Below are 141,016 nucleotides of genomic sequence, written 5' to 3'. Positions count from 1 at the left end.
AGAAGGAAGCCATAGAAGGAATAATCCCCAAAATTTGAGTATAAACTCTGATCATGTTCTTGCTGAGCACTGACTCCAAGAGGCTTGGTAACAACAAACTGAAAGCAGAAATAACTGAGCAAAGATTTTAGCTGTTCTCCACCTCTGAGGAGGCAGTTTGGAGCTAAAGCCACCCAAGTTAACTGCTTACTAGAACAAAAGTTAACACACTTCAGAGGAATATAACCAAATTCAAAATCTCTACAACACATTATTCACTCTATGCACAATATAAGGAAAATTAAGACATAAAATAACACAGGAAAATCTGAGCTACAGCCAAGAAACAAAGCAATCAATGGACACTGACCCCAAAATGATCCAGACATTGGAATTAGTAAACAAAGACAATTAAGCACCTATTAGAGATATGTTCAAGCACTTAAAGCTAAAAAATAAAAATTAAAGTTCTGAAAACTAATGAAAAGTTGAATAAATCTGACCAATTATGTTACTGGATTTTATTACGATTCTTGACTATGCTGCAGAAATGAATTTCAAGAGCATGTGAGGTTTCTTATCTTGATCACTATTCACACCTTTTATAGGCACAACCGAGTTTAAACTAATGGAAGTCTGAGATGTATTTCCTCATTTCTTTAAGGAGACACAACATGAAGTTTCTGAGCCTCAGATTTATCTGTCCACTTTCTTACACTGGTTTAACTGGATTTCAGGGTCCTATACTATAATTAGTCAGCCAAAGGGGTGCTGTTGCAAAATACCAGAAATTGGCTGGTTTTTATAAAGAGTATTTATTTGGGGTAGGAGCTTACAGATACCAGGTCATAAAGCAGAAGTTACTTTTCTCACCAAAGTCTATTTTCATGTATTGGAACAAGATGTCTGCCGATGTCTGTGAGGGTTCAGGCTTCCTAGGTTCCTCTGGGCTCAGCTCCTCTTTTCTCTACAAGGTCAGCTATAGACTATGAAGCTCTCTAAGCTTTGCATCTCTCCACAAGGTCAGCTGTAGACCATCAGGCAAATGGCTCTGTCTCTTTCCCTGGGGCTCCAGCTTAAGACTTCAGCATCAAACTCCAGCTTCAAAACTCCAACATTAACCCTCAACTCTGTCCTTTGCCATGCCTTTTATCTGTGAGTCCCCAACCACCAAGGTGTGGGAACTCAACATCCTAATGACATGGCCCAATCAAAGCCCTAATCATAACTCAATCACGCCCAGGTACAGACCAGATAAAAAACATATTCCAATATCTATTTTTGGGATTCATAACCATATCAAACTGCTACATATACAGAGGCTGTTCTCAGCTATACTGTGGCCATGTGGACCAGCAGTAGGCAAATTTTCTTGATTTTTGAGGAGATACTTCTAGGGGGAGTTAACTGGTAGGCTAGAGTCCATTGCCCATTATTTTAGGAAGAATGAAGAAGCACCTTTTTAGTCGACCAATCTGACATCCCAGAGTCCTAGTCTGACTAAAACATTCACCACTCCACAAAATTTGGAGCTGATGCTCTGTCCCAGCATCCTGAGAATTTCAAATTTCAGAGCCTGCCTGGTCTACAGGCAACCCTGTGGGTAATCTAGGTCCTGGGGGATATCTGATGCTTCTTCCAGCAGTCAGACCAATGCACCCAAACTGAATTGGTGGGAGATTGAGCAATGGCCCCAAATCAAAGTGCCTGAGATATCTGTCTCAGGATATTTGGCTGCTCTCTGAATGGATGGGCTCAAGGAATGGGGGCCATTCAGTGTTTACTGCTCTGGTTCTCAGCACCTCTGACATTTCAGGGTCCAAGACTGGCTGTACAATTGCCCAAACAGAAGTTCCTGAGTTAAATCTCAGAAAATGTTTGGCTGCTCTCTGATTCCCACCTCCCCGGGAAATCACAGAGCCCCTGCCCCCAGGCATTTCTGGGGCCATTCTGGACTTGGGAGAAAGGCCAAATAGATTTCAACCTGAAGCTTCCAGGCCAGATATTGCTCCTTCCTTGAATATTGTTCCTTTCTTGGAGAAGGGGCAGAATAGCTTCCTCCTATTCTTACACCGTTCCTTAAAGCCATCTTAGTTTTATGACTTTACTATTTGATAGTTTCCTAGTTAAACCAGCCATCAAAAGGCCAGTAAGTGATTAGAGATTAATTGTCCCAGCTAACAGGCCTTGGAGTCCTGAGGCAACAGCTTCCTAGCTAACAAAGGTATTTCCATTTTCACAGTTTTTAAGACATTCCAAAGCATTCTAACACAAACCTGTAAAGAGAAATTCAGTTGGAAGATAAAAACTGCATAAAGGTTAATTATGCAAGGGTATCCTGGCCTGTAACTGCCCTGGGGAAGAGGAACTCCCACAGCACGCATCTTGGTTCTGACTGCCTGGAGGGTCTACAAAAGTGTGGACCGGCTGGGAGGGGCAAGCCTCCAGCTCTTTGCTATTGCCATGAACCCCCTAGGGGAGAGTGCAGTAGAAGGCAATGGTCACTGGCCCTGAGGGCAGAGACAATGTCTGTTAAAAGGACTGAAAGAGTGGTGCAGTGAGCTCCTGTCCTGTGCCTCAGCCCTCCCGACTGGGGTCAGATCTAACAAGACTGGGCATGTGGCACAGATGTGGAGAATTCCTGTACCCCAGACCCCCTTCCCTCCATCTCAGGGGAGCTGATGTGGCTCAGTGGTTGAGCACCAGCTTTCCATATATGAGGTCCAGGGTTCAATCCCCAAACCCAGTACCAAAAAAAAAAAAAAAAAAGAATCATAAGAGGATACTATGAACAAGTACATGTCAACAAATTAGAAAACTGGATGAAATGGACAAATTCTTAGAAACACATGAACAACCTCACAGATTCCAGAAAAAATAGAAAACCTCAATAGACCAACTACAAATAAAAAGATTGAATCATCATCAAAACCCTCCCAAAAACAAAAATCCCAGGATCAAATGGCTTCACAGGTGAATTTCACCAATCATTCAAAGAAGAATTAATACTAATCCTGCTCAAACTCTTCCCACAAAAAATTCAACATCACTAGCTATTAGGGAAAAGCAAATCAAAACCACAATGAAATAGCATTTCATATCTGTTAAAATGGCCATTATTAAAAGAAACAGAAATCTACAAGTGTTGGAGAGGATGTGGAGAAAGAGGAATACTTTCATTGCTGATAGGAAAGTAAAATGGTGCAACCTCTGTGGAAGACAGTTTTTCGGTTCTTCAGAAAGATAAGTGTAAAGTTGCTGTATGATTTGGCAATCCCACTACCAGGTATATGCTCAGAACTGAAAGTAGACTAATAGACATTTGTACACCAATGTCCATAAGTCATTATTCACAATTGCCAAAAGATGTAAGCAAACCCGAGTGTCTATCAACTGATGTGCTATATACATACAACAGGATATTATTCACCTGTAAGAAGGAATGAAGTCCTGATTCATGTGACAACATGGATGAACTTTGAGGACATTATGTTGAGTGGAATAAGTCAGATACAAAAGGACAAATATTGTATGATCTCACTAATATGAACTAAGCATAATAAGCAAACTCATAGAGTTAGAATTTAGAATATATGTTACCAGGCGATAGAATGAGGGTAGCAAATGGGGAGCCAATGCTTAATTAGTGCAGAATTTGGTTGTAAATATTTGGAAATAGATAGAGGTGATGTTAGCACATTACTCGGAGTATAATTAACAGGCTGAATTATGTATGTGAATGTAGTTGAAAGGGGAAGTTTTAGGTTATAAATGTTACTAGAAGAAAAGCTAGAAGATAAAACGTGGAGCAGTATAATGCAGTGAACCCTCTGGTGGATGATGACTGTGGTTAAGAGTACAAACATAAGAATATACTTTCATGAACTATAACAAATATACATCACTATTACAAGGTGTTAGTAACAGAGTGGTATATGGGAAAAATACACCTAATGCAAACTATGGACTGTGTTTAACAGTAATGTTTTAATATTCTTTTACCAATGGAAATAAAGGTACCACACCAATGCAAAGTGTCAACAACAGGGGGGTATATGGGAATGTTGTGTTTTTATGTGACTTTTATATAAACCTGCAACATCTGTAATTTTTAAAAATTGCAATATTATACATACATTATGCTAAGTGAAAGAAACCAAAGATGCTACATATGGTATGATTCCATTAGTATAATATGTAAATATAAATAAATCTATAGAGATATAATTAGATTAGTCATTTTGTAGGGCTGGGGAAGGACAGATGAATTGAGAAGTGATCACTAAGGGGTATGGGGTATTTACTTTTGGGGTTATGAAAATGTTCTAAAATTGATTGTGGTGATGAATGCACTGCTCTGTTATTACACTAAAATCCACCAATTGTACACCTTGGATGGGTTGTAAAGTATGTGAATATATCTCAATAAAACTGCTTTTTAAAATGCTCAAGGAATTGAAGGAAAACACAGAAAGAACTAAAGGATATCAAAGGGAAAGTGAGTGAGTAATATGAGAAACTTAGTAAAGAAATAAAAATTTTAAAAAGGAAACAAACAAAACTACAAAGATAACAATAACTGAAATAAAAATCTCCCAGAAGGATTTCAACAGCAGATTGGAGTTGGCAGAAGAAAGAATCAGTGAACTCAAAGACAAAACAATTGAAATGAGTCAGGCTGAGAAGCAGAAAGAAAAAAGAATTATAAGACATGAAAACAGCCTAAGAGACCTTAGGAATACCATCGTGTTTAACAAAATATGGATTATGGGAGCCCCAGAAGGAGAAAACCAAGAGAAAGGAGCAGGAGGAATATTCAAAGAAATAATGGCACAGAACTTTCCAAATTTAGGAAAAGATATGAATATTAACATCCAAAAAGCCTGGAGAACACCTAACAGGACTAACATACAGAAAAATGTACCCATCATATACTAATCATGATGTCAAGTGCAAAACACAAGGAGAGAGTTCTGAGAGCTACAAGAGAAAAGCAGCATGTTATGTACAAGGTAGTCCCAATTAGATCAAGAGCTAATTTCTCATCAGAAACCATGAAGACAAAAAGGCAGTGGCTTGAGGTACTTAGAGCTGAGAGAAAGCAACTGCCCACCAAGAATTTATATCTGGAGATACTTTCTTTCAAAAATGAGGGAGAGGGGAAGTGGATGTGGCTCAAGCAACTGGGTGCCTGTCTACCATATGGGAAGTCCAGGGTTTGAGTCCTGGGGCCTCCTGGTGAAGGAAAGCTGGACTGTGTGGTGAGCTGGCCTGAGTGAAGAGCTGGCCCACACAGAGGGCTGGTCCACATGGCTGGGTGGCCCAAGTGGAGTGCTGACCCATGCAGGAATTCTGGCTGCTGTGGAAAGTTGGACACAGAGGAGAGACAATAAGAGACAGCGTAGACCAGGGAGATGGTGCAAGAGATTGAGCACCTCTCTCCCACTCTGGAAGATCCCAGGATTTGTTCCCAGTGCTGCCTAAGGAGAAGACAAGCGGACAAGAAGATGCACAGCAAATGGACACAGAGAGCAGATAACAAGGGGAAGGAGGGGAATAAGTAAATAAATCTTTTTTTTTATAAAGAGAATGAGATTAAGATCTTTCAGAGAAACAAAAGCTGAGGAAGTTCATCACCACTAGACCTGACCTACAACCAAGACCAAAGGGAGTTCTTCAGACTGAAAGGAAAGGACACTAGATAAAGACCTCCAGTAAAGGTAACTCTCTAGGGAATTATAACTGTGAATACTATTGTATTGTAATTTTTGGTGCACATATGATGTGCTTTGGTACATATGATACTTTCTATAAGTGCTAAAATGCAAGTGCATTAAAGTAAATGATAAGAAGCTGATGTGGCTCAAGCAGTTAGGCAATTGCTTCCCACATGAGAAGCCCTGGGTTCCATTCCCAGTGCCTCCTAAAGGAGAAATGTAGGACTTCCAGGAAGATGGAAAAATAGAAAGACATGGGACTCTCTTCTCCAGAAAAATAGCTAGATGTCAGGTTGAAATAGCCTGGAAATATATCTCCTAGGGTTTAGGACACCAGGCAAAGACTGGACACTGGCCAGAGGAGAGAAGGACAAAGGAGGAGAATTGTGACAACAGAACTCTGAGTAGAAACCACCGACTGCTGCTGGTACCCCATACATGCATTAAAGACACTTCAGAATTCTCAGGCCTCTGGGCCTGTGGCTACAGATAAAGGGGGTTCCAGGGATCCATCACCCCAGGAAAAGTCAGAGAGAGGGACACAGCCTAAGGCTGATTCAGCTCCTGACCTACAAATTTTGTCTGCTGTGTACCACCAACCCTTCCAGGCCAGGTGGGACCACAACATGGTTTGCCCTGGGAGCCTGTACAGTACTGGAGAAATCTGACCTACACAATCTCCCTCTCTCCTAGCCAGGACTGATTGTTCTGGATGCCCTCCCCAGGAAAGGGAAGAGAGAGGAACACAGCCTAAGGCTGACTCAGCTTTTGACTCACAAATTTGGTCTGCTCTGTCCCAGGAGCCCTTCCAGGCCATGTGGCGCCAGGCCATTGTTTGCCTTGAGAGGTGGCAAGAGGCTAAAGATAGACAGCCCTCCAATCTCCTTCTCTACTCACTGGGACTGATTGTTAAGGACTCAGAGGGGAATGGAAACATTTCATACCTGGGAAAAGGGAGGTGGCTGCCAGAGAAGGCCAGAGACTGTCACTGAGAAAGTTTTAATTACAAGGTTCTTAGCCTCCAGACAGGAAGCTCTATCACATAGATGTGGTCTGTGTTACAACAAATACCCTCCAACCATGAACTAAATTGAAAGTTGCCAAAGAAAACCACTGGCTGGCAGAACAATGAAGTGCATGTGAGAAAATTAATAATAAATAAGGAGGATTTCTTTTTCCAGCCTTTATAGCTTCCCTCTCCAAGGCCCTACAAAGTGTGTCTGCAAACCAATTACTGGGTCCAGGGCTCAGTTTTGAGCAACTAGCAGGGACAATCCTAACAATCCAGTTCAAGTCAAGAATCAAAGAGTAGTGGTAACACACAGCCTCCTGCCACTAAATCCCTATAAAATAGAAAGAAATTGAGCATTGAGTAAACTACATCCTAATCAAATGACTAGACATCAGCAAAAAAGTTACAAGCCATACTAAGACAATGGAAGGCAGGGCCCAAGAAAAGGAATATTTCAAAGCCCCAGAGGAGATACAGGATCTGAGAGAACTAATTAGTGATATGTGCATAAATTTCCAAAATTAAATTAATGAATTGAAAGACAATATGGCTAAAGATGTAAAGTACATCAAGAAAACATTGAGCAAGCACAAAGAAAAATTTGAAATTCTGAACAGAAGAGTAACAGAACTCATAGGAGTGAAAGACACAATAAGTGAGATCAAATGCACATTAGAGGGAAGCAGATTTGGCCCAACAGACAGGGCGTCTGCCTACCACATGGGAGGTCCAAGGTTCAAACCCAGGGACTCCTGACCCTGTGATGAGTGGACCCATGCACAGTGCTGATGCACACAAGGAGTGCTGTGCCATGCAGGGCTGTCCCCCACATAGGGGAGCCACACACACAAGGAGTGCACTCCATAAGGAGAGCCACCCAGCACGAAAAAAGTGCAGACTGCCCAGGAATGGTGTCGCACACATGGAGAGTGATGCAATGAGATGACAACAAAAAGAGACACAGATTCTGGGTGCTGCTGACAAGAATACAAGCAGACACAGAAGAACACACAGCAAATGGACACAGAGAGCAGACAACTGGGGGGACAGGGAAGGGGAGAGAAATTTTAAAAAAACACATTAGAGGGAAACAGATGTGGCTCAAGCAATTGGGGTCCTGTCTTCCATATAGGAGGTCCAGGGTTCAATACCCAGGCCTGCTGGTGAAGGCAAACTGGCCTGTGTGGTGAGCTGGCCCATGTGGAGTGCTGCCCCTTGTAGGAGTGCTGCCCCATGCAAGAGTGCTAGCCCACACGGACAGCTGACACAGCAAGATGACACAAAAAAAAGAGACACAGAGGAGAGACAATAAGAGATACAACAGACCAGGGAGCAGAGGTGTCACAAGAGAATGATCACCTCTCTCCCATGCTGGAAGGTCCCAGGATGAGAATACAAGAGAATACAATGAGAATACAAGAAGACCCAGAAGAACACACACAACAAATGGACACAGAGAGCAGACAATGAAGGGAAGGGGAAGAAATAAATAAATAAATCTTTTTATTTTAGAGGCATGAAATAGCGACTCAAAATGATAGAAGAAAGAATAAGCAGTACTGAAGACAGACAGCTGAAATTGCAGTGAGAAAATAATGGAAAATATTGAGCTGGGGCTCAGAGAGTTGAATGACAACATGAAACACAACAGCATACATGTCATGGTAGTTCCAGAAGGAGAAGAGAAGGGAAAAGGGGCAGAAAGGCTATTTGAGGAAATCATAGCTGAAAATTTCCCAACTTTCACAAAAAAGTGAACTTACATGTCTAAGAAGCTCACTGTATCCCAATTAGAATAAATCCAAACACACCTACTCCAAAACACATACTACTCAGAATGTCAAATGTCAAAGATAAAGAGAAAACACTCAGAGCAGCAAGGGAGAAGCAATCCATCACATAAAAGGGATGCCCAGTAAGACTTAGCACAGATTTCTCTTCAGAAGTCATGGGGGCAAGAAGACAGTGGTATGATACAATTAGGATATTAAAAGAGAAAAACCACCAGCTGAGAATTCTTTATCCAGCAAAATTATCCTTCAAAAATGAAAGTGAGTATAAAATATTCGCAAACAAACAGAAACTAAAAGAATTTTCAAAAAAGAATCCACATTTGCAGGAGATATTAAAGGAAGGCTTGGAACTTGAAATAAAAAGACAGGATAGGCAGCGGACTTGGCCCAGTGGTTGGGCATCCGTCTACCACATGGGAGGTCTGCGGGCCTCCTTGACCTGTGTGCAGCTGGCCCATGCACAGTCTGATGTGCACAAGGAGTGCCGTGCCACGCAGGGGTGTCCTCCACATAGAGGAGCCCCATGCGCAAGGAGTGCGCCCTGTAAGGAGAGCCGCCCAGTGCAAAATAAAGTGCAGCCTACCCAGGAATGGTGCCGCACACATGTAAAGCAGACACAACAAGATGATGCAACAAAAAAAGAAACACAGATTCCCATGCTGCTGACAACAACAGAAGCGGACAAAGACACAGCAAATAGACACAGAGAACAGACAACTGGGGTGGAGTGGGGGCAGGGAAGGAGAGAGAAATAAATAAATAAATCTTAAAAAAAAAAAAAAAGACAGGATAGAGAGGCCTGGAGGAGAGTATAGAAGAAAAAATAGTAGAAAGGATAACCAAAAGAATAAAAGACAGACAAAAATATGATATGACACATAAAAACCAAATAATAAAATCATGGAAGTAAATATGAATTTATAGTAATATCATTGAAAGTGAATGGAAAAACTCCCCAGTCAAAAGATACAGGTTGACAGAGTGGATAAAAAATTTTTTAAAAACATGAGATATCCATATGCTGCTTATAAGAAACTCACTTAGACCCAGGGACACTGACAGGTTAGATTAGTCAGCCAAAGGGGTGCTGATGCAAAATACTAGAAATCAGTTGCTTTTTATAAAGGGTATTTATTTGGGGTAGAAGCTTACAGTTACCAGGCCATAAAGCATGTACTTCCCTCACCAAAGTCTTTTGCCATGTGTTGGAGCAAGATGACTGCCAACATCTGCCAGGGTTCAGGCTTCCTGGGTTCCTTTCTTCCTGCAGCTTGCTTTTCTCTGGGCTCAGGGTTCCTCTCTTTCCAGGGTTTTCTTCTCTTTTCTCCCAACCAAGCTCCTCTGTGTGCTTACTTCCTGGGGCTCCAGCTCAAGACTCCAACCTCCCTTCTCCGTGGGGTAGGTTCTCTGTGAGTCCCCACCCACCAAGGGGTAGGGACTCAATTTCCTACTGATGTGGCCTAATCAAAGCCTTAATCATTATTTAATCAAGTAAAAGTAATACTTCTGAATCCAATACACTCTAATATGCCAAGAGGAAAAGATAAGTTTACAAATATAATCCAATATTTCTTTTTTGAAGTCATCAATAATATCATATGGCTACACCAGTTGAAAATGAGAGTTTTAAAAACTACTCCATGCAAATAGTAATCAAAAAAGAGCAGAGGTAGCTATACTAATATCAGACAAAACAGACTTTAAATGCAAAAAGTATTAAGAGATATAGAAGGCCATACTATATTAATAAAAGGGACAGCCACCAGGAAGATATAACAGTCATAAATATCAATGTACCTAACCAGGGTGCCAAAAAACACATGAGACAAATCTGGCAAAAATGAAGGGAGTAGTAGACTTCTCTACAATAGTCACTGGAGACTTCAACACCCTACTCCCATCACCATCTAGAATAACAAGACAGAAGATCAATAAGGAAATGGAGAACTTGAACAATATGATAAATGAGTTAGACCTAACAGACATATACAGAATGCTGCATCCCAACTCAGTGGGTTATACATTCTTCTCAAGTGCCCATGGAAATTTCTGCAGTATAGACCACATGTTAGGACACAATGGAGCTCTCAATACATAATAAAAGATTGAAGTTATACAAAGCACCATCTCAGAACATAATGGAATGAAACTCAAAATCAGTAATAGACAGAAAAATATAAATTAGCAAATGTAGGGAGGCTAAACAACACACACCTAAATAATCAGTGGGCCAAATAAGAAATTGCAAGTGAAATCAGTAAAAATATTGAGACAAATGAAAATGAGAATACAACTTCTCAAAATTTATGGGATGCAGCAAAGGCAGACTTGAGAGGGAAATTTATAGCCTTAAAGGCTTATATTAAAAAAGAAGAGATAAACTCAAAGATTTAACTAAACAACTAGAGAAACTAGAAAAACAACAGCAAACCAATCCCAAAGCAAGCAGAAGGAAAGAAATAATAAAGATTAAACAGAAATAAATGAAATTGAGAACAAAAAATAAAATCAACAAGACCAAAAATTGGTTCATTGAGAAGATCAATAAAATTGACAAATCCCTAGCTAGACTAACAAAGTAAAAAAGAGACAAGACTCAAGTAAATACAATCAGAAATGAAAGGGAAAAGTTACAACCGACCCCACAGAAATAAAAAGGATCAGAAGAGGATATTATGAGAAGTTGTATGCCAACAAACTAGACAACTAGATGAAATGGACAAATTCCTAGAAATTTATAAACAAACTACACTGACACTACAAGAAATGCAAAATCACATTTAAACAATCCAATCACATTTAAAAAAGATTGAACCCATCATAAAAATTCTCCCCGCAAAGAAAAGTCCAGGACCAGATGGCTTCACAGATGATTTCTACCAAGAATTTCAAAAAGAATTAACACAAATCCTGTTTAAACTCTTCAAAAAAAATTGAAGAGGAGGGAAAAATTAGCCAAAACATTTTATGAAGTCAATATCACCTTAATATCAAAGCCAGATAAAGATACAAGAAGAGAAAATTACCGACCAATCTCTCTAATGAACATAGATGCAATATTTCTCAACAAAATATTTGCAAATAGAATCCAACAGCATATCAAAAGACTTATACATCACAACCAAGTAGGATTTATTCCTGGTGTGCAAGGCTGGTTGAACATAAGAAAATCAATCAATGTAATATACCACATTAACAAATTGAAGGGAAAAAGCCACATGCTCATCTCAATCCATGAAGAAAAGGCAGTCCACAAAATCCAGCATCCTCTTTGATAAAAACACTTCAAAAGATAGGATAGAAGGAAAATTCCTCAATATGATAAAAGGCACATACAAAAAACACACAGCCAATATCATACTCAATGGAGAAAGGTTGAAAGCCTTCCTTCTAAGACAAGTCAATGATGCCCACTGTAACCATTTTTTTTTTTCAGAATTGTACTAAAAGTTCTAGCTAGGGCAAATGAAAAAAAGAGAAAAAAATTAAATGCATCCAAGTAGGAAAAGAGGAAGTAAAAATCTCACTGTTTGCTGAAGACATGATCCTGTACTTAGAAAATTCTGAAGTATCCATGACAAAGTTACTTGAGCTAATAAATGAGTTCAACAAAGTGACAGGATAAAAGATCAACACGCAAAAATCAGCAATGTTTTTGTGCACTAATACTGAACAATCTGATGAGGAATGCAGGGGGTAAATTCCATTTACAATAGCAACAATAAGAGTCAAATACCTAGGAATTAATTTAACCAAAGAAGTACAAGTCCTATATGCAGAATACTACAAAACAGTGCAAAAAGAAATTCTAAAAGACCAAAACAAATGGAAAGACCTAAACTAATGGAAAGACGGGGAAGGGAAGAAAAAATATCAGGAAGATGTCAATCTTACCCAAGCTGATTGATAGATTCAATGCAATACCAATCAAAATTCTAACAGCCTACTCTATAGAATTCGAAAAGACTATTACCAAATTCATTTGGAAGGGAAAGTGCACCCAAATAAACAAAAGCATTCTAAAAAAAGAAGTGGAATAGAATAGAGAATACAGAAATAAACCCTCACCTATACAGTCCTCTGGTTGCTGACAAACCTACCAAGTCCATGTTAACAGGACAAAACCGTCTCTTCATGGTGCTGGGGGAACAGAATATTTATAGCCAAAAGAAGGAAAGAATTCCCTTATCTCCCTCGCTATACAAGAATCAACTCAAAGTGGATCGAAGACCAAAATATAAAACCAGGACCATGAAACTACTAGAAGAAAATGTAGGGAAACATCTTAAAGACCTTGTAATTGGTGGTGGTTTCTTGGACCTTATAGCCAAAGACATGCAACAAAAGAATGAATAGATAAATGGGACGTCCTCAAAATTAAACACTTGTTCCTCACAGGACTTTGTCAAAAGGGTGAAAAAGCAGCTGACTCAATGAGAGATAATATTTGGAAATCACACATTCAATGAAGGTTTAATATCCAGGATATATAAAGAAATGTTATAACTCAGCAATAAAATGACAAACAACCCAATTTAAAAATGGGAAAAAAATAAAATAAAAGCAAAAAAAGAAATGGGCAAAAGACTTGAATAGATATTTGTCCAAGGAAGAAATATAAATGGCAAAAAAACACATGAAAAAATGCTCAGCATCACTAATTACTAGGGAAATGCTAGTCAAAACTACAATGAGATACTAGTTTACACCCATCAGAATGGCCACTATTTAAAAAAACAGAGAACTACAAGTGTTGGAGATGATGTGGAGAGATAGGAACATTTATTCACTGATGGTGAGAATGTAGAATGCTACAACCACTGTGTAGGACTGTTTGGTTGTTCCTTAGGAAGTTGAATGTAAACTTGCTCCATGACCCTGCAATGCCACTGCTGGGTATATACCCAGAAGAACTGAGAGTAGTGACACTAACAGACATTTACACACCAATGTTCATAAGTGGTATTTTTCATGATTGCCAAAAGTTGGAAACAACCCAGGTGTCCATTAACTGATGAATGGATAAACAAAACTGTGGTGTATTCACACAATGGAATATCATGCAGCTGAAAGAAGAAATGAAGTCATAAATCATATTACAACATGCTAAGAACCTGGAGAATATTATGTTGAGTGAAGCAAGCCAGATACAAAAGGACAAATACACTATGATTCCATTTCTATGAACCAAATATATTGTGTAACATATTGTATGATTTTTTAAAAAATTTATATGTATCCAGTACATTTATTTGAGAAATGTATGTTTTTATTCAAAATAGAAAAAGAAGAAACAAGCAGACAATGAGCAAGACAATGAATGAGCAATGGCAGACAAAAACAAAATCAAGCAGAGGGGAGCAGATTTGACTCAACGGATAGAGCATCCAGCTACCACATGGGAGGTCCAGGGTTCAAACCTAGAGCCTCCTGACTTGTGTGATGAGCTGGCCTTCACACAGTGTTGATGCGCACAAGGAGTGCCATCCCATGCAGGGGTGTCCCCCACGTAGGGAAGCCCATATGCAAGGAGTGCACCCCATAAGGACAGTCACCCAGTGTGAAAAAAAGGAGTGGTTCCACACACAGAGAGAGCTGACGCAGCAATATGATACAACAAAAAGAGACACAGATTCCCGGTGCCACTGACAAGAATATAAGCAGACACAGAAGAACACACAAGAAATGGACACAGAGAGCAAACAACTGGGGCGGGGGGAGCAGGGAAGGGGAGAGAAATAAATAATAAATAAATCTTAAAAAAAAAAAGTAGGGAGTGAATGTGGCTCAAGCAGTTGGGCACCCACCTCCCACATGGGAGGTCCCAGATTCAGTTCCCAGTGCCTCCAAAGAGGAAATGAGCAGACAATGAGCAAAAAAACAACAAGCAAACAGATAAGGGAGCCTCTGGGAGTGGGGGGAAAGTAATGATAATGATAGTAAACCAATGATAAATATATGGTTTTGGACATACAATATACAAAGGTATAAATGGTAACAAGTACAAAATTATGGTGGGATGGAGAGGTAAAGGAAAAGTGTATTGTACACTATTGAGGTCCAAGAAGGTATCAAACCAAATATGATTGTTATATGTTTAGGATGTTAAGTTTGAACCCCAAAGGTAACCACAATGAAAAGAGATGAAAAATATATCCAGATAGAAATGATAATGTATTTAATATGGTACATGTGATGGTTTGGAACTGCATATACCCCAGAAAAAAAAAATGTGTTCTTAAAGTTAATCCATTCCTGTGGGTGTGAAATCATTGTAAGTAGGACCTTTTGATGAGGTTACTCCAGTTAATGTGTGACCCAGTCAACAGGACGGATCTTAATCCTATTACTAGAGTCCTTTATAAGAGAATCAAATAAAGACAGAGAGAAAGCCACAGAACACAGAAGTGAAGGAAGTGACCAGAGATGCCACCATGTGCCTTGCCATTTACAGGAATCAAGAATAACAGGCTGCCTCAAAATGCCAGTCTTGGGAAGAAAGCATTGCCTTAATGATGCCTTGATTTGGAAATTTTTCCTGGCTTCAAAGCTGTGAGTGAGTATATTCCCATTGCTTAAGCTGAACCATTTCACAGTATTTGCTTGACCAGCCTAGGAAACTAAAACAGTAGAATACAGAAAATCAAATAACTAAAAAAGTAGGCATCAATGGAAGACTTGAGGGGTGAAAAAATGAATAAGACTTACAAATATGAAATAGAAAAATGGCAGAAGAAAGTTCCATATTATCAATAGTAACTTTAAATGTAAATGGATTAAACTCTCCAGTCAAAAGGCAGAGACTGGCAAAATGGATAACAAAGCATGATTCAACTACATGCTGTCTGCAAGAGACTCACCTTAAATTCAAAGTCAGAAGTAGGTTGAAATTGAAAGGATAGAAAAAATATAGTATGCAAGTAACCAAAAGAGAGCTGGGATAGCTAAACCAATAGCTAAAATAGACTTCAAATCAAAAACAGTTATGAGGTAAAAAAAGATGGTCAATATACAGATAAAGGGGTTAATTAAACAAGAAGATGTATCAATTATAAATATATATGCACCTAAAAGCAGAGCCCCAAAAGATATGAAGCAAATACTAACAGATTTGAAGGGAGAAAGTGATGGTTCTCCATCACTATACAATACACCACTCTATAATGAAGAGAACATCTAAAAGATCAATAAGGAAATAGAAGACATGAACAATACTCTAAACAAACTAGACCTAACAGACATATCTAGAACACTTCATCCAACAATAGAATACACATTCTTCTCAAATGCACATGGATCATCCTCTAGAATAAACCATATTTTAGGTCACAAATAAGGTCAATAAATTTTAAAATCCTGAAAGCATACAATGTATCTTTTCTGACCACAATGGAATGCAGCTAGAAATCAAAAATAGAGGGATAGCTTCATCTAAGAAAACTCCAAATGATGGATGACGCCAGTGCTGCAGGAGGTCTGAGAGCCCTGGGACCCTGAAATGAGAGGCCATATCAGCCTCCACGGAGGCTTTGGCAACAGGATCCAGGGCCATGGTCACAGAGCTGGCAGAGACAAGGCTGAGGACAAGGAGTGGCTTCCTGTCCCCAAGCTGGGCCACTTGGTCATGGACATGAAAATCAAGTGCCTGGAAGAGATCTATCTCTTCTCTCTGCCCACAAAGAAGTCTGAGAATATTGGCTTTTTCCTGGGGATGTCCCTCAAGTATGAGGTTCTGAAAATCATGCCTATGCAGAAGCAGACCTGCACCATTGTCACCACTGGGGACTATAACAGCCAAGTGAGTCTGGGCATGAAGTGTGACAGGGAGGTAGCCACCACCATCTACAGGGGATCATTCTGGCCAAGCTCTCCATTGTCCATGTGCAGCAGGGCTACTGAAGGAACATGTTCATAAAGTCTCACACTGTCCTTTACAAAGTGAAGGGGCACTGCATCTCTGTCCTGGTGTGCCTCATCCCCGCCCCCAGAGGCATAGCATCATCTTGGCTTCTGTGCCCAAGAAACTACTGCTCATGACTTATATCGGTGACTGCTGTGTCTTGGCCAGGAACTCACATCTACCCTGGGCAACTTCGGCAAGGCCACCTTCAGCACCATCTCCAAGACCTAGAGCTATCTCACTCCTGACCACTGGAAGGAGACTGTATTACAGTAAGTCTCCCTACCAGGAGTTTACTGACCATCTCACCAAGATTGCACACCAAGGTCTTCATTTAGAGAACCCAGGCCCCTGCTGTAGCCACCACATAGGCTCTCATGAGAAAAATAAACACTTGAATTAAGTGGAAAAGAATAGAGGGAGAAAGGGAAAATTCACAAAAGTGAGGAAATTAAACGGCACACTTTTTATATATTTTTTCTTTATTTTTAAAGAAGTTTTAGATTACATAAATGTAACATCAAAAATATATACCCCACTCCCTCCCCAACACACACTTTCCCCCATTAACAAAGTCTTTCATTAGTATGGTACATTTTTACAGCTGATAAACACATAATGAAGCAATGCTACTAAGCATGGTCTATAGTTCACATTATGGTTTCCATTTTGCACCACACAATTTTATAGGTTTTGACAAAATATATAATGGCATGTATCCATCATTGCAATAACATGCAGAACAATTCCAATGTCCCCAAAATGTTCCATGTTATACCTATTCTTTACTCTCCTTCCCCTTACAAATTTTTTATATAAATGTTACAAGTTCTACCATTCCTAGAATAATATGTTTACTTTAGTCCATAGTTGCATTCCCATCTTATATTTGCTCATTCCTCAAGCTTGAGGATTTGGGGATGGTGATGTCCACTCTGCTTCCAATTGAGAGAGGGCTTACATCCCATAGGCAGATGAGTGGAACTGTCTTACTTGCAGTTGTAGATACTCTCTGTCTTTTGAAAAGGGCATTGTCCATCATCATCCTTTTGTTACTTGTCCTGGGTGAGTCTGATACTAATTATAGTTTCAAATTAAAGAAGCAGAAGAACCATGTTTAGGAAAATTATAAATGAGTCTAACTCTGATACATTGGGGAAATAGGTTATCTTATATTCCAAGATAAGGCCCACTGATGGGGTGCCAATTTCCGAGGGTTGTCTGCCCTGCTTATAATATCCATCTTCTCTAGAGCCCTCAGGAGCACCTGTGTATAAGGCACTGCTTACCGTGGCAGCCAATGAGATTCACCTGAGATATACATAAGCATAACCTCTTGAATGACCTCCCAACTCACTTTGAAATCTCTTAACCATAAAAACTCATTTATGGTAACAGATGTGGCTCGAGCATTTGAGCACCTGCCTCCCACATGGGAGGTCCCAGGTTCAGTTCCCAGTATCTCTTAGAAAACAAATAAATAAATAAGCAAAACAAATTTTTAAAAAAACAATGTGGCTCAGTGGTTTGGTGCAGGCTACCCACATACAAGGTCCTAGGTTCAATCCCTGGCCCTAGAACCTCAAAAACAACAACAAAAATAAAAGCCTCATTTGCATTTAAAATTTCCCCACCCTTTTCAAAAAAGGACTTATTTTATTTTATACACACACACACACCCCAGTGTTTGTGATCACCATCTGCTCAATGTGTCTGTTTGTTGTGTGTTCATCTTCTTTTTTGGAGGCACCAGGAACCTAACCTGGGACCTCCCATGTGGAAGGGAGGCATCCAATCACTTGAGCCGTCTCTGCTCCCTTTTCCCTCTTTTGGTCTAGTTCTTTTTCCAAATGCTATCACTAGTTGGTAATAATCCTTCAGCACAAGGGAGGCTCATCCCCAGGAGTCATGTCCCATGCCCAAGGGAAGTTTACCAGGCCCTCTCTGTGACTTCAGAATGGCTATCACCCATTGCACTGTTTCCTTAGACTTCTAGTTAAGGACATTTAATTAGAAGTGCCTTTAATCTTCTAATAACTGCTGTCCTTATTTTGGGTATGTGAGATGCTTTAGAATGCCTTAGAAACTGAAAATGCATTTGTTAGTGAGGAATGAGCCCCACCCTTATTATTGCCTTGAGGCTTTGCTCCTTCTCCACCCTGGGGAGGTCCTGATATTGTCTGGGATGAGGGGTGGCCTGATGTTGTGCACTGTCAAGTCACAGGGCAATTGCTCTTTATTTTTTTTAATGTGCTTTTAGTGTCATGTTTAACTGTGGAACTCAGACACTGGGGGTCACCATGAGATGAGCTTGCTTGTGGCTAACTCCTTAGACTGTTGCAAAGCAGGCAAAAGAAATGTTTCTAGCCAGCCCCTTTCCTAGGGTCAGCATGGCTTGGGTGTTCAGTCTGGGAGCTGGACCCAGATGCCCCAAGACCTCTAAAATTCTGGGGACATCTGTTGTCAGAAGTTGGCTTACCTATTTGTTGCTTCCTGTTATTGTACAAAATGTTCTAAGTTTCTTCCTGTTATTGTAAATTACCTTATTGTAGGAGTTGAAAGTTGATTCCTATAGCCCACAGCTGCTTGTTAAGCCTTCAAATAAATACGATAGGGAAACTAGGGTTGAGGCTCTCAGTTTCAAAAGCTGTGAAGTCCCCTGGTCCCATCTTTGTTTCCTCTCTTGTGTCTTTCTTTCTGTTCTTTTATTTCTTCAGTTCTACATCACCTTCCCTTTGTGCCCAAACAGGGACCCGAAGGGAAGAAGAGCTTCAAGCTAAAAGGTGTTGTCACGGCGTGGAACCATGAGTGGTTTAGAAGGCCTTCCAAGTCCTCAGTGAGTAATGACACTCTCAGGTATTCTAACAGGGTTACGATGGGAAACGGAGACAGTTCAACAAAATATCATCCATGTGTCTATCTCCTCAAACAACTCCTCAAGGCAGGAGGAGCCAAGGCCAGTGAGTCTCGTATTTTAGAACTTTTATTGATTATAGAAAAATATTGCTCATGGTTCCCAGCAGTAGGAAGTTTAGAATTAGAAGACTGGGTAAGAGTAGGAAGAGAGCTAAATTACATGTACAAGGTGTCCCACTCCCTGTTACTATTTGGCCCACGTGGATGATTATTAAATCTGTTTTGGAACCTTTGCAAACAGAAGATGAGGAAGAGAAAACAGAAAATAGAGAAGGTGAGGAAGTTCCTCCCTCTGAATTTTTTGATACTAAATCTAGTTATTTTGCCTTCAGCTCTGCCATTAACTGACTTTAGAAAGTCACTTCCCCCCACCAACACCTCCTCCCCCTCCTATGCCTGGAAATGTTCGGCCAAAGTTGTCAGCTTTACAACAAGGCATTTTACAGGCTAGAAGGGAGGGTGACTTGGAGGCACTTCAAATGGCCTTTCCAGTCACTGTATGAGGAAGAATTGCTCCTGGAGTGGATCCTCAAAATCCAAATGGGGTTTATGAGTTCACTCACGAACCCTTCCCATTTAAAATGTTGAAAGAGTTAAAAGCAGCTGTGCAACAATATGGTCCAAATTCTCCTTTTACCTATGATGCAGTGAAGGGGCTGGCTGAAGGCTCTGGGCTGATCCCAGCTGACTAGTCTGCATTAGCATGCATCACCCTAAGGTCTGGCGAGTTCTTACAATTCAAAACCTAGTGGACTGATCATGCAGAGACTCAGGCTGCTCACAATAGATCCCATAATATCCCCATTTCCTTGGATCAGTTAGTGGGGATGGGGAATTGGGTGGGAGTAGATCAACAATTCACAATGAATGATCAAGCCATTGCACAGGTCCTATGCTGTTGCTTAAGGGCATGGGAAAAAATTAATGCTAAATGTCATCCAGTGTCATTTAAAAAAATATTACAAGGACCTAAAGAACCTTACACTGACTTTAGGCTATAAGAGGCTATCAAAAAACAGGTCAATAATTTAGAAGCTGCTGACACCATTTTACAGCTAATGGCTTATGAAAATGCTAATCAGGATTGTCAGAAGGCTATTGGGATTATGAAAGGTAAAGTGGACTTGACTGGATATATTAAGTTGTGCCAAGATGTAGGGACAAAGGGCCACCATGCTACAGTGATGGCTCAGGCTATGGCAGGAATGAAAATTAATAAGAGGTTCTTTGGAAAATGCTTTAATTGGGGGAAAATTGGTCATATGAGAAAAGTTTGTCAGAAAAGGTCTGAGGGAAAAACAATGCGGCCTGAAGAGAATATTTCTGCTCGAAAACCATTTGAGCCGTGCCCCTGCTGCAATAAAGGAAATCATTGATCAAGTCAATGTCGGTCTAATTATCATAAGAATGGCACTCCTTTGTTGGGAAACTTCCAGTGGGGTCTGCTCCTAGCCCCATTCCAAAAGGGGGCTTTCCCTGTTCAGCAGAAAAATCCTGGCACTCCACTACACTCCGCAGGGCCCTTGACTTTTCCCCCGCCATGGCAGGAAACGCAGCCATAGATATCCCTAAAACAGAACCCGTTATCCTGCTTCCAGAGGATACCCCTGTCTGTGTAAAAATGGGAATAAGGGGACCTTTACCGATTGGTACAGTTGGACTTCTCCTTGGGAGGAGCAGTCTCACCTCCCAGGGAGTTAGAATGCATACAGGAGTAATTGATTGTGACTATCAAGGAGAGATTCAAGTTATCATGTCCACCTCAGTTCCATGGAAGGCTGATATTGGAGATCGCATAGCTCAATTGTTGTTGCTCCCTTATGCTCCTGTAGGAGCTAGTGAGAAAGTCCATAGGAAAAATGGTTTTGGAAGTACAGGAATAGCAGGAGTAATTTTAACTGAAAAGATTTTAGAATCTCGTCCTGTTTGTGAAGTAACCATTCAGAATAAACTGGTTAAAGGACTTATTGATACTGGAGCTGACATTTCTATCATTAGTTCTAACCATTGGCCCCCTGCTTGACCAGTAAAAGATGCATCTATTTCTGTTGTGGGACTTGGCACTCCCAGAGGTCTAAAACAGAGTGTACAAATTTTTCATTGTCTGGGACCTGATGGACAACACGCCACCCTGCAGCTGTATGTTGCAGACTTACCTATTAATCTCTGGTGATCTATTAGAACAATGGCAGGCTGAAATTTATATTCCCCAGGTTAGCCAAATAGTAAACAAAGTCCACAATTAACAAGGAAACAAGGGCATGTTCCAGGGTTAGGACTGGATAAGTACTACCAGGGAATTGTTAAACCAAATAGATCCCACAGTTCTTCATAATCATGAAGGATTAGGATATTCAACTTTTCCATAATGGCCACTGCTCAGTCTAGCCTCTTTGAACAACCCAAACCCATCCCTCTTAAATGGACTACAACTTCTCTGGTTTGGGTTGAACAGTGGCCATTAACCCTAGAAAAATTGGAGGCACTTCATAAATTAGGTAAGGAACAGTTAGATAAGGAGCATATTGAAGAATCTTTTAGTCCTTGGAACTCTCTGGTGTTTCCTATTAAGAAAAAATCAGGTAAGTGGAGGCTTTTAACAGACCTCTGAGCAGTAAACGCAGTCATTCAACATATGGGTGCACTGCCACCAGGCTTGCCCACACCAGCTGTGATCCGTGGCAGCTGGCCACTTGTTGTTATTGATTTAAAGGATTGTTTCTTTACAATACCTTTGGCTCCCAAGACTTCGAGAAATTTGCATTCTCAGTGCCTTCTTTCAATAACAAAGAATCCATGAAATGGTTACAGTGGAAATACCTTCCTCAAGGAATGCTTAATAGCCCCACCATATGTCAAAATTTTGTGACTAAAGCCTTATATCCAGTCAGATTGGCTTTTCCTTCTTATTATACATTACATGGGTGATATACTATGTGCTACTTCCTATTCCCAGACTCTAGTTTTAGCATATCAGGACTTAGAGAAGAGTTTAACTGTAGCAGGATTAAACTTGCCCCTGAGAAAATTCAAAAGATTACCCCTGTTTCTTATCTTGGGACTATTGTTGATAAAATTACAGTTAAGCCTCAGAAGGTTCAGATTCATAGAGATTCTATTAAAACTTTGAATGATCTGCAGAAATTATTAGGAGATATAAATTGGTTGAAGCCCTAAGTGGGCATTTCCACATATGCACTGTCTAATCTCTTTTCACTATTACAAGGAGATCCTCAGATTAAACAGCCCCCGGGTTCTAACAAGAGGCAGAACCAGAACTAAAACTCACAGAGGAAAAAATTAAAAGGGCCCAAATTGAGCGCTTTAATCCAGAACAGCCACTGCAATTGATTATCTTGCCTCCTTTACACTCCCCCACAGGAATCCTTATGCAACAAGATCATATTGTAGAGTGGATATTTTTACCTAACAGTACTGTTAAAACTTTATCTCTTTAAGTGGATTTTATGGCCCATATTATACTCAAAGGCCATGAGCGCATTAATACCCTTCACGGCCAGGACCCTTCTCATATCGTTCTTCCACTTTTACACAAGGAAGTTGAGGCTTGCCTCCAGAACCACGTACAATGGCAAGTAGCCTTTGCTGATTATATTGGACAGATAGATAACCATTACCCTGAAAATCCTGTACTACAATTCCTTAAAAGCCCTCAGTGGATTTTATCTGCATAACTAAGTTTCAACCAGTACTTGACACCCCTACAGTCTTTACTGACGGGTCTGGACATGGCACCCCTGGGTACAAAACTAAGACAATTCCTACTCCTGTATTTTCAGCTCAGCAAGCTGAATTAATAGCAGTACTTACTACTTTGCCAGACATACCAGAGTCCATAAACTTTCTTTCAGACTCAGCGTATGTCATCCAGGTTACTCAATTGATTGAAACAGCTCTTATCAAACCTAACATAAATCAGTTTCTTTATAAGCTTTTTTACAAACTTCAACAAATAATTAGAAATAGAAAAAGTCCATTTTTCATCACTCATATTTGGTCTCATTCAAATTTACCTGAACCATTAGTACAAGGCAATAATGCCATTGACAAATTAGTCACTCTGGTTTTACAGGAAGCTACTCAATTTCACAACCTAACCCATATAAATGCAGCCTGCCTCAAGGCTCTTTTTCCTTTAACATGGACACAAGCTAGGGACATTGTTCAAACTTGTCAATCTTGTCAAATTCTTAATAATCCAAAACAATTGGAACCTGGAGTAAATCCCTGTGGTTTAACTGTTAACTCTCTGTGGCAAATGGATGTGACTCATTATGTTCATGTCTCTGTAGCTACTTGTTCAGGATTCATTTGGGCTACAGCTCAGATGGGAGAAACTGCTCGACATGTAAGACAGCATTTGTTAGCTTGCTTTCTTGTAATGGGCCTTCCCTAGTCTCTAAAAACAGATAATGCTCCTGCTTATACCAGTGTCTCCCTTAAAAGGTTTCTAGATACTTGGAGTATTTCTCATATTACAGGACTTCCTTATAAACCCCAGGGGCAGGCTATTGTCAAGCCAGCAAATCAAACCTTTAAACTCATGTTACACAAACAAAAAGGGGAAGACAGGGAGACACCACAGGTGCATTTACACAAAGCATTATTCACTCTTAATTTTCTTAACTGGAACAACCCTGGAAGGGACAGCAGCTGAAAGGCATTTCCAAACTAATTCTAAAACTCAAACCCAAACTCTGTCTGAAAAACCTTTAATTTGGTGGAATGATCCACTGACCAATGAATGGTCAACAGGGAAGTTGTTAACTTGGGGAAGAGGGTTTGCTTGTATATCTCCAGGAGATGGAGAACGTCCTGTGTGGGAACCAACTCATCGGATAAAGCCGTATCATGAATATCAAGAGACAACGAGAGTTCCTACGGAACCCAGAACTTTTGGTCATGAAGATGGAGAAACTGACACTGAAGATTCACAGTTGGGTCTCATTCTGAAGGTTAGAGTAGCTTCACCTCCCACCTGGGGGTGAGTTAAAACTCTAAAGGCAGGAAGCCAGACGACAGCTGACCAAGACCTCAGTTACCTCTTAGATCAGGATTGAGTCCTTGCCTGATATGTACACTTCGCTGGTATTCTTACAAAAAGTATTTTAGCACACAAAAAGGTTTGTAGGCTAGAATGGCTTTACCTTAAGTATTAAACAAAAGAAAGAAAGGAAGAAAGGACTGCTTTTGTGTTTATCTGTTTGTTCAATGTCAGTGTGTGTATGGTGATTGTTTCAGTGTAGTAATGGTTTTGTGATTGTTCATTGTGAGTGTATATTTTGATACCTCCGGATGATGATATAATTTAATAAAATTTTCTAAAAGCTCTATAAAAAATACTACTACTACTACTAATAAGCACTTATACTATTACCTAAGTTTAAAATGTTAATGAGATCTCTATAGTTGTAAGTCTTGAATAATAAAATGCATATAGCAAGTTGTAAAAGTATTGTGGTGGCATTCAGTGACATAATGTATTTCATGAAAGTAAAATAATCCTGAATGAATACAAAATGTGCAAAAACTGTATGAAAAGGGCAACGATGGACTTTTGCAGTTTTTCAAGGCTTTCTGCCCTGACCTGATGCCAATGAATCTGGCTGCATAGAAGAAACCTGTGGCAGCGACCCTACAAAAAAACATCAGAGACAACGGTATTTTAGGGTCCTAGAATAGGCAAGCAATTGGGACAGGCTGTAAGATCCCTGCTATTTTATCAAATTATTAAGTGTTGTTTGGTTGGGTAAGACAAAACTATACTTTCTTCTGTAATTAATGAAGTACAATGTTTTCTCGTGTTAATAGAATTTGTAACGTTGTTGGAATACTAAAAATCTTTTATCCCTCACTGAGATGTATTAATTAGGAAAGGTCCTTCATGGGAATAGGAGGACCTCCAGCAGGCTTTGGGGAAAAAAGGGGGGTGGGGAGAAGGTGGATATTGACTTAGCCTGTGAACTGGATATGGCCAGCACCAGTATTGGCTTTGGGTGGGTTTGTGGCAAAGGCAACATTCTAACTGAGTACCCCTCAGGCTATAGTCATAATTGTGGGAAAAGGCAATAAGTACAATATAAAAAGAGCAATTGTGTGCAGCATAGGAAGCCCTGCTAAGAGTGAAAAGCTTAACCCAATAGTGTCTGGCTACTCTGAAAACTGCCATCCCTATCCAGGGGATGAACATCTGTGGAAGAACATCTGGGGCACCTGCCAGCAGTGACAGGTAACTGTGTCATGTCCCTGCCTATCCCTCTAACATCCTTCTCAGGACTGTTGAGGCAGGTGCCTCATGAAGATCCAGAGCCATACAATTGAGACCTGAGAAGCAGAGTGGCTCCACCGGAAAGGTGAACGTCGTGAGTACCAGACCTTGTAGTGCCTAGCCCAGCAGTTCCAGCTGCCTGTTGTTCAACAGCAGTTTAGGGACATCACCCATGGGTGTCCTTCATGCTCACTTCAGTGACTGTGGCATCAGTCCTCTCCTGCTCTTGGGAAGGGCAGGATGTGCTTTCACTGCTACAGACACTACACGAAGACTCTTACAACAAGCCAGCTATTGTTTTCTGCCTGGAAAATGAGTCCTCACAATGATGGACTAAGCTAATTTAACACTGAGTTGTGGCCTCAGGTCCAGTGAAGATGCTAAGAGCAGGACCAATGAAGGCATTGAAGTTATGTGATAAACTTCCAGCTGTCCTACAGCCCAAAATGGGGAAGTAACAATGATTTGTCATTTCCTATGCCTCAAACTATACAAATTTGGGAAAATGAGGTCATTTTTGATCAAGTACTGGCCTATACGGCCTTGCTGGTAAGAAATCTTAAGCCCATGAGAAATAAACCATCTGTTAGTTGGAAGTTTGTATAAATCTGCTATTGTTATGGATTATGTATAAAATGCTGTTTTCTGATTTAACATTGTTACTTAAACCATAAGCCCAAATACTTTGCACGGTGCCTTTCCTTTTGAGTTATTGGCTAAGTTGGTCACTGACCCCTAAACCAATAAAAGTATCTACCCCATCTCTGGTTATGCTTCTGAAGTGGATGGAGAGTGTTTTGCGGTTTCAGACTCCTGAAGCAGCCGGCAATGGCTTGATATGACCAGATGTACAAAGGACTTGCCTCCAGATTGGCTCTGTTTCGTAGTGCCGAAGGGTACTATGCACCAGGCTGGTGAAACACTGGAGCCTACCTTCCTAGTCTCTCTCTAGGATCAACGGTGCTGCAGCATGTTACCTGTGTGAAGGACATACCAAGTGGAGTAACAATTACCAGAGGACCGTGAGTAGAACTTAAAACAAACACAACTGGTGTTATGGCCTGCTCCCATGGAGAGATAACATGTATGATATTGCAAACCTGGAGCTTAGATCTATTAATTGCAGCTCAAAGAGGAACTTATGCATTAATAAGTGCATTGATTAGTATTAAGTATTGTACCTATTTGCCTGATGCTTATGATGATTTCTATTCTATATCATAGGCAGAGAGATATTGAACATCGTTTTTTTTAAAAGATTTATTTTTATTTATTTCTCTCCCCTTCCCCCCCTCCCCCACTGTCTGCTCTCTGTGTTCATTTGCTGTGTGTTCTTCTGTGTCTGCTTGCATTCTTGTCAGGTGCACCGGGAATCTGTGTCTCTTTGTGTTATGTCATATTGCTGCATCAGTGTGTGTGGTGCCACTCCTGAGCAGGCAGTGCTTTTGTCACATGGGGCATCTCACCTAGCAGGGTGAACTTGCATGTGGGGCACGCCTATGCAGGGGGCACCCCTGCATGTTATGGTACTCCTTGTGCGTGGCAGCACTGCACCTGGGCCAGCTCACCACATGGGCCAGGGGGCCCCAGGTACCAAACCCTGGACCTCCTATATGGTAGGCGGATGTTCTATCAGTTGAGCAACATCCACTTCCCATATTGAACATGTTAAAAGTTAATCATTTTCTAAGTAATTCATGAACATGCTTGTAAAATAAAGGAATGGCTCTTTTAAGTACTGTCTTTATTTTGTTTGCCATATGTTTGTCTTGTTGTTCCTATACTATCTTTGTGAGTTTATGTCTAGGGCAGTGCCTTTCTTCACACCTCTCCTAGCTGTCCTAGGCATAACCACTGCTGTGGGAAAAGAGGTTGACAGTTTATACCCAAATCCAGCAGATCTACCATAATGTCTCCCTAGAGTTAACCTACAGCGTAAAAGAACTCAAGGAAGAATGCTCTTTCCCATCGACTGTGGCAGGATGCAGCCTCTGAAGGCACCTGGCCGTAATCACTCCCATGGTCCAGCGTGTCATGGCTGATCCCCTTTTTGGACCTGCTCAACACCATCCTCTTTATCCTTTTAGTGGGACCATGTATCTTCAAAATTTTAATTGTTTGTTCCTTACAGAATCAATGCCTTATTAGTCATGTGGAGATTTCATCCAGTTCCAACCAGGGTGCCAGACCCATCTTCCTTCAACCTCAATAAAATAGCCAGAGAGGGGAAATGGATGTGGCTCAACCATTTGGGCTCCCATCTACCATATAGGAGGTCCAAGTTTCTATGCCCAGGGCCTCCTGGTGAGGGCAAGCTGGCCCATACGATGAGCTGGCCCATGCGGAGTCCGGCCCACACGGGAACTTCACCCCAAGCAGGAGTGCCGTCCTGCATGGGAAGACCACCCAATGCAGGAAAGCCGCCCCACACAGGAGTGCCGGCCCACACGGAGAGCTGGTGCCCCAAGATGACACAACAAGGGACACAGAGGAGAGAAAAGAAGAAGATAGCAGAACAGGGAGTTGAGGTTGTGCAAGAGAGTAATCGGCTCTCTCCCACTCCAGAAGGTCCCAGGATCAGTTCCCGGACCCGACTAATGAGAATACAAGCAGACACAGAAGAACACACAGAGAATGGACACAGAGAGCAGACAATGGGGGGATAGGAGGGATTAAATAAAATCAAATCTTTTAAAAAAAGAAAAAAGAATAGCCAGAGAGGTATATGCCCTGTCAGGCAGGGACTACTGCCCTAACCAGCAGGAAGTAGCTATAGAAGAATGACTATCGCCCCTCAGCACCCCTTTAAGTATAAGGACTTGAATTCTCTGAGGGGAGAGTTGAGGCAGATTAGTAGAGTGAAAGGAGGAAGGTGGCTGGCCAGGCAGACAATATGGCTGACAGACAACGTGGCTGTGAGACCCTGCCAAGGCCTTGACCTTGACCTTCCAGTTGGGACTCTTTCCAGGGCCTCCCCTCAGCCCCAGATATTCCCAAAAGGCCTCACCATTGGCCCCAGCCTTTGGTGGGGTAACAATAACAGCTGTGAGCCCTCCCATTAGCATTAGCAAGGGGAGTAATAATTAATAGCTTAAAAGGTGAGCACACAAGCCAAAGCCTGCTTTCTCTGCCTAGAGGAGCTGGCATCAAGTCTTGGTGTATATTTCCGTCCTTCTCTCCCATTTCTCAGCAAGCTCTGTTCTTTCTCTTCATTTCCTAATAAATTCTTTTTACTGGCCTAAAACAAACAAACAAAAAAAAACAAAACTGCACAATCGTGCACAAGGACACATTATAGACCAATGGAATCAGACGGAGAGCTCAGAAATCCTCACATTTGTGGCCAACAGATTTTTTTAAATATATTTTTATTACAGAACTTAGGAACTTACAAAACAGTCATGCACATGTGTAGAATTCCCATGTAATACCTCTTCACCAACATATCACACCATGGTGGAAAATTTGTTACAGATTATGAGATAATATCATCAGACTATTATCACTAACTATGGTCCCTAGCATACATTTGGCATATTTTTTCCATACCCCCTATTATTAACACAGTACATCTTTGGCATTGATGCAAAAATATTACTGTATTGCTATTAGCTATAGTCCATATGTTATATTAATTGTATTTTTCCTGTGCTTCTTCCACCATTCCCACCACCCTGCAATAGTGATATACATCCTTTCTAGTTCACGGAAGGACATTCTTGCATTTGTACTATCAACTGATATGTGGTCAACTAATTTTTGAAGAAGGGGCAAAAACTGCTCAATAAGGAAAGAATAGTTCCTTTAATAAATGGTGCTGGGAAAACTGGATCTCCATTTGTCAAAGAAATAGGAAGGATGCCTTCCTCACACCTTATACAATAATCAATTCTAAATTGATTAAAGACCTAAATACAAGAACCCAAACTATAAGATTCCTAAAAGAAAACATAGGGAAGCATCTCCAGGACCTTGTGTTAGGCAATGGTTTCTTAGGCCTTACACATAAGCACAAGCAATAAAAGAATAAACAGATAAACAGGACCTCATTAAAATAAAAAAATGTTGTGCCTCAAAGGACTTCATCACAAAAGTAAAATGAAAACGTTATACAATGGGTGACAATATTTGGAAACCATGTATCTCATGAAGGTTTACTATCCAGAATATAAATAAATCCTTCAACCTAACAACAAAAAGACAACCAATTTAAAAGTGGGCAAAAAACTTGTGTAAACATCTCACCAAGAAAGATATACAAATGGCCATTCAGTATATGAAAAGATGCTTAACATCTTTAGCCATTAGGAAAATGCAAATCGAAACAACAATGAGATACCATTTCATACCCACTAGACTACTATTTTAAAACAGAAAATTACAACATGGGAGAGAATGCAGAGAAATAGAAACACTCATGCATTACTGGTGGCCGTGTAAAACAGTGCAGCTACTGTGGAAGACAGTTTGACAATTCCTCAGAAAATTAAGTATTGAATTACCATATGACCCAGCAATCCCACTACTAGTTATATGCCCAAAATAATTGAAAGTAGGGATTTGAGCAGATATTTGCACACTGATATTCATAGCGGCATTATTCACAATTGCAAAAAATGGAAGCAACCCAAGTGTCCATCAACTAATGAATGGATAAACAAAATGTAATCCACACATACAGTGGAATATTATTCAGCCATTAAAAGGAATGAAGTTCTTGGGAAGCGGACTTGGCCCAGTGGTTAGGGCATCCATCTACCACATGGGAGGTCCACGGCTCAAACCCCGGGCCTCCTTGACCCGTGTGGAGCTGGCCCATGCACAGTGCTGATGCACGCAAGGAGTGCCCTGCCACGCAGGGGTGTCCCCCGCATAGGGGTGCCCCACGCACAAGGAGTGCGCCCCGTAAGGAGAGCTGCCCAGCGTGGAAGAAAGTGCAGCCTGCCCAGGAATGGCGCCACACACATGGAGAGCTGACACAACAAGATGACGCAACAAAAAGATACACAGATTCCTGTGCCGCTGACAACAACACAAGCAGACAAAAGAACACACAGCAAATGGACACAAGAGAACAGACAACTGGGGGTGGGGGGGGAGGGAAGGGGAGAGAAATAAAATAGACCTTAAAAATTAAAAAAAAGGAATGAAGTTCTGATATATGCAACAATATGAATGAACCTTGAAGATATGTTGAGTAAAATAAACCAGATACAAAAGGATGAAAATTATATGATCTCACTGATATGAAATAATTAGAATAAGCTAAGTCATAGAGTCAAAATCTAGAATACAGGTTTACCAGGGGACTGGGTGGGCATAGGGAATGGGAAGTTATGGCTTATAATACACAGAGTTTCTATTTGGAATGATGAAGATGTTCTGGTAAAAGATGGTGGTGATGGTAGCACAACATTATGAAAATAACCAACAGTACTGAAATATATATCTGAATGTAGTTAAAAGGGAAATGTTGGGATGTAAACATGTAATAGAAAAAAAAATTTAATCCATGGAACCCACTACACAGTGAATCCTAAGTTAAACCATGGACTATAGTTAATAGTACAATTATAAAAATGTGCTTTCATCAATTATAACAAATGTTCCACACAGATGCAAGGTGCTGATAATAGAGTGGTATATGGGAGTCTTGTATTTTATGCATGATTGCTCTGTAAACCCACAACTACTATAATTTTTTTAAAAAATGAAGGTATAAGATATGCCATGCAAATATTTACCAAAAAAATGCTTGTTTCTAGATTAATATCAGACAAAAAGCCTTCAAGGTCAAAAGCATAGTATATCTATAGATGGTCACATCCAAATAATAAATGATTTAAATCAACAATGACAAAACAAGTTTGTATCTGTTATGCTACCTAAGAACATAGACTGGAAATTCATAAAGCAAAAATCAACAGAACTGTAAGGAGAAATAGACAAATTTACAAAATTATAGTGGTTTTTAACATACCTATCTCATGAATTCAATGAATAAGCAATTAGGCTATAGAAGATTTGAATATGATTGACTAAGTTCAATAATGTATATACATTGAAGTCACTACCCCAACGACTGCAACCCACTCCCTTCTTTTCAAGTACAGATGAAATATTTATAAAAATTAACTGTATTCTGAACCACAACACAATTCTAAACATACTTTGAAAGACTGAAATAACACAAACTTTGTTTTATGATTACAATACAATTAAACTGAAAACCAATAACAAAAAATAAAAGCTATTCCCACCTAGCCATTCTACTCCTAGGTACACATCCAAGAGAACTGAAAGCAAATTTTCACATGAAAACTTGAACAGCTTTATTTATAATAGTCAAAAAGTAGAAATAAACCAAATGTCTATCAACTGATGAATGAATAAACAAAATGCAATATTCACCCAATGGAATAACCCATAAAAAGGAATAAAGTACTGATATATGCCAAGACATGAAACTTGAAAGATATTAAATAAACCAGACACAAAAGGCACATACTTTATGATTCCATTTATATGAAATGTTCAGAATAGGCAAACACATAGAGACAGACAACAGATTAGTGGTTGTCAGGTACTGGGAGTTGGAGTAACTTGGATTTCTTTTTAGAGTGAAGAAAATATCCTGGAATTAGTGGTGATGGTTACACAATGTTTGAACAAACTAAAAGCCAAGTTGGTGTACAGCTGAAAAGGGCAAATTTTATGGTATATGAATTATATCTTAATAAAAAATTAAAATAAGAAACCCAAAGGCTTAGAAATTGAGAAACATAATGCTAAATAATTCATGAGCCCAAAAAGAAATCATAAAGCATTAGGAAAAAAATCAAATTGGGTAACAAAAATACAACATATGAAAATCTGTGTGATGAAGTAAAGCAGGAGTGTTTTAGTTGCCTAGGCTGCTTAAGCAAATTCCATGAAATGGATCAGGTTAAACAATGTAAATTTATTCGCTCATGGTTTTGAGAGCAGGAAAATGTCCAGATCAAGGCACGATCAAGACGATGCTTTCTTCCCAAGCACTGTGGCATTTTGGAGCTGGCTTCTGATGACCCTTCGCCTTACCTTGTCACATGGTAATGCACATGGCTGTCTCTCCTGGCCTCTCCATTTTCTTCTGGCTTTCTTTGATTTCAACTTCTGTCTGCTCCCTCTGTGGCTTTCTCTCATGGTGTCTGAATTTCATTCTATTTTAAAGGACTCCAGAAATAGGACTGAGACCCATCCTGATTGAGGTGTCTCATACCTTAACTGAAGTATCCGCATCAAAATGCCATATTTATAATGGGTGCAGATCCACAGTAATGGGTTAAATTTAAGAAAATGTTTTTCTAGTGTGCACAGCTTCAAACCACAAGTCCTTAGAGGGGAATTTATTGCTTTAAATGTCTATAGTCAACATATAAAAATTGACAGGGAAGCAGACTTGGCCCAATGGATAGGGCATCCACCTACCACATGGGAGGTCTGCGGTTCAAACCTCGGGCCTCCTTGACCCGTGTGGAGCTGGCCCATGCGCAGTGCTGATGTGCACAAGGAGTGCCCTGCCACGCAGGGGTGTCCCCTGTGTTGGGGAGCCCCACGCACAAGGAGTACGCCCCATAAGGAGAGCCACCCAGTGCAAAAGAAAGTGCAGCCTGCCCAAGAATGGTGCTGCACACACGGAGATGACACAGCAAGATGACGCAACAAAACAAGACACAGATTCCCAGTGCCGCTGGTAAGGATAGAAGCAGTCACAGAAGAACACACAGCAAATGGACACAGAGAACAGACACCTGAAGGGGGGAAGGGGAGAGAAATAAATTTAAAAAAAATAAAAGGAGTAGGAGGGAAGGAAAGATGTTTAAAAAATATATTAAAAATTTAAAAATAAAAATTGACAGTTGACAAGCATCCTGAATATTATGAAACTATACCACAGAGATACAATCAGCAACTCCAAACTAAGGGAAATTATATGCAATTACATGTTTAATTACATAGTTAATGGTTTCTTCAACCAATAAACTGTAAGGAAATAAGGGGAGAATGATGGAGGAACTAGTAGACTAAGAGAACTAAACGACATCAAGCAAAAAATATATATATGTTTTAAGAGATACTTAGATTACATAATGTAATGTCCCAACCCCTCCCACATTTCCCACACTAACAACATCCTTCATTAGTGTGGTATATTTGTTACAATTTGAGAGAGCATCCTGGAGCATTGCCACTAAGCGTGCATTAGTTTACATTGTATTCTTAATTCTGCAAGTTATTACAAGATATACAATGGCTTGTATCCATCACTGCAATGCCATTCAGAACAACTGCCAAGTCCCAAAAATGTCCCCATACCAAAAAATTCTTCCATTGCTAGAATCACAATAAGTAAACACTAGGATAACAGTAAATCTACTCTAGTCCATTGTTCATTCCCCAAACCTGAGGATTCTGGGATGGTGATGTCCACTCGCCTCTAATTGAGAGGGTGCTCAGACTTCATGGAGCAGATGGATGGGACTATCTTGCTTGCATTTGTAGACTTTGTTCCTTGGGATGGTTGCTGTGCATTATCATCTCCTTGTTAGTTGTCCTGGGTGAGTCCAATGAACTGGAGATTAGGTGCTGCAACTCTGTTGAGATTCAGGGCCCAGCAGGCAAGAGACAGCCCAAAGATTTAAGTCTCTTGGACATACACTAATTAAAACTCTAGCACTAACTATAGGCTCATATAGAAGGGGAGAAGAGCCATGCATAGGGAAACACAACTAGATAAACTGGGGAGCATAAATTCCTAAGTAGGGCCCACTGGCAGGGCACCAAACTCTGAGCTTTCTGCCCCGCCTATAATGTCTGAATGTCTCCACTATTTGAGGCAATATTTACTTTGGCAGTCAATGAGATCCTACTGAGACATGCATAAACATAACCTCCGGAATGACCTCCCGGCTCACTCTGAAGTCTCAACCATATAAACTCATTTGTCTTTACCCCTTTTGTCCAAGGTCTTTCCCCAATTGCATTGCTAGTTGGTATACTTGGTAGTAATCCCTCGGTGCCAGAGGGGCTCATCCTTGGGAGTCATGTCCAATCCTGGGGAGAAGGTAATGCATTCATAAGCTGAGTTTGGCTTAGAATGAGGTCACATTTGAGCAACAAGGAGACTCTCAGGAGGTAACTCTTAGGCACCCTATAATACTACGCTGTTTCAATTTCAAAAGCAAAGTTTCATAAATGCAGTCATCACTATCAAGGGCCTGTCAGTGGTCCATCAGCCTTCATTAGTCACTGCCCCTGTACTCAGGAGATTCTTGCTGTCCCATCAGAGAATTTGGCAGAGCTCCTCAGGATGGGAATTTGACATTCCTTTGGTTGTTGTGTGAATTTCCACCCACAGTGACAATGCCACATGAACACTTGAACACATTCATATGCCTAATAGGTATGTCCCAGGTGAAACTCAGCCCATGCATCCCCCATCTCTGACACTCCACAACAATGATCCTTCCCTGTTGCAGGTGTAACCCTTCTGTATCCAAAACATCTTCAAAAGTGATGCCAACAAAATAACAAAATACAATTAATAAGAAAATAAAATGTTTTTAAAATAATGAAAGGGAAAAATATTTTTAAAATTTGAATAAAAAATAAAAATATATAAATTTTTAAAATTTTCTGACATTTCTTTCATCGCTAGGTTATCTTGTATGTTCAGTGACATTTCTTCCATTTATTCCCCCAGTATATTTTTTCTCATTTTGTCTTCAAAGAAGCTTTAGGTTACAAAAAAGTCACATATAGAATATAGCAGATTCTCATATACCCAACATCCTCCCCCTTTTCCACTTTCCCCTATTAATAACATTACATCAATCAATTTTAAAGTGTATACTTTATTCTGATTTTAATTCAGAACAAACTGGAAATGGGAAAACTGACTGGATATATGATACAAGAAATTATTGTGATAATGGTATTGTGAATTAAATAAAGAGTACAGAATCAGACCCATAGATATATCATGCCTGATTTATGACTAAAGAGGCCACAAAGAGCAGTGAGCAAAGGATGTTTTTTCAATAACCAGCACTAAAGATGATAGCCATATGGAAAAAAATGAACCTTGATTTCTATCTCACATTATACACAGAAACCAATTTCAGGTAGATTATAGGTCTAAATGGGAAAGCCAAAGCTAGAAAGTTTTTAGATAATATACAAGAAAATGTTCATGACCTTGAAGTAGGGAATGAGACATATAGGAAATAAAAAAAAACATTAGCCACAGGAAAGTTCTAAACTGAACTACATTAAAACACAAACTTTTATAAAATATGAAACTATAAGCCACAGAATGGGAGAACTTCATATAACACATGTACAACTGACAAGACAAGTATGCTGAATATATGAAGAACTGAAATCACTAAGGAAAAGACAAAGCTACACTGGTCAAAACACCATGGTACTTGCATAAAGATAGAAACACCAATCAGTGGAACAGAACTGAGAATCCAGAAATAAACCCTCACCTCTATGGCTAACTTTATTATTATTTTTTAAGATAGATGACATGCCAACCAGTTTTTGACAAACCTACCAAGTCCATGTTAACGGAATAAAACAGTCTCTTCAACAAATGGTACTTGGAGAACTGGATATCTATAACCAAACGAATTAAAGAGTACCCCTATCTCACACACTATACAAGAATCAACTCAAAATGGATCAAAGACCTAAATATAGAACCCAGGACCATATAACTACTAGAAGAAAATGTAGGAAAACATCTTAAAGACCTCCTAGTACATGGTGATTTCTTGGACCTTACACCCAACACACGTGGAACAAAAGATAAAATAGATAAATGGGACTTCCTAAAAATTAAGCATTTTTGCACCTCACAGGACTTTGTCCAAAGGGTGAAAAGGCAGCCAACTCAACGGGAGAAAATTTTTGGATACTGCATGACCGATAAGGGCTTAATATCCATGATACATAGAGATGTCACAACTCAACAATAAAAAGACAAACAACCCGATTAAAAAATGAGCAAAAGACTTGAACAGACACTTGTCCAAAGAGGAAATACAAATGGAAAAAAAAACCATGAAAAAGTGCTCAACATCACTAATGATTAGGCAAATGAAAATCAAAACTACAGTGATATCATTTCATATCTATCAGAATGAGGACTATTAAAAAGACAGAACTACAAGTGTTAGAGAGGATGTGGAGATATGAACACTTACTCACTTTTGGTGCAGAATGCAGAATGGTACAACAACTGTGGAGGATTGTTTGGCAGTCCTAAAAAAGTTGAATATAGACTTGCCATGTGACCCTGCAATACCACTACTGGGTTTATAAGCAGAAGAACTGAGAGAAGTGACACAGACAGACATCTGCATACCTACATTCACAGCGGCATTATTCACAACTGCCGAAAGTTGGAAACAACCCAGGTGTCCATCAACTGATGAATGAATAAACAAGCTGTGGTATATTCACATGATGGACTATTATGCTGGTATAAGAAGAAATGAAGCTGTAAAGCATATGACAACATGGATGAACCTGGAGGCATTAAATTGAGCGAAACAAGCCAGACACAAAAGGACAAATACTGTATAATTGCATTACTATGAACCAAATATATTGTGTAACATATTGTATGATTAAAAAAATGTTTCCAGTACATTTGAAAAATGCATGTTTTTATTCAACTGTTTTATTTTTTAATTATTGTTTATATTTTCAATTATTAAATGTACAAAAAAACAATAGAAAAATGAGCAAGAGACTTGAACAGGCACTTCATAAGAGATGCTCAACTTCACTCAAGCTTAGGAACAAGCTAAGTAACATTGCACTGAGATACTACTACAAGCCACAATCTGACAAAATTAAAGCCTGATAGTAACAAAGGTAGGTGAAAATTCAGAGTATTAGAAGCACACATATTCTGCTATAAATATTGTTTGTTTGGTTTTTCCATCTTTTGCTTCACTGATTAGAAATGCAGTTTTTCTCACTTACTAAATTTGTTTGGTACTTTTCTGTCTGTTATGTTCTATTGTTTTCTATGTGTTATGAGCATTCTTTAGATCATTCCAAACTTTTCATAGTAACAGCATACTCTTCTCATATGGCAATGAAAATTTTTAGTACAATCAAAATAGTTTGCCCTTATTCTACTAAAGTTGAAGACATGCATATCTTAAGACTCAGCAATTCCACTCCTAGGTATACACCTAGACTCTAGGGCCTAAAGAAACTTATGGAGACGTGTATGTGGATACATGTACAAGATTGTTCTCAGCAGCACTGTTTATAATAGCATCAGCTACAACTAATCCAAGTACGCATTAGCATATTTTTTCTGGTTCAAATGACTTTTAATAGATGCTACACTACATATTTTCCCCAAAATCATTATTTATTGTAGGTAATATATATGCCTTAGGAATTGAATGGAGGCCTATCCCCTCCCCCAAAAGCTCTACAGGCATGAAGTAGAGACAGAAATAGAACAAAGAATGAAGAATATGTCTCACATCCATGTAAAGAAATATCCAAACCATCATAATGCAGGTCAATGCTACACTTAAAATAAGCATGCTAGTCCTGTTTTTGGAAAATGACTTAAAAAGAGCAAATAAAATATTACCATGGGTATCTGTTTTTCAAACCTAAGCACTTTGGTGAAGTGGTTAAAAGGCTCTTTAATGGTGCATCCATAAATTTCATCTACACAGTAATTAAAATCAATTAATTTGATACATACAATAGTACTGATACAAAGAAACAGACAAAATACACAAAAGAATATAGATGCCATAATTTCATTTATATAAAGTTCAAAAATAGACATAACTAAACTACATTATCTAAAGATTCATAAATAGATGAGAAAACTAAAGAAAATTATCATGAAAGTAAAACTGGCTGCTTTTTGGGAAAGAGAGTGGGTTGTAATTGGGAAAGGTACATGAGAAGGTTTTGGGAGTCTGGAAATAATCCTTCATCAATTGAGTGGTAAACAGATGTTAATTTTATAATTAATTTATTAATTATACTTGTTTTATATACTTTTATGTATTTATATTTATCTCATATACCCTATATACAAAAAAAAAATGGGTTGATCTTTCTGTTAAAATTCTTTGGGTAATGAATTCCCCTCCCCCTTACTTCTACTCTTCTGCATTTTGCAAAATTTTCATTAATAAGCAGACATTACTTTTAATAATAAGAGTATACACTATCTCCCAATAGTATAATAAATATTGCTGAAAAATTATGGCAGCTTATATTTATTGACTGCCTTTTGGTGCAACACAGTATACTATCACTCTTCATATACATTAACATTTTTTAAATTAAAAAACAACTCTACAAGGTATAATCAGCCTTTTTACAGAAGCAATTACAAATGTCCACATAGCTAAGCATCAGCACTAGTCTGTCTAAATCTGACATTTGAATTTTTCCTATCATTCTACACAAATTCCAATAGCTGGTAAGAGTTTGATAATCCAACTATTCACCTTCCCCTAACAATATTAGGTGGCATTTTCCTAATCTGATGATGCATTCATTCACTGATTCATTTTTTCAACATTCATTTATTTATTTAGTACCTAACTACATTCCAGGTACTGTTCTTCATACAAGATGCATACAAGAGTAGAAAGGAAAGGCAGAAGTCTAAACTCACATTTTGATGGAAGAAACAGACAATAAATAAGTCAGATAGCGATCAATTCTAAGAAAAAAATTGAGAAATATAATAGTGATCGGGTGTGGTAGATCTGAATGTTAACAATCAACCATGCAGACTACTGAAGGAATTCCAGGCAGAGGATGCAGTGAACATCAAGGCTATGAAGAGAATAAGCTTGGCATATTCAATAAACAGAAAGAAGGCTACTCTGCCTGGCATACAGTGAGCAAAGGGGAGAGAGCTTGAATTGAGCAGAGCCAGGTAGGTCATGGTAAGGAGTTTAAATTTTAGTCTTGATGCAATGTAAAGTCACTGAAGGTTTTTAAGCAAGCAAGTGCCATGGTACAATTTAGATTTTTAAAATATAACTTAGGGAGCTGCTTAAAGAATATTTGAGGGGGAAAGGTTGGGCAATAAGCAGGAAGATTCACTTTTACTGCAGAAATCCAGGGAGGAGATAAAGGAGCTTGAGCAAGGATAGTAGTAAAAGAAATAGTGACATGTGGACAGATTCCAGGTATATTCTGAGGATAAGAGCACATCAAATGAATGCTGACTTTTTTTCATTCAACATCTATTTTTTGCTGGCTGTAAAACTCAGGCACTGTTTTAGGTGCTGGGGATATAGAACTGAGTAACATAGCTCCTCGAGGATTTTATATGATACATATTCTAATGTGAGAGACATTCAGTAGATAAACAAATAAAAAATATTCTCGGATGTCACGTAATAAGTATTATGATGAAATACGAAGAAAAGGGAAAGCCAGAGGTAGGGTATTATTTTATCTAAGTCAGGGAAAGGCTATGCTGAGGAGCTGACAATCAAGCAAAGACCTAAAGGAAAACACACACCATGCAAATATTTGGGAGTAAAGTACTCCAGGTAGAAGGAAAAGCAAAGCAGAAGATCCTAATGCAGGAATTTACTTATCGTGTAATAAGAGCAAAGCCAATGTGGCTAGAGCAGAATGAACAAGTAGGGGAGTGGCAGATGAGGTCAAAGAGGTAGCCATAGGACAGATCACATAAAGCTATAAAGACTAGGGAAAGAATTTTGAATCTTTTTTTTTTTAAGGAGATACTAGGGATTGAAACTAAAACCTTGTACATGTGAAGCAGGCACTCAACCACGGAGCTATACTTACTTCCCTAAATTTTAAGTGTGATGAATAGCCATGATAACTGAAAGTAGGACAGGTATACCTGATGCCTCCCCTACTTTTTAGAAGGATTAATGTAGTTATTTTTTTGAAAAATAAAATTTTAAGGGACAAAAAAATGAGGCAGAGAAACCAGTTGAGAGGCTATCGCAGTAATACAAAAGAGAATGCCGTTGATGAGAGTGGTGGGAGTACATGTGAGAAGTTTTAAAGTAAAGTTCCTAGGATTTGCTAAACTGAATATAGAATATTTTTAAAAAGACAAAAACACACACAAGGACTTCTAGATTTTTGGCTTAAGAACCTGGGGAATTGGAAGTATCATTTACTGAGATGGAAAGCTAGGCGAGGAACAAGTCAGAGGACAGGAATCACAGTTGTTTTTGATTATGAAAAGTTTGAAATGCCTATTAGACATTTAAATGGAAATGTCAAGTATAAAAGGTTGGAGTTAAAAAAAAAAAGGTTGATGTTCAAGGAGGAGGTCAAAGCAAGAGGTTAACTGTTTTTATATTCTAAAGAATATAATTTCTTCCATATTTGAGAATTTATTGGCCCAATTCTGAGACACCCCTAAAGCTTCAATTTTTTCCTCCTCTGGATATAACACAGTAATACAACTTACCAGTATACAGTAATCCTGATAAACTTTAACAATAAAATTTCATACGTTCTTGGCTTCAACCTAAGATAATTTTATAATATACCTAGAAAGGGGATATGGGGACCAAGCCTGATACATTCAAAAGTTAATGTAAATTTTATTAGAAGCACAAAGTTTTAGTCAATCTAATAGGTCAAAGACCAGGAATCAGATCTACTTTGATGATAGCTTCATTATTCCTCCCTCTCACTTTTATTCCTTACTACCTAGAAGGTTGGTCACCAATGAGTTCACAGAGTTCTTTTTTAAAATAAAATTTATTCTGTACTAAAGAATTAAAATAAGGCTGTGAAAGTAGAAAATATTATAGAAAAATATTTAAGATGTGCAACAGTAATTTTTAAAGTGAAGTTAGTTAAGCACTAGAGATTACGCTCAACTTGTATTTGAAAGACCAACCAGTATTTCATATATTATTAACTACACCAGGAAAAACACATTTACTTGCAGTTTTAATTAGTAGTTATAGTTCAAAATGGGTGGTTTATATACCAGGACAGGCACTTCTGAAAATATAAGTACAAATTTTGGGGATACATTTTTTGAAATTGGCCTCACTTTACAAATTGATAAATCTGTTTTCCAAAAGTCATAAGGATTAAGCTCTTACTAATTCATCCTTATAATTAAATCAGTGTGGAAGAAAGCTGTACTTGGATGAAAGCAAACATTTTGGTATATGGGACAAGTTCAAGATCTTTAGTTATGTTGATATGAAAGCTGGTAAACTCATATATCCCCAAAATTTTGTTTCCAACAAATGGATCTCAAATTAAGCCAACGAACACCAATGAAAAAATATTTAATGAATTCCACCTATCCCTTCCCCCAAAATTTTATTTACAATTAGGATAGAGGTATTATCTGTATGAAGAGCATACAAAAGAATTGGAACATGTTTGGATAGGAGAGGGAAAAGGACTCTTCAGGAGCTATTGTTTTAGATTGCAGTTTGCAGAATAAGATAATCTTCTCTAGGAAGAATAATGTCCACATAGCAGCAATATATTCACCAGGAACCCCCAGAACCATTGGATCTATTAAGTGGGCAGGGCGCTAAACTTTCTGGCTGCTCACAACGTCACTCAGCTTCCCTTTAATCTTCAGAAAGTGTCTCTTGAACTCCAGTCCATCACCCTGTATAAGAATTAATATACAGAAATAATGTCAAGGAAAAAAAAAAGACCATGTCATGGAAGCAAATTCACTTCAGTGCTAAGTAGGGATAATATCCTTCCCTTCAGGTCCTCATGAAGACCAAAATCATGGTAGAAGAAGTAGCTACATAAATAATTTTTATTTATCTGTTTTCATGCCCATCACCATTCCCACCACATTGAATTCAGAGAGAAGAAAAAATTGGCATCCTGTCAGTTTCAAGTATTGGTATCTCTGGCCCTAAGTTATTATTTTCCATAGGCAGTAGGTGTTTTCAACTAAAAATAAGCCATATAACTATAATGAAGTCTTGCTGTAACACTGTGGGACCAAAGCCAGTAGATTTAGTCACGAGAAAAATTTTATTAAGTAGCATCTTAATAATTTAATTCCATAACAAGCATATGGACAACAGTATTACAGCAAATTTCCAATAAAAAGTGTGTGATCTACTCCTCCAACCTTCTTAAAACCATGAACAACCTCTCAGGAAACGGAGAAAATGCTATTTTAGTCTTACATCTACAGTTACAATGTGAGAACCAATAATTTCTAAAGAAATCATCATAAACGTGGGCAATAATCTATGTACAAGTAGTCAAAAAATCATTAAGAATAGACAAAAGGTTCACTAAATTATAATAAATAAACATTTTGACTAAAATTTCTTTTATTTTTAGGAGGTATAGGGGATTGAACCCAGGACGAACCTCATACATGGGAAGTAGGCACTCTACCACTGAGCTACATCTGCTCCCCAATAAGAGTTGTTTTGCTTGTTTGTTTGTTTTTTTAGGAGGTTTTTTGGGAGATAGAACTTGGGACATTGTACATGGGAAGCAGGTGCTCAACTACTTGAGCTATAACCACTCCCCAGACAAATAATTATTTAAAAAGTTTTATATATGAATGCATTAAGAAAAATACTGGAATGCTTCAAATAGTTAAGGATGATTACTACTGGCATTGTAGGATTATTTTTATTTTCTTAATTTTCACTTATCTGCATTTTCTACAAAGAACATAACTTTCATAATAAGGAAATTTTCATTTTAAAAAGTCATGTTTTGTTGGAATAGATGAAAAGAAAGTGTTTATAAAAAATTAAATGGAAAAAAAGTTACTATGTATTTACAGATATCATATATTTACAAATATACTGTTTCTTAGTAGTTTCCATATATAAATATTTCCTTAGAAAGAGTAGATGATGAAATACATCAAAAATAAATCTGTGTTATCTTTGGGTGGTAAGATTAAACTTGATTCTTATTTTCTTCTTTATATTTTCTCTATATTTTAAATTTATACAATGAACCTTATTAACAGCAAAAAAAAGTTTTTAAAAAACTAGTTGCTCTTCTACTTACTTTAGAAAGCCGGAAGTCAACCAAGATCTTCTCATCCATTTCTACCAAATTCACTTTGAAAATCAGTTTATTGTTTCTCCTATCAGTTGTTGATACAGTAACCTAAAGGAATAAAACGGCAAGTAAATCAGATATGTGAGTAGAGAATACTCTAAACAAAAACTATAACCTCAGATCAATGATACTACAGGGATACAAATTTGTGAGGCATTGCCATAAAAGGAGTAGCACAACAATTGTACAACACTGTTAGACTAAACTATGATTTGGGAAAATTAAAACAAGATACTCAGCATACCTGAATTAAGCTATTAAACTCAAAGATGAAAAATTTTCAAGGATTCAGACAGAAAGAGTAAATGATTTAAGAAGTACTGCCAAGAAAAATGGGAGAGCAGATGACACATAATGTATAAAGATGTATTTTGTGACAAAACAGTATAAGTGGGCAGAGCTATATAAGCTAAAAATTTTTGTTACTATGGAAATTAAGTTATTAATCCAAATTAGATTGTTATAAATTAAGATGCTCACTGTAATCCCCAGGCTGATCACTAAGACTAACAAAACAAAACAAAAAAAGTAAGAGAAATGAGAACAGAATGAAAATAGTATGTAACAAAATATCTAACACAAAAGAAGGCAGAAATGGAAGAACTGAGGAACAAAAAAAGACATGAGACTTACAGTACACAAATAGTTAAATGGCAGCTGTAACTATAGTAAACTCTCCAAGTAAAAACCAGAGATTAGTGGAATGCATTAACAAAAAAACATGATCCTTGGGAAACGGACTTTGGCCCAGTGGTTAGGGCGTCCGTCTACCACATGGGAGGCCCGCGGTTCAAGCCCCGGGCCTCCTTGACCCGTGTGGAGCTGGCCCATGCGCAGTGCTGATGCGCGCAAGGAGTGCCGTGCCACACAGGGGTGTCCCCCGCGTAGGGGAGCCCCACGCGCAAGGAGTGCACCCATAAGGAGAGCCGCCCAGCGCGAAGGAGGGAGCAGCCTGCCGAGGAATGGCGCCGCCCACACTTCCCGTGCCGCTGACGACAACAGAAGCGGACAAAGAAACAAGACGCAGCAAAAAGACACAAAAAACAGACAACCGGGGGAGGGGAGGGGAAGTAAAATAAATAAATAAATTTAAAAAAAAAAAAAAAAAAAAAAAAAACATGATCCAACTACATGTTGTCTATACGAGATTCACTTTAGATTCAAAGTCAAATAAGCTGGAATTAAAAAGATAGAAAAAGATTTTCCATGCAAATGGTAATCTGAAGAGGGCTGGTGTAGCTGTATTAATAAAAGACAAAATAGACTTTAACACAAAAATTGATTTAAAAAAAAGACAAAGAAATTAAATTATATAATAATAGAAGTTTCAACCCCTCAAGAAGATATAATAAATATAAACAAACATGCACCTAATAACAGAGCCCCTGAGAAATGTATATGGCTCAAGCAATTAGGCTCCCATCTACCATACAGGAGATCCAGGGTTCAATTTCTGGGGCCTCCTGGTGAAAGGCAAGCTGGCCTGGGTGGAAAGCTGGCCCATGCAGACTGCCGGTCTGCACAGGAATACTGGCTGGTGCAGAAGTGCTGGCCCGCGCAGGAGAGCTGGATCTCACAGAGAGCTGATGCGGCAAGATAATACAACAGAAAAAGACAAAGAGGAGAGACAATAAGAGACACAGCAGACCAGGGGGCTGAGGTGGCGCAAGAGATTGAGCACATCTCCTGCTCCAGAAGGTCCCAGGATCAGTTCCTGGTGCCGCCTAAAGAGAAGACAAGCAGACACAGAAGAATGCACAGCAAATGGACACAGAGAGCAGACAATGGGGAGGTGGGGTAGGAATAAATAAATCTTTTAAAAAAACAAACAAAAAAAAAAACCCACAACAGAGCCTCAAAATACTTGAAGCAAAAACTGAGAGAATTCAGAGGAGATATATTCAACAATCATAGCTGGAGATTTCAACAACCCACTCTCAATGGGTGGGTCTAGAGAAACTAGACAAAAGATTAACAAATAAATAGAAAGACCTGAACAACACTATTACCAACTAGACCTAACAGACATATATAAGAACAACTCACACAACAGCAGAATATGCATTATTCTCAAGGGCACAAGGAACATTTTCCAGGAGAGACCTTATGGTAGGACGCAAAATAAGTCTCAATAAATGTTTTAAAAGTAGAATTATACAGTCGGTTCCCTGACCACAATGGAATAAAATTAAATATCAATAACAGAAGGAAATTTGGAAAATTCACAAAACATGTAGAAATTAAAAGACACATTTAAATAACCAATGTATCAAAGAAAAAAAATCACAAGGGAAATTTAAAAATACTTTGATATGAACTAAAACAAAAACACAACATAACTTGAGATGCAGAGAAAGCAGTGCACAGACGGAAAATTATTGCTTCAAACACCTACATTAGAAAAGGTTATCAATCTTTCTCAAACTCTTCCAAATATTGAAGGGGTGGAACACTTCCTAACTCATTCTGTGAGACCAGCAGTACTCTGATATCCAAGTCAGATAAATATATCACAAGAAAAGAATTACAGACCAATATCCCTATGAACATAGATGCCAAAAATCTTCAACAAAATACTGGCAAACCAGTTTATTAACAGTATGGGGGGGGTAATTTGTTTCCTTTTTCTTTTTTAAGTCCCTTCATTTCAGTCTTTTCCTCTTCCTTCTCATCTCGCCTCCCATCTGTGCCCCACTCTGATGAATGCTGCTGTGCATGGATGTGAAGAGCCATTAGGCACATGAGGCCCTTGAGTTGTGCAAATTAAATTTCTCCCTTCATTTCTGAGAATGCTTAGAGGTCTCCTTCTGTGGCACTGGCAAATGCTAATGCTGTGTTTCAACTTCAAATTCACCTTGGTCTCAGTCATAAGCTGGAAGGAGTAGTGGGGGAGGTGCTACGCCTTTCCTTAATTCAGAACAGACTATGTGCCCATCCACAGAGTGCCCACCTTCTATCTCCTCCCAGGAGCCTGCCATAGTGGTCTCAGCAGAAGTGCCTGGATGCCAGGTGGGGAAGCAGGTCAGCTCCTCTGGTGATTCATTGCACAAAGATGGTAAGGTGCACTGTGTGTGTTCAACCTATCGGCTAACAAGCTTCCCCACCCTGTGCCTCATGAAAAGACAGGATCTCAGCTCTAGGAGTTGCCAAATTCCATTGCTCAGTGCTGCAGTCTCAGCTGTGATCTGTTTCTTGGGGGGCAGGGGGTGAGAAAATCATGGGAATCAACCTGATAATAAAGATTATTTGGTTCCCTGGAGAGAAAGTCAGTTCTTACCTGGCAGGTATGGGTGAAGCCAAGAAAATGGCAGGCATATGCCATGTCTGAACTATACCCCACTTCTGGGAAGCATCTCCCTCTCCTGATGTTACACTGCAATATATACTACCCCAACTAACCCATCCAATAGTGGCATCTACCTGCAGACATTTCGATTTCAAACGTGTAACTTTTATATGAAAAAACAAACACCTATGAAAGCCAAAAATATATATATTAGTAAACTAATATTTATATACAGGGGAGTATATGTGTCTCAAACGGTTGAGCACCTACCTCCCAAATGGGAGGTTCTGAGTCTGGTGGCTCCTGAGAAAAAAAACCAACAAACAAAACAAATGAAGAAACCAACTCAGGGAAGCCAATGTGGCTCCGTGGTTGAGCACCTGCTTCCCAGTGCTCAATCACCAGCCCTGGTACCTCAAAAAAAAAAAAAAAAAGGGAAAACAGTTTATATAGTGACTAAGTGGGATGTATTCCATGAATGCAAGAGTGGTTAAAAATACAAAAGTCAATCAATATTAAAAAAAAATGTAATGTAATTATTAATGTAATATTAATATTAACAATCATTTCAATTGATGCAGAAACAGCACATGACATTATCTAATGCACTTTCATGATTAAAAAAAGAAAAAACCTCCACAAACTAGGAATAGAAGTGATCTTCTTCCACTGATAAAGGGCATCTAAGAAAAACCCACTTCTAACATCATACTTGATGTGAAAGACTGTAAGCTTTCCATTTAAGATCAGAAAGAAGATAAGGATGTCCACTCTCACCATTTCTCTTCAGTGTTGTACTGGAAATTCCAGCCAGAGCAGTTAGACAAAAATGAGAAATAAAAGGCATCCAGATTGCAAAGGAAGAAGTAAAAGTATTTCTACTTGCAAATGACATAGTCTTATCTATAGAAAACCCAAAAGAATCCACACATGCACATGCACACACAAAAAACCACTAGTGCTAATAAATGAGTTTGACAAAGACGTAGAATACAAAATCAATATATAATAATCGGTTTATATATATCAGCAGTGAACAATCCAACAAACCGAAACTAAGAAAACAATTCCATTTACAATAACATATGAAATAAAAAATTAGTAATAAACTTAATCAAGGAAGTGTTAAGACTCATACACTAAAAATTATATAACGTTCTTGTAAGAAATTTAAGAAGTCATAAATAAATGGAAAGACATCTTATATTCATGGATTGAAGACTTAATATTTTTAAGACAGAAACCAAAAACAAACAAACAAACCAACAAAAAGATGGGAACACTCCCCAGATTAATCTAGATTCAAATAACAACTATCAAAATCCAATGGCAGTTTTTTGCAGAAATGGAAAAACCAATTCTAAAATTCACATGGAATTTCAAGTGTCCTCAAATAACCAAAACATCTTGAAAAAGAAAAACAAAAATAAAGAAATCATGCTTCCCAATTTCGAAATGAACTACACAAAGCTACAGTAATCAAAGTTATACCTATTGGCTAAACACAGACATACAGATTAATGGAATGGAATTGAGAACTCAGAGATAAACCCATACATCTACAATTAGCTGATTTTTTACAAGGGTGCCAAGACCATTCAAAGGGAAAAGAATAGTTTGTTCAACAGGTGAAGCTGTGACAACTGGAAAGCCACATGCAAAAGAATGCATTTGGACCCCTACCTTATCATATACAAAAGTTAGCACACAGTGGATCAAAAACCTATAAGTAAGAGATAAAATTATAAAACTGTTAAAAGGATAGATAAGTTTAAATCTTCAAGACCTGGACTGAAACGATGGTTTCTTAAAATTGAAATCAAAAGCACAAGCCAACAAAATTAAAAATTGGAATTCATTAAAATTAAAAACTGGAATTCATTAAAATTAAAAACTGTTGTTTATGAAGACACTATCAAGGAGTGAAAAGAAATGCCATATAATGGGAATCAATATTAACAGGTCTAAAAGGAAAACAACTTAATTAAAATACGGGCAAAATATTTGACTAGACATTTCTCCAAAGAAGCTATACAAATGACCAGTGAGCACACGAACAGTTCAGTATCATTAGTCACTGGGGAAATGAAAATCAATGGTATTGTAATGATATCACTTTGCACACACAAAGATGGTTATAATTTTTAAAAATACAGAAAATAACAAGCATTGACATGGATGTGGAGAAAGTGGAACTCTCATACACTGCTGGTGGGAATGTAAAATGGTGCCGTTTTGGAAAAATGTTAGGCAGGTGCTTTAAAAAAAAATTAAATATAGAGCACCATATGCCTCAAAAATTCCACTCCTACATATATACCCAAGAGAATTGTAAACACATGTTTGCACAAAAATTTGTAGTAGAATGTTCACAGAGGCTTAATTAAAAATAGTCAAAAAACTAGAAACAACCCAAATGTCTCTTAATTGATGAAACAGATAAACAGAATATGGTGTGTCCATACAATGAGATACTATGTACCCAAAAAAAGAAATGAAATACTGATATACACTACAACATAAACCTTGAAATTATTACACTAAGTAAAAGAAGCCAGACACAAAAGACCAATTCTTATACAATTCCATTTATGTGACAGGTCCATAATAGGCAAACCAGAGAGACAGTAATTTAGCTGGTCGCCAGGACTGGGGGCAGAAGAGAATGGGAATGACTGTTAATGGGCACAGAGCTTATTGGAGGGGGTGGTGGTGGTGATGGAATGTTCTGGAATTAGATAGTGGTGAAAGCTGTACAATCTTGTGAAAATATTAAAAGGCAATACATTTTCCAATTTTAAATGGCTAAAGTGGTGCACTGATTTTAAGTCATATGACTTTAGTCTCAAAAAAAAGAAAACCTATAATAAAAGTATAAATCCTTCAATTAGAAGAAAATTAGGCTGCCCTTGGATTTCTGCACAATAACATTTTTACCTAACTTTTCATTTTGAAAATGTGCAAATCTACAGAAAAAGTGAAATAGTACAATAACCACATATCCATCATCTAGATTTTTCAATTGTTAACATACTGCTACATTTGCCTTATTTACATGTCTTATTTAGGTATGATATGCATGCATTTACTTTTCTTTCTGTAGTTGGTTATCCTTTTTTTTTTTAGTTTGTGTTTTTGTTTTTTTTTGAGGTACCAGGGGTCAGGGATTGAACCTGGGACCTTGTATGTGGGAAGCTGGCATTCCCACTGAGCCACATCAGCTCCCCTTTTTAGTTTTTAAACTAACAGACATCATGTATGGTTGGTTGTCCTTTTTTTTTTAAGTTTTTAAACTAAGTTATAGATATCAAAATACTTAACTTCAACTTAAATTCACATTTCCACATATTTCTCCTTACAAAGTCATTCTTTAAGCCACAACAGTATCATTACACCCAAGAAATTTGACATTGATACAAAAATATTATCTAATATACGGTCTATATTCAAATGTCTCCAATTGTTCCAATAACATCATTTACAGCTTTATTTTCAAATCCACAATCTAGTGAAAGACTTATGCATTACATCTAGTTATCAGCACTCTTTAGTGTCCTTTATCACAGAATATTCCCGCCTTTTATTTGTCTCTCGTGACATTAACATTTTGAAAAGCCTAGATACAGAGTAGAATGTCAATGCTATAAATATGCTATAATAATATAAAAAACAAAAATTGGAGGGTGGGACCAGGAGGAGAGATGGAAGGAAATGTGGGATTACTAACATAGTCATCTTTCATATGAGTCAATTATTATTGTCTATAGTTTTTAAGTGTAGATATAAATATGGATACAGATATGTGTATAGATTATAGATCGTTTTTAAGGAAACAATGACCTTAGTCTCTTAATGTTTTTAATAACGTGGACTCTTTTAGGAAATACTTTTTATTGAGTTGAAAAATACTTTACTTAAATTCCTTCAATTTCAAATAGTTTCTTTTTCAAGTTATTTATATTTTTAAAATATAATAACAATGAGAGTTTTACTCAAATATTTAATTTTTTCTTATAGAAAAGATATAATGATCAATGAGACCTACCTGATTCATACAACTCTTCTTCCATTGATAGCCCAACTTCTCACAAGTCTCTTTCAGGCAATGATAAGATCTGTCTGCATCCAATTTGGTAAAGAATCGTGTCATTCTTTTGACCAAGCGCTGCCAAGGATTCTATATGTCAAATAGAAGAAGCTGAATAAATCCATTATAAACAAAAGCAGTCATATTATAGCTACTTAGTCTGGCAATTATTTTCTGTGACTTATTAAGATTCTTATACATGCAGATCTCCTGTAATTTTCCCTTCCTTGTCCAAAAAAAAATGCAAAAATTGAAAACTGTTAACACTTATAAATTTTTAAAAATGAGAAACTTTAAGGAACTGAAAAAACAAAGGATTGCCATTATTTATTTTAAAAATTAAATTTCCTTACCTGTGAGGATCCTGGGGTGCCAAGTAATTGACTATTCAGAAGCATATGATCAGGACATGTGGGTTGGGAAAAACTGATTCCCTGTACCAGTTTGTCAATGTATGAAGGGCTGGTCTCCCATAAAGAAAGACCTGTCCGTGGTTCTGGCTGAGAACTGGAGTACTTCACATTTTCTTCACTGAGGAATTAAGAAAGGTGAGAAATTATGTTTTCAAACAAAATCCATCAGGCCTTTCTAATATCACACTACCATTTGCACAGCGATAAAAATTACACTTTTATTAAGAAAAATATACATGCATTATTTTTATAGGAAATATTATATTCAGCGACTATTTTATCTTTGGTGATCTTACCTAGAAGCACTGTTTACTGGAGAGAAGTCCAAGTTGGACTGAATGTGCTTAGAGAATCCACTTGGAGACTCTGATACACTTCCTGGAGTGACTCGAGATCCTTTGGCCCCTAAAAAGGAAACAACAAATATGAATGCTTTCAAGTCTTCTATGCAGATATACTTATAATTAAATATAATTAATAAAATTACTTTTTATTAAAAATTTAAAAATTAATTGCCAAATGACAACCTAAAGTAAAACCACATTTAAATCCATTTATTTAATACAAAATACTTATAAGACAAATAGTGGCTTCTCCTACAAGGTTTTACAAGAAATGTCATAAAGCTGTGAACTTACTTCTCAAATTACGTATTTCACAAATCCTGACCTGTACTTTGTTCCAAGTACAGGGTATCATGCAAAGGTCATTTTAATAGCAATATCTATGGTTATAGAACAATGTTCTATGACGACAAAGAAAGACCTAGGCTAAAGGCCCAAAATGTGCAAAAATAAGAATTAACTATGGTAATGAAAAAAATATTATGAATCTGCTCCATATCCAACATTCTTTGCAACCCTGGAAAAGCGTTAACAAGAATAATAATTGTAGGGAAACGGACTTTGGCCCAGTGGTTAGGGTGTCCGTCTACCATATGGGAGGTCCGCGGTTCAAACCCCGGGCCTCCTTGACCCGTGTGGAGCTGGCCATGCGCAGTGCTGATGCGCAAGGAGTGCCTTGCCACGCAAGGGTGTCCCCCGCGTGGGGGAGCCCCACGTGCAAGGAGTGCGCCTGTGAGGAAAGCCACCCAGCGAAAAGAAAGTGCAGCCTGCCCAGGAATGGCGCCGCCCACATTTCCCGTGCCGCTGACGACAACAGAAGCGGACAAAGAAACAAGATGCAGCAAATAGACACCAAGAACAGACAACCAGGGGAGGGGGGGGAAATTAAATAAATAAATAAATCTTTAAAAATAATAATAATAATAATTGTATAGAAATGACGCCACTATAAACTCATGTTTATCCTAACCTGGACCCTCAGGACTGCCAGTCAATACTATTTGTTTCTCTAGTCAGTTTGCTCTCTCTTTCTCCATGAGAACAAAACTTCTACACTTTTCTTAGATTGCCAAGGCCACCCCCATTACCTCATTATTCTAAGCATATGATATAATCTCTCATTTCACAGAGAAAATAGTCATTACACAGAAACTCCCTCAACTTGTTCCTGTTAAGTATGCTAATTCACTTGTATTTCTATTCATCTTTTCCTCCCTTCCATCCTCCCATCAAATGTTTATCCCTCTCCTTGCTGTAGTTACTTGTCCATATCCATCAAGGATCTTGATGCTCTATTATTTATTTTCTTTCAGACTTTCAGGCTCTTCTTTACTGGATCTATCCCCAATCCATTTAAACATGCTTAAGTCATCATTTTTACTTATTAACTTGTTCATTCAAATATGTTATTAAGGGAAACGGAATTGGCCCAGTGGTTAGGGCAGCCGTCTACCATATGGGAGGTCCGCGGTTCAAACCCCGGGCCTCCTTGACCCATGTGGAGCTGGCCCATGCGCAGTGCTGATGCGCGCAAGGAGTGCCGCCCCACGAAGGGGTGTCCCCTGTGTAGGGGAGCCCCATGCGCAAGGAGTGCACCTGTAAGGAGAGCCGCCCAGCAAGAAAGAAAGTGCAGCCTGCCCAGGAATGGTGCCGCCCACACGTCCCGTGCTGCTGATGACTGCAGAAGCGGACAAAGAAACAAGACGCAGCAAATAGACACAGAGAACAGACAACCGGGGGAGGTGGGAAATTAAATAAATAAATAAATCTTTAAAAAAAAACAAAACAAATATGTTATTAAGTCTATTATTGCCAAGCATTATTCTAGGTACTAGGTATTCAGCAGTGAACAAAACAGACAATTACCTTTGATCTCTTAAACCCTACATTCTCATGGAGAGACAAAATAAATTACATAAAATAAGCTAAAGTTAAATAAATATCAGTTAAATGGTGATGAGCATAACCATGACATATTCTAACTTACTTTTTAATAGGAACAATCTGGCAAGATATCATGGTGGCTTGGACTGATGGGAGAGCAGAGGAAGTAATAAGAGGTGGTCAGATACTGGGATGTTTTGAAGGTAGAGGTTAATAGGATTTCCTGATGGATTGGATGTGGGGTGAGAGAGAATGAGAGAAATCATTAATAATGCCAGGTTTTTTGGCCTGCATAATAAGATGGATGCAGTTGTCACTAACCAAGATGGAGAAGATTGTGAGAAGAGAAGGTTAGGAGAGATCAATAACTCAGTTTTGGACACATCAAGTTTGAGGTGGCTCTTAACATCCAAGTGGAGAATGGAGCAGGTTGGAATTCAGAGAAAGGTCCAGGTTGATATAAACGCAATGTCATCAACATATAGATATTATTTAAAGCCATGAAACAAAATAAGATCACTAAGGGAATGAGTGAGGACAGAAAAGAAAGGAGGACCCAGATTGAACTCTGGAGCATTTCAAGATTAAAAGGCTGGGGAGGAGGGAAGAAGATGTGGCTCAAGCAGTTGAGCTCCCACCTCCCACATGAGATATCCCAGGTTCAGTTCCTGGTGCCTCCTGAAAGATCAAAAACAACCAACCGGCAAAGTAAACAAAAATAAACAACTCAAGGAAGCCGATGTGGCTCATTGGTTGAGTGCTGGCTTTCCACATGTGAGATAATGCGTTCAATCCTGGCCCTTGGTATCTTAAAAAAAAAAAAAAAAAAAGGCTTGGAAAATAAGGGATAACTATCAAAAGAGACTGAGGGGAAGCAGATGTGGCTCAAGCAGATTGAACTCCCGCCTACCACATGGGAAGCCCCTGGTTCAGTTCCGGTACCTCCTAAAGAAGACAGTGAGCTGGTGCAATGGGCAGGCATGGCAAGTTGACACAAGAAGATGACACAACAAGAGACCGAGGAAAACATGAGACACAACAAAGCACAAAGCAGAGGTAGCTCAAGCAATTAAGCACCTCCCTCCCACATCGGAAGTCCTGGGTTTAGTTCCTAATTCCTACTAACAAAACACAGAAAACGAACAGACACAGCAAGTACAAACAATGAATGGGTGGGGAGAAATAAATAAATAAAATAAATCTTAAAAAAAAAAAGAGAGACTGAGAACATACGGCTTGCTTGGGTGTAGAGACACACTCTGGCTGCAATGCATGGGACAGTTTAGAAAGCACAAGGATTAGGAATTCATCTTTGTGGAGAACACAGGTAGACATTTCATTTACCTGAAGGCTTCAAGAACTTTCATGACAACAACCATGCAGCTCTTACCATTTGAAAGACAACTGGATTGATACTCATAATACAATATTACAATATTAAACAGCATTTGAATTTTAAACTCTGTAAATCCATGTGGAGTCTGCTTCAATTTATACGTAATGACACGAAAAAAAAATTTAGAAAGAGTAATCAGTGAGAAGGATAAAAATGAGAAGAGCACAATATCGTGGAAGTCAAATGAAAAAAGTGTTTCAGGAAGACATGGCGGAGTGGATTTAGCTCAGTGGTTGAGAGCCTGCTTCACATGTATGAGAGGCCAGGTTCAATCCCTGGTACCTCCCAAAAAAAAAAAAAGGGAAAACTATCTATAGGACAAGCAGTAACAGCGTAGAAAAAAATGTTCTATAGTATTTAAGACACCAGTGGATGGCTGGCCAAGGAGAAAGACAGGCAAGGGAAAAGACTCAACTAAAGCTGCAGCTGGGCCTGCTGGGGACCTCCCCTACCCCATAGAAAATTTTTAATTCTCAGGCCTCCAGGCTGCCATAATAGGGCGCACAGAAATTCATTTCCCCAGTACACAAGAGAGAGAGAGAGACACAGCCTAAGGCTGATTCAGCTTTTAACCCACAGATTTGGTCTGCTGTGTCCCAGGAGCCCTTCCAGGCCAAGAGGGGCCATGCCATTGTTTGCCTTAGAAGCCTGAATGGGACTAAAGGTCCAGCCCTGTCAGTCAACCTCCCTACTGACTGACACTGGTTATTGGGAACCGCAGAAGTGAGTATATTATTTCCTACTTGAGGAAAGAGGAAGCTGCCAACAAAGGCCGGAAAGCAATTTCTAGAAAGTTTGAATCATGAGGCTCTTAGCCTCCAGGCAGGACCCTCTATCACACTGATCCAGTCAGACAAAGCTTTGAACTGAGAAGGCGGACAAAGAGCACCATCTGCTGGCCGACAACAATCAATCCCAATCAGCAGTAGTGCTTAGAGAAGATTAATAAAGTTGACAAACCCTTAGCTAGACCAAAAAAGAAAGAAAGAAAGAAAACATAAATAAATAAAATCACAGATGAAAGGAGGGAAGTTATAACTAACTCCACAGAAATGCAAAGGATCATAAGAGTGTATTATTGAAACAGTATGCCAACAAACTAGACAATCTAGATGACATTGACAAATACCTAGAAACACAAACAACCTACACTAACACTATAAGAAATACAAGAACTTAAACAGATCACATTTAAAGAGATTGAATTGGTCATCGAAAATCTCCCAACAAAAAAATGTCCAAGACCAGACTGCTTCACAGGTGAATTCTACTAAGCATTTCAAGAAGAATTAACACCAATCCTGTTTAAACTCCCAAAAAATTAAAAGGAGGAAAATTACTAACCACATTTTATGAAGCCAACATCACCCTAATACCAAAACCAGATAAAGACACTATAAGAAAAGAAAATTACAGGCCAATCTCTCTAATGAACGTATATGCAAAAATTCTAAATAAAATACTTGCACATAGAATTCAACAGCTTTTCAAAAGAATTATACACCATGATCAACTGGGATTTATTCCTGGTATGCAAGAGTGATTCAAGGGAAGGGTTGTGGTTCAACTGATAGAGCATCCACCTATCATATGGAGGGTCCAGGGTTCGATACCCAGGACCTCCTGACCTGTGTGGTGAGCTGGGCCATGCAGTGCTGTCGCACACTAGGAGTGCCGTGCCATGCAGGGGTGTTCCCTGCATAGGGGAGCCCCACACGCAAGGAGTGCACCCCGCAAGGAGAGCCACCCTGCGTGAAAAAAAGCACAGCCCACCCAGGAGTGGTGCCACACACACACAGCTGATGCAGCAAGATAACACAACAAAAAAGCGACACAGTTCCTGGTCCTGCATGACAAGAATCAAGTGGACACAGAAGAACATACTGCAAATGCATACAAAGAGCAAACAACACAGGGGGAGGGAAGGAGGAAGGGTAGAGAAATAAACTAAATCTTTAAAAAAAAAAAAAAGTGGTTCAACATAAGAAAATCAAGTACCATAACATACCACATTAACAAATTGAAGGAAAAAAACCACGATTGTCTCAATTGATGCAGAAAAGACATTTGACAAAATCCAGCATACTTTCTTAATAAACCACTTCAAAAGATACAAATAGAAGGAAAATCCTCAATATGACAAAAGGCATATACGAAAAACCCACAGCCAACATCATACTAATGGGCAAATGTTGAAAGCTTTCCCTCTGTGACTGGGAACCTCTGTCACCACTCTTATCAACAGTGTGCTACCAGTTCTGGCTAGAGCAATTAGACAAGATAAATAAATAAATAAAAGGCATCCAAATAGGAAAAGAGGAAGTAAGATTCTCACTATTCACAGAACTGTTAAATGTCTACAACAAAGCTAGGTACTAAGTACCTAGCTACTAGGTACTAATAAACGAGTTCAGCAAAGTGGCAGGATACAAGATCAACACACAAACATTAGTAATGTTTCTGTACACCAGTATTGAACAATTTGAGGAGGAAATAGGAAAAATTTCATTTATAATAGCAACAAAAAGAATGAAATATTTAGGAATCAATTTAAGAAGTACAGGACCTATATGAAGGAAACTACATAAAGACAGACACATTGAGCAGTGGAATAGAATTCAGAGTCCAGAAATAAAACCTCACCTCTATGGCCAATGGTTTCCCACAAACCTGCTAAGTCCATGTTAATGGGACAAAACAGTCTCTTCATATCCATAACCAAAAGAATGAAAGAGGACCCTATACAAGAAGCAACTCAAAATGGATCAAAGACCTAAATACAAAAACCAAGACCATAAAACAACTGGAAGAAAATGTAAGGAAACATCTTAAAGATCTTGTGGTAGGTAGTGGTTTCTTGGACTGAACACACAAAGCATAGGTAAAAAATGACAAAATAGATAAATGGTAGTTCCCCAAAATTAAGCACTTTTGCACCTCAAAGGACTCTGTCAAAAGAGTGAAAAGGCAGCCAACTCAATGGGAGAAAACACTGGATAATCACATATCCAATAAGGGTTTAACATCCATCATTTCAATGTTGAGATGATACAACTCAAAAACAAAATGACAAATGACCCAATTTAAAAATGGGCAAAAGAACACTGATGAAAGAGGTTGTTGACATGGAAGGAGTGGGGGTGGGGGGGTGAGGAGTGGGGGTATATGGGAATCTCATATTTTTTTAATGTAACATTTTGTGTGACCTATGTATCTTTAAAAAAAAAAAAGATAATAAAAAATAATAACAATAAATGAAAAAAAAAATGGGCAAAAGACTGTGGAGGACTGTGGTTCCTAATGAAGGTGAATATAGATTTGCTACATAACCTGGCAATCCTACTACTGGGTATACCCAGAAGTGACAACAGTGACACAAACAGACATCTGCACACCAATGTTCATAGAGGCATTATTCACGACTGCCAAAAGATGGAAACACAGGTGTCCAAAAACTAATGAATGGATAATCAAACTGATGTATATGCATGATGGAATATAATATAGTTGTAAGAAAAAATGAAGTTGTGAAGCATATGACAACATGGATGAACCTGGAGGATATTATGTTGAATGAAGCAAGCCAGACACAAAAGGACAAACACTGTATGACTGCACTATTATGAACTAAATATATTGTGCAATCTCATATAATTAATAACTTGAAAATGGGTCACCACAAAATAGAACAAGGTTAGAGAATGGAAAGCTGATGGTTAACTTGTGCAGAACTGGTAAAAAGGATATGTGTTAATCTTTGGAAATGAACAGAAAATGTGAAAGCACATCATAATGTTTGTAACTAGCAATGCTATTATATGGGTATGACATTGGTTGAAAAGGTAAAATCTAAGGTCATGTGTATTACTAAAAGAAAAGCTAAAAAATGTAACATGGGACTGTATAGCAAAATAAAACCTCATGTGAAATTTGAATATGGGTATTATTGCATATATAAGACCTTTTTTCTTTGAAACTGAATGAAGGTATGTTAATGTTCCAAGATGTTAATATCAGACCAAAGAAAAAAACAACATCATGCTAAATGAAAGAAACCAGCCACAAAGTACTATATATTGTATGATACCATTTATACAAAATGTAAATATAAATCAATTTATAAAGATGATATTAGATTAGTGGTTATGTAGGTGGGGAAGGATAGAGGGATTCAGAAGTGACTGATAAGGGGTGTGGAGTTTTTCTTTTTGGAGTAATCACACTGTTCTAAAATTTTTTTGAGGTGATGAATGCACAATATTGTGATTAAACTAAAAGCCATTGATTATACACTTTGGATAGATTGTATGGAATGTGAATATAAAACTGCTTTTTTTAAAAAAAGGAGAGAGTCATTAACTACATAAAATGCTGTTGATCAGATAAAATAAGAGGAGATCTGAGAACTGATTATTAGATTTGCAACCTAAGTCACAGAGATCTTGACAACAGAGTAGATGGAAAGAAATTAGAAACTGTGAATATAAGAACCTCTTTTGAAGTGTTCAACTATAAAAAAGAGGAAAACAGGATGGTAGCTGAAGAGGGAAGAGGGGTCAAAAGGGGCATTATTATTACTATCATCTCTTTATTTTTAAGATGAAGAAACAGCTTAATTGGTTATAAGAAAGATCTAGTGGCTAGGGAAAAAGAAAAAGAAAAATATTACTAGACAATGTCCTTAAGTAGGTAAGAAAGAATTGGATCTAGTGCACGGGAGAAAAAGTTGATTTATATCTGAAACAGACAATTTATCCATAGCGACAGGGAAGAAAGCAGAGTGCATGACATGCATAGAGGCAGTCAGGTATGTGGAGATGGTGATGAGAGCTTAGGCAAATTCCCTTCTGACTGCTTCTATTCCTCAGCGAAACAGGAACCACTGTCACCAACTCAGAGTGAGGATGGGGAAGTAGAAGTGTAAGGAGAAAAGAAACATGAAAACTTGAAAAGAGACATGACAAACAAGGTATGAAGATAAACTGTAGTATGTCCATAAATTGGAATATTATTTAGCAATAAAAAGAAATGCACTATTAAACCATGAAAAGACATGAAGGAACCTTAAATGCTAAGTGAAAGAAGTCAGTCTGAAAAGGCTACATACTGTATGATTCTAACTATATGACATTCTGGAAAAGGCAAAATTATAAGAGACAATAAAAAGATCAGTGGTTGCCAGGCGTTCAGGAGTGGGAAAGGATGAAGAGGTGGGGCACAGAGCATTTCTGGGGGCAATGAAATCATTCCGTATGACCCTGTAATTGTAGATACATGACATTATGTATTTGTCAAAACCCACAGAACAATACAACACAAAAAGTGAACCCTAGCAGATAATTGGATTTTAATTAATAGCAACGTATCAATATTGGCTCATCAATTGTAGCAATCGTAAAATTACTACACTAAAGCAAGATGCTAATAATAGGGGAATCTGGGGAGGGAGAGGGTAGTTTATGAGAACTTCTTGGTTCTTTTTGCACAATTTTTCTCTAAACCTAAAACTGCCCTAAAAAATAAACTCTTAAAAAAAAAAAAAAAGTGGCTTATGAAAATGAGCTAGTGAAAGAAGTGGGAAAATGTAGTATGACTTCCAGGTAGCATTAAGGGCCCACTTGAGATTAATGATCCTGAATTTAAAGTGAACATTGTGTATTTTTTCCCAGCTGTGATCAGTTATGCAGATACAAGTGTGGAACAGGTGGAAACTAGATTAAACTATGGTTGGGTTTTGCCAAGTAAGCACGATGAAAAGAGAAAGGGAATTTGCAAACGAATGCAAAGGAGTGACCTTGGAATTTAAGCTAGGTAAGGATGATCTGAGGACCCAGGGAGGGGACAGATGAAAGCCAATGAAAAGTAAATTAATGAATTACAAATCCTAGTAGAATCAAAGGATTGTTAGAGTCAGGGTCCTAGACAGAGGGAGCCAGAGAAAATATACTATTGGTCAGAGCAGAATGTTAAAGACAAGATCACTAGAGGAGAGGAGATCAAAGAACTGTGAGGACAGGGTATTGGAAAGATCATCCAAATAAATATGTAAATCACCAAGAACCATGATAAAAATTATGTTGAGTCATGTTGGAGAGAAACCTTGATCCCTCATTCATCTCTCGACATCTAAACCATTATTAAGTCCTATCAATTCTAGGTCTTGAATTTCTTTGGAATCAATTTACATCTCCTAGTTCAAGCTACCACCTTCTCACATCTCAACTACTTAGTTATAAAAACCTATAGCATTTTAACCTCTTCTATCCACCAAAAACAATTTTTAAAAAAGCGTAGCCAGAAAGAGCTTTTAAAACCAAATACATGGTCATTTCATTTCTTTGCTTAAAATCTCTCAGAAGTTTCCCAATGGCCGTTAAGTTAAAACACATTATTTTTAATGTGTCTTACAAGGCCCTCCCCCACAAATGGACCACTGCCTACCTCTCTGACCTTGTTTCAAACCTCTAAGCAGTCATATATTCAACAAATATTTACTAAACACTTACAACATACCATATACTATGCTAACCACTAGTGATATAATGGTAAACAAGACAGACATGGTGCATGCTGTACTAGACTTCTTACAGTTCCTCAAATATACCAGAGTCTCTAAATTCCAAGACTTTGTATATGCTGCTTCCTCTGCTCAGAATTAGATCTGCCACTCACCCTGCTTGGCTAGCTCCCCTTTAATTATCTTCAAGTCTTAGATTTAATGTCATTTCCTTAGAGAGGGAAGCCTTCCCTGTTGCTCAAGACTTCTTCAAATACTTAACAATTATACCCATAGTATAATTCTCCTTTGCAATTATTAATAAATTTAAAGTTCTGTTTAATACTTCTGTTTTTCCTATTGGACATTATAAACTCCATGAAGAAAGAGACCACATCTCTTTTGTGTTATAGACTTGTGATGTTCATGGAGAAAAATACTTGTATTTTAAGGATATTACCTTTTTTGAGTGGTTTGTTGTACCATCTATCTTTTTTGATGTCTGAAATGGTAATCCGTACCGATGGATTCTCAACAAGGATTTTATGCAGCAAAGCTAAAAACGAAACATTAAGACAAGAGTCAGGAAATTAGAAAAGCCTATGTGCTTTCATAGGGACACATTTTCTAGTAGTCTCCTTTTATCTAAATATTATTTCTGGGGAAGGGAAAGAATAATCCTATTATATTATTTAATTTCATGCAGTTCTTGGCTGATGTCTATATCTTAGAATATTCTTCCCAATTCTGTTTCTCAATTATTTGCAAACAAGGAGAACACAAGCAGAACACAAGCCAGATGGAAATGTTTCTCCCCAAGTGACTAAACTAACAAAAAGGTACAAAACACCTCTTATCTATTTTCAATACCAAATTTCATTGCTCCAGTATGTCATGTTAAATCCCAAGTTACACAATTTTATAAGGAAAATTTACTTTCTAATAATGTTTTTAAGGAACGTAATATAGTCAACTATCATCCCAAAATATCTTAATTATCTTGATAAAGAGTTCATACACCTCCAGACACCAAAATTATTTTCTAGTGGATCAAAGATTTAAATGTAAAAATGAAACCCAAAAATATTAAGTGAAAATATAGAACATTTTAAAAAATTATATAAGGGATAGAAAAGTCTTTTCTAAACATGACAAGAGTCTGAAACCACAAAGTTAAAATTTGATAAATCTGAATAAAAACATAAAACTTCATGTTAAGGTAGCATAAACAAAATTAAAATAAAAAATACTTGCAATAAATGCAAAGTTCAAATAATATTGATATGCTAAAAAAAACACACAAAGTAATGGGCAAAAGAGACAAAAATAAGACAAAAAAGATTAATAAATACATAAAAGACGTGTAACCTCATTGGTACCACATTTAGACATAATTTTTACAAACCTGATAGACTAGCCAAAAAAATATTTATAATTATGTTTTAAGGTAAAATGAGATTATGATGAATGGTATGAACTTTTGTAAAGCAATTTTGGCTAAAGAAACCAAATAATTAAAAACAGCATACACCTTTGACCCTGCAATTCCACTTCTGGGGTTTTATTTTAAGTAAATGATTTACGGACATGTGCAAAGATTAAGTATCTCTATAACAGTGAAAAATTTAACAAAAATCTAAATCTCCAAGAAAATAAATTGAGTGGGCATAGTAAGGTACAGCTATATAGTATGGTAGCATACTACCATCAAAGACTTTAAAAACAGTGATACAGGCCTACAGTTACAGCCATGAAAAACGTTCACAAAGCATTAAGACAAAAAAAAAAAGGTTACAAAGTAGCATGTGTACTATGATCTCATTTTTTTGTAAAAACACATTTAGTTAAAACATTTGTGGGGAGTGGATGTAGCTCAAGTGGTTGAGTGCCTGCTTCCCATTTATGAGGTCCCGGGTTTGATCCCCCGTACCTCCTAAAAAACAAACAAATGAAAAAAACAACTCTCATCAGGGAGCAGATGCAGCTCAAGTGGCTGAGTGCCAGTTTCCCATGTACAAGGTCCTGGGTAGAAAGGAAGAAAGAAAAACATTTGTTACAACAGAGCCTAAAACCACATGATTTTTTTTTTAACTATTTCTGAGTGCTGGGATTATAAAGGTGCTCTTTCTAAATTTTTTTTTCTATTTTTCATTATCTACAAGGATCATGCAGGCGGCAGACTTGGCCCAGTGGTTAGGGCGTCTGTCTACCATATGGGAGGTCCGCGGTTCAAACTCCGGGCCTCCCTGACCCATGTGGAGCTGGCCCATGCGCAGCGCTGATGTGCGTAAGGAGTGCCGTGCCACATAGGGGTGTCCCCCGCGTAGGGGGGAGCCCCACGCGCAAGGAGTACACCCCATAAGGAGAGCCGTCCAGCACGAAAGAAAGTGCAGCCTGCCCAGGAACGGCACCGCACACACGGAGAACTGACACAACAAGATGACGCAACAAAAAGAAATACAGATTCCCAGGCCGCTGACAACAACAGAAACGGACAAAGACGACACAGCAAATAGACACAGAGAACAGACAACCGGGGGGGGGGGGGATAAATAAATAAATAAATCTTTAAAAAAAAAAAAGGATCATGCATTATTTATATGATTGTTTTAAAAAGTTAAAAAGGAAAAAAAAAGTCAGAAAAAATTCACAGAGCACTAGAATTCATTTTCCCAGAAATCAGTACTTTCAAACAAGACAACCCAGTTACCCAAAGGAGCAGAATCGATTTTTTTCCAAGGGTTAAGGTATGTTTTTTTTTCTTTCCAATCAGAATATTCTTGACAACTGTCACTGGGCTGGTCCCATGGCAATTCTATAAAAGAGAAAGGTTCCAGTTTTGAGTTTTCAAATCACTATATAATAATTATTTCAAGAGGGAAAAATCAGTAATACAAATTCATTAAATTTTCCTCCAAATTAATTCAATATGGTTACAACTAAGGATGCCAACTCACAGAAACTTTAGAGACACCTCAAAGATAGATGAACTACTCCTGTCCCAATCTTTCCAAAAGTGTTGCATGAAATCTTAAAAGAGATGGCTACTGTGATTTTTTTATATAATAGCTATACATACCTCATTTTAAAAACCTTTGGGGTTAAAAGTTCCAGGTCAGTTATAAAAAGCAGTTACTATTAAAATGCTATTGTTTAAATATGGATTCTTTATTTCATTTATTTTGCTGTAATAAAATCGGACTTTTCATAGGACAGTAATTTTATCATGATTAAATAGCTCTTACCTCCAGCCAACATTGCAGTAAGTACTATTCCACAGGACCAAATATCAACTGGTTCTGCATGAAATTCTTTTCTCTTTAGAAGTTCAGGAGCAACGTAAGGTAAAGTACCACACATCTTGTTTAATAAACGCTCACGATTATTATGCCGAAACACTGTTGCCAAGCCAAAGTCAGAGATTTTGAGGTTATCTGAACCAAAGGAAAAAATGATGACATTGAATAAAAATGTTTTGCAGGGAAGAGGACTTAGTTCAACGGATAGAGTGTCCGCCTACCACATGGGAGGCCCACAGTTCAAACCCAGGGCCTCCTTGACCCATGTGGAGCTGGCCCACCCACAGTGCTGATGCCCACAAGGAGTGCCCTGCCACACAGGGGTGTCCTCCAAGTAGGGGAGCCCCACGCACAAGGAGTACGCCCCATAAGGAGAGCGGCCCAGCACAAAAGAAAGTTCAGCCTGCCCGCAAGTAGCGCCACACACACAGAGAGCTGACGGAGCAAGATGATGCAATAAAAAGAGACACAGATTCCCACTGCCACTGACAAGAATAGAAGCGGACACAGAAGAACACACAGTGAATGGACACAGAGAACAAGCAACTGGGGTGGGGGAGAGGGGGGAAGGGGAGAGAAATAAAAATTATTTTAAATGTTTTGCAAATAAATATAAAAGTTACAGATAAAAAAGAGTGATGACAAGACTGAGGTCCAGGGTATTAGAAGAGAAATTTTCCTTCATCAATCCATTAATGAACTGCTTAAGACTATTCTGATCATTACTCATCTAATAGTGAGCTGCCATTGCAGCTTGATCAGATTTCTCTATCTCATCCACAACTACATGAAGGAAGGAATTGTCAAGTCCAAATACATGGAGTTTCTTAAATTTCCTTGACTTTTAAGATTTTATTTTTGCCCTGAAATTTCAGTAATGCAAAAATCTTGATCCTTTCCCTGGATGGTTGTATTAAAATAATTTAGGTTGGGAAGAGGATATGGCTCAAGTGATTGAGTGCCTGCATCCCACATGGGAGATCCCAGGTTCGGCTCCTGATGTCTACTAAACAAAACAAAACAAAACAAAATATAAGCAAAAAAAAAAAAAAAAAGTATATGTATGCAGTATATTTAATTGAGAAATGTATGTTTCTATTCAACTGTGTTTTCTTTATCTTTTTAAAATTATTTTTAAAATAAATTCTATTACTATTCCTATTTTGGTTTTTTTTATTTGTTTTTTTTTTAATTTATTTTATTTATTTCTCCCCCCGCCCCCATTCTCCACTCTCTGTCCATTACTGTTTGTTCTTCTGTGTCTGTTTGTTTTCTCTTTAGGCAGCTCCAGGAACCGATCCTGGGACCTTCCAGAATGGGAGAGAGGCAATTACTCTCTTGCACAACCTCAACTCCCTGTTCTGCTACGTCTTATTTTCTCTCCTGTGTCTCTTGTTGTGTCATCTTGCTGCGCCAGCTCTCCGTGTCAGCTGGCATTCCTACGTGGGGCAGCTTTCCCATACTGGGCAGCATTCCCACACAGGGCAGCACTCCCATGTGGGGCAGCATTCCCACATGGGCCAGCACTCGGTGTTGGCTAGCTCGTCGTATGGGACAGCTTGCCCCTACCAGGAAGCCCTGGGCATCGAACCCCAGACCTCCTATATGGTAGACAGGAGCCCAATTGGTTGACCACACCTGTTTCCCTAATTTTTAATTATTGTTTATATTTTCAATTATTAAATGTACAAAATAAAGTTAAAAAAACAACAACATGCAAATGAAAAAAAATGACTCAGGGATGCCTATGTGGCTCAGTGGTTGAGCACCAGCTTCCCACATACAAGGTCCCAGGTTCAATCCCCGGCCCTTGTACCTCAAAATAATAATTATTACTATTATTTAGGTAGTATAGCAGACCTTGACCTGCTTTTCATAATCCCCACTATAGAAACAGCTCCCTCCCTAATTAGGTTGTAAAACTTTCCATTTCTCTTCCTATCTGTGACTCAGCTCTTATTACAAGTGGAGAGAAAATGTATTAACAGCTCCAGCCAGATTAGCTTTGATTAGCTCTAATCACAATGAGGATGCACTTAGAAGAAAGTTAATCTAGAAGAAAACACTGCCTAATTATAATAGTAAAAATCACTTACTGAAACTGCCACATACTAACCCACTAGAATAGCCCCTCCCTTATTAACTTATTAAAATTTTCACTTCCCTTTTCTAAGAATAATGAGGGAGACATATCTAACCCAAGAACAAATTCCTGCTTTCCCCTCTTCCCACAGAAGTGAGACTAGCAGAGCAGTCACGAAACTTAAAATAACCCTGAAACAAAACAAAACTCTGCTAGCATAATCAAAGTGAGAAGGAATTAGTTTGAATGCTTACTAACCAATCCCAACATGCCAATGGCCCTAGTATCTCTATCCCCACCTCCCTTTGTTTAACTCCAATAAATATCTCTCACTTTTCCTGCTTGGGGAGACTGATCTGAGGAAACCCTGAGGAAACCCTCTGGTCAGAATAATCTTTTTCTCTCCTCCAAATCCCCATGTCTACTGATTAAATCTAGTGCATCAGGCAGAACTCACTTTGAATCCATAACAGTAGCAGTGACAAAACACCAAACTTACCCCTTTCATCCAACAGAAGATTTTCAGGCTTAATGTCCCTGTGGGTTATCCCAATACCATGCAGATAAATCTGAGAGAGTGAAGGAGAAACACCATAATTTGATAAGTTAGTTTATTTATGCTAACTGTAAGTAAAAAGAAAGATATGACAACTGTACCTACCACCCCCGACATAAGCTGATGGAAGAACCTCTGAGCATCTTGTTCAGGCATGCCTATATCTGGCTCTATAAGAGTTAGGGGAAAAAAAAAAATGAATGAATTATGAAAGTTAGTTTACCAGATAAATATAATCGGTCAATTACATGGTCAATTCTTAATTTTAATTTAAACATTTACATCTGCCACTGTACTTTAGCATAAAGAATCTTATGCTAACAATTAAATGACTCAGAAGTTCACTACCACATATGGTACCTAATAATTCATTTCCCTATTTGTAACATGGCAAAAATGAACTAACATATTAAGAGAAATAACAAGTTATCATTCAAACCAAGAATGCAAGCCACGGCTTGAAGATCCTGATTACTCATATACTAACCCCCATTATTTGGCATCCTTCAAATTTCTGCCTAATTTATTCTTAAAATATTTTTCTCACCTCTGAAATGTAATTGCCAGTATAGAAACCTGGGAAAATCTAAGTCAATCTATCTGAAAATTTCACAATAGACTTAAACTTCATACAATCTCTCATATATCAGAACTATGAATGCTTGTGAAGTTCCTTCAGTAACAAAGATTTATTCAAAAATGTTCTTAAAAAATAATATCCCTCATTAACTCCTGATTTCTTTTACCCTCACCTCTCAAGATATTAGACATTCCAGTAATCGGTTTTTAAGTGTTAATAAAATTGCTTTAAATAATACATTTAGATCCAGAGAATACATTTTATGTACTTCTCAGTGCTCTATAATATCAATCCTCTGAATCAAAATAAAACATTTAAGTACCAAATACAGAATTTACTTAACGTCTTAAAATCCTTAATAAACAAATTAAGAGGAAATATAACAACGTGCTATTGTTTTAGATCTGTGAACATATATAATGATTCCATGTAACTAGAATGACTACAAAAAAAATTGTGTAAGCAATAAGATGTTGCATTTATGATACTTCACCATGAAACAAACTTGTCATTTTTAAATTTTTTAAAACATCAACCCCAATAAAAATCATAACTTGCAAAAAAAAGTTTTGAGTGACTTTATATGTGCTTTTAACCAAAGTTGAAAAAATATATATACTCCAATTTCATGGTTGCATAATTAGTTCTGAATGGACAATGACTAAATATTAAAAAACAAAAATTTTGAAAGTTGTTTAGTAGAATAATTATTTTAAATTTCTAAAAGACTAATTTGGAACATTCATTTTAACATACCTATTCTATCAAAAAGTTCTCCCCCACTACAGTACTCCAGAAATAGATACTGGATATTGCCTTCTCTCCTGTGACCATAGAATTTCACTACATTCTCATGATTTAACATTTTATTGATACAAATCTCTTTCTTAATATTTTCTGGACAGTCTATGGCACGCTTCATGTCTACAATCTTCACTGCAACTGCTTCTTCAGTTCTTCTATTCACAGCAAGTTGAACTCTAAAAGGAAAAGAAAGTTACATTCTAGACACTGAATTTTCCATTCTTTCAAAACTTCAAAAGTTTAAACATGACTCAATCCAAAATTATTTTATCTTTATTACTTTCTTCACCAAGGAGAAACCAAGAAAATGGTTTCTGCCATGTTCTCAACAGATATTATTCTTTTCTGAAATGTGAAGTACTATAGCTAATGATCCAAAGAAGTCATTATGCTGTACACACAAAAGTCATTTAATAAATGTTTGATAAAATAAACTAAATTAGGATAGTGGCAATTCTGGGCTATATCATCTATATGCATGTTGTATTTGTTTACTTTAGTAACATCATCTAATATTTATTAATCCCACACTATATGTCTCTGGCAACTATTCTCACCACCTATAGGGCAAAGTACCATATGACCATCTTATAGGTAAGGAGAAGCACACAAAGACATTAAGAAATTTGCCTGAGATCACAGAACGACTATGGGTATGTAATACAAGGACTATGGGTAGGTCTCCAGAGTCTGCTCATTTGTTCATTTAACCATTATTTTAAACCCCAGGAAGGAATATGTGGGAAGGGAAACAATGATTTCAGAGGTCTCTTCAAGCTCTTAAAACAAAACGTAAAATTTAAAAAAGGAAAAAAAAATTAATCCTTACAAAAGCTTTATAGCTTCAATTTTCAAGTGTCTTGGCTTTCAAATGCAAAGATCTGTTATCTAAGGCACCACAGCATTAGAATAAACAACTCCAGAACAAATGAATGTGTACTCAAACAGGACAAGGGGCAGAAAGATTAAGCAAGTGCCAAACCAAAGTGGGGTAAAAGGACTCAAACTCACTCTCCGTAGGCACCTTCTCCAAGAGTTTGCACCAAGTCCCAGTCTTCCACGAAGGGCACTGCCATGGCTCCACTAAGCACCACGGCAGTAAGAGGCAGGAAACCAGAGAAGAAGGGAGAGGAGTGTAAGCTTCAGTCGCCTGTAAAGCCACTGACCTCTGCCTTTGCCACGATTCTCCAATTACAACTGTAGCAGCTCTTGGCTTCCCCTCACACCTCATGCACGTTTTATCTAAGTCTCTAAACCACAAGCAAGTTTTATAAATATAGGCATTTTGTGGTGTAAATCACACTCCACCTCCCCCATTTCTACGCAAACTGAAAACTAAAGCCCCACCTTCCTGGGGCCCCAGGGAAAATCTAACCGTTTTGTTGAGGAGCTGGGGGACGGGGGCGAAAATGCTTTAGGGTGAATACTGGAGAACGGGGAAGACAGGAGCAGAGAAAGAGATGTGGATTGGTGGAGGTGGAAAAAACTAAGACTATCACCTCCCGTCCTCCCCCATTGCTCAGGACCAATTCCCACCCCCGCTCAGTCCCCAGGGCCGGGAGGGGCCCGGGGCGGGGCCAAGCCGCCCGAAGGAGCGGAAGGAAAGGCTGGGACACCGACGGGCGGCGCCCAAACCTCTGGGGTTCACAATCAACAGGACGGACTCCCCTGTCCCCCTCTACTACGAGGACCGCCCCCACCCCCTCCGAGGAAGTCTCTCCGGCCCTCCTCGCTCTTCACCGAAAACTGTCTCTCAGCGTGGCCTTCCTCACCAATGTACACCCCAACTCCTCCACCCTTCTTTCCCACCCTACCGGCCGCCCCTCCTCACCAGGCTGTCCTTTGCCCGCCACCACAGGAATCCGAATGCAGCACTTTTCCCGCCAAAACTTGCTAGCGTCACACTGTCGCGAACGCGCGCGCCCCTTGCCGTAGAGCAAGGAAGCACGCGTTCCCCTGGCTTGTTGCTGTAAAGATTGGCCCTCCGGGGGAGGATTTCCTCCCCCAGGCCGCAGCGGGTGGGATCTGGCTCCGTAGGGGTGGAGGGAGATGCTGGCGCGGGAGACTTAAGGACAGCTGCTCGCATCAGGGGGAGATGGGAGGCGGGTGTGTGAGCCGGCAGGGGCGGGGCAAGTGGGCCCGAAGCGCCGCGGGGGAAATCCTAAGCGCTGGGCGGGCGGCGCCGGGGCCGCGCTCCAGCTGGGAAGGCTGGTGGGCCCTGTGGAAGCCGCCGGCCTGGGACCTCTGAGCACACTGTCCAGCTGCCCGGCGAGATGGGGAGGACTGTCTACCATACGTGCTGCCCGGGTATTACTAGAGCTTGGAGCCTAGGAACAGCTGTTGAAAATTGATACTGTGAAGAAACGATTTTTGTGGAGGGAGCGGCAAGCATAAAAAAATGGCCACACAGGAGTTGGGGAGGAAAGGGTCTGGAGGAACGTTCAGTCTTTTGTCGTTTGAGGTAACGTCAGGATAACCAATTTTCTTTTGTATTGTCTGTGAGCAGGACCCAAACAATACTTAGCCCAACATTTCTTTAGGAGGTACTTGGGAAGCAGGTGCTCAACCACTGAGCTACACGTGCTCCCCCTCCAGTAACTTTTTTTAAAAATTTATTTATTGTCCCCCTCCCCCCCCCTTTCCCCTCCTCCTGCCCTGCTGTTTTTGCTGTCTCTTGTCTTCTCATGTTCTCTCTAGGCTTCACCAGGATTTGATCCTGGGACCTCTGATGTGGAGAGAGGTTCCCTATCACTTGTGCCACCTCAGTTCCCGGTTTCTGCTGCACTTCACCTTGACTCCTTTGATGTGTCATTATTTCACTGTGAGACTCACTTGTGCAAGGCACTGGCTCACCACGAAGGCACTCCCACGGGCACGCCCTTTCTTCCTCTCTTTCACCAGGAGGCCCCAGGTCCTCCCATGTGGTAGGCAGAGGCTCCATCACTTGAGACATAACCTGCTTCCCCTAGCCCAACATTTTTGAGGCAAAAATATTTCCATAGTTTAGTACTGCTGCTTCATTCTTTTTTTTCCTTTAAAAAAAGATTCATTTTATTTCCCCCCTGTTGTTTGTGCTTACTATTTGCTCTGTCCCTTCTTTAGGAGGCACTGGGAACTAAACCCAAGACCTCTTGTGGAAGAGGGGCACTCAATCTCTTGAGCCACCTCCCTCCCTGCTTTATTGTGCCTCTCACTTTCTTCTTGTGTCTTATTGTGTCAGCCCATCGTTCCAGCCCTTCAGGTCAGCTTGCTGTCTTCCTCAACTTCTCTAGGAGGCATCAAGAACCAAACCTAGGCCCTCCCATGTGTTAGGTGAGTGCCCAAATATTTGAGCCACACCCACTTCCCCTTCTGCATTCTTAATGTGTGAGAAATAGGCAGGTAGAAGCCAAAAGACTGTTTCACCTCATTTTACAATGCAAATGAAAAAAGTATAGACTAACCATTTTAAGTAGGAAAGTAAATTCTGGGCAAAGGGACTTAATTTGAGAACCAAACCAATCTGATAAAATTGAAATAGGTTATCCCCTACCCCTTACCTTCTCTCAACAAACTAGACTGGGAACTCAAGGTACAGACATCATTAGCTCTTCTAAATTCTCCAGTACTTAAAACTGTGTCAAATACGCTTAGCAAAACTAGCTATTGATTGTGATACTAGTAATAGAATATATTACACTACACCAAAACTGCACCCATCTATCTGAAAGAAAAGTTAAGGACAGGAAAATGGTGTTGCTCAGTGGTTGAGCACCTCTTTCCCACATATGAGGTCTGGAGTTCAATCCCCAGTAACTTCTTAAAAAAAATATTCAAGGACAAAAGTTAGTAATAGAACACTTTAAGATGCTAATGTGTGACATGTTAACCATGACATCAGTTTGGGCTTTGTGTAACAAATCAAGTTTTCCAGATTATTTACCCCATTTCTTCTAGTTTCCTCACTTTACTACAAACAAAATATAAAGAAAGAAAGAGGACCTGCACAGCTTCTGGATCTGAATGGAATCACAGTATCTTTTTAACCTGAAAGAAAAACAAGATATACAGATTTCAGGCAGAATACCAGTTAAAAATAGCATATGGGAGAATGAATGTAAGCGATACTCTGTTGCCTTCTGAAACCTTACTAAAGTAACAGTAAAGGGTAAAATTGTTAAAGGCAATAACCCACAAGAATAGGAATATGGGAAAATGTTGGAAAGTGGAAAGCTTTTAGATCAAAATTTAGATGAAAGATAGCTGAATTCCACCCAAAGCCAGCAATGAGAAAACAGAAAAGTAACTGTATTTAAATCACAGACTTCCGAAAGGCTCAGAGTTGGTGATACAATATAATGTAGAAATGAAGGTATGGCTAAAGAGTAGGTTGAAAGACTGATTGAGGAAAAGAAAAAAAAAAAAAAACCTAGATTTCCTCCTTCCTCTTGCACCCAAAGAACTACCGCACCCAACGCTGATAATAGACTTGAGAGGGTAAATGGATGGCATCTGAAGTGGGGAGCATCAGGTGCAGTTAAAGGATTGGTACCTTACTGAAAACAGGAGGATTAAATTTAGACTCAGCCTTCTTGACCCATTCTACTTTCAGAAAGCTGGCAGCCTGACTTATAAACTTGATTTAGAAGATATACAAGCCTTCTTGAGAATCTTACCTATGTAAGGGAAAAGATCCAGATGCCTATACCAGGGATCTCCAATGTAACAGCCAAGCCAGATCACATTCAACAAGCCCCATCCCACAAACAGATGTTCTAATCAGCTTTTAAGGTCACAGTCTTAAAAAAGACAGCCAAAATTTTGTAAAAACTTAAAAGATATCAAAACAAGAATATTCAAAAAATAAAAACTCTTGGATATCAGAAATATGATAGCAAAAAAAAAAAAAAACTAGGTTAGAAAATAAAGTTGAGGAAATCTCCCAGAAGGAAAAACAGGAGATGGAAAATAGAGTAAATATAAGAATATTAGGAGACTAAACAGGAACTCCAACATCCAAATAACTTTTCAGAAAGAGAAAGGGGAGTGAGTGTTGGAATTCAGAAATAATCCAAGAAAAATTCTCAGAACGGAAGAGCTTGACTTCCCATGTTGAAAAGTCCAAAGTACCCAATCCAATGGAAAACCTACTCATCAATGGGAAACTTGAAGTCATTTCAAACAGAAGATCCTAAGAAATCTGGGGTGAGTGTCGGAGGCAATGGACGTACATAAAACAACTAAGAATTGGAATAGCATTGTTTTTCTGTAACATTCAGAAGATAGAAAAACAGTGGGCAAAAATTTAAGGAAAAATTCCCAATTTAATATTCTTACCTGACCAATCAAGAGTGAGAAGAGATATGCAAGACTCATATTTATCTCCACACACACTTTTTCTCAGGAAGGTATCTAGAGGTCAGAAAGTCATGGAGTTAATACATACATACAAAGACAGTTCAACAAAAAAAAAAAAGGGGGGGGAGGGGAGTAAAGCCCAGTGTGATAGTAAAGGGATACATCAAGATAAGAGGTATGCAGCAAACCTAGAGAGTAAAGTGATTCAAACTGGAACATTCCAAAACATCTATCTATAAAGAGAGATGCCCAATGTGTTTGAACATATTAAAAGGAGGCTGGCAAAAGATCTGAACAGATATCTCTCCAAAGAAGATATACAAATGGGCAGAAAGCACATGAAGAGATAACTCAAAATCAATAGCTATCAGAGAAATGCAAATCTAAACCACAATGTGATACCATTTCACACTCATTAGATGGCTGCTATTAAAGGGAAAATGGTAAGGGTGGTGGACTTGGCCCAGTGGTTAGGGTGTCCGACTACCACATAGGAGGTACACAGTTCAAACCCCAGGCCTCCATGATCTATGTGGAGCTGGCCCATGTGCAATGCTGGTGTGTGCAAGGAGTGCCCTGCCAATGGTGGAAATATTTTGGTAATAGATTATGATGTACAACATTTGAACACAATTAACAGTACTGAAATATATATCTGAATGTGATTAAAAGGGGTAATCCTGTATGCTATGCATGATGGCTCTATAAACTCACAAGTTTTATAATAAAAATTTTTTAAAGGAGGTTGACACAAAGTAGAATTTGGGTATGAATTAGTGGAAAATACCAAAAAAAATTTAAAAACATGACAAAGCAAGGCAATCATTAACTCAAAAAACAAGTTAGGCAGGAAAGAAAAAGTAGAATCTAGTTGTGAATAAGCATAAGGTAGAAAGGTAATACTGAGCTAACCTAAATTATTATATAATTACAATAGAACTTTAGGAAGATGGTAAGAGCATGTGTGTCCAAGAAGGTAAAGAGCTAAATCACTTTCTACTCCAGAAAATCAACAGATGATGTCTAAAATGGAAAAATCAAGAAGCAAAATAAAGCACAATATTTAATGATATAGAAGTAAATAATGTCAGAATCTGCAGAGTTGAAAGTGGTTGCTTCTGTCGCTACATTTTAAATTTGATTTATACTAAGTGCATTATAACAATGAAAATGAAATGCAAATTTTCTAAGAAAGATAGCTTCATGTGGCCTAGAAAATCATAATAGCCACAACTATAGTAAAAAGTTAAAGGGTTATCCTATTTATACTGTAGAGAAAAGATCACTAAATCTCTTAACTGGTATTAATCATATTTGTAAATAAAACCCAAAGAGGAAGTATGTCAGCACCCAAAGAGGAAAATTAATCATATTTGTAAATAAAACCCAAAGAGGAAGCATGTCTTAGGTGTGTGATGTCTCTTTTCTTGCTTCTTAATAAACTCCCTTGCCTACTAAAAAAAAAAAAACAAAAAAAAAAAAACAGGGAAATCTCTTCTAGAAGGAAAGAATTCTGTATATAAATCAAGTAATGTATTTACATACAGTAAATCAAGTCTTTTATCAAATTTAAATCTCAGCCACAGTTGGAGTACTTGGTATATAAAGAAGTTTGGAAGGCCAAGATGTCCTGGGTATACAGTATCCCTAAGAATACAAAAGCACCATTCTGACTTTTATCTAAAAGGCATGTAATTCCTATTTTCTTAAAAAGGTAAGACTAAATAGTTATATTTTTTTAACATCAGTGATATATGTCTTACGTTGTAAAATACATTGTGTGCTCCTATACTAATGAACATAAAGCTGGTTGTCCTAACCTTAAATATCTTTGGTACCAGTATGCTTTGAATTAAATTTTCTTGTATTTTCTCTTTTCTTTTCTTGCAGTCAGGCTAGCACTACTCTCTAAATCGGGTTCTTACCAAGGGGTCTACAGACCCTTGATTTCAGGGGGTCCGTGGGCTTGAACTGAAAAAAAACTGAATTAGATGTCCAACATGATATACGTGTCGACCTTGTCAAATACAACACAATTTAATGTTCTTATTCAAGATACAGTCTGCACATTGACATGTCTTTAAAAAATAAAATTTAACTTTCCTGTATTTTTGATGTATTAATGCGTTAAGCAAATATGTATATTATATAATGTTTTTTATTTTAGTAACTATTTCTATATATATAACTGATTTTCTTTGCAATTTTATGCATTTAACCACATTCTTGTGGGGACATGTTGGTGGGAGTGTGATATATATATTAAATAATACACAGTGTAGTGTGGACTTAGTATGATTTTTATTTTGATGTAGTGTGTTCTGAGTGGAGTGGATAACTGCCTGCAAAAAGGTTGGTAAGGATAGCGGAGATGGTTTTATAATGCCATGGAAAAACTCGAACTTCTAAATGGATGCCAAAAATGACCATTCGAACGATGTTGAAACATGTTAGGTTATCAGGTATTCAAATTATGGGAAAAATTGTAAAATGTAATTTGAATAATCCTAAAAGCTAATTTAAAGACATGCTAATGTTGAGTGTCAAAATTATCTCCCACTACTTTCTGAGAAGAGGTCCATGGAATAAAAAAGGTTAAGAACCCCTGCGCTAGATAATGCAAATAGCAATTCTTCCCCCTTTAATCTGTAGCTTACTTGCCAAGGCCTTCAAACCCAGACAATCCAAATTAATTGGTATATGATAAAAACCTGAGATTAAGGGAGAAAGTAGCTCACTATTAAATAATTATAAGACTTTTAGCATAGTTGTGGACAAATGAAAAGCTGAATTTCAAACAAATATGTATGATTACCTTTAAGCTGATTCAGAAACATTTACTGACCACCAAGCTCTATCCTTAATGTTAGAGGAATTTCTTCCTTTCCATTGTAAAGAGTAATTCCACTGTTCACTTTCAGTCTTCCAAACTGCTGATTTAGTCACACTTGATTTATTCCTGACCACCCCTCCCAGCACCCCAAAACAAAAAGTATAGTCCCAAAGAGTATTTAAGAGATCAGGCCTGGCTAGCCACCTGTCCCTTGTAAATTCAAAGAGACTTTAAGGACGAAACATTGAAGACAGAGACTTGATGGCAACAAACCTTTTTCTGCCAAGAAATGGCACTCCCTTGGTCTCACAAACATTTATTCATTCCACAAAAGTTTACTGAGAACCCACTATATGTAAGGAATTGTGCTGGGTGCTGCAATGCAGAAAGGCTGAAAAAGATTATAGATGGCCCGATCTGAGCTAGTCCTCAAATAGTTTTTCAGATTTAACAGAGAAAGACAGAATGCCCCCTACTGGCTCATTTAGGGAGCTGAGAGTATGCATGAAATCTGCTGTTCTTCTATCAGCAGAGCATAAACTTTTGCCTTCCTCAAGTGAGCCACCATAAGTAAATAAGGCACGTTAAAAAAAATGACCCCCTTTATTGAATAAAGTAAAGCCACGACATTTCATTTGGTAACCTGCTCAGAATTATAAAAATCAATCCATTTGGCCCAGCCCATACTGCCCAGGGCAAAACTTCCAGATAATTCTAATCCCATCATGCTCTGTTCTTATAAACTGCATATAAAAAATGTCTTCAGCATCCTCAACAGGATGTGCTCAGTGCGAAGCGTATCAGAGCTGGATGTGATGTTTATGTCCTTGACAAGCCTCGATTATCCAGGTCCTTTACCTGCAACATAAAGATGTCACTTTAATATCTACAATCAGATCAACTTTAGAGAACTTTCCTATTGAGGGGGTTCACCCAGAGGGGAAGGGATTATGTTGGATTCTGCTGCCTGGTTTGGTAGTGGTTAAAGACTAGCTACTCCTCTGCTTAGCCTTTCAGAGTACCTCTGAGGAGCAGTATAAATGATCTCCCCTCCAAAAAGACCAAGGATTCTCAATTTTATGTTAAGAGATATATAACACCCTCTTTTATGACTCCCTGGCATAAATTCTTCAGTGGGAGAGAAGAAAATGTAGTTTGAAAACAGAAAAACACTTTTACTTTTTTTCCAGCAAGCCTGATAACCACTGAAGCAAATCAAGTCAAGCCCCACTTGGGAAAATATCACAGCAACAATCGTCAAAATGATAGCCATGCTGTCATTGTTTTATTATTTATATACATATACATATATACACATATATATATATATATATATATATATATATATATATATATATATACACACATGTTTGTTTTTTTAATAGTGAGCTCTATTTTAAATTTATTTCTTCCTGGAGGTTCCAGGGCCAGGGATTGCACCCAGAACCTCACATGTGGGAAGCCAGCACTCAGCCACAGAGCTACTCCTCCCATTTATTTATTTTAATAAATAAAAAATATTTTTTTATTTTTATTAAAATAAAATAATGACATTCTGAATGAACTGCAAGCTACTTTCCAGGCATAGGTGTCTTTAGCAAAGTTCCCATTTAAGAAACATGTGGCCCATTCATTTCAGCACCAGAACGAATATGCAAACATGAGAGCTGCTTTCTGAGACAATGCAGCATCTGCCCACCTTGTATATCCTAACCAGCCAATGTTCTGTGGTATATGCTTCCTCCAGGACATCAAGCTCAAAGTCCTTATTCCCAATCTCAGCATTTCGGACACGGTCAAAGCCTGGTGGACGCTCTAGAAGGGCACAAAAAAGGAGACACGCTTCTTTATAATTAAGTACAAGATCTACTAATAGGATTGTTATTCCTCAGTCAGCAGTTTGGTTGCAAATAGTATGGCATGCAGAAAAGGATTCAGGTAATAAGGACAAATCGAGTGTTACCCTAACTCAAGTTCTCTCCAAGAGGGTTGGCAGAGTCCATGGAGCTTATCTCTTCTAAGAGCCCCTCTATTCCTGAGGACTGTCATCCAAGAATCCTGGAGGCCTGTGTGACACACTAGTAACCCTTCCATGGATCAGAGAAGAACCTTTCAGATGTCAGAAATCAAAGGCCTGCATCCACTTTAGAAATGCTTCTGGTACAAAACCAAGTTAGAGGGAAAGGCTTAACCTGATCAAATTATTCTCAAGATATTTCTCTGGGGAGCAGATGTGGCTCAAGCAGTTGAGCACCCACCTCCCACATGAGAGGTCCCAGGTTCGGTTTCCAGTGCCCCCTAAAGAAAAAACAAGCAGACAACAAGCAGAAAACAAGCAAAAGCAACAAGCACAAGCAAAGCACAAGCAATGGGCAGGAACGAGCAAATAGACAACAGAGCCACTGGCGGGGGTGGGGTAGATATTTCTTGGAAGAAATGAAAAATCCTTTGTCTCATTCTATCCCCCTTCATTCCTTTAGCCATTATAATGTCCTTTACTGAAAGGCAATAAAAAGTAGTGGATAAAAGCACAGAATTGGAGCCAGACCACCTCAGTTTGAATCCAGACCTTACCACCAGTTCTGTGACTTTGGGCAGTTACTTAACCTATTTGTACCTCAATTTCTTCATGTATAATAGGAGAATAATAATAGTATCTACCTTTTGGGCTGTTGTAAGGATTAAATAAGCTAACAAATGTAAAGCACTCAGAGCAGTGCCTGGCATATGGAAAACACTTTTCATGTCTCAGCTATCACTGTTGTTACCCTCATTAGTGCTATTATGAATCACTCACTGGCTTCTGTGTAGACCTGGCCAAAGCGGTAGTAACACATCTTGTACATGAGGCAGTTGAGCAGCACTGGAGAACCCTCACGGTCCACACGAAACTCTCCAGTCGGAGTGTAGTAGTCGTGCTCCTTGATATGTTTGCCTGTGTCTGTGCTCCCTCCAATCCGAACCATCCACAGAAACTTGTTGATATCTAGGGGGAAAAAACATGGAACTTCTACATAACAAAGGCTGCTGGAGCTAAATCAACCAATGAGAAGGTCACTATTTCTACAGAAATTCCCCCAAGTTATTTTTTGAATAGGTAAAGGTACCATTTAATTCTAACTTGTAAAAACAGGAATGAAAAGATACCAGTGCTTCAAATATAAAATATTCCCTATACAGTATTAGACTCCTGAAACCTCTACTGTTGGTCCAGGCTTAAGTCAACAGCTGAAATTGGTCCTAAGTACTAGCTGTAGTTGTCCTGTCCAATACAGTAGCTACTAGCCACATGTGGCTACTGAACATTTAAAATGTGGCTAGTCCAAATTAAGATGTATTATAAATATAAAATACACATTGGATTTAAAGACTTAGTCCAAAAAAAAAAAGTGGGCAAAAATGTCAGTAATTTTTTAAAATATTGGTAACATGTTAAATAATGTTTTGGATATATTCAGTTCAATAAAATGATTTAAAAATTGCCTCCAAAGAATCACAGGCTTTGGGGAAATCAGTTGCTATGCATTTCATTGAACACTTAATAAAAAAAGTATTGCTGACCAAATGAAAAGATTCCAACTGCACTATTACAAATGGTTTCAGGGGATATTACAGTGGTTAAGAACACACAATGTGGGATACAAACTACCTGGGCTTGAATTATGGCACTGCCACTTCCAGCTGCATGACCTTGGGCAAGTTACCAAAGCTCACTCTCTATGCTTCAGTTTCTCATCTGTCAAATTAGAAATATTAAGACTATCTACAATAGAGTTGCTATGGCATTTTATGATTAAGAGCATGTAAAGCACTTAATATATTAACTGGTAAACAATAAGCATTCAATAAATAATATTACTATCCTCATGTAGTGTCAGCATTCTCGCCTTCATTTTACAGATGGAAAAACTGAGGCACAGAGATTAAGTGACTTGCCCAGGTCACACAGCCAGAAACAGGACCAAAAACAAATCCCCAGAGCATCAACTCAGCTATCCTACAGCACTGGTATTTAGCTTCCCAGCAGGTGTGTCTGATGCAAAAACCTGACAAGCTTTAAGAATGGAAGAGTGAAAAATAAAAGGTATTATGCTCTAATATATAGATTGAAGTGAGGAATGCACAACTCTGTGATTATAACAAATGCCACTGATTGTACATTTCAGGTGGATTTTATGATTTATGAATACGTTTCAACAAAACAGATTTTTAAAAAAGTAACAGGAATTGTGGGAAGGACAGCCCACTGCTCAAACATGACTTTGTTAAAAAAAAAAGAAAAAGAAGAAACTCTCATCCAAGATAATCTGAACAATGATCAGATTTAAACATTTAATTATAGATTTGAGTATACATTTAATAGAAAATGACTAATATGACATAAACATGACTTGCAAAAGGGCAAAATTTTGCTCATGACATTAATATCCAAAGGAAGTTTAAATTAAAACCATTCAAGAAACACAGTAAGATGTGACCATGAAATAATGAGACTCTTTTAAAAACACAATAGAAATTTTTATACCCAAATAACCATATATGCTCCCCCTCCCTTCTTCCCCCCTACTTAGAAAATGTAATTTTTGGAGCTTATGTCACTTAGCCTAAAAATACTCAAAACATTTTAGAATTCCTGATTTGGATTGCCATCAAAACCCATCATATGTTTTTTTTAATAGACTTAGGAAAGGCACATCTTTATTCTTTCAGATAGATGTAAATTTTTGAAATAGCCAGAAGTGATCTAGAGTCAAGAATAATGACCAGAGAGAATGGGGGGGGGGGGGGGGAAGAGGATGGGCAATCAAGGCACTACATAAAATGATTCAGAAAATTGAACAGAGAATTATATGACCTGGCAATCCCACTTCTTGGTATATACCCAAAGAACTGAAAGCAGGGACTCAAATAGATGTGTACATCAAAGTTCCTAGCAGCATATTCACAACAGTCAAAAGGTAGAAGCAATCCAAGTGTCTATCAATAAATGAATGGATAACCAAAACACGGTAATATACACACAAAGGAATATTATTCATTTATACAAAGGAATACCTGCTACAACATGGATGAACCCTGAGGACATCATATTGAGTTAAACTAGCCAGAAACAAAAAGACAAACATTGTATGATCCTGTGAATCTAACTTTAGTATCTCTTAAAGCTGAACACATGCATTCCCTCTAACCCAGCAATTCCATTACTGGGTATAAAGTCTCACCAAAAAACATACACAAGAGTGTTCATAATAGTGCTATTCAGAACAGTCCCAAACTGGAAACTCTATAAATATCCATCAGCCCTAAAACAGATACACTGTGATACAGGAACAAATTACAACTACACATATATAGTCTTACAAATATAATACTGACCAAGAAAGCCAGAAAAGAGAAGTCATTGTACTACTCCTATTTATATAAAGTTCAAAAACAGGCACAATTTTAGTGTATATATATATCAAAACTTATCAAAATACACACATTAAATATGTGCAGTATACTGTATATCAATTATGCTTCAATAAATCTGTTTATAAAACAAACAAATGAGGATAGAAACCAAAATAGTGGCCATCCTTGGGAGTCCATAGCAGATACTGCAAGGGATGTGAGGAGGAATTCTAGGACACTAGAGATGTTGTACTTATTGATCTGGGTGCTGGTTACATGGACATATTCCTTTTTTGAAAATTTATCAAGGTTTACATGTATAATATCTGCATTTTTTATATGTCGTACTTCAATATGAGTTTACTTTAAAAATCTGTACAATCGAGACCTCCTTGCAGAGGTGCCCAAAGATGTACTTACCAAATCCAATGGATGTGTCATGATGATGGGAACGAGTGTTGTTGGGGGGGGGAGGGGGGGGGAGAGGGGGGGTGGGGCTGAATGGGACCTCACATATATATTTTTAATGTAATATTATTACAAAGTCAATAAAAAATAAAAAAATTAATTAAAAAAAAAAAAAAAAATCGAGACCTCTTGACCTCAGCATTATTTCTTTTCATGCTAGTTACTCTGTCAGGTGTTTCATATGCTAATCTCCTTAATTTCACATAAAAAATTATATGTTCCAAATAATGACAAATAATGATTTCAGTGGTTCTAAGATTTCAGGGGACTGTCTCTTTCTACCCATATGTGTGTACATTTATATAAAAACATGTACAGGCAAATATATATATACATTATAAAATATATACACATACACACACACATATACAAACACACAAATATATTTCTGGAGTATTTTGGATATATTATTATTATAGAGAAAACCTATACCCAAATAGTTCAATTGCTTGTGAAAGTTCAAGAATGTTGACACATGTCCCTGCTATCATCATTCTTCCTCTGCTTCTACAAGCCACAAAGGAAACCAGTCTCATCAATTTATACTTACACTTTATATATACTATCTGGGTGGACTTGTCAGGGCTATCTACATTGGAAGCCAGAAATAATCTAAAATATTAACTTTAAGAAGCAGCCATATATTCAAAAGAAAATTAAGATGGAACCAGGTAATTATTAACTGCAGGATAACAAAATTATTTGAGATAAGAAATGTAACCATGGTGTACTAGTTGGCTCAGCAGAACAATATTTACACAGTCAGGATTTTGAAAACACTTGATCTGGATTTTACCAAAAATTGTAAATTAACTACATTGAGTGAGAAGACTGAAACAGGGAAAAAGGGGAAAAAAGAAGCTAAATTCCTCATTTACTATTATAAGAATTTGATAGAGTATATCTAAAACTGATCAATCAATAAGTAGAATATATATATTATTTAGAAATATGAACATAAGTACTAAAAAAAACAGTTGAAGTATTAATTGTTTTGGAGACTGATTCTAAGAGGACTTAGGATTAACATTATGGGACTACCACTTTTTATTTTAAACCTCCAGAATCATTTAACTTTTTAAGAATAAACAGATATTACTATAATTCTTTAAATTTTATTTTTAAGGCATAAAATGGTGTTTGGATTATTCTTCTTAAAAATATCTTTTTACCAACAGCTACAGGAAACATGGTAACATATAACTTTTAATACATATATATATACACACACACACACACAAACACATTTTACACTGGCAGATAATTTTGTATGGTTTAGGCCCACTAATGCTAAATTTTATTTTCATTTTTATAAATGTTGTGTTTTTTGTTTGTTTTACTGGTTGTGGAACTACTCCTGATTACATAATTATGTAAATCTGCTTACTTAATGAAAAAAGCTTACAATTACTTGTTAATATTGGGGGGAAAAAGCAAACCTTGAAAATAATGAGCTTCAAATTCCTAATACTTAAGAACTTCCCAACTAAGAAATTATTTTGATAAGATGTTAGTTAAAATGCCAGAAAAACAGGAGATGTGTCGATTTTTCTTGGAATCCATGCCCTGTAGCTAGAAAGAGAATCAGGTACATTACCATCAGAGGAATACCCGGTGAGGCCTCCAAAAATGACCAGCACATAGCTTACATCAAGCTCCCTCATGATCTCATAGGCTTTTTCTTCAGTGGATGCCATTGCCTAGAAAAATAAATTCAAGTTTCTCAGAGCAAAATCCCAGGACATATGAGCCCCTCCACGGAAGAAAGTTCCCAGTAGACCTTGTGCATCAAATACTCAAAGGATCCCTCCACCTTACCTGCCCAACTCGAGAAATATGGGTATTATTCCACGTGTTATTGTCCACTAATATTGTCCGATTTGCCATAGCTGTAATCTGGTAGCCATAATCCCACCATGACATGACCTTCGCATCCTGAAAGAAGAAAGGGAAAATAGAGATGGTAGGCTTCTCCACTGACTCCAAAAAGCAGAGGCAAGAGAAGGGCATCTTTGATTCGATAGCAAGTGAGATGTGGCCAAGGAATCAGTTTCTTCACAGAGTAATGGATATCTAATCAAAAGATAAATCTCAGCACAAATTACACAATCCAACATTCCCAATGTTTTTATCCAAGATCACTTTATACAAACAAGCATAATAGGTGGGAGGTATAGGGGCATTATTTCCAAATAACTGCTGTCACAGTTTTATAAATGACCTTTTAACAGTATCACAAAAATTAGTTATTAAAAAGACAGGAAGAAAACATAAATCATGGAATACGATGGGCAAGGATTGAAATTCTGAAAAGTTTGACTCCTTAAGAATCCGACTTAGAAGTACTATCCCTACTAGCTACTGCAAAGGAAAGCTAATCACTTTAGATTTCTCAAAAGGTATAAACTAAAAATTTAAAAGCAGTTATCATTAAGTAGTTTATGGAAGATTTATACCTTTTCTTCTCACTTCTATTTTCTGATTTTTCTAAAATGAACACGTATTATTTACTTGTAATTGTTTTCTTCTTCTTTTAATAAATGCTTTTTGTAATTGGGATAGTCTACCTTACAATAAAATCACCATCCTGTCACTACTGTATGTCCAAGAAGAGTCTAGATGATTATCATTAAAGAACAAAAGAAATCCCTGAATGGAAGGGAGGTTGGCTATAGGACTTTTAAGGCTCTTTCAAGACCAGGGTCCCATAGTTCTAATCTGTCCAAGCTTTCCAACCATCTAAAAGCTAACATCAAATGTCTCATCCTTCCCTCCTTCCCTTAATGCCCCTTCCCCAGTCTTCACCTCTGGAGTATTGTGACGAAGCCAATAGTATGCTTCTCGGAAGTCATCAAAAATGATCCTACTGCCATCCCCACCCCGGGCAGACAGCACAATGGAGGGAGAAGAGTAGGCCTCACTGGTGACCCAGGTTGAATGGAAAGTGTAGGTGATGAGAAAGAAAGCCATGACCAAGATCATCCCACTTGCCACCTAAAAAGGAAGAATTATATAGTAAACCACACTAGATTCATACAACACAGGACAGTCAACAATGCACGGGAGAGGAATCAAAAGAATTCAGGGGAGATACGAGTCAATTCTGACCGTTTATGACAGCTCTCTACTTCCTCCCAACACCCCCCCCACCAACACACACACACAGTCTTCCAAGCCGTTTCTTAGCACTGCTTAATGCTCACTTCATTCTTAATAGGGTAGGTAGAATCCTGTTGCTTCTTGTTCTTCTTGTCTGGACGACTTATATCTAGATTCTTCATATACGTGGACAGCACCTGGGAGACTCCAATGCCAGAAAGAATGCACATAACAGGCGCCAACACTAACATGAGACGCACCTGAAAGAGACAGGAAGCACAAGCATGTTCTCATCCACGCTTCACAAATGACAGATTTCAACCTATTACCAGAACATGTTATCAATCTAGGGCTTTTCTACCAACACGATTTTTCAATGAAAAAGAACAAAGTAGAAAAGAAAACACTTGATACACCTACAGAAATAGAAGTTTATGTTTCTTCAACCTTGTTTTAGTTGTATCTATGTGTATATAACTATGTGTCCATAATAAATGATATAAACTTTATTTTTCAACTGTCATTTGAGATCAAAAAAGTTTGGAAAACAGTCTAACTAGTAATATATAAAATCCTTTTCTTTTAACAATCAGACACTGGGTAATCCTCCCAGACCATCAAGAAAAAAAACATCTTTTCCCTGTTTGAAGACACCCAAAAAAATAGGAGAAGTACAGGCTCACATTCAACAAATGCATACATGTCTCTCTAATGAAGATATGAATCCAAGCAAGTTGACCCCACAACCAAAACATATGTGTGCTACAGACAGTGCTGAGAAGGATCAACAACTGATAGTAGTTTTGGAAATCAGCCCTACAAATACTCAGACAAAAGCATATGCACAATGTTCAGTAGTCTCTGAATCCTGCCAGGCAGGAAGAAAAAGGCACCACAGAGTTAAAAGTGGAAAAGGTTTGCTTGGACTGGAGCATTCCTCACCATTACAGCAGAAAAGTACATGCTGGTCACACCATACATGATGATGAAAATCCGGGCATCAGACAGGTTGCTAAAGCAGTAATAGAGGCCAACTACAAAAGAGGGAAGGGAAAGTAAGCAGCTAAGCCCTGTAGGTAGAAACCTACAAGGGAAAGTATCTTCATTATAGGACTGGTTGATTCTGCATTTAACCCAAGAATTCCACTTCCAGGAATATATCCTGAAAAAAACAATCATAGTTACATGCAAGGATTTAGATACCAAGATGTTTATTAGAGCACTTTTAAAAATAACAAAAAATTAGAAGCAACTTAAATGTCCAAATAAGGAGTTAATGAATTAAAGTATATTTCTAAAATGTAATAGAACACATCAATTAAAATAGTGTTGCAAGAGATTATGGGCCATTTGTCTTCTTTACACATCTCTATGTGTATCATAAAGATTTTTACTATAAAATAATACTAAATACTAGAGACATTATGATGATTCTTTATGAAGAAAGAAATTTTACCATCTCATTTTATTCAATAAATAACTGGATGAATATACATCAAAGTGGTTTTTGTTTGTTTGTTTTTTAGGAGATACCAGGGATTGAATGCAGGACCTCGTATATGCAAGGCAGGCACTCAACCACTGAGCTACACCCACTCCACTAAATCAAAGTATTAACAGTGGCTACAGATAGGGATGAGAACTATACTGCAATTTTTACCTTTTTCCTTTTTCCTTGTCTATATTTCTTATAATAAATTACTTTCATAATAAGGATTTTTAAAAAGCTCTAAAAGTTATATTATAAAAGAAAAAAAACACTACCATGAGTAAATTCTAAAACATATCTAGACTGGCTAAAAGATAACTTAATTGAAAGGCTTTACATTCAGCTTTGCCTATTCTTCAACTTCAGTCATGCCAAGAGCAGAAATGAGTGAGGTACAATAATAAAATAAAAACACCTGAATAAAAATTAAAGTTGAATTTTAACTTATAACACAAATATGACAGAAACTGAAAATATAACAAAACTGTGAGGCTCTGAACTTGCCAATATCTACAACTATCAAACTTCATATCTGTATGTTGCTTCAAATATTAGAAATGTGCTTTAGCCAACCTTTGTGCTGCACAGAGTAAACAGGCAAAAAACCAGCAAACCACAGATGAGGGTAGATTACATAATTTTAACTGCATGGTGATTCTTACGAAGGAGGACACATAGAACTCAAGGCTGACAGACCTGGAAACATGAAGACAAGGAGCTGCAGGTCGAAATAGTATGAGGACCAGGTTGTGGGCTGATGCTCAGAAACAGAGGCAATGATGGGGATGTTGTTCTTAGCATAAGAAGGATCTAGCAATGAGTAGAAACGTCCCGTCCACGGAGATATTTTTCCTGTCAGCAAAGAGGCAACAAGTATTTCACCAACACTTCTGAAGCAATCTAACATCTGATACTAGCTAATCATAACTTTACATTTTAATAATACTCTCAGAGTCAAGATTTTTGTTTAAACGCTGATAATCTGAGAACTTCCCTCCTTCCTTTCTTTCAAACTCGAGAGTATTTTTTTGCAGAGCCAGCACAATAAAGTCTATACGTAAAACTCAGAGAGAGGTAGGGAAGCAGAAATCTAGTCAGTTCTAGCCCAACTCTAGAAATTCAGTTAATGATGTCTTCCAGTACTGCTATGAATCAGTCAATACACAGACTCGGAAAAAATCAAATCAGCCTTTCAGAAGAAGTGGGGAAAGAAAGAAAATATGGCAAGCCAACCAAACTAAGCAGCCAGATTTTAATTCATATGGGATTAGATGAGTGCCACACTGGAGGGGAGGGCAAGCAAATATTTATATTTCTCCCACCCTACAACAGAAAAGAAAAAAAATAAAAGAGGAGAAAAATTATTAAAGTAAAATGAAGTCCTTTCACCACGTACAGTTACTCATAGATTAAAAGCAGCTCTACCAAGACACTCTGTTATGTCGAAGCCAAAACTGGGCTGCCAAGTGGACTGAATGTGAAGAAGTCAGAGTTTGTATGCTTGAAATGAAAAGGAAAATAAGAGGAAAAGAAAGGATATTTCTGGGGTCAGGATATACTCTAGTTTTTTGGAAGTTTCTTCTAAGCCCGTACCAATCTGCATTTAATATGAAAAGCTGTGAGCCTTCTCTACCTGTCAGCATGAGGAGCGCTCCCACGGTGAGAAGGACAAAGCCTACCAGGGAGATGACACTCCGGAAAAGGACTTCAAATTGCTGTGGGTTCAACTTGCTGCGCAGGTAATCCACAAAGGCATGGATCTGGCAGAGACCAAAGACCCCAAAGGCTGCCATGTGCTCTGATGAAAGAACAGGCTGTAGATGAAAGCATATGTACAGGGATGATGTTAAGGGAAAAAATACACGGGTCCACAAGTTAGCAGTAACATTCTGATGATGTTCTTTCATAATTTTTAACAAATGTTCCACAAAAATGCAAGGTGTTGGTTGGTGGGATGATGTATGGGAATTCTGCACATTCCGCATGATTGTGTCAGCTCAAAACTTCTCTAATTAGAAAAAAAAAAAAAAAATGCATGGGTCCAGCCCAGGTTTGAATTATTCTGACCTAGTTCAAACCAAAGGGTCACACAAGTTCTGACACAGTCATGCATCAGGAGAGGGTCTAATTTACCTGCCACATTTTCAAAAAAATACATGTAGTTCCTAAACACAATGTGCACTAGGATTATCATTTCTCTGGCCTTTGCTCAGGCTAGTTCCTTAGCCTGCATTGCCTTTTTTCCCCTTGTTTTCCCAAAATACCATTCACTGACATTCTCAAACTTCAAGGTCCAAAGGAAATACCATCTCCTTCTAATCTGCCAAACTGGAATCAATCACTCCCTGTCTCACGTAACTTTAAATCTCTTCCAGCACTTTCTCATTCTTTATACCAATACTTATGAAACTCTAATGGGCATCACAATTACCTGGGGGTGGGAGGTTAAAAAACAGATGATGGGACTTTCTCTCTGCATAGAGGGGCCTGCACCAAATCTTGGCATGTATTTCTGTCTTTCTGTCCCATTTCTCAGGAAGCTGTGTTCTTTCCCCCATATCCCAAATAAATTCTTTTTACTGCTCTAACTAAAAAAAATAAAATTTAAAAATAAAAAAAAAACAAAAAAACAAAAACACAGATGCTGGGCCTCAACCCCAGAGTTTGTGTTTCAGCAGATACGTGGTGGGACTCAAGACTCTGCATCTCTAACAAGATCCCAGGTGACAATGTTGCTTGTCAAGGAACCACATTTTCAGAATCACTACGCTAGAGACCATATACCATAATTGGCTGCATGTATTTCTTTTTCACCCCCAACCCCCAACAAAACTTTCTTAAAGGACCAGGACCATATTTTTACTCTTTTGACATTTCCCAGCTATATAGGAGGTGATCTGTAAAGAAAAACTTGCTGACTCCTGGTAAAGGGTTCCAATTTCCTAAGAATTTTATATGAGAAATCAAACATAGCCTATCATTCTCTGCTTTAATAGTTGTCGTTAACCCTATGGGATAATTTTTTTTAAAAGGTTGGTGCTTTGCTTCATAAAGGATGTATATTTTGGCCTCATTAAGAATTTTATGTGTCACTGCTATTAAATGGGGGTTATTAGAATTACTTTGATCACTCACGTCCACTCAGATGAACCAAAATATCCCACCCCCTCCCCCAAACCTAAGCCAAAGTAAGGAAAACTTTCGGGAGCAAATATTAACTCATTCTTGGAAGCAGACAAATAGTCCAAGAACAGAGCTGAGACTAAGTCTTACTCTCTTCATCAGAAGGCCCTCTATGATATATCAATCAAGAAGATGCTGCTTAGGAAAAGTGGACGAAGCTGCAAACACACTCCATCTAGGGCTCACCTGGAAACCCACAAAAGAGATCTGCATGGACAGGATGGTGCCCAGGCAATACACAGTACAGTAGGCCACATAGATCCGGTGGGAGAACCGTCCTGTGAGCATCAGTACGAGGACGTGCAGCGGGATCAGGTTGATCAGGAACACGTACCCTCCCCATGAAGAGACCTGGCAGGATAGGAAAGAAGAGTTGCTAATAGCACTTCTCCACAGACTACCACTCATATGCCCTCGGAGAGCACCTGTGACCTTTTTAAAGAACTTCTCTTTTCAGTAACTATAAACTTCATTTATTCCAAGTGGCTTATGGAATTTAATTGACTCAACTTTTTTAAACAGAGTAACCAAATTCACACCCATTACTGAAACTCCATCCCCTGCTCCCATGGTTTCTGATGTCAGGATCACAGAACAAGGGGGACCCAACCCCTCAGGGTTAGTCTAGTCGCAGTCTACTCCAATGTCACACACAGGATTTAGGACCATGTGGGAAAGGTGAGCAAGTGAAGCAGTTAAGTGAGGAAGTCTGGGTAAACAGAGAAAATATATTGGAAAAGGGAAATTTAAGGGAGGCATACCAGAAAAGGAAGTTGAGCAATTAGTATGAGCCCATAGGAAACACAGAATTTGGAGAATTTTGAAAATTAAAAACATTGTCTCTATCTTGCTATTACACAATGGATATCCATGGCTGCCTGAGATTAAGCTTTATATGGAGGCAAGAGACAGTAAAGACTTCCAGTCTCCAGTCCCTGAACTCAAAGCCCAAGAGCTACTTCCAATTTATATTAGCTGATCCCAACAGGCACTCAATCCTAGAGGGACCTCTGGAAGGAAGGAGTGATAAGTTACCATGTAGAAGTAAGCCAGTGCACATTTGGCCGCCCAGTAGATGGAGCCAGTCTTCACTGCCTTGATCCACATGTAGTAGGTGAGCAGCATACAAAAGATGGCAATCCCTGCAGAGAGAACACACTAAAAATTCAAGAAAAGGCCATGTTCCAATAATGCTTAGGAATTTTTGGAAAAATACTGCTTGGATTCTATCTCAGAACTACTATCTATTAATAGTGGTCATTTTAGACGACCACTTTAAATCTCTTTCTCTCTGTTTCCTATAAAACTGTTGTGAAGACATTTAATTAATGCATGGAAAGCACTTAAAATAGTGCCTGTCATAGAGTAAGCATTCAGTTAGATTTGGCCATGTTTATTCTTTCCAGGAACTAAACTCCCCCGTAGTATAATTCTAAAGACATCCCTTACCATCATGCACCATTCTGACTCCATGTCTTAGCACAGATTGTCCTTATACCCTACGTACTTCTTCTTAATATGTATCTAATGAATTCCCAACTTTAGGGCCCAGTTCAACCTCAACCACTTCCAAAACCCCTTTCCTGATCCCCAAATCTGAATTAATCTCTCTTCTCCCTACATTTCCAAAGTACTCTGTTCATGCTTCTATCACGGCCCATATACTATCTGCCTGTTATTAAAGTTATTTTTATAGGGATATATTTGTCTTCCTTAATAGATTATGAGCCAACACAACCTTATTCATTATCTCTATTATACCTTAAAAGATGAACCAAAATAATCTTATTCATTATCTAAACTTTTAATACCTACCACTAAGTTTCTAGATAACATTCAATGAATATGTTGCAAATAAGCCAATAAAGTCATTACAGTTTTAAGGATAGCCATTTGCTTTAGCTAGGAAAATAAAGCAAACGATTATAATGTTACAACAATAGGACCATTCAACACCAAAAATCAACTCAACTTTTATGAGTTCAGAGATGAGCCAACGGCCTATAAGGTCAAATAGCTACTCTTCTAGAGAGGATGACAGGAAAATAAAAATTTGTCTGAGGTCTCTTCCTATCCATTTCTAATCTCCACACTCCGTACTACTTTTGCAAATGGTAATTTGAATCCAGATTCTACTGCACTTCGCAAAACTCTGTTGCATAGTGAGGTGAAGAGACCCCCTTCCCACTTCAAAACCTTACCTTCATTGTCATAGGAGCCAGCCACAGATCGGGAGATATATCCAGGAACAACAGCAATCATGGCAGCAGCCAGAAGCCCGGCCCCCGCATCCTGGAAGGAAAGAGGGGTGGCAGAAAGTTAGCACCAATAAACTATGGCAGAGGAGAGCAGAAGATCCACTAGTCCATTCTGTTTATTTTGGGCCCAGAGAACAGTCCAACGATTTCCAGGGTAGATGTGAGATGACTAGGAATGTTCACAGCACAAGAAACTAAAAACCTCTCAACCTATTCCCCATGATGATATTAAGTCTGAAATTGAGTACACATATGCTGAGGACAAACAAATCACGTGAGCTGTCAAACATGAGACAATGCCCCAAAATGGGCTGTTTGGCTGTCAGTGTCCCCAGGTATATCAGTCCCTATCCTTAACGATATCTGCACGTCACAGGAACACCAGTCACACCTCTAAAAGCCATGCAAGGACAGTCGAAAAGAATTATTGTTATTTGAGCTAAAAAGCCAACAAAGGTAGGTGATAATCTACCTGGACTGAAGATGCCAGGAGCTTAGGTAATAAAGTTGGAATATCACCAGGCAATCTGTGAGCTCAGGAGAGAGGAGCAACAAAATATAACTCACATTCCAAAAGAGTAAGGACTTGTCTATTGATAAGAGTCAAGTTTGGGACAAGGGCAACAAGGAGAAGGATAAAAAGCCTTCCAAACTAAATTCAGGTTTCCCAAGACCTCCTACTACTTTACCACCTCTCAGGTATCTCCCTGATACCACAGCCACAACTAAGAACAGCATCCAGGGAGCCAGGATCAGCAAGGCTGAAACCTGGAAAAAGACAGACAGCTTTATGGAGTCAATTACGGAAGCCAAATGGCTTTAGAATTTAAAAGTAAATGTTTAAAAAAAAAATCAACAAATTGCTAATTGCCTACTACTTCCATAAGGCAAAAAACCACTGTGGAAAACTTCCTGTAGTTTTATACCCCCTCCTAGATTCTGAAGACTTCAAAATGTAAACCTCAAATTATGCATTTTTTAAACATTGTTTTCTTTATGCAGCAATTTACATTTGACCTTCGGATGTTCTCTCATAAGGATAAACAGTAGCTAATGATAAGAAACCACATATTCTAGGGAGGAGTGGGACAGTATCCAATAATTCAGCCTAACAAAAGCTGTCTTTAGCCTCTCTGGTTTCTTGCTCTCCTTAAGGCTCTCAGCCCCCCACCCTTTAGCATCTATGAGAGGGGCTCCACAACATTCATCCCCAAGCCTCCTGTCACCCCAAATCCTTCACCTTGAGCTCTTTGGTAAGGTGGTACGTGACGATGGTGGTGAAGGAGGAGAAGAGAGGGGCCAGGAACACACAGACATTCCGAATGTCGATGGTGATGTGGAAAAAATGGAGTACATGGTAGATTGCAGCAGAGGTGATCATTAAGCCTGTAATAGGAAAAAGAAACTCCATTAGACTGTCCTAGCAAGACAAGTTAAGAAAAAGGAGAAAGGGTGAATTCAAAGTATTAATCAAGTGACCACACAGGTCTAGACAAAGCACCAGAAATACTACCAGCAACTGAAGTAGGCCTACAAAATTTCTCTCCTAAGGATTCAATCAGTATGCTGAATGTATGAAAAAACCATCCATCTCCATTTTCCCACCACATTCTATACTGCACGCATATCTATATAAGATTCACTTTTAGGAATCTGTAATCAAGATGAAATTACAAGTGCTGCAAATGAAGCTACTAGAGAAAAAAGAAACCATTCTATAATATACAAATACCTTGTTTCTGTTTAAAATAAACAAATCCAGTTCCCCTCACCTGGGTAAATTGTTCCTCCAATGATTCGTCCCAAAGGGTACCAGGCCCGGTCATCAAACCAGTTATGGAATTTATAAAACCCCTCCTCAGCCAGGAAACGGGTAGTCCGATAATTAAAGTACCTATAGCAAGAAAGGAAAAAAACTGTGTCTTCTCCTCTTCATACTCAAATACTTGTACCAATTTGCAGTGAATTTTGCTGCTCAGGTTACATCATTACTGAAGAACTTATTTTCCATAAGACCAACCTAAAGCATTACTCCCAATAAAAACCAGTTTGGTACCAAAAATGATGCCAATAATGAAAATCGGTTTACATCACCATGCTTCTCCTCATTCTAGCTCCAGGTCTGTCCCAGCTAAAGCAATGCATCTCTCATTAGGAACTGCAACTGGAGACTTAACATCACAACAGTGCAGTCCAGCAGGATATTTCACCAGACTGGCACATGGTAGGTATTAGGATCAGAGAGGATTCACGTACCCAAAAGACAAGGCAGCTGAGGTGTTGACACCAATAAATTGTGACCCTTTTTAAGTGACAGGAATACACAGAAGCACAATTCTACACCACGTGCAGGACCTATGGCTAACTTCACGGGACGAGCATCCCTGAAGATACTGGTGGAACACCACAAACAGGATGAAAGATTTTTAAACCACTCCACAAATAAACTTCTTCATGAGTGTTTAAACTCTTAACAAGGTCCATTCATATTATTTAAAATGCTCTGAACATCACCATAAATAGGAGTACATTAAAAAAATATCTGATATAAAATGCTTAGAGCTATTCATGGAAGGACATGGTTCTTTAGGTCCAAACTGTGTAACCCCTTCTCTCAAATTTCTCATTTAAAAAGAATTTTTTTTTTTTAAAAAGGGAAGGAAGGGAGGGAGGGGAAGATGAGTGGATGGAAGCAAGGCAGGCAAAAAGAAAAATTAAAAAGTACTAAAAGGGTCTCAAACTAAGGACAGTTTAATTACTAGAGATAATCATGACTAACCATCCTTCCTGCCTGCCCCCCAACCTTATTTCTTCCTTGGTCAGTCAAATTTTAGCAGCTGAAATAAGTAGCAGATGGCAGAAATCTCTGTCCTGTTTGTCACTGATGAATGTAATTTTGGTTACTGTCAGAGACAGAAGGGATGAGGGTAGCAGGCAGTCAACACCAGAACTGTGTCCTTTATCTAACAGTAGGAGAAACAGAGTGAGACAGAGAAAATATACGTTAGTGAAAATAGGTCCAGACTGGGGTCAAGAAACAGGAGACCTAGTCCCAGATGTCACCAAATCATGAGCAACTCACGAACACCTGGGCCTCAGTTTTCTCCTCTGCAAAATGAAGCATCAAGTTGCATGATTTTTACAGTCCCTTATAGCTCTATGATTACAGATCATGAAACTGTTCCTTTCCCTGACCATCTCACCTCATTCAGAAGGTCTGAGAAAGAAGACAGACAGGTGATAAAGGAAAACACAAAAAGATGTAAGACACCATATTTGTGAGAAAAACAAAATTGATTGGGAGGTCCCCCAAAAAACTGTCTGTATGTCTCCAAAGTACTTTCAAATATCTACATAAATCAAAATGGTAAATTTTTAAATATGCATAGATATTATACTTTTGAACCAATGCTCCACAAGGTGAACATATTTTTAAGATATCAATGATACTCTGATAACTTGTAATATTATATTTAAAAATTACAATTTTTAAATAAAAATTAAAATTTTTTTATTAAGTCTTAACTTTAGGCAATATAGTATAGTAATTAAGACACCAGTCTCTGGAGTTAGACAAACCTATATTCAAATCTTGACTCCTTGGTAAGTTATCACAGGCCTCAGACTCATTAGATGCAAAAAGGAATAACTGTACCCACATAAGGTTATTGTAAAGATTTAGAAATAATCTGCAAGTGGATGTGGCTCAAGCAGTTGAGCCCCCACCTCCTACATGGGAGGTTCTGGGTTTGACTTCCGAAGCCTCCTGAAAAAAGAAAAACAAGGAAAATAAATGAAAAAAACAACCAGAGAAGCCAATGTGGCTCAGTGGTTGAGCACCAGCTTCCCATATACAAGGTCTGGGTCCATCAAAAAAAAGAATCTGAAAAAAAGTGTATGGCGAACATAACAATGAATGTTAGCTATTAATATTACAGAGGGCTTTCACCTGTATCTTTTTTATCTAATAACATCTTTTATCGAGCTCTGAGTCTTAAATTTCCCTCAGTACTTTAGAACTTAACTGGTAAGCCCAATGCCTTTCATATAAATTGTTAACAGGAGAAGAGAAAAAAAAAAAATCTCATGGATCTCAAGTTCATGACTTATGATTTTCTTTTAAGCCTTGAATATACACCAGATACCTCCCCCTCAATCTGCATCATTAATTTTTCCTTTTCTTACTTTTATTGCAGTAACATATATACAACTCAAAATTTCCCATTTTAACCACTTTCAAGTACACAAACCAGTGATATTCATTGCTTTCACAATATTGTGCTACCATCACCAATATCCATTACCCAAACTTTTCCATCCTAGACACTCTGCTCCCATTAAGCAACAACTCCCCATTCCCCTCCCTCTGACTCTTGGTAACCTGTACCTACTATCTGTCTTTATGAATTTATTTATTTTAGGTATTTTATATAAGCAAGATCAAACAATATCTGTCTTTTTCTGTCTGGCTTATTTCCCTCAGCATGATGTCTTCAAGAGACATCATTTCTTCGGCATGATAACATTCCATTGTATAGTCCACATTTTATTTCTGTTGATGGACACTTAGGTTGCTTACACCTTTTGGCTATTGTGAATAATGCTGCTGTGAACACTGGCATACACATATCTATTCAAGTCCCTGCTTTCAATTATTTGGGGTATATGCCAAGAAGTGGAATTGCCAGGTCATATGATAATTCTACATTCTACTTTCTGAGGAATCATCAAACCGAGTTTCACAATGGCTACACCAATTTACACTGCCACCAACAATATATAAGGGTTCCAATTTCTCTGCATCCTCAACAACATCATTATTTTCTGTTGTTGTTTTTTAATAACCACCATGCTAGGGGGTATAAAGTGGTATCTCATTGTGGTTTGTATTTGTGTTTCCCTGATAACTAATGAGGTTGAGCATCTTTCCATATGCTTATTGGCCATGAAAATTTTCTTTGGAGAAATTTCCAGTCCTTCACCCATTTTTAAACTGAAAGCTGACTAGAATTTGAATCTGAAACCCATGAACCTGAATGCCTCCCAGAGGAAATAATTCCAGGCCAAGCAAAGGTACTCACGGATCAAACTCATGGATTACACTTTCAAACCTCAGGACAGCAAAGAGACGGGTGGAAAAAGCTGCAAAAAAAACCCCAAAGAATTAATATTTTAATGGTCACATGCCATGAAAGAACAATAGTAGGCAGACAGTAGTATTACAGAAATAATAGTAATACTCAGTAAAGAGGTCACAGGAAATATAAAATAATTTCTGAATACTATTTATCCGTTCTTCCTCACATAGAAGAAACAAAACAAATTCTCTTTCCCCAGACAATCAATGACATACACATTTTCCACTTAGGTGGGACACATTTTAACTACTAACATAAGGCCGATAACCTTGCATTCACCTACTAATACCGCACTCAACTTACAGGGTCATCTTTTATATATATTTACTCCTCCTCCGCAACCCCAACTAACCTTACCTTGGTACAAAGAAAGAGGTTAGGCAAACAAGGCTAAACTTATGACATAGGAAGCCTGAAAAAAAATAAGTTCTCAAGAGACTTGCAAAAATACTAAGGCAGGCACCTAAGTCGAAATTATAAAATTCAGTATCCAAGGTCCCCAGTACCTCTTTCAGCCTGAGAAAATAGAATGTGCATAGCATGTTTCTCATTCTTTCCCAGATGATCACTAGTCCTGACTTTCATTTCTTTATCCTTTTTTTATTTGCTTTCACAAAATTACACTAATGGACAGCAGGGAAAAAAAAAAAAAGCCTAACAATCTGCTGAAAAGAACAGGGCATTTAAAGAAAGCCACTCTTGTCAAATTCAAGATTTTCTTCTTTCCATCCCCAAAGAAAGAGAGGCCCAGGTACACACTCACATAATACAGCAGCCATTGACAGAATGAGAAGCTTCAGCAGTGTGTCCTGCTTCTCATAGGACAACCGCAAAAATCCCAGCTTAGTCATCTTGACATCAATATGTGGCAACAGATGACCCCCAGACAGCTAAAAAATAAAAGGAAAGGTCAAAACCATAGGATATTGAACACGTTCTAATTGGCCTGATTAACTTTCATATTTTATGGTGGAAATAATCAGAAAGGAACATGAGCTACCCAACAGAGCAGAGCGGATCTAGGTTAATACTAATCCCCAAGCCTTACCTTCAGTATAACCTACTGGCAAAGAAGCAGGTAAAGTATGTCCATGTGTCAAGTCTAAAAAGAAGTGCTCTGAAAATAACTCCCATAATTCTGCTTCCTATACTCTCTCAAAGCTACCAAGAATATAAGCATGAATGGCAACAATTTGGTACAACAGGAGTAAAGAGAAAACACGGAAGTAGAAAAACGGAGGTGGAAGAGATGCAAACAGGAAAGATTTGAGAAATAGAAAAAAAATATATTGAAATGGAGAAAGAAAGCATTCAGGAAAAGGCAGGAATGTGTGAACGAAAGCAAGGAATGAATATTAAATTCAACAGTGAAAGTAGAAAGGAAATAGAAATCATGACTGAATCGGCACAATTTCTAGCCCCAAATGTAAGCTTCAACTGACTGGCTACAAGCTTCTTTCTATTCCAAATTCCAAAAAGTTGTAGGATTAACTAAAAGCATAACTGATCATTAATGCAGTTACAATCATGGCATTCAAGAAGAAGGAAGAGGCACATACGCACATCACTCTGTACTTTAAATCTCATATATCATATTGTAACTACTGTTCAGATCTATACCCTCCTTCAGTCAGCTGTGGGAAAGCATCTCTATAACATTTAAGCAACTGATTTCATGACACAGAGAAAGCTCATGGCTCTAGCAGAAAAACCTTGGGGGTGGGGGGTGGGGAGAATAAAATAAAATGTTCAAGGAAGCAGTCTGTAGATCTTTCAGCAAGATAATCAGTTGATGGATAAGAATGATTTATTATCATAGGAGGATAGCTATTTCTGTATAAAATAGTACTGCCTTCTTAAACAATAAACTGGGTACTAGCTGCTAAGTAATAAAGAAAATGTAGCATTATCAAGACTGTGCAGAAAACAAATTGAAACCCGCATCCCTCCTAATTTTATCCCACCTTTTCCGGAGGAATGGAGCGGGAAATGACATTGGACTTAAAAGAGGAAGACATGAAGAACCATACATTCACAACTCCAATCCTGTGAAATCAAGCATCTTTTCCATCATAAACTGTCCTAAAGAACAGTTTTGCGTGTGTTTTTAATTATAATCCCTAAAGCAAAGCTTATCTTGCAATCAAAATAAACATCTAACTCCAGGAAGTCCTCAATCGAGCCAATCTCTCAGGTTTGTAGCTGTTTTTTGGAATGCCTGAAATAGAAAGAAACTTAATGCCACTGAGCTGGTAGGAGGAACACACCTAGAAGAGTAAACAGTGGAAATGAGACCTCTGGGACCTCTATCTGAAAACTGATAGAGGAGGCAGTAACTTAAGGGAATTCCCTCAAGGGAATTTTCATCGCGTCCTTTCACACATTCACAAGGCAAAAAGGGCAAAGACACTTTTCTTAAAGCACTTAGCATCCATTCTCCTCAACTGTGCCCTACAAGCTGTGACATCCTTGTCCCTCCCTAGTTCTAACGCCCCAAATTGCAATTTCCCCACCCCCATTTCCCTACACGCTTTTCCACACCCTCTCATACTCCCCTTCGCCCCAACTGCTCTTTCCTGCAAGTCCCACCTCTCTATCCTACCCCCACAGACCTGACACTTCTGACACCACCCACAGTGGAACACGCCACCACCCTAAGCCCTTTCCCCTCCAGGACTCCCCCCAAGAGCCAATCTTGCCCACACCCTCCTGGCCCACACGACGCCCCAGGCCCACGACTCACCCCACCTTCCCACCCAGACCGTCACAGCTTTCCATCCTGGGATGTCTCCACACCACACCCCACGCCCCCTCCCCTGCAAGACCCTAAGTTCTGCTCCCTCGCATCAGAGCCCCGCCTCCTGCACTCCATTCAGTGCCACTGACGCTCGAGACTGCGCCCGCCGCCGATTCTCAAGTTAGAGCCTACCGCCGTCTGACCTGGCCGGCGTTCCTCGCGAATCCGCCTGGCTCCCTTTGCCATCCGTTCGGTGGCGCAACCAACCCTGGCAGCGGCCGAGTCCGCCCCTGGAGCCGCTCCCCATTGGCGGGCTTAGCGCCAATACGACACTTCGGAAAATTGATAGGACAGTCTGACTGTCTATCAGATCCAGAGGCGTGGACAAAGCCGCATCCCCTGTTCTTAACTGGACAATAACTAAATCATTCAGCGGTCTGGAGGCGGGACTGTGTGCTCCCGCCGAGCTGTCATAAGCCCGCGCGTGAGAACGGACAGCGCAGAAAGAACACGGGCCAAGCAGTTTGGTTGAGAGCGGAGGAGTGACGTGTCGGTCTGCGGACTGGGAAGGAGAGGTAGTTGGAAGGTGTAGCGGGTTGAGCCTGGTCATGTGACCGGAGCCGGACCTATTCTGGATAGTAGGCCGAAACTACAACTCCCAGAGAGCCGGAGTCTGAAGCCGTTCTTCGTTTCTCAGGTTTTTTTATGGGGTTGTTTTGCCTTATTTAGTTTTTGTTTTAAGAAATTGGCCTTATGTTTTGTAAAGTCAAAGGAGATCGGGGCCATTTTCCCAATGAAAACGCCGACGCTCCCTGATCCAGACCGTTAAATCTTGTATAGGATTTGTCTGCTAAAGAATTCAAGAGCTCTTTATTTTTGGACAGTGCTCCGGGAAACTGTGATGCACATGGGTGCCCTCCCTAATTTTACGGAACACTTCCCTTTCTTATATCCTTAATTTCGTGAATGAACATTCCTGGACCTAAAGGGATCGTGGGTGTTGACCTGGAAGGATCTCTATTACCCAACTAGTAAGAGATCGCCACCACCGCAGAGCTCACGGCCTTCAAAGCAGTTGCTTCTCTCCGGGGAACCAGGAGACACCCCTTTGTAGGATAGCCTAACTTGCCTTTCCATTCTGTCCCCACCCCACAATGTTGCTGAGGAGGGGAGCAAGCAAAATTTTAGCAGCCAATTCCATCTCCTCTCAGACACACACATGTACATCTACACACTTCCTAACACTGCAGTGAACAGAGACTGTTCCAAAGAAAATGAGAGCGTAGGGCAGTGTTTAAATTTGCTCCCAGCGCCACTAATTTCCCATTTACTCTGCAATCAATGCAAACGACCACGTTTATTGGAAGTAATGTGGGTTATGAGTGGGAGGCTCTTTGTCTCTTCAGAGATAACCTAAGCTGTCTGACTTGTGGGTGTGAAACGGTAAGAGGCTGCAGTCCTGCCCTTAGTGACAATGGCAACAACTCCAGTCCCAGGAAACAGTTTAACAATGCAAGGGCTATAAACTTTAAGTATTTAGGGAAAATGCAAACCAAATATGCTAAAAGCTTATCTAGAATGTATGAAGTCCATGCTAAAGGGTTACCTAGGATGTGGAAAATATATATGCTAATTCAAGCCTATTGAGAACTGAAACAAAGAAACCATTTGGCCTTTCCTCTCTGTATAAAAGGAATTAAAAAATCTTGTTCGGGGCGCGGAATTAAAACAAAGCTCCCGAGTCCTGCCAGCTATCAATAAACCATTTTTCCTTCTCAAAATCATTCCTGAGTCCTGGCCTCTCTATACGCAAATAATTAAACTTCTCTCAAATTCTACAACAGAAGTACATTATTTAAATTGGTTTTTCAAAATCACGTGTATATTTTTCGAAATTCACATGTCCAGACTCACCCCAAGACATGATGAGTCAATGGACCTGCTGTTCTGCTTTTTTATCTGAAAGTTTGAGTATTCAATGTAATTTTGCCTCACTTTAAGAAAAGTGAAGCCAAATGTAGGGAATTGCAGAACTCCAAGTAAATGCTTCTTCAAACAGGAGTTCCTTTTTGAGATCTAAAATTTGAAAGACTCCTTTAATATTAAGAAAGAGAGAAGAAGAGAGAAAGGAGAAAAGAGCTGGGACCAAATTTAAACACTGCCTGACACTCCCATTTCCTTAAGAGCATTAAGATTTTTCTCTCTGTCTCTGTCTTGTTCTCTTTTTTTTAATTACTGAATTCTTTTTACTTTATTTTGTACATTTAATAATTGAAAATACAAACAAAAACTAAAAAGAAAATATAGGTGAATAAAAACATTTCTCATTTACATATACTGGATACTTTAATCATACAATATGTTACACAATATATTTGGTTCATAGTAATGCAGTCATACAGTATTTGTCCTTTTGTGTCTCACTTGCTTCACGAAACATAATTTCTTCCAGATTTATCCATGTTGTCCTATGCTTTACGACTTCATTTCTTCTTACAGCTGCATAATATTCATTGTGTGAATACACCACGGTTTGTTTATCCATTCATCTGTTGATGGATACCTAGGTTGTTTCCAGTATCTGGCAATTGTACATAAGGCTGCTATGAACATCGGTGTGCAGATGTCTGTTGGTGTCACTGCTCTCAGTTCTTCTCAGTATATACCTAGTAGTGGTATTGCAGGGTCATACAGCAAGTCTGTATTAAGCTTCTTTAGGAACTCCCAAACAGTCCTCCACAGTGGCTGCACCATTCTGCATTCCCACCAACAGTGACTAGGTGTTCCTGTCTCTCCACATCCTCTCCAACACTTGCAGTTCTCTGTCTTCTTACTAGTGGTCATTCGAATAGGTTTGAAATTATATCTCATTATAGTTTTGATTTTCATTTCCCTAATCATTAGTGACGTTGAGCATTTCTTCATGTGTTTTTTTGCCATTTGTATTTCTTCTTTGGACAAATGTCTATTCAAGTCTTTTGCCCATTTTTTAATTAAGTCCTTTGTCTTGTTATTGTTGAGTTGTAACGTTTCTTTATGTATCCTGGATAGTAAACCCTTATTGGATATGTGATTTCCAAATATTTTCTCCTGTTGAGTTAACTGCCGTTTCACCATTTTGACAAAGTCCTGTGAGGTACAAAACTGTTTAATTTTGAGGAGGTCCCATTTATCTATTTTTTTCTTTTGTTGCATGTGCTTTGGGTTTAAGGTCCAAGAAACCACCACCTACTTCAAGGTCTTGAAGATGTTTCCCTACATTTTCTTCTAGTAGTTTTATGGTCCTGGGTTTTATATTTAGGTCTTTCATTCATTTTGAGTTCATTCTTGTGTAGGGAATGAGATAGGGGTCATCTTTCATTCTTTTCATTATAGATATGCATTTGTCCCAGCACCATTTGTTGATGAGACTGTTTTGTTCCATTAAAATTAACTTGGTAAGTTTGTCAAAAATCAGTTGACTATATAGGTAAGAATTTATTTCTGAATTTTCAATTCTATTCCACTGATCAGTGTGTCTTCTTTATGCCAGTACCATGCTGTTTTTGTTTATGTTTTTTTTTTACCATGCTGTTTTGACCACTGTAGCTTTGTAATGTATTTCAAGGTCAGGCACTGAAATTCCTCCCATGTCACTTTTCTTTTATATAATGCTTTTGGCTATTCAGGTGCACTTTCCCTTCCAAATGAATTTGGTAATTGCCTTTTCTAGTTCTGTAAAGTAAACTGTTGGGATTTTGATAGGGATTGCATTGAATCTATAAATCAATTTGGGTAAGATTGACATCTACACAATATTTATTTTTCCAATCCATGAACATGGAATTGAACATGTTTCTTTAAGGGAATGTGTTTGAGTTTCCATGTCTTAAAATTAAGTAACTCTTTCAGAAGTAAAAATATACTACTAAAGAACAAGATTTTAAAATCTAAGCCAATTTTTAGGATTATTCTTAATACCAGCTGACAGGGAAAGGCTTGTCTATAAGCAAAATGTTACTTTCAGGAAAACAAGGTCATAGGAAAAATTATTATAGTTATAAGCCTAGAGATTATACATGAATTCAGCATGTCTTCCTTCCTCCTGATTAAAAGATTTGACTGTTTCAAAAAGTGCTGTTTTTACTTTTCCATTATTACTAGAAATAATACTATTCTTTAGCTTTCATGCATGAGTCATGACTTTCTTGTATAACTTTTGGTCTTTCCTGGAATTTCTACTCACCTTTCTTTTAATTTTTTTAAAATTTCTCTCCCCTTCCCACCCCCCACCCCTGCCGCCAGTTGTCTGCTCTCTCTGTCCATTTGCTGTGTGTTCTGTGTCCACTTGTATTCTTGTCAACAGCACTGGGAAACTGTGTCTCTTTTTTGTTGCGGCACATTGCTGTGTCAGCTCTCCGTGTGTGCGGCACCACTCCTGGACAGGCTGCACTTTTTTCACACCATGCAGCTCTTCTTATGGGGTGCAATCCTTAAACGTGGGGCTCCCCTATGCGGGGGACACCCCTGCGTGGCACAGCACTCCTTGCGCGCATCAGCACTGTGCATGGGCCAGCTCACCACACGGGTCAGGAGGCCCTGGGTTTGAACCCTGGACCTCCCATGTGATAGGCGGATGCTCTATTCATTGAGCCAAATTTGCTTCCCTCACCTTTTATATCACACACAAAAAAACACATGCATTCATGTCATCTGTAGCAGGCAAGAGTAACATTTTTTCTGACTTTATAGGTGTGCTACACCTAGAAATCTAGAATGTCTTCTCTAGGCACTTCTGGATTCCAGTGTTAGATGTTATTTGCTGGGTTTTGCTTAACAAATGAGATGTTTCCTATTTCTTGGATTTTTCATTTTGATGGATTTTTCTTCAAGTAAATTTTTCTGGAAAGCTGAAGGGGAAGCAAAAATGCCTTTACATACACACACCAACACACATAAAACACTTTAAAGGAACTGTGACTTTTTCTATCATCCAGAATGGCCTATGAGAAGTCTGAGCAACATCCCTTTCTCAGTAATTTTTCTCTCTGACAAAATCTTGGGTTTGTTTGTTTGTTTGTTGCTTAGAGTTCTTTTGTTTTTCATTTTTCACACTTTACATTTTGGTTGGCTGTTTCAATCTGAAAGCCCAGGAAGTTTTTTGATTTCATTCTTTTCTCCATTTTCTGTTCTCCTTTTCTGAAGGTGCTTTTAGACAAATAATGGAACTTGAGGATATATCTATGATTCTTAACTTTCTCATATTTTCCATGTCTTGATTTTTTTGCTCTGGATGCTGATAGAAATTCCATGATTTTTGTGTTACAATTCACTAATTTAGCCTCTGTAGCAGTTTGATGTTATTGACGAATTCCAAAAAGAAATACTGGATTATGTTTGTAAACTGATCTTTTCCTCTGGGTATATGAGATTATACTGGATTCAGTGGTTTACTTGATTAAGTAATTGTGTCAGTAGGGCATTGACTCCCTGCCCCTTGGTGGTTGGGGACTGACTCACAGATAACAGGCATGGCGAAGGACAAAGTTGCGGGTTTCTGATGTTGGACTTTTAAGGTTGGACTTTGATGCTGAAGACTTAAGCTGGAGTCCCGGGAAGTCAGCTCACAGAGGAAAGAGAAGCCAGCCCCAGAAAGAAAGGAACCTTGAACCTAGAGAAAAGCAAGCCCCAGGAACGTAGGAACCCAGGAAACCTGAACCCTCACAGACGTCGGCAGCCACCTTGCTCCAAATAGACTTTGGTGAGGGAAGTAACTTATGCTTTATGGCCTGGTATCTATAAGTTCCTACCCCAAATAACCCTTTATAAAAACTATCCTCTGCTACCAGAATTTGGTACCAAGGAGTGGGCAAGTGCTTTTGCAATTACTGAAATGCTGTAATGGTTTTATAAATGGGTAAGGGTAATTTTTGGAAGAATTGTGAGATGCTTGGAAGAAAAGACCTACAGTGCTTTGAAGAGACTGTTGATAGCAATATGGATGCTAAAGAGACTTTTTATGATGCCTTAGAAGTAAATGATGAAACAATTATTGGAAACTGGAGTAAAGGCGATCCATGTTTTAAAGTTGCAGAGAACTTAGCAAGATTAACTCCTGGTATTGTACAGAAGGCAAAATTTGAAAATGGCGAACCTGGGCATTCAGCTAAAGAATTTTCCAAAGTAAACCCAGAGAATGCAGCTTGTCTTCTGCTTGCAGCTTAGAGCAAAATGCTAGATGAGAGAGATAAGCTAAGAACTGAACTGTTTGACAAAAAGAAAACAGAAACTGTTTCTGGAAATTCCAAGCCTTTGGAAATCAAGCTCCTAGATGAAAGTCCCCCATTTGAAGACTTAACTGAACTTGGAACTGGTGAATCAAAATTGAAGATGCAGTTATCTGGGAAAGACTTGTGGAAAGTCTTACTGTCTGCTGGCTTGGACCCCTGCTTCCTGCATGCTAAATCAACAAGGTTTTGGAGAGAGCTAAATGAACAAAACCACTGTCAGCCTGGAATGAAAAGGACATGGAAAGGAGAGATTGAAGGAGAAACAGCTTTAAGAGGAAAACCATGAAAGTGAAGATCTGGAATTTGGACATCACCTTGGGCAAGGGAGGAGCCCCACCCATGTGTTCAGAGAGGGTGAGTTTGTCCCAGCAGTTGAAGAGGGTGAATGTTCCTGTCTGATGTTCTGGAAGCGTTTTGCTGCACCAGAGTACAGAGAGCACATTTCCCAAGGATTAGGGCAGTTAAGGCCAGCACCTCACAGGTCTGAGTGGGGTGGACCTGTCCCCCAAAGGTTAGGGAAGGTCAGGTGGTCAACCCATTGCTCTGAGAGGGTTGAGCCTGTTTGTCAAAGGTTAGGGGGAATGTTGTCTTCATGTCACTGTACTACGGAGGTTAAGACTCTAACCGAGGGAAGCGGTTGTGGCTCGACTGATAGAGCATCCGCCTACCATATGAAGGGTCCAGGGTTCGATCCCCAGGGCCTCCTGACCTATGTGGTGAGCTGGCCCATGTTCAGTGCTGCTGCGTGCAAGGAGTGCCATGTCACACAGTGGTGTTCCCCGTGTAGGGGTGCCCCATGCACAAGGAGTGCACCCCCGCAAGGAGAGCTGCCCCATGGGAAAAGAGTGCAGCCCCCTCAGGAGTGGCATCACACACTCTAACCCAAAGATTCAGTAAGGTGTGGCAATCACCCCAACACTCTTGGAAGGTGAGGGCTGGAGCTTAGTTGACACTCAAATGCTTGATGAGGGTGGAACCAAGAAAATGGCCATTGGGCAAACATGTGAAAAGGGTGGGTTCCCATAAGGCTCCAAGGAGAAGAAACCATCATCTTAAGAATGACTCTCAGACTTGGAAATCAAATAGAGGATGCCCTGCAGGTCTACTGAACTGCAGAGAAACTGTAACTCTTGTTTCCCTCCCAATTTCTCCTTATTGTAATGAAAATGTTTATCCTTTTTCTATCCATTTGTATATTGGAAGCAGATAAATTGTTTTGTAATTTCAGAGGTCTATAGCAGATATGATTCTGCCCCAGGACAAACTGGATTTCTTTAAATTGATTTGTGATATGATTTAGTACTTGCATTGTAACTGATTTAATTTTTTTTTAATATTGTAATGTCTTTTTGGAATTCAGAGGGTGGAGTATAATAGCTTGATATTATTGATGAATTCCAAAAAGAAATATTGGATTATGTTTGTAAACTGATCTTTTCCTCTGGGTATATGAGATTATACTGGATTCAGTGGTTTACTTGATTAAGTAATTGTGTCAGTAGGGCTTTGACTCCCTGCCCCTTGATGGTTGGGGACTGACTCACAGATAACAGGCATGGCGAAGGACAAAGTTGCGGGTTTCTGATGTTGGGCTTTTAAGGTTGGAGTTTGATGCTGAAGACTTAAGCTGGAGCCCCGGGAAGTAAGCTCACAGAGGAAGGAGAAGCCAGCCCCAGAAAGAAAGGAACCTTGAACCCAGAGAAAAACAAGCCCCAGGAATGTAGGAACACAGGAAGCCTGAACCCTCACAGACGTCGGCAGCCACCTTGCTCCAAATAGACTTTGGTGAGGGAAGGGACTTATGCTTTATGGCCTGGTATCTCTAAGCTCCTACCCCAAATAAATACCCTTTTTGAAAACCAACCAATTTCTGGTATTTTACATCAGCACTCCTTTGAGTGACTAACACAGCTTCCTCAGTCACTTTTATAAACCATCTTATTCTATTTCCATAATTGTTTTAATTTCAAAGAACTCTCCTATTCTGTTCCCTTATACCGCAAATGTTTTCTAACTTTATGGACCTAGTAGCTCTCAAATTAAAGGTTATCTTTTGCTTCCAGAATTAAATTTCTTCTAAGGCTGGGTATTCTGTTATGTAATTTTGAAAAGTTCCTGAGATGATTCTGATGCTGCTTTCTGGTTAAGAATGATTTATCTGACCTTGACCAAAAGGAAGAAAGGGTAAAGACAAATGAGTTTATATGGTTAAAATACTTCAAAGTGAGTCAGGAGGTCATTCCAGGAGGATCTCATTGACTGCCACAGTAAATATTTCCTCAAATAGCAGTGTTCCTGAGGGCTCTGGAGACATCCAGACACTATAGGCAGAACTGACAGCTTAGGGCCCTATTTTGGAATCTATGCTCTCCAGTGTGACAGAGTTGGACTCAATTGTGGTCTCCCTATACATGGCTTATATTTGAACCTACAGTTAGTACTAGAGTTGATAGGTTTATGTCCAAGAGACTTAAATCTTTGGGTTTTTCATGTGCCAGTTGGGCCTTGAATTTCAACACAGTTGGAACACGTAATCTCTAGTTCATTGCAGTCACCCAGGACAACCAACAAAGAAATGATGATGGACAACAACCATCCCAAGAAACAGAGAGTCTGCACCTGCAAGCAAGATAGTCCCATCCATCTGCCCCATGGGGTCTAAGCCCCCTCTCAGTTAGAGGCATCACCATCCCAAAGTCCTCAGGATTGGTGAATAAAAGATGGACTAGAGTAGATTTACTGTCACTCTACTATAGAGTTATTGTTAGAGCAATGGAAGAACTTTCATCATTGATATGGAGGCAGTGGCCTCTGAAGTTTCTGAGGGGAGGGATAGGGGGAAAATAGGTGTAATATTGGGGCATTTTTAGGACATTGGAATTGTCCTGAATGACATTGTAATGATAGATACAGGCTATTATATATTTTGCCATAATTTAGAAAATTGTGTGGGAGGGAGTTTAACTATAATCCACACTTAGTGGCAATGCTCCAATATGTGTTCACCAATTGTAACGAATGTACCACACTAATGAAGGACGTTAATGTGGGAAAGTATGGGAGGGCCACGGAGGGGGAGTATGGGAATCCTCTACATTTTTTATGTATCATTTATGTAATCTGTTGGAGAAAATACGGCACTTACTGAGACACGGACACTGGTTGACCATAAGCAAAGAATTTATTTATTGAGAAGCTCTCCCAATGGAGAGGGTCTGAAGAACAGACTTCAGTCCCCCCACCAGCATGGTGGGGGCCTGAAGAGAGACTTCAGCCCAGCCCTGGAAGGGTGGGACTTGAATTTATACAGAACTTTCCTAGGTGGGGAAATGATAGTTAGTGGGAGGGGGGTTGAGGAAGTCCACAGCTTCTTGGAATGCTGCAGGAGCAAATATTTCTTTTGATCCGGAAGGTTTTAAAGCCTTTGTAAATAGTGAAGGTTTGCGTCTGTGTCTCCCTTTGAAATGCAGATAGAGGAACTAAAGGTCTCCATCTCCCTCTGATATGCAGATGGTGAAGATCTCTATCTCCCTTTACTCAAGTCTCTACCGGTTCCTTTGTTTGGGGTTCCTTTGTTTAACCTGTGGGAAAGTGCCACACTGGGGAGGGGCCTTACCTTTTCCCCAGTGCATATCAGGGGAAACTGAGGTCCAGCTTGTTAATTATTGCAAACCTCTAACATAATCTAAGTATCTTTAAAAAATAAAAACATTTTTAAAAGAATGATTTATCTGAATCATCAAGTGGTCACTAATTTTCCATAGGTTTCAAAGTACTACAAAGCACTTGACCTAGTAATCAGAGAATCTTAGTAAGAGTGTAGGAGGCTGAGCTTAATGGCCTAATCTGTCACCCTGCTCAGGAATTCCCTGAATTACATTTTATCCAGCTTTGAGACTTATGGGGAAAAGTGTCCATGTGATCACAGAATTTTAAAAAATTTGCTTGTTCACCTGTTTGTCGCTCTCCCTCACTGAACTATGCGTGGGTCAAATAATATAGGAAGAAAAAGTTAATGGGGGGTGGAGAGGACTGCAAAACTAAATGTCCATTCCACCCCACTCCTGAGGACCTGATAACCTTTGAATGGTGTCAATGAACTAAAGGTAAGCCAGCTAGAACCTGAGTAAGCATACTACTTTTATAATCAGAAAGTACAAATAGTGGCTGGAATATGAGTAGATAGTGAACACACAACCAGAGTTAACTCCCCCCCCACCAATGTTTTGTTTTGCCTTTTTTTAAAAAAAGATTTATTTATTTATCTGCCTCTTCCCCACCCCCCACCCCGTTGTGTGCTGTGTCCACCACAGCGGTGCGTTCTTCTGCATCTGCTTGCATTATCAGGCAGCACTGGGAAACTGTGTCTCTTTTTTGTTGTGTCATCTTGCTGCATCAGCTCTCTGTATGTGCGGCACCACTCCTGTGCAGGCTGCACTTGTTCACGCAGGGCTCTCCTCGTGGGGTGCACTCCTTGCACATGGGACACCCCTACGCGGGGGCACCCCTGTGTGGCACAGCACTCCTTGCACATGGCAGCACTGGGCGTGGGCCAGCTCACCACATGGGTCAGGAGGCCCTGGGTTTTGAACCCCGGGCCCTCTACATATTAGGCGGATGCTCTATCAGTCGAGCCACATCCACTTCCCTTGCTTTGCTTTTTGAGGTACCGGGGGACTGGGGATTGAACATGGGACCTCATGTGTGGGAAGCCTGCACTCAACCGCTGACCCCCATCGGCTCCCCTGAGTTAAGTTTTTGCGTTTTAGTTGTTATTTGTTTTTGGTTTTTTTTAGGAGGAACTGGAAACTGAACCTGGAACCTCCTATGTGGGAAGCAGACACTCAACTGCTTGAGCCACATTTGCTTCCCCAATATTATAGTTTTAAATTAGTTTAAAATTTCTAACCATTAATTGTCTCTTCTGGGTCTATTCCAGCTTGTCACAATTCTTCTTTAACTTTCTTAGTTCTTATTAAATGCAGAGCAATCACACAAGCCAGTGCATTTAAAATATTTAAAAGGTTCCAACAATGTATTCAAGGTACTGCTTTGAGTCACATATACCTAAGTCATGATAATCATTTCTGAAAACAGCTTTTGAGAACATGATTCCTCAGATCTTACTTGTTGAATGATTAAAACCCAAGCTATCTAATTTCCATTTTCAGTAATCTTGTCTCCTTATTTTTACTTATTAATTATTAGTCTGCCTCAAACAGCCACTCTAAACTTGGCGAAAACAAGAGCTTAGCCTCCCTTTGATCTCAGTTTCCTAATCACTGCCATCTGTGCCCATACCCTAGTGAAAAGGCAGGAAAAGTTTACACTACTTTTGTGTACTTACCTCATTTGAATTGGTTACCATATTTCTATGATTGTAGATAGGCCCAATCTAGCAATTAAATAGAACTGGCCTCTCAACTACACTTATAAAATGCTAGAGATTCCTGTCACATAAATTTTAAACATTTTCTATAGCTAAGCACTATGCTGGAGATAAATCACATACTTTTATCCACTCATCCTCTCACCCCCTTCTCTACGTTGAGAAGTTTCTGGTTGGTACAAACAGAAATTTCAACCAACAAAGATATTATGCTTAAATAACAAATCTTAGTTTTAAAACTTAGTTGGACAAGGACATCACAGGGGAATACTGTAAATAAATCTTATTTTTTATCTTTATAAATTGATTTATATTTACATTTTATATAAGTGGAATCAGAATGTTACACAATATATTTAGTTCCTAGTAACACAATTATACAGTATGTGTCCGTTTGTGTCTGGCTTGCTTCACTCAACATAATTGTCCTCCAGTTTCACCCATGTTGTCACATGCTTTACGACTTCATTTCTTCTTACAGCTGCATAATATTCCATCATGTAAATACACCACAGTTCGTTTATCCATGCATCAGTAGATGGGCATGTGGGTTGTTTCCAACTTTTGGCAATCATGAATAATGCTGCTACAAACATAGGTGTGCAGATGTCTGTTCATGTCACTGCTCTCGGTTCTTCTAAATATATATCCAATAATGGTATTGCAGGGTCATGTGGCAAATCTATATTCAGCTTCTTTAGGAACTGCAAAACAATCCTTCATAGTGGCTTGTACCATTTTGCATTCCCACCAACAGTGATTAAATGTTCCTATCTCTCCACATTCTCTCCAACATTTGTAGTTCTCTGTCTTTTTAATAGTGGCCATTCTGATAGGTGTGAAATGGTATCTCATTGTAGTTTTGTTTTTAACTTTTTCCCCCCTTTTTTGGCTCCCTTGTTTTTTTGCTCATTGTTTTTCCTGCTTGTTTTTTCTTTAGGAAGCACCTGAACCTGAACCCAGGATCTCCCATGTAGGAGGCAGGAATTCAACTGCTTGAGCCAATTCATCTCCCTGCTCATTTTTTTTTGCTCATTGTCTGATCATTGTTTTTGCTCTTTGTTTTCTGCTCCTTGTTTGTTTGTTTTCTTTAGGAGGCACTGGGAAATGAACCCAGGACCTCCCATGTGGGAGGCAGGCACTCAACTGCTTGAGCCACATCAGCTCCCTCGTTGTAATTTTGACTTGCATTTCCCTAAACATTAGTGATGTTGAACATTTTTTTTGAATTTTTAAATTATTTTTTTACTTTAAAACATTTGTCTTTTTTTTTAAATATTACATTAAAAAAATATGAGGTCCTCATATACCCCCCACACCCCTCATCCCACTCCTCCCCCCATAACAACAATCTCCTCCATCATCATGAGACATTCATTGCATTTGGTGAATACATCTCTTAGCACCGCTGCACCTCATGGTCAATGGTCCACATCATAGCCCACACTCTGCCACAGTCCACCCAGTGGGCCATGGAAGGACATACGTTGTCCAGTAACTGTCCCTGCAGCACCACCCAGGACAACTCCAACCCCTGAAAATGCCCCCACATCTCCTCTCTTCCTCCCACTCCCTACCCCCAGCAGCCACCATGGCCACTTTCTCCACACCAATGCCATATTTTCTTTGATTACTAATCACAATAGTTCATGAATAGAATATCAGTAAGTCCACTCTAATCCATACTCTATTCCTCCATCCTGTGGACCTTAGAATGTTTGTGTCCACGCCACATCTATATCAAGAGGGGGCTTAGATTCCACATGGATGCTGGATGCAATTCTCCTGCTTTCAATTGCAGGCACTCTTGGCTCCCTGGTGTGGTGGTTGACCTTCTTCACCTCCATGTTAGATGAGTGGGGTAAGTCCAATAAACCAGAGTGTAGGATTTGCAAGTCTGTTGAGGCTCAGGGCCTGGCTATTTGAACATTTTTTCATGATCTTTTTTGCCATTTATATTTCTTCTTTGGACAAATGTCTGTTCAAGTCTTTTACCCGTTTTTTAATTGGGTCATTTGTCTTTTTATTGTTGAGTTGTTAACATCTCTATAGATCATGCCTATTAAACCCTTATCAGACATGTACTTTCTACATATTTTCTCTCGAGTTGGCTGCCTTTTCGTTCTTTCGACAAAATCCTGTGAGGTTCAAGTGTTTAATTTTGGAGAGGTCCCATTTATCTATTTTTTCTTTTGTTGTGCATGCTTTGGGTATAAGGCCAGAAAATCACCACCTAACACAAAGTCTTTAAGATGTTTCCCTACATTTTCTTCTAGCAGTGTTATGGTCCGTGATTTTATATTTAGGTCTTTGATACATTTTTAGTTGATTCTTGGATAGGAATTAAGATCCTCTTTCATTCTTTTGGTTATAGATATCCAGTTCTCCCAGCTCCATTTGTTGAAGAGACTTTTGTCCCATTAACATGGACTTTTTAGGTTTGTCAAAAATCAGTTAACTATAGAGATGAACATTGACTTCTGGACACTCAATTCTATCCCACTGATCAATGTGTCTATCTTTATGCCAGTACTATGCTGTTAAGACCACTGTAGCGTGTAATATGTTTCACAGTCAGGCAGTGAAATTCCTCCCATATTGCTCTTCTTTTATAGAATGTTTTTGGCTATTCGGATGCACTTTCCCTTCCAAAAGAATTTGGTAATTGCCTTTTCTAGTTCTATAAAGTGGGCTGTTGGAATTTTGATTGGTATTGCACTGAATGTATGAATTAGTTTGGGGAGGATTGGCATCTTCACAATATTCAGCCCTTCAACACATGAACACAGAACAAAGTCTTCATTGATTTCTATTAGCATCGATTTGTAGTTTTCTGCATATAGGTTCTGTACTTCTTTGGTTAAATTGATTTCTAAGGAGAAGCAGATGTGGCTCAAGCAGTTGGGTGCCGGCCTACAACATGGGAGGTCCCAGTTTCACATCCCAAGGCTCCTAAAGAAGATGAGCAAGAAAGCGAGCTGATCCTATAGGCTAATGCAACAGGATGATGTAATGAGATGATGCAACAAAGAGACAGAATGAGGAAACACAATGAAAGACAACAAGCAGGGAGCAGAGCAGACCCAAGCAATTGGGCATGTCCCTCCCACATGTGGGAGGTTCTGGGTTTGGTTCTCAGTGCCTCCTAAAAAGAAGACAGAGCACACGATGAACAGACAGAGAGAGCAACAGTGAGTACAAACAATGGGTGGGAGGGGAGAAATAAATAAATTAATCCTTAATAAAAATTGATTCCTAGGCATTTGAGTCTTTTTGTTGCTATGGTAAATGGAGTTTTTCCCCTGATTTCTTCCTCAGATTGTTCAATACTAGTGTACAAAAACATAACTTATTTTTGCATGTAGATCTTGTATCCAGCTACTTTGCTGAACTCCTATTTGCTCAAGTAACTTTGTTGTAGATATTTCAGAATTTTCTAAATATAGGATGTCATCTGCAACCAGTGATAGTTTTACTTCCTTTTTTCCTATTTGGATGCCTTTATTTTTTTTTTCTTGTCTAATTGCTCTAGCTAGAACATCTAGTACAATATTCAATAACAAAGGTGACAGTGGGCATCCTTGTCCTGTTCCCACCCTTAAAGGGAAAGCTTTCAACCTTTCTCCATTGAGTACGATGTTGGCTGGTGGTTTTCCAAATATGCCTTTTATCATATTGAGGAATTTTCCTTCTAGTCCTATCTTTTGAAATGTTTTTATCAGAAAGAAATTTGGATTTGGGCAAATGCCTTTTCTGCATTAACCAATATGATCATCATTTTTTTCCCTTCAGTTTGTTAATGTCTATTATTATGTAGATTGATTTTCTAATGTTGAACCATCCTTGCATACCAGGAAAAAATCCTACTTGGTTGGTTGGTCTTTTGATATGCTGTTGGATTTGATTTGCAAATATTTTCTTGAGAAATTTTGCATCTATGTTCCTTATAGAGAATGGTCTGCAATTTTCTATTCTTCAAGTGTCTTTATCTGGCTTTGTGTTGGGTACTTTTCTCTCCTTTTCAATTTTTTTGGAAGAGTTTAAACAGGATTGGTGTTCTTTTCAAAATGCTTGGTAGAATTCACCTGTGAAGCCATCTGGTCCCAGACTTTTGTTTTGGGAGATTTTTGATGACATAGTCAATCTCTTTAAATGTGATTGGTTTGTTAACATCTTATATTTCTTGCAGCATCAGTGTGGGATGTGCATTTCTAGGAATTTGTCCATTTCACCTAAGTTCTCTAGTTTGTTGGCATAGTTTCTCATAATATCCTCTTCTGATCCTTTTATTTCTGTGGAGTTGGTCATAACTTCTCACCTTTCAGTTCTGATTGTATTTATTTATATCTTCTCTTTTTTTCTGTTAGTCTAGGTAGAGGTTTGTCATTGTTATTGATCTTCTCAAAGAACCAGCTTTGATTTTGTTGATTTTTTTCTATAATTTTTTTTTTGTTATCCATTTCATTTATCTCTCCTGTAATCTTTTTTAAAAATTTGTTTTATTTCTCTCCCCTTCCGCTGCCCCCCTCCCCCATTGTCTGTTTTCTGTGTCTGTTGCGTGTTTTTCTTTGTCTGCTTCTGTTGTCAGCAGCACCGGAACCTTTTTTTGTTGCGTCATCTTGCTGTGTCAGCTCTCCATGTGTGCGGCGCCATTCCTGGACAGGCTGCACTTTCTTTCGCGCTGGGCAGCTCTCCTTAGGGGAGCACTCCTTGCGCGTGGGGCTCCCCTACGTGGGGGACACCCCTGTGTGGCATGGCACTCCTTGCGCGCATCAGCACTGCACGTGGGCCAGCTGCACACGGGTCAAGGAGGCCCGGGGTTTGAACCGTGGACCTCCCATGTGGTAGATGGACGCCCTAACCACTGGGCCAAGTCCGCTTCCCATCTCCTGTAATCTTTTTCTTTCCTTGTTTGTTTTGGAATTGGTTTGCTCTTCTTTTTCTAGTTTCTCTTAAGTTAAATCTTTGAGTTTAGATCTTCTTTTTTAATATAGGTGTTTAGGTGTTCCCTCTCAAGACTGCCTTCACTGTATCCCATAAGCTTTGGTAAGTTGTTTTCTCATTTTCCTTTGTCTTAATATATTTACTAATTTCACTTTCAATTTCTTTGACTCACTGATTATTAAGATAGGAGTGTATTGTTTAGCCTCCACACATTTGCAAATTTACCTTTTTCCTGTCTATTTTTGAGTTCCAGTTTCATTCCATTATGATCTGAGGTGCTTTGTATAAATCAAATCTTTATATATTTATTGAGAGGTGCATTGTGCCCTAACATGTGGTCTATCCTAGAGAAAAACCCACGGGCTTTTGAGAATGTTGAATGCAACATTCTGTATGTCTGTTACGTCTAACTTATATTGTTCAAGTTGTTTCCTTGTTGATATTCTGTCTAGTTATTCTATCTAATTATGTGAATGATGTGTTGAAGTCTCCAACAATTGTTGTAGAGATGTCTATTTCTCCCTTCAGTTTTGCCAGAAGGCATGTATTGTGAGGCACCCTAGTTGGTTGCATAGATATTTATGACTGTTATATCTTCCTGGTGGATTGTGCCTTTTATTTATAATGGCCTTCTGTATCTTATATAACTTTTTTGCATTCAAAGTCTTTTTTGTCTAATATTAGTATCACTACCACTTCTCTTTTTTTATTTGCATGGAGGTTCTTTTTCCAACCTTTCACTTTCAGCCGATTTGTATTCCTGGGTCTAAGGTGAGTCTCTTTTAAGCAGCATATGGATGAATCATGACTTTTTATCCATTCTGGCAGCCTATCCATTCACATTCAATGATATTACTGTAATTGTATTGCTTAATTCCACCATTTTATTCTTTGGTTTTCACATATATTTTCATCTGTCTTTTATACTCTCCACCAAGCCTCTCTTTCTCTTTCAGGCTCCATAGCTTCCTTTAATATTTCTTGTAAAGCTGGATCTTTTTTTTTTTTTTTTTTAACAAACTCTGGGTATTTGTGAATATTTTATACTCACCTTCACATTTGCTGTCAGAATTTCTCTTTATCTTTGACATTTGACATTCTGAGTAGTATGTGTCTTAAAATAGTTCTGTTCAGATTTATTCTGATTTGGGGTATGGTGAGCTTCTTGGACATGTAAGTTCATTTCTCTTGTAAGCATTGGGGAATTTCTAGATATTATTTCCTCAGATACTCTCTCCACCCCTTTTCCCTTCTTGTTCTGGAATGCCCATGATACCTATATTTTTGCATTTCATGTCATTCAACAACCTGAGACCCTGCTCAATTTTTTCCATGCGTTTCTCTGTTCTTTTCTGTCTTCAGTTTTAGCGTTGTCTTCAGTATCACTTATTCTTCTATCATTTCAAGTCTGCTGTTGTATGCCTCTGTTTTTTATCTCACCTATCGTGTCTTTCTTTCCAAAGAGCTCTTTTACTTTTCTATTCAGGATTTCAAATTCTTCTTTTGCTTGCTCAGTGTCTTCTTGATGTTGTTTTATCTATTTAGCCATATTGTCTTTCAACTCATTAATTTGATTTTGGAAATTTATGTACATTTTGTTGTCTGAAATCATGCATCTCTTGGGCATTGATATATTCCTTTTCTTGGGCCATGTCTTCCATTTTCTTAGTATGGCTCATAATTATTTGCTGATCTCTAGGCATCTAATTAGGATGGTAGGTTATCATCCTAAAGTTTATGCTCATTTTTCTTAGGGACTTAGTGGCAGAAGGCTGTGTGTTACTGCTGTTCAACCTGGATTGTTAGGATTGTCCATTAGTTGCTCAACAATGGGCTCTGGACAGTGATGGGTTGCAGACCTGCTTCCTGGGTCTTGGGGAGGGAGGCTATAAAGGCCAGAAAAAGCATCTTATTTAATTTTCTCCCATGCACTGCCAGGAAGTGCTTTTTGGCAGCCCTCTTAGTTCAATGCCTGGTTGAAGCATTTGCTACAACACAGAGTGGATCAATATGATAAGAGGTTTCTGCCTGGACACTGGGCCTTGTAATTCAAACTTTCTCAGAGTTCTCCAGCCTTCTCTGGCACCCCTCCCCCCCCCCCCCCCCATAGAAATAATTCCACTCCCCTCAACAATCAGTACGAGTTAGTAGATTAGGAAGGTCAGTCCTCTTTAGTCAGTGGCACAGCCCCACTGGGCCTGGAAGGGCTTGCGGGACAAAATACAAAGTAGACCAAATTTGTGGCTCAAAAGCTGAGTTGACCTTAGGTTGCATCCCTTTGTTTTCCTGGAGCAGTGGATGCTTGGAGTCAGTCCCCTGACTGACTCAGAGGCTGAGTATTTTAAAGTGCTTTAATGTGGGGGAGAGTGCCAGCAATAGTAGTCTTTGATTTCAACTCAGAGTTTTCTGTTGCAATTCCCCTCCTTTGTCTTTCTCTCTTCTCAGCAGTTTTCAGTCTTTGCCTGGTGTCCTAAACCCTAGAAGATCCTCTAGCTATTTTTCTGGCAGCAAAGAAAGTCCCATGTCTTTCCAGTCCACCATCTTCCGGGAAGTTCAGTAAATCTTATTTTAAATTATGTCTTTTATGATTCTTTGTGCACAAGCTGGAATTATTCCCAGATGTTCACTATATTAAAAACACTTAATAGCTTAAACACTTCAAACTTGGTTTATAGCTCCCATCAACAGTTTTTAATTCCTTATTTTGTCTAGTACATAGTAAAGGCTTCTGTTAACCAAATGTCTAATCTCTTAACTTTGCCAAATGAGAATTTTCATTACAGTGAAAGCTAGAAGCCTCTTTCTCCTTTCATGAATACACAGTAGAAATGCACATATAGACTTTAAAACATATTAATTCAACCACTCCAAGTTCTTTCATAGCATATAAACATGATATAATCCAAACTTACTCAAGGAACATATTTCAGACTTATCTCTCAAACTATGCCCAAATTATCCAAAACAAAGCCCTTTGTTCCATGAATACATATAAGGTGATGATTTCTAAATTAACCATTTCACACTTTGTGGGAAACCAGCTCACATTTAGTTGTGATATTTTAAAATTATACAATTGTTTTGACACCCTGCCCACCCTATACCCCACATTTAGTCTCTTTAAATGACAGGAAAAGCCAAACAATCACAGGTTTAATGTATTTAATAAGTTTACCCCTTCAGTTCCTATTCGCAGCACCCAATATTCCTTTGAAATACCAGACAGACACGGCAGTGGCCAACAGTAAATTTCAGGCCTGTCAGAGTTTAAATGTTTAGGTTCTCTGACCATTCTGAATTGCAGTGGCACTTGTCCAGAATTGGTACCTCCCCATACCTGGGGAACTTTAGAAAAAAAGCTTTTTCCCCTTCAAGGGGAAGGAAGAGAATAACTCCTCAAAACCCAGCAGATCTGGCCAGGAGGTCTTTCCTCCTGTCCCATTTCTTCGGCTTGTTTTTTTGCAGTGAAGCAAGAGACCCAAACCTAACCTGAGTTACAAGAAACAAGACAGTGATGGCTATAAAGGGAGTGACCAGGAGCAAGTCCTTTACCCCCACATCCAATGTATGTGCTTTACAGAAAAACAAAAATAACAAATCCACAAATTACAACAGCTAGATTTACAAAATCCATTCATCCAAAGGTGGTGGAAGGCAGGAAGGGGAGGTAGGAGGGTAAATGGCACAGGGAGAAAAACAAGTATTCAAATCAGCCCAGGCACAGGGGCTGGCAAATGCTAGAAAATAGCTGCAGAAAAACCTGTGGTCCTTTCAGACTTAGGGTGGTGTTAAAAATCACATACTGGTGCCAGGAGATTCTGCCTTCATGCACCAGAGACAAAAATTCCAATTCCTCAGAAAGAAGGGAATATGCAGAGGGCCCTTGGCAGAGTGGGTCCTATCTTCCCTGGGTAGTGGAAGGCAAAAAGGGAAAAGATCTGCCACAGCCTTCCAATCCCACCACCCCCTTCGGATGGCAGGAGATTCAGTGGCCTGCAGCAGCCTTCAGTTTGGCAGGCGATGGATGTGGTGAAGAGAACTTCTCTGCAGAGGCTGAGCTACTCAGGGCAGACTGCAGGTAGACTGTCTTGTGGAAGAGTCTGTTGCTTAAGAAGACCACCAAGGAGAAGAGGCGCAACTGGAAAAGGCTAAATGGCGAGAGATTCAACTTGTTAGCTCCCCAGTTGATCAAAATTGTTTTTTAGATAAAGCTATTTGACTATATTAAATTTAAAACCATACAGGGAAAAACAATTTTATCAAGGAAGTCAGGCAGCAACTAAGGAATGTGCTGGACCCTGCCATAGTGGTGAGTGCAATGAAATCAACAGTTTTGAAGAACTGGGGCTCTTAGAGGAAACTGAGTTATACTTAAGAAGATTAATTCTGATTCAAGAAGTACTTTTCTTTGGCTGATTCCTGATAAAAACTTCGGGTTATGTCTGAAGACATTATAGATTGTATATGGTTCAGTTCCAAGAAAAAGAGTTAAGCATCAATTATGCCTACACTAAGATACATAGTGAGCATGGAAAAACTCTGAACAGGCCTAAAATTTATAATACAAGTATCCTCCCTGACTTAACCAGAATTGATCAGATTTTTTTTCCCTTGAAGTGATTAAGCGTTTGGAGTGCTATTGGTATTACTGCTAAAAACTATTTTAAATTATTATTATTTTAATATCATTATCAATGAACTTATGTGACCAGATCAAATAGCCCACTACTTTTTTTTTTTTTTTAGGCGGTACTAGAAATTGAACCCAGTATCTCACAAATGGGAAGCAAGCATTCAACCACTGAGCTATATCTGCTCCCCAATTGCGATGGTTTTTTCAATTTTGTTTGTTTTTACGAAGTACCAGGGATTGAACCCAGGACCTCATATATGGGAAGCAGGCACTCAACCACTTGAGCTACATCTGCTCCCCTACCTACTAATTTTTTAAGAAAAACTTGGCCATTCTTACAAAAACAAGCTTAACTTTAGTGTTTATAAATGCTTAGTCAGTATTCTTAAAATTTAAGATATGTACAATAGGACCATTTTTGAAACATATAGTATATACTTCTTTGTGTGCATATATCCTTGGGGAAAAAATTGAAATACATCCCAGGCATGTTTTGCTCTTTAAACTATATGTAACAAGTTTTCCTACAATGCAATAGGTTATTTTTTTAAAGTCTCATTCACATCATTCACATAATTGACATTATTAGTCCCAATGCTTTAAACAGCAAAAACTTCATCGCTAGCTAATACTTACTATGCTTTGCCAGGGGTCTTTGCTTCATTGGCGCTGATAATGAATAAAGGAAAGAAGATAGAGAAGAGGCAGCCACTGTAAAAAGAAACAGTCACCTTTATAACAGCCATGACTTTAGAGATTATTAGTAACTCACGAGCAAGCATCATTGCTTGGTGAAATCTGTATCAAACACACCTACTGAAAAGAATTTTTAAAAAATAACTGGCTATGTTTAACACTGATTCAGGAGCCAATAAAGCTAAAAAAAAAAAACCACTATGGGATATAGGATTATGCAGACTAGACTGTAATGCTAAGTGGCAAAAGTGACTATCTGTTAAGGAGAAAAATCCTATAGGCCTCCTGATTACCAATTAAAAACGTAAAATGCTCTAGCAGTTTGATATTATTGATGAATTCCAAAAAGAAATATTGGATTATGTTTGTAAACTGATTTTTTCCTCTGGGCATATTAGATTATATTGGATTCATAGATTTACTTGACCAAGTAATTATGTAAACCTCTTGTGCCATAGGGCATTGAGTCCCTATCCACCAAAGGGATCTGTGGGGACTCACAGATAAAAGACATGGCAAAGGACAGAGGTGAAGGTTCTTAATTTGGAGATTTGATGTTGGAGTTAATGCTGAAGCTGGAACCCTGGGAAGAGAGGAATCCAGGAAGCCTGAACCCTGTCAGGCGACAGCAGTCACCTTGCTCCAACACATGAAATAGACTTTGGTAAGGGAAGTAACTTACATTTTTTGGCCTGGTATGTGTAAGCTCCTACCCCAAATAAATACCCTTTATAAAAACCAACTGATTCTGGTATTTTGCATCAGCACCTTTTTGGCTAACTAATACAAATGCCTAGCATAGAACCTGGTTTACAGAAGGCATTCCCTGCATGGATTTATTTTTACTGGTCCCTTCAAATTCCTCTAGCCAAATTACCTGATAATGTATGATGACTGCATTGCTGTGAGAAAAGCCAAGGGCAAACCAAATCCAAAGTAGTAAGGCCAGTTCCTTTCTATATTTGACAGCCGCTGGTGCATTTCAATTCCTCAAACAAGGAAGCCAATACAATTAGACCACATATTTTCTTTGAGTCAAATGATTAAATGACTATGATCATTTACCTCTGAGGCTTTTCAAACACGTAAGCTATTAGAATTATGCAAATCTGACATAAAACTTCTATACAAAGTTTAATCACTTTTCAATAATCACAATTACAAAGCTGGCAGGCTAAAGGAATTATGAACAGAAGCACCTGCATCCTTTGTCAGGATTAGTCTTGAATAAAGCAAGATATCAAATAAAAAGGCAGCTATCCTATAGAAATCAGTCAACCTCTTTCAAATCATGCACCTAGACAATACGCCAAGGGATTTAAAAATATCCCCAAAATAAATCTGAATGCATGGTAGTCAATTTATCTAACTTGGAATGCTCATTTATGCCAACTTACAGCCTAGTCAGAAATGGATCACATTATGCATTAAAAATATAATGGTGTTGGGAAGGCGGATGTAGCTCAAGCAATTGAGCTCCCGCCTACCACATGGGAGGTCCTGGGTTCAGTTCCTGGTGTCTCCTAGGAAGATGAGCAAGACAGCAAGAGGATACAACAAGAGAACAACATAATGAGACACAACAAAGCAGGGAGCAGAGGTGATTCAAGTGATTACATGCCTTCCTCCCACATAGAAGGTCCTGGGTTTGGTTCCTGGTGTTTCCTGAAAAAGGAAAACAAGCACAAAACGAACAGACATAGCAAATGCAAAAAAACACAAGGGGTTAGGGAGAAATAAATAAATAAATAATAAAATCTTAAAAAAGAAAAAAAAAAGATTATGCTGCATTGCTATATCCTCCATCCTCAAAGCTAAAGGTTTTAAGCAGAATGTAGGGCTACCTCTTGCCAATGAGGCTGCTTCTTCCAAAGACGGTTTGCCAAAGCCTTTATATTGAATAGTTTAAGAACCCTGCCTCACAGCAGCATTTTCAGACTGGGCCTCTAAGTTCTGGATTTCTTTATTTCTCTTTTAAAGGTGGACTTACCTTTATTGAACCAGCGATATTCGAAGCAGTAAAGTGAGTAGAGAAGGGACATATGCAAGAGACTAACCAGCTGACCAACGAGATGGATGGGAAAGAGACTCACAAACATCCCCTGAAGAAAAAATATGAAAAGATCTTAATTCCAAAGCTTCAAAGACCTAACGCTATTCACCTGTCACTCTCTCGACCATCACTATCTGACAAAATAGCCTCATAGTTGCTTCAAATTTCTGATTAGTAGGAGAGTTGACAATGACCAAGGTGATAAATTCGTTTCTTAAAATTGAATGATTTTTAGATAGTCTAGTTGTTTCTGTGAAAAAATTATTTTAAAATTTAACCAAGTGAAATTGATTGTCTAGGACAATGTGCTACGCTTAGCCTATGGCTTCTCATACCTCCCCCAAAGTCATACATGCCCCAGGACAAATGCTATACCCTTTCCCTAGCGCCCTCTAGTGAAACTTTTTTTTTTCTTTTAAATAGGCCTGTAGGTCAGGAAGTCTGGTCTCACCTGGATAAGGAAAAGAGCCTGCAGCAAAAGATTGAAGAGCATGTCAGCAATTATTTTGCTGACACTAGGGAAAGGATGAGGCTTCCTCCCTGATACCTCAAATGCCAGATCAGCTATATCCTGTAACAGAGAAAGCAGCTCACCAATGCTTGAATTAAATAGTCCTGATAACCATCCCCAAAGCTAAGGTCTGCCACTACAACTGCCAAGTGAGAAAAAAACCCCAGACATCAGCAATGTTCAAGGAACCTGAGACAATAATTCCATTTTATAAGATCACCCACCAGGTGCTTGGGCAAGAATGGTTAAGACTAAGAAAGGGCTCCCTACAAGACCCCTGACTTCATAGGCTGAAGCCTGACACCTAACAACCCACAGCGTTACAGGAGTCAATCTCCATTCTGCCCTGCACCTACCTGAAACCAAATGGCATTGACAACTTTGCTAAGCACAAACAGGGGGAGCACCCAGAGAGCACTGAAAATTGACGTGAGGAAGAATTCCAGCCACGACCAAACATCTCCATGCAGTGAAGGATCACCTAAGAAAGGGAAAAGACTTATGAGTTCACCGGAGAAATGGAAAACCAGAAAAACCAATATGGATCTCCTATTTTGTAAATATAATTTTTTCACATTCACATCTCTTGCCAGAACATCACTATACCCGGTTCAGATAGTCTTATTCCTACTAGGTACACTTGCTTACGTGCAGTGATTGCGATGTCACAGTGCTTAAGAGTGCATAATTTGCAGGAAACCAAGTGGGTTTAAATCCCTGTTGTACCACTTATTAATGGTTAAATATTGGCAACCAACTTCCACTTCCTCATCCATATAATAGATTTAATAACAGTGCTCATCTCTAAGCGTTGTTGAGAGGTTTGAGTTAAGAACATTTAAAGCTCCTAGCACATAATAAAGTGTTCAATGAACTAACAATGACTAGAAACATCATTCTCCCACCTCCATACCCAGCAAAGAGCAAGGAGCAACATATATACATACCAATAATTTGTGCTGTTACTGACTGAAGCACAGGAATAAACACTCGATAAAACAAGAGGAGACTGAACTAAAGGAAAGAAGCAATAAGGTAAACATCAAGACCTTCTTTAAAACAAGAGTGTAATTATTTTTCAGATGGTGGTGATTTTTATAAACTAGGAGGCCTGAAAAAGCACTAAGGTCGGCCTATTTCTATTTCCCAATACTCCAGCTGTGAGATTCAAACCTGATACTGCTTTTAATACACTGACAATTTTGGGGGAATAGAACATTTCAAATAATATTCAGGTCAAAATACAGGCATGTACTAAGTATGTAATAAAGTTTTATTAATGAAATGTATAGCTAACATCTGAAAACAGGGTATCTGAAACTTTAAATTAAAATGAGTTAAATTACATATACTGAAGTCAAAGGAAATATTTAACTACCTATTCTTCAAAGTATCCAAATTTTACTTAAGCTTGTATTGGTTCTCGGTAAATTTTAGACAATCTTTATGGATATGAGTTTTAACATTAACCACTTCTGGTAAATAGCTATGATCAGATTCAGGAAGAACCTTGTACTTGTCCAGCCACATCTTTCTCCCTCTAATCCCCAACTATTCTACATCAAAACACCCACAATCAAGAGAAAGTATTACCTACAATAGCACTGAAGCTTGTAAATAGTTTTCCACCCCCTTAAAAGTACTCATTCATGGCCACTCCTGACTTAAGTGTTCTTTTCACAAATGGGGAATAAAATCCCTGCAAGTGCACAGAATCCTGATCTAAATTAAGTTTATGCCAGTATGTGAAAGTTTCTTGCCTCAGTGTTTCAAGGGGGAAAAAAATTGAGAACTATTTTTCACATAATCTGAAGAATGCTTTTAAAGCCAAAGGCAACCATAAGCACCTGGAATTTGAGGAAAAAAGAACTTACCCAGAATACGCCACCATTCCAAGCACAGCACTGGAAAATTCTATTAACGATACGTGGCTCACTGGAAAAGACAACACAAACATAGCTTATAAGGCTTATGGGGGAGTGGATGTGGCTCAAGCAGCTAAGTGCCTGCTTCCCACCTGGGAGGTCCCAGTTTTGGTCCCTGGTGCCTCCTAAAAAAAAACAAAACAAACAACAACAACTCAGGGGGAGCTGATGTAGCTCAGTGGTTGAACACCAGCTCCCCACTTACAAGGTCCCAGAGCCCTGGTACCTCAAAAAAAAAAGCATATAGGCTTCTTCTCATTCACTATCTCTCCATTTTAAACCATTGTATGGTACACTTATTATTTTTCAGTACCTAATAATTTTCTCCCAACATTCTGCAAATGTCAGTGAGAAAAGGGTAAAAAATATTTCTGGGGAACCAATCTCTCTTTAAAAAAGGAAGAAAAGGGAAAGGGACTTGGCCCAGTGGTTAGGGCATCTGCCTACCACATGGGAGGTCTGCGGTTCAAACCCCGGGCCTCCTTGACCCGTGTGGAGCTGGCCCATGCGCAGTGCTGATGCGCGCAAGGAGTGCCGCATCACGCAGGGGTGTCCCCCGCGTAGGGGAGCCCCACGCACAAGGAGTGCACCCGTAAGGAGAGCCGGCCAGCCCAAAAGAAAGTGCAGCCTGCCCAGGAATGGCGCTGCCCACACTTCCCATGCCGCTGACGACAACAGAAGCAGACAAAGAAACAAGATGCAGCAAATAGACACAGAGAACAGACAACCGGGGAGCGGGGGGGGGGGGGGGGGGGGGGGGGAGAAAATAAACAAATAAATCTTAAAAAAAAAAAAGGGAAGAAAAAAAGTTATTTTCCGAAATCCGAGATTAGAGATAGAAAGTCTGGGGTTCTTCTATCAATACATAAATCCACATGGGCTCTCCTAGAAGCATCCATATATCCATATAATTTTTGTGGTCCTTTATTGACCATAGTAATTATTCTGATTCTTTAAAAAAAAAAACAAACAACAACATCATGACGTTTTGAGCAAGGATTACTGCTAAACCCTAATTCAATCAATTCACCTAAGAGATTTTTCTGGGAAAGCACAGAAACCAAATAATGGGATACTGCAATGCCAAGTCATTTTGTAGGGTCTTAATTCTCTAGTAAGAATCAGTCACTTCCTGAAGTGCCCCTCCCTCAGATCAGCCTGTGCTCCTCACCTCTCCTGCTTCCGCTCAATGCTCTGGGCTCTCCGCTGGGCCAAGACACTACTGGCTCTTCTCCGACGCTGCTCCTCTCTCTTTTGCTGGATTCGAGCATCTAGCTTTGAGATGGTACAAATACCCCAGATGGAGTCTTTGATTCCCTATGGACAAGAATATTAAAATTATTATTGCTTAAAGAGAGATTATTGGTCAAAGACTTTCCAAAGTAAAGTACAGTAAAAGCGAAATGCGTGAAAATCATTGTACTTACTTTGCAAATGGCAAAAGAGGCCTTTGACTTTAAAAAAAAATTTTTTTTTTTAATTTTGAAATAACTTTCAACTTACAAAGAGCTACAAAAATGGAGAACACCAAATATATTTTGTCCAGATTCAGTTTAATATTTTGCTACAATATATACATAGATACATACAAACACACTTTTTTCCTGAATCATTTGAAAGTAGGTCGTTATATCATGTTCCTTTACTTAGTTCTCCAGAGTGTATTTGCCATGAACAAAGCTATTCTTTTACCTAACTACAGTAGAGTTATCAATTCAAGAAATTTAAAAGTGAGGAACTTTACCCTACAGTCCATATTCAAATTTCTCTAGCTGTCCAATAATGCCCTCCATGGCATTTTTACCTCCTCTAGTGTAACACATCAGTCTAGAACCACATATTGCATTTAGTTATCATTTCTCTCTAGTCTTCTTTAATTAGGAATTCTTTAACTTTTGTCTTTCTTTTTGAAGAATAAAGGCCAGTTAGTTTATGAAATTCCCTCAATTCAGGTTTGTGTCCTCATGATTAGACCACTTTAAGCATCTGTGGCAGGAATACCATGACCCAAAGCTGTATCTTTCAGGGTATCACATCTGGAGGCAGACATTGTCTATCTGCCCTTGCTGGAGATGTTAATTTTGCATACCCAGTAAAGGTGTTGTTCAGCTTCTTCACTGTATGGCTGCAATTTGTTACTTTTACAACCAACCACTAAGCAATCTATGGAGAAACTTCTTAGACTCTGCAAATATCCTGCTCAACTAATTCTTCCTCTTAGATTTAACTTCCACTGACAATTCTTACCCTAACCAACCCTGAATAATGACTGCAGAAATTGACTTTCCTATTTCCCCCCCACACACACTTATCAATACCTTGAAGCCAAGTGACTGTCCTCCCCTTATTCTTTTAGTATGAATTAAATGCCTACAATATGCCCTATATACTATACTAAACTTCATAGATAGAAAAATAACATGGTCTAAAGATAAGACCAAGGTTGGACCAAAGGTAGGGAAAGACAGGAAATAATTACTGTAAAATGAGAATGCTCTATGATAAGGGCACTTCATAGAAGATAGGTGCAATATGGTAGTGTTGCTGGAGAAGAATGTCCCTAGAGTGTATGATGGAGGGAAGAGGTTGTTGAGTCAATAAAGGTGGAGGCACCTCCCAACCATACTCAAAGAGTGCCCATGGTAAGGTTATTCTTGGTGCTATAAATAACTGTAATTGCCTGGAACCCAGTTCAAAGAACTGCATTCATGCATTCATGCACCACCCACCCAACTACATATTGAGAATCTTCTATGAGCCAGACAGTATTCACATGGAAATGCTCAAGAAACGTAACTAGCTCAAAAAGTACACAAGTAGGGAAGCGGATTTAACCCAATGGATAGGGCAGCTGCCTACCACATGGGAGGTTCAAGGTTCAAACCCAGGGCCTCCTGACCCATGTGATGAGCTTGCCCACATGCAGTGCTGATGCGCGCAAGGAGTGCCGTGCCACGCAGGTGTGTCCCCCGCATAGGGGAGCCCCCTGCACAAGGAGTACACCCCATAAGGAGAGCTGCCCAGCGCGAAAAAAGTGCAGCCTGTCCAGGAATGGCACCACACTCACAGAGAGCTGACGCAGCAAGATGACGCAACAAAGACACACAGATTCCAGGTGCGGTGCCACTGACAAGAATACAAGTGGACACAAAACACACAGTGAATGGACACAGAGAACAGACAACTGGGGGGGGGGGTAGGGGGGAAGGGGAGAAAAATATATTTTTTAAAAAAGTACAAAAGTAAACCAAAAAATTACATTATAGTTGAAAATAAGTGTTACAAAAGATTCATGTCCAAAGTAGAGTGGTAGCACTACAATAATCAGCTTCATGAAAAGGCATTAAAAGGTATTCTGGAAGTGACTATCAAGTTGGATTTTAGAATGGCATTCTTACTTGTCATTAATTAGACAAAATAAATTTTAGAGATGAAAGCCAGAGTAAAGAAAAATGGACAAATTTATGTACTATCTGCTAGCTGGAGTGCAGAATGCACTTGACCTTTTATATATGAGTAATTTTTAATCCTATTTTGCTTTTAACCTCTAAATCTTCCATAAATGTTTCAATCAGATAAGTCCAAATATTTAAGATACTTAAGGTTAAATACCTGAAGGCCTAGTATGTACTAAGACACCATGATCTACACCTTTGAGACACTTAGTTTAGTTACAAACATGTAAACAGCACACTGTAGAATTGATCCAGGATTGAAACTGGCTAAAACTAAAATGTTAGACCTCAGACATCCACTGAAAGAAATGGAATTTTGTGCTACAGGTGTTTTGGGTGACTAGACCCTAAACAGGTCTCCATGCGGGATTTTCCTAGCATATCCTCATCTGTACCTTATAGAAGGGGAAAAAAAGAAAAGGCCCTGGAGCTAGGCTGCCCAGGTTTCCAATACTAGAGAGACACTCACTATAGGAACTTCCAATCTTCTACAAGATGCAGGATAATACCTATTTCTGGATAGTAAGTAAGGAAATGAAAATCTGCATTTGAAAGTTCAAAAAAATATGATAAAAACTCCAAAACACCTAAAGATCTACTAATCAGTTCCTTCACCAAAAAAGTGAAGAGATGACTTCCTTGAAAGATGTACTCACCCTGCCAAGGTCCTGGAGAAAGGTTTTGACACTGTCAGCCATCTCTTCACCACCCAAACTATCAGCTACACAGAGGACAGTGAAGCACCCCAAAATCTCTCATTGTGAAGGACCTGCTAATAGATGGATAAAGGGAAAAATGATCTGAAAGATAAGTTACTTTATGCATATTTCTACATGACATTTTCCACACACTTGCAGCTCTAATAGGAGTGTAGTATATTCTAGCACACAGCTACTGAGACTATTCTTGTAATTGCTGAAACCTGAAATCCCCATTTTTTCTTAATCGGTTCACTCATGTAACTCTTGCACCAGGAGTTTCCTCTCTGAGCCTTGATCTTTGTAACTATCCCTCCTACATAGTCCAAGTACTTTTGAGGATTTGGAGATGGGTGATAATTTCAATCTCTTTTTAAGCTATATTCACAATTTATAACCTCAAACATTTGAATGAAAACACAAGATAAAATTACTTCAGTCAGAAAAACACAAAAAGTTTTTAAAAAATAATAAAACAACAACAAAAAATTACTTCAGTCACACACAAAAAAGTTTAAGGCACGAAATGAAATTGCCTCCCAAGACAATGTCCCTTCAAATAGGCCTTCCTATGTTTTCTAACTTTAAATATAAACACGTATAATCTTAATAAGCAGGAACAATGTTTAAACTAGGCCAAAAAAAAGTTAATGTGCATAAATATTCTTTAAAACACTAATGCTTTTCCATTTTCCTTCTCAGGTGAATGGGTAATCTATTTTCAAATATTAAGAACTTGAGTTTGTTTGTATAAATATTCTTAATATACTAATGCTGTCATTTCTTTCTGAAGTGAATAAGAAATCCACTTTCAAAAATTTTTTAAGAGCTTGAGACTGAAGTTCTCAATCCCCACTAAACCAAGCTAGGATATTAATTTAAGAGGTATGACCATAATATAATAGGACAATTTCACAGGCAGCTTAAATAAACCTCAAATTTCAAGCATAAGCACAACCTGATCTGTGCTCCCTGACCTTTAAACACTTCACCAAAATGCACCTCACTGACCCAACTGGACTAAAGCCACTCAGAACTGGTAGAGCAGGGAATGGAGCAGCAGAAAGGCAACTTGCACAACACCTATGTACCATCTCCTCCCCTGGTCAAATCCTACACAGATGCATTCCCTGCAGGTATACAAATTTTTAGGGTAGGGAATTTCTGTTAATATTTCCATCTTCCCTCTTAAGCAAACAATTAAAACCAGGCCAAAACAAAACAAACTTCAGAGTTACAATCATGAGGAGAGCCACAGAGGAGCTGCTCCCAGGGATCTGGTGAAAGTGACTCAGTACCAAGCACTAGTTTGTGAAGACTATCATGGGATTCACCTGTTAAACAACTATTTCTTCAAATACGAATTAATTCTTCATAGGTTATCTTAGTATAGCGTGCAAAAACATGCAGGTATGCAAGTAACTTGCCACACAATGTGAAAGGACACTCAGACTGAATGAATGATCCACGCAGAACACCACAATTGAGCTGGGATGCGTTAAGATGCATCTGGCTCACACCATTTTACAGATGGGAGAACTGAGTCCCAGGAGTTAAACGGCTTGCGCCAAATCACAGCAAGTGAAAGGCAGCGACAGCAAATTTCAGAACTCTAGTGTTCTATACCTCGGTCGGGACCATCCTTCCCCAAGTTCTGCAAAAGGATTTTTGTGTAACCCACGCACCCCATGGACAAATAACCTCTAACTGAAACCCTGAAATACAGCTGGCCATTAAATTCCTAGCAATCATGAAAATTTATTAAGCATCTCCTAAGGCAAAACTCTGTAACTATTTCTAAGCAACTAAACCCAAGTCCCCGAAAGCAGAGAGCCGTCTCATTTCCCACTCGAGGTGCAGAAAAGTTAAGACTCTTCACTTCTCACGGGGCTCTTCGGTTGCCACCAAGCCTGCCCACGGGTTCACGCAGACCCAGCCTCCCCTCGTCAGCGTCCCTCCCCGGTGGCTCCTAGGCAATTTCGGCTGAAAACTGGAGGAGTCTCCTTCCCCCAACCACGGCTCTGTACGAGGTGCTGCCCAGCCTCACCCTCGGTCACACGGAGACCTAAAGATAGACAGCTGCGTCGCACCTGGGGCAGAGTCTCGCCCAGCGCTGTGCCCGGCGCCCCCTGGCCCCACTCCCTGCGGCTCCTTTCTACGTGGTGTCCTCGCTCGCAGCCCCTGCCCAGAACCTCACAAACCCACGCTCGGGCCCTGCCTGCCCCACAAGCCCTCACAGCCCCAGCTACCCAGGTGGGGCTGCGTGGGGCCCCCAAAGGCCTGCCTCGGTGGGGCCCGCACCTACCCGGCAGCTCCGCCGCCCGAGCTCCGGCCCCGGCCCGGCCCCTCACCCGCCGAGGGCCCGCTCGGCTGCTCGGCGCCCGGCTGCCCGCTCCCGCCGGGGCTCTCCCAGGGCCGGGGCCGCTGCGCCCACACTGGGCATGCCCGGGCCGCACGGGGCCGCTGGGAAGTCGGGCGGGCGTAGAGCCGAGGCCGCGTGGGGGCGGGGAGGGGGCGGAGCCTCAGAGGGGGCGGGGCCCGAGGGCCGTAGCCCGCCCCCTGGGCGTGGCCTACGAGACGAGCTCGGGGCGGGGGCGGGGCCTATGCCAAGAGTTCGGGGCTCGGGGGCGGGGCCTGGAGGACATGGTCCGCCCTCGAGGGCGGGGCCTGGGAGCTGAGATCCCCAGCCTCCTCCCAGATCCAATCCCGCCCGAGTCGGTCGTTTATTGTAAACAGCCGCGGAGAGGTATAGCTGGAACGATCCTGCCAGCACAGCTATGAAACCCCAGGTTACTTCTACAGATTGATTGTTCTAAAATCCTTTGAAGCCTCGTAACAGGAGAAAGCTAAAATACAGAGGTCACCTTGCATTAGATGGTTCGAGATGTTCTGTGAAATGTCGGATTTCAGTCAAGCTCCCTTAAAACGACTCAAAACAGGGCAAGCCCACATCCAGTTCAGCGGAAAACTACGGCTGAGACTGAAAAGATAAAACAAAAGGAGAGTTACTGTTTTCATTTCCATCCCTGCCAGTCCCTTTCTCCCTCAGGGACGGCCACTTCCTGCCATGGAACCAATAGGTCTCCCCTATAACCTTTCCTTCTATTCCCAACCGCTTAGGTCTCTTGGTTTTTTTTTGTGTTTTCTGTTTTGAGGTACCAGGGGCAGGAGATTGAACCCAGCACCTTGTATGTGGGAAGCCAGCGCTCAACCACTGAGCCACGTGGCTTTCCTGAGTTAATTTTTTCCTTTGTTTTGCTAGTTGTTCATTTTTTGTTTTTTTCCAAAAGGCACAGGGAACCGAACCCATGTCGGAGGCAGGAGCTCAACCACTCGAGCCATATCTGCTCTCTAGCATGATTTTAGACCCCTACTCTCTGGCCCACCTTCCATCCCCTGCCAGAGTAAGCTATCCTCTTACCCTGGGTCTGCTGAAGACTTACTTCCTGATAAAGACACGGATACTCCGCGCTGAAACCAACGTGACTGGTGGAGGGAATGAAGCATTTGGAACACTAAAGAAGGAAGAGTAAAAGCCCTGAAGTAAGGACCTGTCTAAGATTTAAATACGTAAATTCCTTTAGCAGAAAGACTTTTTTTCTATATTTCGTTTCAACCGTGGGGCAATTATCTCAATTTCCTAGAGAACCGATTTAAGATCCTCTCAAGGGCGTATTCTCCTATTGACTAATAACAGCTTTATTTACTCTCCTGCTAAGATCATTATAAAGAAGAGACTCATAAATTTCTTCAACAATTTATTATGAGGAACTACATAGAAGAGATTCTTATATCTTTTAGAACTTCATTTTTTATTAAAGTAAGCAATGCACAAAATGAAGTTTAGAGATCTTGTTAGAAGGGGATTTAAGTGGGGTAATGGTAAACTGATTACATTTATTACAATAGTAGCTCTTCCCCCAATCTCTATCCTTTCTCAAAAGTTACCCTATGGAGGTGTCTCTGCCTAGAGGAACTGGCACCAAATCTTGGTATGTATATCCGTGTTTCTCTCCCATTTTTCAGCAAGCTCTGTTCTTTCCCCCATTTTCCAATAAATTCTTTTTACTGGCAGAAAAAAAAGTTGCCCCATGGGATATAACTCCCTCTCAATTAGAGGAAGAGTGGGTATCACCATCCCAGAATCCTTAGGATTGGGGAGTAAATGATGGACTAGAAGTAGAGTAGTATAGACTTACTGTATTCTAGTATAGACTTACTGTAATTCTAGCAATGGAAGAACTTTTTATTCTTGATGTGGAGGCAGTGGCCACTGGAGGTTCTGAGGGGAGGGAAAGGGAAAAACAGGTGTAATATGGGAACATTTTGGGGGCTTGGGAATTGTCCTGAATGACATTGCAATGACAGATACAAACCATTATATGCCTTGTCATAACTTACAAAATTGTGTGGGAGAGAGTGTAAACTACAGTGTAAACTATAATCTACGCTTAATGGCAATGCTCCAAAACGTGTACAATTCTTCAATTGTAGTGAATACCACACTAATGAAGGATGTTGTTAATGTGGGAAAATGTGGGAGGGATTGGGAGCTAGGCATGTGGGAATCACCTATATTTTTCATCTAACATTACGTAATCTAAGTATCTTTGTTTAAAAAATAAAAAAGTATTTTTTAAAGTGTGAATTTAGAAAGAATTAAGTAGGTATGTGTCTAATTTGCTTGATGGAAGGATTCAATGAACTCTTACAAATCTCCCCATGCATTATGAAACCTAAAATTTTAAAAAGCAGTAGGGGAGCAAATGTAGCTCAATTGGATGAGTGTCTGCTTCCCATGTAAGAGGTCCTGGGTTCAGTCTCTGATACCTTCTAAAAACAAAACAAATGAAAAAACCAGCTCTCATTGGGGAGTAACTGTAGCTCATTGGTTGAGTGCCTGCTTCCCATGTACAAGGTCATGGGTTCAATCCCCAGTACCTCCTTAAAAGAAAAAGCAATAGATTATACACTTTGGATGGACTGCATGATACGTGAATATATCTCAATAAACTCAAGACAGTCCAGAAAATGTAAAGCAGTGCTTATGAAGACAGTGAAATAGCAAAGTCATGTTAATGTAGACAGTAAGGTGTGATTGGGTTTTCAGTGTCCAGGCAGAGTTTGGGTTTAGTAGAGGGTTTTGCTTGTCAGTGCTTACCTCATAGGGATAATGCAAATAAAGTACTGAAAATGGTGCCTGGAACATATTAAGTAGTTAATATATGTAAGCTCTTATTACTGTCCATATCTAACATTTGAAAGCCAAGTTTCTTTTGATGTGATTACCAGATGCATAGTTGAAAAAATAAGCCTATGGTGAAACTTTTAGTACAGTAAATACTTATCCCCTCAATTTAACTTAAAATATTTACCTCCTCAATTTAGCTAGGAAGTTTTGTGATGTACTAGAAAAATCCTAGAACTAGAAGTGTTCCTCTTGTCTGAGAGGTAATAAGTACTAGTAGATAATTTTCAAAAAATAAAATAAAATATGATGCTTATACAAATTAAACAACAACTACAACAAACAAACGTGTTAAAGGTTTAATTAATTATTTATTAGGGACCCAGTAAAGAAGTCAAAGAATCACAAATTTAGATTGAGTAAAGAAATGTTCAAATAAATTTATGGATGACTGATAATCTGGCTTTTTCTAGGGGAGAGGGGTCAAATGAACCTTTACCAGACAGAAATAATTCCCATATCTATAGAGAAGAATTATTTTGCATTGCTATCAGTTACCAACAATTTTCAGAATTAATATAGTAGCTGCACTGCGATGAAAGGCTGGAAGTAGAAAATCCATAAAGGTGTTATTAGGGAAAATAAAATGGTACTTGGCTCCAGGTTAGCTGGCCTTACAGGACAGTAAAGAAGGTTACTTTCTGGCCAGCATAGTAACCATATGATACATCGGGAACCTCTAGAAAGAGGACTTCACCCAAATCTATAGTATAGGTACTGCAGCTGAAATCTGGGGTCGAATTCTTGACTTCCTAGCCTTGAGGAGCTTTTAAAAGTCCAATCAGAGATTCCTTAAAACTACTGAAGGCCTCTCCTTTTTGCCTCGGCTGCAGACATGCCATCCAGATTGAGAAAGACCCAGAAATTCTAGGGCCACGTGAGCCATGGCCACGGCCCTACAGGCAAGCCCCAGGTGCATCCAGGAGACTGGGGTAAAGCTGATGGCATGCATCACCAGAGGACCAACTTTGGGAAATAGCACCCAAGTTACTTCCGGACGGTTAGTATGAAACATCATCCTCTGAAGAGGAATCAGAGCTTCTGTCCAGCTGTGAACCTTGATAAACTGTGGACCTTGGTCAGTGAGCAGACACAGGTAAATGCTGCCAAAAACAAGACTGGAGCTACTCCCATCTTTGATGTGGTGCAATTGGGCTACTACAAAGTTCTGGGGAAGGGAAAGCTTCCAAGGCAGATCGTCATCGTGAAAGCCAAATTTTTCGGCAGAACAGCTGAGGAGAAGATTAAGGGTGTGGGGGGAAACCTGTGTCCTGCTGGCTTGAAGCCCTGTGGAGGGAGGTTCATTCAACGCTGACATGCTCTTCCTTGTGGTCTGAGTGTAGACTCATCGGTACCTCTACATTCCAACCTGTGCAGCTAATGCCGAGCACCGTCATCTTCAGGAACCCACCAAACCAGGTTCCCGGACAAAGACTGTGGAGCCTTAGCCAATTAGCATATTTGAGACTTATTTTCATCTGTAATAATGGTATCCTGTTAATTTTAGCTGAACACCTATTTCCATAGTTTGCAGTGGGTTAGAGAATGGATCCTTACCTATTCCAATCTCAAAAGTGAAGATGGTCTCCTCTACCTACAGAGTGATAGAGATGAGGCAGGTCTGTAGGGCTAAATCCCTGACCCTAATGGTTTCTTCCCCGGCTGCCTTGTTTTGGACCAAACCTTTCTAGTTTTAACCAGAATCTAGAATTAATAGGTTTTTTTTTTCCTTCTAGTCAAAAATGTATCGAGTGAAGAAAATTGGGAAATCCTGAAGACCAGAAACTGAGTCAGGTTTTCTAGGGTTTATGTCTTCCTGTTGAAGCCAGACAGTGATAAGGACCAGTGCCTGTGTGCTGATAAGATGCTTGGAGACCTCAGTGTAAATTTGCTACAGCTTTTACAGTTCTGGAATTTCAGACTATTGACCCAAAATAAAGATCTCTAAAACCCTGAAGAAAAAAAAGAAAACTACTGGCAAAACAAACTAAAAATAACGCCTGTGTGGTAAGCCACCATAATTTCTGCACCTACGTAAATAATCAGGTCAACTTTAATGAAACCAGCCTTATTTTATGATCAAGAATAATCCTTATGGGGTTATCTTTGATCAAAAGGAAGGCAACTGAAATTTAATTTCAACAGAAATTTATAGCACACTCCCTGTGGGTTACGAGAGTCAGTTCCAGTTCATTGTTTGCTGTTTTGCATCCCCTTTGTAAACTGCAGATAACTGCATGGCTTTGTTACCTACCTGTAAATTAGACTGGATCCTGTGATCTGGCCTCTATCCTAAATGCCAGAGAGCAAGCTTAGGATCTTTTGTACATCGAACCTCAAACCAATAAAAGAGGGTTAATACCCCAACCTCTTGACTTCCTGAATACCGGGATCCACTCTTTCATGTGCACCATCATACCTTCGCTAAGAGCACGCGACCTCAGGAGGCAGTTACAGATATATCAGAAATTATGAAACGGAGCTTGAATATCACCCCAAATACTCTTTAGGCCCTCCAGGCTGAAGCTGATCACTTAGTATCAGTGTTCTTGTGAAAAGGCTCTAAATACCCTAAGTGCCCATGCCCAATGATCTAAGTCTGGCACAGTGAAGAATAACCTGAAAAACTGGAGTCAAGTTTGCAGAACACAGCATTTATTTGGGATGCCAAGGTTTTGCTGCAGCAAAGTAAGCTAGACCCCTTGTAAGAACAGAAGTAGCTTCAGGGGTCCTAGGGATGGCAAATGATTTTTATGGACATAAAAAGAAAGTTAGTTTAGAATAAAGGTTACTAGGAGATAGAATGTGGGTTGAGAATGGGAGATGATGCTTAATGCACGTAGAATTCTTAATAAGGTTTATTGTAAAAATCGGACATGAATGGAGTTGATGGTCACACATTAGAGTGAGTTTAATTAACACTCCTAATTTATAAATGAAATTGCTGTTGGAAGTGGTAGTCTAATGGCTATTGAAATGGCTATTGAAAGGAAGCTAGAGAATAATCTAAGGGATGTGTAACAGTGGTTTCGGTGGTGGATGAAGATTGTGGCTAATAGTATAAATATAAGAATGTTCTTTTACAAAGCATTAAGAATATAGTGATACATGGGAAAATTGTAACTAATGTAACTTATGGTTGATACTTAGCAGTAACTGTAATGATTTTGTAGCAAAGGCAAAGAAGATATTATATTAATTCTAAGAGACAAAAATAGGGGATAATAAGAGGGTATGGGATTTTTCCTTTTGGAGTAATGAAAATGTTCTAAAATTGACTGAGGTGATGACAGCACAACTCTGTGATGAAAATGAGAGCCATTGAGTGTACACTCTGGACAGATTGTACAAAGCATGGGGCTGTATAACACAATGAATCCTGTGGTGGAAGATGGACTGTGATGAACAGAACAAATATAGAATGTTTTCTCATGAAGAATAACAAAGGTATAATAAAAATATAGGGTATTAATATTATGAGGGGTTGGGGGAAAATACAGAAAATGTAAGATATCTGCTATAGTTAGTAGTTGTATATTTTAAAAATTTTTTTTTAGGATTTATTATTTATTTATTTCTCTCCCCTTGCCCCCTCCCCCTCCCAGTTGTCTGCTCTCTGTGTCCATTCACTGTGTGTTCTTCTGTGACCACTTCTATCCTTATCAGTGGCACTGGGAATCTGTGTTTCTTTTTGTTATGTCATCTTGTTGTGTCAACTCCCCGTGTGTGCGGCACAATTCTTGGACAGGCTGCACTTTCTTTCGTGCTGGGTGGCTCTCCTTATGGGGTGCACTCCTGGGGAGCACCCCTGCGTGGCAGGGCACTCCTTGCGCATATCAGCACTGCACATGGGCCAGCTCCACATGGGTCAAGGAGGCCCGGGGTTTAAACTGCGGACCTCCCACGTGGTAGGCAGACCCCCTATCCATTGGGCCATTCCACTTCCCAAGTAGTAATATTTTGACAATGCTCTTTCATAGTTTGTAAAAAATGCTCCAGAACAATGCAGGGTATTGGTGGTGGGGTGATGTGTGGGAGCCCTGTACAGTGATAAACAGGTTTGTTTTGTAAATAAACAATTTCTACTATACACTTATTTTAATGTATGTTCATGTATGAATGAAATATTTCAGTAAAAAATTTTAAATGAGAAAAAAAGGAAGTTAGCATGATGCTTGCTGATTAGGTGAGGGGTTGCACATCTTTTTGGGGCAAGTTTAGGGCAGGTGGTCTTTATTTTGTATTGGGTCAAATGTAATGAGACGGGGTCTTGACTGGCTATCTGAC

General features: G+C 39.0%; 3 protein-coding genes, 2 long non-coding RNA genes and 1 pseudogene across 11 annotated transcripts; 2 read left to right on the top strand and 4 right to left on the bottom strand.

The window, feature by feature from the left end:
• The first annotated feature begins 15,999 nt into the window (after window positions 1-15,999).
• On the top strand, window positions 16,000-16,772 carry LOC101412280 (small ribosomal subunit protein uS5 pseudogene; annotated as a pseudogene).
• A 21,542-nt stretch (window positions 16,773-38,314) lies between these two features.
• Window positions 38,315-70,934, bottom strand: CHEK1 (checkpoint kinase 1). 3 transcript variants are annotated; one of them, XM_058289408.2, is made up of 13 exons: window positions 70,804-70,934; window positions 69,984-70,055; window positions 68,925-69,148; window positions 67,694-67,758; window positions 67,532-67,601; window positions 64,896-65,084; window positions 64,361-64,465; window positions 62,111-62,206; window positions 51,827-51,935; window positions 51,471-51,648; window positions 51,076-51,207; window positions 43,691-43,792; window positions 38,315-42,299 (listed from the first exon to the last, which is right to left on the bottom strand). In XM_058289408.2, exons 2-13 carry the CDS (start codon window positions 70,046-70,048, stop codon window positions 42,219-42,221), a joined length of 1,416 nt encoding a protein of 471 aa, XP_058145391.1. In that variant the 5' UTR covers window positions 70,049-70,055; window positions 70,804-70,934; the 3' UTR covers window positions 38,315-42,218. The 3 variants fall into 3 exon arrangements, with proteins under 3 accessions (XP_058145391.1, XP_058145392.1, XP_071068500.1); XM_058289409.2 differs by lacking the exon at window positions 70,804-70,934 and adding an exon at window positions 70,348-70,438 and having other exon boundaries at window positions 41,949-42,299; XM_071212399.1 differs by lacking the exons at window positions 69,984-70,055; window positions 70,804-70,934 and adding an exon at window positions 70,139-70,286 and having other exon boundaries at window positions 41,949-42,299.
• A 1,863-nt stretch (window positions 70,935-72,797) lies between these two features.
• LOC131276331 (uncharacterized) lies at window positions 72,798-74,395 on the bottom strand. Its single transcript, XR_009183832.2, has 2 exons — window positions 74,289-74,395; window positions 72,798-72,998 (listed from the first exon to the last, which is right to left on the bottom strand). It is a non-coding gene; the product is annotated as an uncharacterized lncRNA (long non-coding RNA).
• Window positions 74,396-77,726: 3,331 nt separating this feature from the next.
• STT3A (STT3 oligosaccharyltransferase complex catalytic subunit A) lies at window positions 77,727-101,193 on the bottom strand. Of its 3 annotated transcripts, none has more exons than XM_004469252.4 (18): window positions 101,112-101,193; window positions 98,935-99,061; window positions 98,115-98,175; window positions 94,806-94,927; window positions 94,274-94,419; window positions 92,977-93,067; window positions 91,811-91,917; window positions 90,962-91,126; window positions 89,226-89,406; window positions 88,289-88,444; window positions 87,046-87,137; window positions 86,208-86,363; window positions 85,810-85,998; window positions 84,823-84,939; window positions 84,602-84,704; window positions 79,940-80,128; window positions 78,842-78,957; window positions 77,727-78,000 (listed from the first exon to the last, which is right to left on the bottom strand). In XM_004469252.4, exons 2-18 carry the CDS (start codon window positions 99,020-99,022, stop codon window positions 77,962-77,964), a joined length of 2,118 nt encoding a protein of 705 aa, XP_004469309.2. In that variant the 5' UTR covers window positions 99,023-99,061; window positions 101,112-101,193; the 3' UTR covers window positions 77,727-77,961. The 3 variants fall into 3 exon arrangements, with proteins under 3 accessions (XP_004469309.2, XP_012384784.2, XP_071068499.1); XM_012529330.3 differs by having other exon boundaries at window positions 101,101-101,183; XM_071212398.1 differs by lacking the exon at window positions 101,112-101,193 and adding an exon at window positions 101,058-101,076.
• Window positions 101,194-115,418: 14,225 nt separating this feature from the next.
• LOC131276338 (uncharacterized) lies at window positions 115,419-125,382 on the top strand. Of its 2 annotated transcripts, XR_009183844.2 has the most exons (3): window positions 115,516-115,757; window positions 124,820-125,090; window positions 125,316-125,382. It is a non-coding gene; the product is annotated as an uncharacterized lncRNA (long non-coding RNA). The 2 variants fall into 2 exon arrangements; XR_009183845.2 differs by lacking the exon at window positions 125,316-125,382 and having other exon boundaries at window positions 115,419-115,757; window positions 124,820-125,117.
• Window positions 120,164-133,938, bottom strand: EI24 (EI24 autophagy associated transmembrane protein). Of its 2 annotated transcripts, none has more exons than XM_058289489.2 (11): window positions 133,787-133,938; window positions 131,440-131,555; window positions 128,500-128,645; window positions 127,278-127,338; window positions 126,351-126,417; window positions 125,760-125,884; window positions 125,344-125,463; window positions 124,830-124,941; window positions 123,717-123,828; window positions 122,780-122,854; window positions 120,164-121,658 (listed from the first exon to the last, which is right to left on the bottom strand). In XM_058289489.2, exons 2-11 carry the CDS (start codon window positions 131,479-131,481, stop codon window positions 121,496-121,498), a joined length of 1,023 nt encoding a protein of 340 aa, XP_058145472.1. In that variant the 5' UTR covers window positions 131,482-131,555; window positions 133,787-133,938; the 3' UTR covers window positions 120,164-121,495. The 2 variants fall into 2 exon arrangements, with proteins under 2 accessions (XP_058145472.1, XP_058145473.1); XM_058289490.2 differs by having other exon boundaries at window positions 131,440-131,552; window positions 133,787-133,934.
• Window positions 133,939-141,016: the final 7,078 nt, after the last annotated feature.

This window comes from Dasypus novemcinctus, chromosome 27 (genome assembly GCF_030445035.2).
Source record: "Dasypus novemcinctus isolate mDasNov1 chromosome 27, mDasNov1.1.hap2, whole genome shotgun sequence".
Taxonomy (NCBI): domain Eukaryota; kingdom Metazoa; phylum Chordata; class Mammalia; order Cingulata; family Dasypodidae; genus Dasypus; species Dasypus novemcinctus.
The sequence above is the reverse complement of the archived record's forward strand: the minus strand, read 5'-3'. Positions and strand labels throughout refer to the sequence as shown.

What these genes read in the sequence shown, in the direction of transcription:
- CHEK1 (XM_058289408.2), bottom strand. Translation starts at nt 70,048, where the DNA reads ATGGCAGTGCCCTTCGTGGAAGACTGGGACTTGGTGCAAACTCTTGGA. An exon ending in TACTGCAATGTTGGCTGGAG is followed by an intron (nt 64,466 to 64,895) that starts GTAAGAGCTATT and finishes TCTCTTTTATAG; the next exon opens with AATTGCCATGGGACCAGCCC. An exon ending in GCACCCCAGGATCCTCACAG is followed by an intron (nt 51,208 to 51,470) that starts GTAAGGAAATTT and finishes TTTGACATATAG; the next exon opens with AATCCTTGGCAGCGCTTGGT.
- STT3A (XM_012529330.3), bottom strand. Translation starts at nt 101,154, where the DNA reads ATGGCAAAGGGAGCCAGGCGGATTCGCGAGGAACGCCGGCCAGGTCAG. An exon ending in GTCAATGGCTGCTGTATTAT is followed by an intron (nt 98,176 to 98,934) that starts GTGAGTGTGTAC and finishes TTTTTTTTGCAG; the next exon opens with CTTTTTCCACCCGTCTCTTT. An exon ending in TGTACTTTTCTGCTGTAATG is followed by an intron (nt 86,364 to 87,045) that starts GTGAGGAATGCT and finishes TGTCTCTTTCAG; the next exon opens with GTGCGTCTCATGTTAGTGTT.
- EI24 (XM_058289489.2), bottom strand. Translation starts at nt 131,481, where the DNA reads ATGGCTGACAGTGTCAAAACCTTTCTCCAGGACCTTGGCAGG. An exon ending in AGTAACAGCACAAATTATTG is followed by an intron (nt 125,885 to 126,350) that starts GTATGTATATAT and finishes TCCCTTTCTTAG; the next exon opens with GTGATCCTTCACTGCATGGA. An exon ending in TCAATGCCATTTGGTTTCAG is followed by an intron (nt 125,464 to 125,759) that starts GTAGGTGCAGGG and finishes TCTCTGTTACAG; the next exon opens with GATATAGCTGATCTGGCATT.